This window comes from Petromyzon marinus, chromosome 43 (assembly GCF_048934315.1).
Source record: "Petromyzon marinus isolate PM22_M1 ecotype Great Lakes invasive population chromosome 43, UKy_Petmar_22M1.pri1.0, whole genome shotgun sequence".
Lineage (NCBI taxonomy): Eukaryota > Metazoa > Chordata > Hyperoartia > Petromyzontiformes > Petromyzontidae > Petromyzon > Petromyzon marinus.
Window position 1 is genome coordinate 5,202,845 of NC_133709.1, and position 101,034 is coordinate 5,303,878.

General features: G+C 48.3%; 3 protein-coding genes across 5 annotated transcripts; 1 reads left to right on the forward strand and 2 right to left on the reverse strand.

Annotated features, from left to right (window-relative positions):
- The first annotated feature begins 5,459 nt into the window (after positions 1 to 5,459).
- Positions 5,460 to 25,150, forward strand: LOC116951508 (transmembrane protein 180-like). Of its 3 annotated transcripts, none has more exons than XM_032970189.2 (11): positions 5,460 to 5,761; positions 9,374 to 9,535; positions 9,886 to 9,939; positions 10,320 to 10,586; positions 11,106 to 11,325; positions 11,760 to 11,980; positions 12,805 to 12,959; positions 15,849 to 15,932; positions 16,627 to 16,770; positions 18,161 to 18,332; positions 19,597 to 25,150. In XM_032970189.2, the coding sequence occupies exons 2-10, from the start codon at positions 9,383 to 9,385 to the stop codon at positions 18,300 to 18,302; spliced, it is 1,440 nt and encodes a 479-aa protein (XP_032826080.1). In that variant the 5' UTR covers positions 5,460 to 5,761; positions 9,374 to 9,382; the 3' UTR covers positions 18,303 to 18,332; positions 19,597 to 25,150. The 3 variants fall into 3 exon arrangements, with proteins under 3 accessions (XP_032826080.1, XP_032826079.1, XP_075929843.1); XM_032970188.2 differs by lacking the exon at positions 5,460 to 5,761 and adding an exon at positions 5,977 to 6,580; XM_076073728.1 differs by lacking the exon at positions 5,460 to 5,761 and adding an exon at positions 6,731 to 6,854.
- An 813-nt stretch (positions 25,151 to 25,963) lies between these two features.
- On the reverse strand, positions 25,964 to 47,856 carry SRP68 (signal recognition particle 68). Its single transcript, XM_032970487.2, has 15 exons — positions 47,717 to 47,856; positions 45,325 to 45,391; positions 44,499 to 44,612; positions 43,643 to 43,838; positions 42,178 to 42,260; positions 41,145 to 41,254; positions 39,378 to 39,460; positions 38,686 to 38,826; positions 37,628 to 37,726; positions 36,073 to 36,131; positions 34,056 to 34,304; positions 31,965 to 32,094; positions 30,986 to 31,061; positions 29,795 to 29,847; positions 25,964 to 29,282 (listed from the first exon to the last, which is right to left on the reverse strand). The coding sequence occupies exons 1-15, from the start codon at positions 47,790 to 47,792 to the stop codon at positions 29,055 to 29,057; spliced, it is 1,764 nt and encodes a 587-aa protein (XP_032826378.2). The 5' UTR covers positions 47,793 to 47,856; the 3' UTR covers positions 25,964 to 29,054.
- A 17,435-nt stretch (positions 47,857 to 65,291) lies between these two features.
- Positions 65,292 to 88,586, reverse strand: GALR2 (galanin receptor 2). The gene is made up of 3 exons (XM_032969898.2): positions 88,120 to 88,586; positions 71,036 to 71,997; positions 65,292 to 68,907 (listed from the first exon to the last, which is right to left on the reverse strand). Exons 2-3 carry the CDS (start codon positions 71,386 to 71,388, stop codon positions 68,046 to 68,048), a joined length of 1,215 nt encoding a protein of 404 aa, XP_032825789.2. The 5' UTR covers positions 71,389 to 71,997; positions 88,120 to 88,586; the 3' UTR covers positions 65,292 to 68,045.
- Between the last annotated feature and the right edge of the window lie 12,448 nt (positions 88,587 to 101,034).

Sequence of the window (101,034 nt, forward strand, 5' to 3'; positions counted from 1 at the left end):
GGGGGCGAGACTGTCTGTTATTTTATTCCAGCGTTTAGTCAGTTTTGCAATAACAAAGCTCCCTCGCACAGGAATAAATATAGCGTAATTAATTTGATTATAGATACAAGTAAATTAATTAAATGGAAATGAAATAATGGTATGGATCAAGATATGTAATTGGGGTATTAGCATGCATTAAGAGTTGGCCTCCAGACAATGTCGCAGCGCAGCCGCATCGTTTCCGTTCAACGGTGCATGTCAATAGGCAAACTAAATCATGTTTTTTTTTTTCCCCACCACATTTGTCTCTGCACGGAAAAAAAATGAAAAGTTAAAGTATTTTACAAAACCTATCCGGCCAGACGGCCTTCAGTAGTCAGTGCACGTCAGTAGCAGCGTCGGTTCAACACAAGCAAAACTCTGGAGCAGTTTTCATATTCAGTGTCTCATCAGGAGATGCTTACTAATTAATGCTGGTAGAACTGTGTGATGTTTAAAGGCAATAAACCTGAACTTTTTTTTTACAGGATCTGTTCTTGGTCATAGTTCGACAAAATATTTGTCACAATACAAAGCACAAAATAATAATTTTAATTTCAAAAGAGCGTCCCTCCACTGCATGTGTGAAAGTTATCTATTTCTCATAGCCCTCAGCAAGTGGTGGAGATTCCACATTCATATATAGCGGGGGTGGCGAATCTATCCATACAGCAACCACTGTTGACTTGCCCACTAAGTGGTATCAATTGTATCAACCCTGTAGGGATGATGGGCTGAGTCATCCCCCCCCAACCCAGATTTTTTTACTCCGCAGTCTTGCTAACAGCTCGCTGTACCACTAAGGCAACTTTACTCGCCTCCAACTAAACATACGAAGCTCTGTTGCTATGTGGCATGAGTCTCATTCACGTAATCTGATGCGTTACAATCCGCTTCCACGCGTGGCTAATTAGTCGACACTTTTATCCGTCGAGATTCGTGAAGATTGTCATTGCAGTAAGCACGCTGGCATCCACAAATCTTTCACATACCCCTAATGCCTCGGCTATGAATTCATCTAGCCGGGAATATTTTTGACATTACCGTAATTGGTGCTCCAAATTATCATAACAAGCAGCCATTTGCTCGCAAAGAGCGGGGCTCAGAGACTACTTTGCGAATTGTTAATTCCACCCGGTGCATTTTGCGAGCCGAAATGCACTTCGTTGTATCGACTCCCTTGAGCTTTATTTTTCCTTTGCAATGGAACACTCTCACCGCCTCGCCGACACAAAGAGTTCCGTTTTTTTATGCTTGTAGATAGCTGCCAGGCCGGGAAGAGGGGGCGCCCACACCAGCACAGGTACTCAGCTATAAGTGAGAAAGGTTCACGCCGCCAACTTTTGCTTTGAAATACTTGCAGGGGACGCGGGAAACATCCTTTCAATACGGATCAAGGGGGGCGACTCTGGGTGAGTAAATGTGGCAGCGTTATGCAACGCATCGGGGCCCCAGTTCGGCCACAAGGGGACCCCTCGAATCAACACATAAACAAGTACAACATTTTAAAGAAATGTTATTTGACAAATGTATTCATAACAAACATTATCTGCGGTCTACTATGGACCAAGCCCGATTAACGCTTCTGGCTACGGTATCAATAGAACAGCATGAAGTTTGCAAAAATCTGCCCCCTTTGATGCAATCCTAGACCGATGAGGCCGGCATGAAAGCAAAGACAGACGCACGACAACTTAATTGTGAGTATCGTTACCTTCAAATATAATCAATACTGCCACTGTGAGTCTTTCTTCTCCCTAAACCCAATACACGGTGCAACTAAAGCAATATGTGAAGTTGTAGCCTACGTATTATCTTTTTGACGGGTAAACAAACATCCGTAAATATTTCAGGTGAGTCGGGATGAAATAAGGGAGGCCCACAGTGTTATCTTGCATAGCCTCCCCCCGTTGGAATAGGCAGTTGCACCTCCGATACGGGATAATGTTACAGTGGTACCTCGGTATACGGCCGCTTTGGAATACGTCGAATTTGGTACACGTCGTGTTTTGACGAGAAAAAGATGTCTTGGGATACGACGTCTTGCTTGGGATACGACACGCTTGCTAGAACTTGTATGGGTCGCGATTGAGTCTCCGCGTACCCGCGTGTACCCCGTTCACGACTGAGACAAAGCGCCGCTCCTCAGTCTGCCTGTAGATCTCGTTCATTCTTAGAAGAAGGCAAAAACAAACTTCAATGGGCAGGTTTTTAGTAAAAACTTCAAACCTGGTGAGCCTCGACCAGGTCTAAGTCAAGAAAAAAGACGGAAAAGAGAAAGAGAAGAAAAAAAACCCCATAATTTCAGCTTCCTGAAGTTCTCGCATTTTTTCTCTTGCCAAAAAAATAACATCCTCCTCCTCCTCCCCTTCCTCACCACTATCCTCGTTGGCTATCAACTCCTCTCAGCAGGGTAAAGTGATATTAAATTGTATTTTTATTTCAATTATTTTAATTTATTTATGCATTTATTTTAATTTATGTATGCATTTTAGTAATAAATAGTGTCTAAATTATGTTATAAAACCCCATTAATGTATACTATGCCATATAAAATATTATTTCTTATACTCTGGAACGGATTATTTCCTTTCCCTTCATTTCTTAAGGGAATTTTTTTTGGTAGACGTCGCTTTCGGTATAAGTCCTCCTACCTTCTGGAACGAATTAACGACATATACCGAGGTGCCACTGTATATACTTTTCGTTTTGAGGCCACGGTGTTATTGAGGAGCGCTGTTGAGTTGTTTGTGTGTCAGTTATCGTGTTTATACTGGTAGGAACCTCCTGGTTACACCAGCAGCCCACAGGGGATTATTGTGTCCGTCCGTCCGTCGTGACATCCAAAAATGGGAGGGGTGGGGCTAAGTGGAGAGGGGAGCGTGGGGAGGGGCTGGGTGGGGAGGGAGGAAGGGGCTGGGTGGGGAGGGAGGGAGGGGCTGGGTGGGGAGGGAGGGAGGGGCTGGGTGGGGAGGGAGGGAGGGGCTGGGTGGGGAGGGAGGGAGGGGCTGGGTGGGGAGGGGAGGGTGGGGAGGGGCTGGGTGGGGAGAGTGGGGCTGGTGGGGAGGGGCTGGGTGGGCAGGGTGGGGAGGGTGGGGCTGGGTGGGGAGGGGCTGGTCACCCCGTGGTGCCCTTATAAAACTCAACGTTTAACCTACTCACGCCGGCTTGTGCCCGCCCTCACAGTCGGGCATATTTGCGGAATACACCACGTGGTGCCGCCGTTGACCCTGGCCATTGACCCAGCACCCCAACGTTCCTACCAGCTCCCTTCGTAGGAATGTGTTATGCCACTGCCAAAGGGCAGCTGTTATCGCAAGCCATCGTTTTTGTCTGCGTCTCTACATTTCGAATCAACATTGCGTTTATAAAATTTGGTTGCCATAAATTTCCACATGATAAGCTACTTTGTTAAGCTATCATTTGTGGTCAGGTCGCTTCTGAAAAAGAGCTATATAGCTCAGTGGACCGTACCTGGTAAAGTAAAAATAGTTTGGTTTTTAGTTTAAGCTTAGATGCAGACGACTTGAATCGTACAAAACTTATCTCCGGTGTCCTATAAATCTCCAACCACAGTAAATGCTCTGCCCTCTCTCTCTCTGTGCTCGAAGGCAGAGACATCCAAGTGTCATGGAAGTCAAATTCTTAGGGCATCACTTTTTTCAATTGCTCCCTTTTCGACGCTTTTTTTCAATTGTTCCCCCAGACAGATTTGAAGCTTTCGTGACTGCAGGAATCCATACTCTTTGGTTATTTCGGTAAAGTCACGTAGGTAGAAAAAATTAATAACAATAAAATATCATGACGTTTCGATCGCAACACAAGCGGTCGTCCTCAGGCGAAAAAAATAATAATGCAGCAATGGAACTGCTGAACCAGCAGAGGACGACCGCTTGTGTTAAGATCGAAACGTCGTGATATATATTTTTGGTTTTATTTAATTTTTTCTACCTACGTGACTTTACCGTAAGAACCAAAGAGTATTGTATCATCTTCATCCCTACTGGACGTCTGTGGAAAAGAGCTTTATCGCTCATCGGATTCCTCCAGTGTAAATAAAGAATCTGACCTACCAGTGGATTGATCATGGCTTTATGATGATGATCTGCAAGACAGATTACAATGCGATTCCATGTCTCTACATCCCTCATGACGCGTTACTGTGGGTAATTGATTGGAAGAGTAGATCTCGATTCTGTCTCCACTCCGAAACGTAAATATATACTGATAGACTGCTTTTGCCAATACGACCTGGTAATTATAATTATTTACACGCTTTGCGTGGAAGGTATAAGTATCCAGGGAGTGGAACGCGCCTGAGAAGATAGTAAACCTGTCAACCACTTATCAGTGCCTACTTTATTACAAACCAGTTCAGACCGTATTCGTCACCCCGTGCCCTTATAAATATCAAGGCCGTAATTATAATGTCCCTCCCAATATATTGCTATAAAAATTGCTATGCTATGTAAATAAAAACAACAATTTGCTAAACCTTGGCCACAATATCTGGACTTGTCTTCCTTTAAATCAATGCTTAGATTTCTGTTTATATGATTGTGGTTATGGTTGTACTTTATTAATCCCTAATCTCTGCCATTACATACAATGAAACAAGAAACGGTAAAAAAAGTAAAAACAGAGCAATGTAATACAATACACTATTAGACATTATTGTAAAAAAAATGAAAAGTCTATCCCATGTGTTAGTGAATTTTTTTAAAATTTTAGGCAGGAAATGAGTTTTCAAATGTAGATATTTTTCTGGGTCGGGACCCCCAGACACCCTGGAAGATTTGGTCCCCCCCAATGTTGACTCCATGGCTACGGCCTTGATAAATATCAACGTTCATCCTGCAAAGTCCCATCACAAGTTGAGAAACACAAACAAAGACAACACAACAACAATTATTTTTTTACTCAATTTCCCTGTACAAGAATACGGGTATGTGTTGACTGCTATGAGATAGCCACCAAAGGAGGTGATGCCATCAATTTGTGTGCTAGGTGCTGGATGGATCCTTCGGCTCCGGCTGGGGGGGGGACGCCTTCGTCCAACGGTGGATTTGACCATACGGCTGACGGTGAGTTCAGAGGGCATTCGTTTGACGCGCCTCACTGATGAGACCCAGAAGGTCTTAAGCGGCGGAGACTGTGCTCGGTGTGATCAAAGCCCTGCTGAAATATAACGGGACCGGAAAAGCCACGCCATAGGGTGACGGGGCAAAGAATAACGTTTGAATGACAATGCCGAGACACAGACGTGGAATTTGTGCTCGCGTTATGTTTCATCACTCTTGATTTGAAGCTTTCGTGACTGCAGGAATCCATACTTCTTCGGTTCTTTCGGTAAATTCGCGTGGGTATTAAATGAAATAAATCACGACGTTTCGGGCGCAACACAAGCGTCCGTCCATCAGGTGTGTTGCGCCCGAAACGTCGTGATTTATTTTATGTTTAATGTCTCATGTCCACGCGTTTCGGTGTCAACCGCCAAGCGGCGGCTGGCAATGGTGAGCGTTGTTGAGTTTTAAAAAAAATAATACTGGCTGCTGGGAGGTTGCCTCGGCCCATCATCGCTTTCCTCCCAGGGGTCGATAAAATCAGCTTTCCGCTCTCTTTCTCCTTGTTAATTGTCGTGGGGTACTCAACCGCGAGGTGGTCCCCCAACGGATATACTTGCTCGGCAATAGCTCAAGCAGTGGATAGAGACTGCCTGCTGACAAGGCTTCCGCGCAATGTAAGTGCGCACTGTTTTAAAACGACGTTTCATTCAACGTTTCTTCTATTCATCTCGTCTCGTTGACCCGTGCGTCTATTTACACTGCGCTGTATGTCTATACGCTGTACGGATTCTATCGGCAGCTGTCCCTCGCGTCTATCCGCTCTACGGATTCTATCGGCAGCTGTACCTCGCGTCTGTCCGCTCTACGGATTCTATCGGCAGCTTTACCTCGCGTCTGTCCGCTCTACGGATTATATCGGCAGCTGTACCTCGCGTCTATCCGCTCTACGGATTCTATCGGCAGCTGTACCTCGCGTCTGTCCGCTCTACGGATTATATCGGCAGCTGTACCTCGCGTCTGTCCGCTCTACGGATTCTATCGGCAGCTGTACCTCGCGTCTATCCGCTCTACGGATTCTATCGGCAGCTGTACCTCGCGTCTATCCGCTCTACGGATTCTATCGGCAGCTGTACCTGGTGTCTATCCGCTGTACGGTTTCTATCGGCAGCTGTCCCTCGTGCCTATCCGCACTACGGTTTCTATCGGCAGCTGTCCCTCGTGCCTATCCGCTCTACGCATTCCATTGGCACCTCTCGCTTACCGGAAGCGGTGCCCCGTGCAGCCCAGGGGTTGGATTTCGTAGCGCGCATTGGCAATCTCCCATTGGTGCAGTTGGCGCGAGTGGCGCCCCCAAGCGCGCTTGCAAATACAAAGGCGGCGTTTTAACTCGCACCGGCTCCAGCGCATGAGTGGGGGGAGCGGTGTTGAGTTTGGGTTGTTGTTGCGGGGGGCAGGGGGGGGGTTCAGGGTGCAAGCGCTTGCGTTGGGCCCAGGTAAGCATTGCAGGCGACGTGAACGCGTTCACGTCGTTCACGCGCCGCGTTTGCTGCACGGGGACGAACGCCGAGTTGCGTCGACTGCCAAAGAGATTGCGCTTGTGGCTAAGTCCGCGTTTGGTTTTGATGGGCGAGTGAAGTGGTGGTGGGGGGTGGTGGTGGTGGTGAGCGCCCTGCGCTACGGTGACACGAGACGGGCATCACTGCTCACGGCCAGCGACGGTGACGACCGCGTGAACCGGCCCCGGGCCGGCCTGGGCCTCCCGTAGAGGTGCCTCGCGCGTTGTGTAAACGGTCAGCGTGGAGAGACAAAGGCGGCCGTGTACGGTCGTGTATTACGCACGCCTGCGTATAGCATTACAATCTAGATGAATACAACGTGCACCATAGCTCCCATGAGTGGCTCCCTAACATCGGGAAGGAGAAGAGCGTTCCAGACGGACGCAGAAGCGCGTCTGAAAGCGCCGCGCGATGCCGGTCTATGGCTGAGCCAAAAGTTGCTGCCGTAGCTACTGCTGCTGTTGTTGCTGCTGCTGTTGCCTCTGATGCTGTAGCTGCTGTTGCTGCTGCTGTTGCTGCCGTAGCTACTGCTGCTGTTGCTGTAGCCGCTGATGCTGTTGCTGCCGTAGCTACTGCTGTTGTTGCTCCTGCTGTTGTAGTCGCTGATGCTGTAGCTGCTGTTGCTGTAGCCGCTGATGCTGTAGCTGCTGTTGCTGTAGCCGCTGTAGCCGCTGTAGCTGCTGTTGCTGCTGCTGTTGCTGCCGTAGCTACTGCTGCTGCTGTTGCTGTAACCGCTGATGCTGTAGCCGCTGATGCTGTAGCTGCCGTAGCTACTGCTGCTGTTGCTGTAGCCGCTGATGCTGTAGCTGCTGTTGCTGCCGTAGCTACTGCTGCTGTTGCTGTAACTGCTGTTGCTGCTGCTGTTGCTGCCGTAGCTACTGCTGCTGTTGCTGGCGTAGCTGCTTTAGCTGCTGTTGCTGCTGCTTTAGCTGCTGTTGTTGCTGCTTTAGCTGCTGTTGCTGCTGCTTTAGCTGCTGTTGCTGCTGCTGTAGCTGCTGTTGCTGCTGCTGTAGCTGCTTTAGCTGCTGCTGTAGCTGCTTTAGCTGCTGCTGTAGCTGCTTTAGCTGCTGCTGTAGCTGCTTTAGCTGCTGTTGCTTTAGCTGCTTTAGTTGCTGTTGCTGCTGCTGTAGCTGCTGTTGCTGTAGCTGCTGTTACTGTTGCTGCTGCTGTAGCTGCTGTTGCTGCTGCTGTAGCTGCTGTTGCTGCTGCTGTAGCTGCTTTAGCTGCTTTTGCTGCTGCTTTAGCTGCTGTTGCTGCGAGGATGACCGAAGTTCTCGCGTGATAAATGTAGGGAGGTTATTTCTTTTTTTTTTGCCGTCGCATATTTGTAAGGCGTCTTAACACAGAATTGTATGTAAACACTTGTCGTCGTTTAACTTGTTATGGAATACTAACGAAGGAATGGGCACAGACAGTGTTCAGCATGACCGGAGCTAGCACCGTCCTCGATGTCTTGTGAGCTCTCTACAGATACACAACAAGTTATCCATATATCTTTGTAAGCCAAGGGCAGGCAGGACGTGTAGATCCAGTTCTGGGGAGATATATTTTGTCAGCTTCAAATTTATTAGCATGTGACAGGATGGATAATGCTATATACACAGGAAAAGTCTTAACACATTCCTGCGGAGGGAGCTGGTAGGAGCGTTGGGTTGCTTGGTCAATGGCCAGGGTCAACAACGGCGGCACCACGTGGTGTATTCCACACAATATGTCCGACTGTGAGGGCGGGCACAAGCCGGCGTGAGTAGGTGAAACGTTGAGTTTTATAAGGGCACCACGGGGTGTCCAGCCCCTCCCCACCCAGCCCCTCCCCACCCTTCCCACCCAGCCCCTCCCCACCCTCCCCACCCAGCCCCACCCTCCCCACCCAGCCCCACCCCACCCAGCCCCTCCCCACCCTCCCCACCCAGCCCCTCCCCACCCTTCCCACCCAGCCCCTCCCCACCCTCCCCACCCAGCCCCTCCTCACCCAGCCCCTCCCCACCCTCCCCACCCAGCCCCTCCCCATCCAGCCCCTCCCTCCCTCCCCACCCAGCCCCACCCCTCCCATTTTTGGATGCACTACGGACGGACACAATAATCCCCTGTGAGCTGGTGTAACCAGGAGGTTCCTACACAGTATGATCCTTATGACTCAAAAAGGACCTGCATTTGGTTTACTTGGCCAATTCCATTCGTCACCTTTAAAAAGGTAGAAAGTTATTTACGATCGCCGTAAAACTGGACGTGTGCTTTTTTATAGTCTAACCCTTAGGCATGCCTGCTGTAGGCAATCATGCACGCAGATGCATCTGCATCCCAAGCCATGTGAGCATGCCTACTCTATTCTTGCGCTTGGCAATATGTTCAGGACATAAATGCCAATGTCAAACAAGGTCTGTTGGCCATGAGAGGGCTTCAGGAGAGAGCTCGTATAGCTTTGCCCTACTGCACCTCGGTTGAAGGAACGCAGACTATGACGAAATCACTCGCAATGCACCCGATCTCGTTATGTCTCGGTGCTTGGATGCGTGACCGCCATGCACCAACACGTCATGTGGCGAGCTGCAGAGGACAATGCAAAACTCACTTGTACTGTTGTATGTATTTACTCACGTGTCCGGCCTCCACTGCCTTCACAAATCCGCAGTGACCAGTGTTGTGGTGACGTGGGTTGACCCAGAATTATGTTGACTTGGTGATATGTAACGTTTGGCCACGTGGCTGTCCGGGTCTTTTTTGTTGCAGAGCACAGCCATGAGGGGCTTCTGCCAACTCAACGGCAATGCCCTGGCGTACTCCATGACCACCGCCGGGGCCAGTATCATCAACAGCATCTTCAGCTTCTACTATGTCAAGCTGTTCCTCAGCCAGTACCACATCTCCGAGGTCGACTTTCACCGAGCGCAGGTACTGCTGCCCCCCGGGCGTTGCCGAAAGCAAAACAATCGGAGAGGGATTGCACTTGGGAATTCCATCTCGTAAATGTTTATTTTCTTAATCATACTCTTTGGTGCTTTCGGTAAAGTCACGTAGGTATAAAATAAAATAAATCGCGACGTTTCGGGCGCAACACAATCGTCCGTCATCAGGTGGGAAAGCCTTGGTCTGCTGCTGAGGCAGACTGTTTCAGGAGGCAATGCGTGTTAGCATTGCGAAAGCAGCATTTTACACGTAAAAGATTCCATTCTGGAGTTGTCATATTCCCATTTGTCCTGGTTTTTTCAGCGTCCCCTGACTTTTGATTGGGTTCTTCGCAGGTTGTCTACATGGTGTGGAATGCTGTCAATGACCCGCTGTTCGGATATCTCCAGGTGAGGCCATTACTCATCCTTTTAGTAATGTTTGTTGCATTAGTCAAACCGATATTGTCATTATCCTGCTGGAATTTGGCCAAATTAATTGCAGAGCCAAATTTTGATGTGTTTTGTTCAGTCAATGTTTTGTTCAGTCATTGGTGACCGTGCTGAGACAATGAATTCACTACACTTCAGAACCTGGTTTAAGCTAAGGCGACTGCTTGGATGCCCAGGATCTCGGCGGCACCAGCTCAGCAAACTGACCTCTAAACCTCCTGGTCACCTCCACATTTTTGTCACTAACGCCTGACGAGGATCACGCCACGGAGAGAGCGGGCGCGTCTTCACGCTTCTTCCCACGACCCTCATTTATCTCCCTCGACGGTGCCGAGCAGGACACGGGCAGCTGGGCATGCTGCCGTAGCCGGCGCTTGGCCATTGCGTACGGCGCCACGCTCTACGCCGTCGCCTTCCTGTTGCCCTGGTTCCCGTGGCGGAGCGGGGGCTATGGGCCGGGCGACCCGCTGGCAGGAGTGCACCTGCTGGTAGCCCTGTGCGCCTTCGACGGCGCGCTCACGTTCGTGCTGCTGGCGCAGTGCGCGCTCTTTGCCGAGATTTCCGGCCGGCACAGCGACCGCCTCACGCTGCTCAAGTACAGCCAGGTGCAGCGCAGACAGATGCACCAACACCTCCGATTAGCACGGTTGGCTTATGCGCGCTGCGAAAGAAGGTCGGCGTATGTACATGCATACGGCAGATGCGCCGACGCAGGCAGACATTCGCACACAGGCCGATGGAAGCTTCCCAGCAGGCAACGTTCCTATGGTTGGCTGACGGTGAATTTTTTTTTTATATTGGAATATGTCAAAACATTTTGAAAGATTGTGATCCTCACATTTGCTTTTGTCGACATAAATGGCAGTTTAATTTCCACAGCTGTCTTGTCCCTACCCCCGTCACTATCTTATCCCACTTGCAGAGCATTATTAAAATTCAGCATCTACCATAAACCGGAGGCGTAGTACCACATTTGCAGTGGCACAGCACAAATCCCACATAAAAAAATATATTCAGGTCTTCGATGCAAAAAAGGTTAACGAGGCTTTCAGTCCTTTGGTACATTGAATTTATGTGAGTATAAAAGTAACCGTGCTCTTCGATGGCCTTCCGTGTCTGGACAGGTGGCCTCATTCCTGGGCTCGGGCTCGGTGCTACTGTGTGGCCTCATCACGAACAACATGACCGTGTTTTCCACCATGCAGTGGTATTGCGTGTTGGCGGCCTGCATCGCGTGGCTCTGCATGCGCTACACGGGCATCCATGTGGTGTCTGCCACTGATAAGCTTTCCAGCCACGCCACCGCCAGCAACCCAGAACCTCAAGACACTCCACTTCTTAAAGGTGCCGTGCCTAGCTTCTGCTGGATCTTGTATGCAAACGAGCCGAGTTGGGGTTTTGAGCCTGGTGTTTTCGAGAGATGTTGATCTAGAACATTTGGCTAAAGCAGATATTAACCAGGGAATTAGACCCGTGAGCCTTTTACTGAAGAGAGCTTTGAACCCTTCGTGTGTGCATATCGACAAAGTGCTGGCTAAACATGGCCTATTGTATAGCACGGTGCACCGTCGTATTTCATGAGCCCTCATCGTCAGCCATGTTGAGAGCCTCCCCTAGCCACCACCACACATCTCACGATCAGCACCCAGTTCCTGCCCATTAAGCGAAGGATATCCAATCGGCAACACATCCGCAGGGCGCGGAACTCCCTGTGTCTATGAACTGCAACTCTGTGCATTCACGCAAAGCATCTGCACTGCATCCCCTGCTGTGTGCAGACGGCAAAGCCCTGCCCCAGGCGTCGGCCGTCTTACTGTCGCTGCAGATCATGCGGCAGCGGGACTTCCTTCTGTTCGTCGCCATGAACTTCCTGCAAGTCCTGCACGTCACCTTCTCAAGCAGCTTCACGCTCATATTTGCCGAGCAGCTGCTGCCGGCTGCTACGATGCCCACGCGAGCGCAGAGCGTGCTCTACGGAGCGGGCTTCATGTGTCCGCAGGTGAGGGAGGGGGCCATTGAGAGGCCGTGCGTATGTGTGTTGGTGAATGGACTAATTTCCTCGTTGTGATAACTTTATTTTATTGTTTGTGCTTTTTGTTTTGGTGCCATTTGCTGCTATACATTTCCACGTGAAAATCCACTTTGGTTGAGCTGTGATTTGTGGCCAGGTCGCTTCGAACAAATAGGTTAATACCTCATTGGGATTTGCCTGCTATGATGGGCATGGGTCAGTTTAATCTATATGTTTAGGGTTGATTTGTTTACCTTTCTTATACTTTGTATGACTATCGTGGTTTTGCATTGTTGGTTGTAACATTATAACCCACTCCTACTAGACATCTGTGACAAAGAGCTTTGTAGCTCATTGGATTTCTCCAGGAACAAGTATTCTGATTATTAATTGGTGGTAGGCTTTGCTTGGTACTGGCTGTATATGGGATTTGGTCTTTTTATATAATGAATGTACAGCATTGTGGAATGTTATTCGCATCAATGACGCTATATAAAATGAAAGTATTATTATTAAGGCTGAGTTGTGTTGTGTTTTTTCTTTAATTTGTGTACATGTGGGTCTCATCAGCCTACTCATTCTCATGTCCACGGAGCATTCGTCCAATCACTCATCCACTTACGCATACAGCTCCCCTCTTCATCCACCTATACGCTGACTCATGCGTTGACACACCCATTCACCCAATTTCACACACTCAAACATTACAACCACCAATCTGGGGCACTCAAAACGTGTGCAGACACCAACTGTGACCCTCTGATTCACTCGTCCCAGTACTCGCTCTCCACCGCCCGTGTCTGTGCCCACAGATCCTGGTGCTGTGCAGCCAAGGCTTGCTGCACCGCGTCGGATACTACCGCTTGCTGCTTCTTGCCTTCGTCCTTCAGCTGTGTCTCGCCACAATCACCTTCGTGGCTGGCTCGTCCTGCTATGTGTCGCTCACTGCCTTCCTGCTGCTCGACATGTGAGCATAAACTGTGAAACAATTTTTTTTTTATTGTACCAGGTAAGGCCCACAGTTGCTATGTAGATATTTTTCAGAAGCGACCTAACCATAAATAATTGCTCCGCCGAAGTGGCTTATCGCGCGGAAATGTATCGCGGCGAAATACTCTAAACTCGTGTTTCTAAATGTAGACTCGATTATCCGTGCTAATGACGGGGAGGATGGCTGCGGATAATTCAAAATCACGGATTATCCAAAAATATAAATTTTCCGCGAATCTCTATACCAAAAACCGCTAATATGGGTACAAATGATGTTTAAGTTAAGAAAATGTAGTTTGTTAACGAATACTGACGATCGATAGATCGATGCGCGTGCTCAGTAATAACACTTTCCTGCTCCCGCGCAGAAGACTAAGTGGACCGCAGGAGAGCCACACCAATCAGCATCAATCAAACTCCACCCACTGTTGCAAAGCTTTGCAACTTCTGTACTGTAGAGGCGATCACGTGGATTTTGGATTAACTGGAGCACATATTTGTTCGGTTTAAGCACGTGACCTTTAATAGACATTCCCAAGAATAACAATGTTTAACTGTTTTGAGATGATTCATTTGGGCTTCAGGGAAAATCCACGAGTCATTAATTTACGTCAAAATCTCAGGCGCGCGGTTAATACACAAATCGGATAAACCGCACGAGGATAATCGAGAGTCTACTGTACAGGCGTTAGGGGCAGGATCGAATCCGTGACCTGCATACCAGGTGAGGGAGTTAACATCTCGCCATCGCGGTCCCCCTAGCATGTCACTGCTGGTCTTAGTGGTGAATGCATCCCGTGATGCATGACCTCTCGTTGCTATACCTGTCAACCCATACAGTTTCCTCGCATTCTTGTGCAGGGAAATTGAGTTTTCAGGTCCGTACGGCGTACAGCCGTTTCAATACAAGCAATTAAAACAAGCGTTTTTGTCTATTTGTTTTTCACTTGTGATGGGATTTTGCAGGATGAACGTTGAGATGTATAGGTCCGAATTGGTCTGTAATAAGATAGGCATTGATAAGGGGTTGACAGGTATCCCATGCTGCCAGTCAAACGTGCGGGTCACTGTTTGGCAGTGCTCTGATCTGCATGCATGGTCTTTCTTGGCGAGAGATGCCCACGTGAAATCCCTGCCCTGTAGGATTCTGTCAGCCGTGATCAAACTGCGCCACCTCGTGGGCAATGGAAGAAACTACGACGTCTTCTTTGGTTCTTTCGGTAAAGTCACGTAGAATGAGAATAAAATAATAAATTGATAAAATAAAATAACACAATAAAATTCTCACGAGGCTTCGGCCACAACACAAGCGGCCTTCATCAGGCGAAGGGACGAGGCTGTCTGGTAGGACAGCGCTGTCCTCCAGACAGTCTCGTCAGACAGTCTCGTCCCTTCGCCTGATGAAGGCCGCTTGTGTTGTGGCCGAAGCGTCGTGAGAATATTATTGTGTTATTTTATTTTATCAATTTATTATTTTATTCTCATTCTACGTGACTTTACCGAAAGAACCAAAGAAGATGAATCCTTGCAGTCACGAAAGCTTTAAATCGAAATTTAAGCTACGACGTGTCTACTGTCGGCTTGTAATGGGAGGTTTATCTCAGGGGCCGTCCATAAATGACGTCACGCACCTGGGGGAAGGGGGGGGGTCATACATTTGTGACGATGGGGGGGGGGGGTGGTTTGAGAAATGTGACGTCACATCAAAATGTGCAACTTTAAATAAATATAGACAACACGTTCTACTTACACCATTGGAAACCTCATTTGCCTGTAACAAAATATATTTGTTTTTTTTACCCTTTTATCTGGCGCCTTTTGGCGTCTTCTGGTCCAACACCATGTGAGACAAAGAAAGCTGTCTCGGGTGTGGACCAATCAATTTCAAGGACAGTGGCACATACATTATCAGAGTTGTTGTTTTTTGTTTGCGTTCCGACCGCAGGTATTGTGGTCAATGTAAACAAGACTCCTTGTAAAAAAGGTGTCAGTTTTGTTGCCAGATAAAAGGGTAAAAAAAAAACAATTATCACGTTCTACTTAATTAAATATCATTTTTAATAAATGTTTTCTCCTACAAAATCAGTGCAGTGCCACATTAAATACGCACTACAATGGCAATAATTTAAAGCGATTTGAAGCATGTTTTATTTTTGGGAGGGGGGGCAGAGCTTTGTGACGTCATATTTGAGGGGGGTCTGACTTTTTGTGACGAAGGGGGGGTCAAATATCGTCCAAAATCGTGTGACGTCATTTATGGACGGCCCCTAATTTATTTAAACAAACGCCAATAACCTCGCCAGTGTGTTTTCTGCGTTGTGCCACGTGTTGTTCGGCACGATGTCTGACGTTTCATTCCATGTGCTGGGAGCTTCTTCAGTTCCAGGAACGGATGAAACGCACAGCTCGCTATACCACCAACACCAAGAGTGATATTGTGATTCTGCGTTGAATCTTGATTTTCAGTTGCAAGCTGTATTTTGTTGCTTTTAATTAATGTACGTGACAACTACTTCATCCCTTCCCCAACCCTGTACGGTGTTAATTGTGCTCTGTGTACTACTAACTTCTACTATTCTTCTTTATTTTACCAGGTAAGGCTCTCCTGAGTTATATAGATATTTTTCAGACGCTCAACGAAGTGGCTTATCGGGTGGAAATGTATAGCCTCCAAATACTCGAAACATGTTTACGAATGTGGAGGGAAAAACCGGAGGACCTGGAGAAAAGCCCACGTGGCCACGGGGAGAACATTGGCACTCTAAATATACAGGCGTCAGGGTTGGGATCGAACCCACGACCTCGTGTAAACTGGGCAAGGTAGTTAACATCTCACCACCGTGGCGCTCCGTGCGTTTCATTGCAGGGTCCTGCCCCAGGCTGTGTTCAGCCTCTTCAACCTACCTCTGTCTGATATCATCGACGCGGACGCCCGGACCCACCGACGCAGGTGCGTGGACTCGGCGAGGGCGCAGCAGGGTGACAGGGTGGCGGCCCAGTGGTAACGCTCATCGTGCCTCATGGCAAGAAGGGCCGCCTGGGTTCAATTCCCAACTCGAGTACCTTTCTGCGTGGAGTTGGTAGTTTCATCCCACTGTTCTGCATGGATTTCCTCCGGGATATCCCAATTTCCTCCCACGTACAATCGAACCAGTTTTGACCAATATCCCAATTCTGATCAAAATTCCTGCAATTTAGTCATTTGGCATTACACGTAGCAACATTGCCCCCGACTAAAAAAGCTTGGCAGAATTCTCTTGAAACAAGCAACATAATAATAAACAACTTTGTGCCTCTTTTTCATTAAAAAAATCTAATTTTCTTAATGTTAGCATCGACTCACCGTGTTGTTTTTAGTTTAGATTATTCTCCGCTTCATATTTGTAAAGCTATTGATGTTTATAAATATTCAGCTCAAGTTGGATTTTCAAAATCGCGCTCAGGGACGTTTTTGCGTGTGGTTCACCAACTGCCTCTGTAGTTCGAGAGGGGCCTTTGTGTGTGTGTGTGTGCACAAAGGCGGTCGGGCGTGGTGCTTGCCACCCACCCCTTCGCATGCCATGCCGGCCTTCGCGAACAGCACTTGCCCCAACAGTCTGTTAAAGGCTATACTGGGGGTTCTTTGTCTTTGTATGCATATGCAGCTCTCCACTCTCGTCTATGGTGTTTGGGCTCAACGCACTGTTCACCAAGCCAGCACAGTCGCTAGCGCCCATGCTGGTGGTCAGGATCCTGAACCAGCACGGCTACCAGACCCTGGGAGACATGGCTGGCACAACAGACACCAGGTGGGTTACGGTCACTTACAAGAGAGCTGGAACGACGATTCGTCGATTTTTTTATTTTTGTCAAATAATGGACAAAAAATTTGTAGTCGACCTACGTTTTGAGGCTGTCTGCATCCTGCTTCGCGAAGTCGGGAAAACTCCTGCGCAAGCCACGCTACCGATGACATCGCCAACGCCTGCCCATCGCTGCCCACCCATCTTTTCCTGTCCAGCGATACGAATTGGAAGAGGGGGTGACACTTCTGCTCCCCCCCCCCCAACTATTGTCATGGTGTCCATACAGGCGAGTAATCGGAATAAGTAATAATTTGCTTAAATAATCGTATTTGCGATTATATGCTCGAGGCACTCATGTGCATAAAGTTAAACTTCTTGATTGTCAGCAACATCACAGAGTATTGAGCGAGTTTCGGCCAATGAGGTGTCTCGCTTTAATTGCTCATCCTCTAAGGTTTGATAATCAAACGGCATTCACCAGCGCACATGAACAATGCCACCTCGTGTGAGATTTATAAAGTTGTGAATTTACTGAAGTGGGCAGGTGGGAAGGACATCCTAATTAATCGCCTTTGATTGACAGAGATACGACTGCAAGTTGTTCACATTGTGGTTGAAACCCTGTCCACTGGAATGCAGATTTGGGCCTTCTATTAAAATCCTATCAAACTCAAGCCAATAGGAGGTCACTCCTTCTCTACCACTGTCCCCTGTATTCTGGAAACCCCCCCCCCGCCCCTCAAGGGAGGATAGCATCTAGATAATTTTGTATTGAAAGTGTATGTAGTTGCCTGGTGTTAAAGCATAGCACCGACCTGCATCGAACGCTCAACTGAGTTTGTCATTGACTGGTACCTTTGCCATTGCGTGTTCAGTGCCGTAGCATAGCAAGTGCGGGGTGGGTGTGCAAGGTGGACGGGCAGGGCGGCTGCCCCCAGGTGCCTCTCCCAAGAGGGGTGCCACCAGAATGGATCACTGAATTGTTAGAACACGAAGTAAACAGTGGCGGCTGGTCGCTACTTTTTTTTTTCCAAGGGTGGAGTCGGTGCCGCAGCAGCAGAAGGAGAGGGTTGGGGGGGGGGGCAGTGTGAGGATATCACCTTGCCCCAGGCACCAGAGTGTACAGCTACAGCTCTTGTCAATGTTGAGACGATTGGTCCAAGATTTGTAATGCGCCGTTTTCAGCAAAAAATCGGAGACAAAAGCGCGGATGGCACACGGAAATTAAAAAAAGTTATTTTGGCCATGGAACGTGATGCTGAGAGCAACAGACTGTAGTACTGATCTTTGTGCCAAGTCTAACACTGACCTGGGTTCACATTGCGTGCTTGTGTCTGTGTGGCCGTGTGCGACGTGTATCTGTGTGTTCCGGCTTGACTCCGCATCCCCCCAGCTCGCAGGCTGGGCTGCACCAAGCCATGTTCGGCCTGCTCTGCATTGTCCCGGCCACCATCTCCCTGCTGCAACTGTGCATATGGGCACCGTTCTCAATCCGCACCAGCCACAATGCCATCCCACGGCACGCCGACCTGTAGACAGAACCCCAGACCAGCTGTGAAAAAAAGGTATCAATTTTTTTTGTTCATGGCATGTGTCATCTTGGTGTATGGTGCACACGCTGGACTTGCAATCCAGAGGTCACCACTTTGATCTTCTGGCACGGCGGTTAAAACAATGGTTGCATAAATGGGTACGCTACAGTCGATTTGGCAGGTCGTGTGTGGTGGGATAGTCTCGGTGCTCCCAGCTCTTCCGAGATGCCCAGCCAGCTTGGAAGAGAAAGCCCAAATACATTCGGAGAGGGACTCTTTAAAGATCCCTCAAGTGGAGGCCCTTCCGCCAACAGTGGTGTGAGCAAAGCGGTTGCAGGGCTGCGCCTTTAATAATAATAATACATTTTATTTGTGAGCGCTTTCCTGAATACTCAAAGACACTTTACATAAAATCATAAAAGCAGCAAAAAAAACATCAAATGGTAAAAACACTAAAAACACATCAAACTTAGCTATTCATCACACCTTGGCACTTCACCAGCGGAGGTTGAATTGTGCATGCAACAACAACAACCGCCATTCGCCACTAAGTGGCGGTGACGTCACCACGATGCTTGTGCCAGGCATGCGTACACACACACACACCCACCTGGTGTTTTTAAACCCTGTTTTACCATCAGGAGTTGTCTTTAGGACCAGTGGTTATTAACCTTGACTGCAGCCTGAACCCTTTTTGGTTCTTAGAAAGGACATCTCGCACCCCAGGGGGTGCGTGCGTGCACCCCAGGTTAAGAACCACTCATTTAGACTCTCGTCGCCTTTCTTAAAAGTCAGTAAAACTCGTTTTGCATGGTGAGGCGGCTGTACCATTTAGTGCGTAGTCATCGTGTTAAAGAGGCGTGCAATGGAATTGAAACCGCCAGATGAGGCCAACAGTGGAGATAAGATTCAGTGCCTAAACAAGTTAGGAAGAATTATCAATACACTTGGATTATGTAATGTTTTCCAACACGCGCTTGTCTTTGGAAGTATTGAATTTGTACGAAAGCCAATGGGCAGTTGCATAATTGTAAATAATCCTTTTTGCTCTTATTTGGGTCTCCCAATTTTTTGGCCGATCGTTCATCGGTCTGGCTGGTTTTCTGTATGGCAAGTTCCAAATAGCAACGCAACTTTATATATGGGATCGTCTTTATGAGAGTTATCATTCCGCCGCCCCCCTCACCTCATGAGAGACATACTGACAAAGCTGATGCATAAATACTTTCGATCTCAATTCGAAAGCATTGATAAGTGTCGACATTTTTTACCGTTTTTGCATTTGTGCTCCCAACAGGTCATGGCGACCCTTGCAGCTCCTCTGCATGGCAATGGAGGGCGAGGAAGTGAGTGGGGGGAGTGAGTGAGGGCCGTGAGAGTGCAGGACGTGAGCGAGATACAGGGAATGAGATTGAAATCTCCGCCACTTAACTTCCGAAGCCGTGCGTGCAAGCCTCGTCAAAGTTTTTTTTTTAATTTGTTGAGCTTTGAAGTTTAAAATGTCACAGTCGGCACTTGCCCATATCCAGGGCCAATATGGGAAAAAGGTCGGCCCTGTGAATAGGTCTGCTTCAACCAAAAGAGGGTATATTTTAAAAATAAGTTCACCTTAATTAAATTTTAAGTGTGGTTTGCGAGGTCAGGCTGCTTGCTGAGCATTTCTTCTCTCAAGCGTCATCACCGGGCATCTCCCAGGAGGTGAATTCAACTGCTCAAGATTGCAACGCATGGCAAAAAAAAATGCGAATGAGCCGAAACCCCAAGCGGATTAACAAGCGGATTACAAAATCTCACGCTTTAAAATTCACCTCGATTATTCTTCCATGCATTCTAAGGACTTAATTTCGAGAATATATTCCGATGCCATCTCTTTTTCGTACGGTCATTTACAGCAGCTGCAAACTAATGACCAATCTGCGAACTAAGCGGTTGTCTTGAGTCAATGGCGAATCAAGTGTTTGTACACGGTCACTCGTGCCGAACGGTAGCACATGTTTAATACTTAAGTGTGTCATGTCATGGTTACCTCTTTTTGGCAGTATCAAAGTATGAAAAATAAGAATAGGTTTTTTACCTTTTCAGGCAATAAAACAGGTGTTCAGATGGTCAAACAACAAGTGATACCTTTTACAAGGAATCAAGTGTGCATTAGCCCACACACGTACCGTGTGAACATGCAAACATGCTCTGATAATATACAGTGAGGGAAAAAAGTATTTGATCCCCTGCTGATTTTGTACGTTTGCCCACTGACAAAGAAATGATCAGTCTATCATTTTAATGGTAGGTTTATTTGAAGAGTGAGAGACAGAATAACAACAAAATCCAGAAAAAACGCATGTCAAAAATGTTATAAATTGATTTGCATTTTAATGAGGGAAATAAGTATTTGACCCCTCTGCAAAACATAACTTAGTACTTGGTGGCAAAACCCTTGTTGGCAATCACAGAGGTCAGACGTGTCTTGTAGTTTGCCACCAGGTTTGCACACATCTCAGGAGAGATTTTGTCCCACTCCTCTTTGCAGATCTTCTCCAAGTCATTAAGGTTTCGAGGCTGACGTTTGGCAACTCGAACCTTCAGCTCCCTCCACAGATTTTCTATGGGATTAAGGTCTGGAGACTGGCTAGGCCACTCCAGGGCCTTAATGTGCTTCTTCTTGAGCCACTCCTTTGTTGCCTTGGCCGTGTGTTTTGGGTCATTGTCATGCTGGAATACCCATCCACGACCCATTTTCAATGCCCTGGCTGAGGGAAGGAGGTTCTCACCCAAGATTTGACGGTACATGGCCCCGTCCATCGTCCCTTTGATGCGGTGAAGTTGTCCTGTCCCCTTAGCAGAAAAACACCCCCAAAGCATAATGTTTCCACCTCCATGTTTGACGGTGGGGATGGTGTTCTTGGGGTCATAGGCAGCATTCCTCCTCCTCTAAACACGGCGAGTTGAGTTGATGCCAAAGAGCTCCATTTGGTCTCATCTGACCACAACACTTTCACCCAGTTGTCCTCTGAATCATTCAGATGTTTATTGGCAAACTTCAGACGGGCATGTATATGTGCTTTCTTGAGCAGGGGGACCTTGCGGGTGCTGCAGGATTTCAGTCCTTCACGGCGTAGTGTGTTACCAATTGTTTTCTTGGTGATTATGGTCCCAGCTGCCTTGAGATCATTGACAATATCCTCCCGTGTAGTTCTGGGCTGATTCCTCACCGTTCTCATGATCATTGCAACTCCACGTGGTGATATCTTGCATGGAGCCCCAGGCCGAGGGAGATTGACAGTTCTTTGGTGTTTCTTCCATTTGCGAATAATCGCACCAACTGTTGTCACCTTGTCACCAAGCTGCTTGCCAATGGTCTTGTAGCCCATGCCAGCCTTGTGTAGATCTACAATTTTGTCCCTGACATCCTTGGAGAGCTCTTTGGTCTTGGCCATGGTGGAGAGTTTGGAATCTGATTGATTGCTTCTGTGGACAGGTATCTTTTATACAGGTGTAGTGTTCGATTTCACTCGGGACAACTTTTGTCTTTCTCCGAACACCGCTTTATTTACAACTCTCCGCATATCCTCAATATTCCACAGTATCCAGGTCGCCACGGCTCGCTCGCCACCTTTGTCTCTCCACTCCCCACTATCACTGCGCTTACTCCAACGCTAACTTCTCTGTCTCCGCTATCACCGTCGCTATGCTCTCTCCACTGCGAGCTACTTCGTCTCTGTTCTCCGCTATCACCGTCGCTATGCTCTCTCCACTGCTAACCACTTCGTCTCTGTTCTCCGCTATCACCGTCACTATGCTCTCTCCACTGCTAACTGCTTCGTCTCTGTTCTCCGCTATCACCGTCACTATGCTCTCTCCACTGCTAACTGCTTCGTCTCTGTTCTCCGCTATCACCGTCGCTATGCTCTCTTCACTCCTAACTGCTTCGTCTCTAAATTTTGATTTAAAGCTTTCGTGACTGCAGTAATTCATATTCTTAGCTCTTTCGGTAAAGTCACGTTGAAGGGAAACAATAAAATATATATAAAACAATAAAAATTCTCACGACGTTTCGACCATAACACAAACGGTCGTCATCAGGTGTGGTCGAAACGTCGTGAGAATTTTGATTGTTTTATATATACTTTATTATTTTATTGTTTCCCTTCAACGTGACTTTACCGAAAGAGCTAAGAATATGCTTCGTCTCTGCTCTCCGCTATCACCAACCCTCTGCTGTCTCCACTGCGAGCTACTTCGTCTCTGCTCTCCACTGCTAACTGCTTCTCTTCTTCAGCTCCGCTATCGTTACGCTCTCTCTACTGCTAGCTGCTTCTTTTCTTCAGCTCCGCTCCACACTCTGTTTCCAAACTCCGTCTCCAACTGTCTCCAAACTCTGTCCCCACTCTGTCTCCAAACTCCACGTCTTGCCTCGTCCAGCTCCCAACTCCAACTCTCCACTCAAATTCCCGACTCCCCAATTTATCCACGCTCTCATCACACCCCCAATTAATCAACCCGCGTCCCAAGGGCGCTTCGCGTGCCCTCTGCGCCTGTTACCTCGCCAGACTTCAAGACGCCACTCCAGCCTTGACAACCACACCACCAACCAATCACAGCCGTCCTTGGCTCGCCCAGCTTAATTGCCCTAACATAACCTGAACTGTATTTGCCTTCGCTACAGGCTGACCCAACGTGACCCGTACTGTCTTTGTTACCATGCAATCACACTGTTTGCACTACGCACCTTCCTACTCCACTATACAGATAACAAGCTGAGATTAGGAGCACTCCCTTTAAGAGTGCTCCTAATCTCAGCTCGTTACCTGTATAAAAGACACCTGGGAGCCAGAAATCTTTCTGATTGAGAGGGGGTCAAATACTTACTTCCCTCATGAAAATGCAAATCAATTTATAACATTTTTGACATGCGTTTTTCTGGATTTTTTTGTTGTTATTCTGTCTCTCACTGTTCAAATAAACCTACCATAAAAATGATAGACTGATCATTTCTTTGTCAGTGGGCAAACGTACAAAATCAGCAGGGGCTCAAATACTTTTTTCCCTCACTGTATGCCTTGTCTTTGAAACTGATTGGTCTGCACCAGACAGCCTTCTTTATGGCCTAGGCTCACCTGTGTTAGACCAGAGAATTCCAAAAGGCAAACAGTACAAAGACAATGCACGTATCTGAGCATTTTTAGCTCGGGGAGAGCGGCGATTTCACGGGACCTTAAGCATGTCGGTCAAGTGTGGACTTCTACGTTGAGGTAGGAGCCTCGTTTTCCTTGTCGTTCGTGGAAAATGAGAATAGGCGGACGTCCTCGCATGCGCTTGTGCACGCGACTGCATTTGCACAACAGATTGACCCCCCCCCCATTACAAAATATCCATCTATTGCCTTGATTTTGGGCCCAGCATGCGTTCATCGGTAACGTTCAAGCAATGTATAATAGGTTCAAGTAAAGTACGGGGCGTTTCAAAAAGATGGACACGATTTGACATCGCTACATCTCTGCAACCACGAACCGCCCATGAATGAAACGCTTACTACTTGAAAGGGCGGGGCATAGAGAGGGCGGGGCTTAGAGAGGGCAGGGCATAGAGTTTCAAATGATTACCGCTCGATGCCTCTCGCAGTGCAAAAACATCCCCTAGCCTCAGTCATTCGCAAGACAGTGACCCCACCGCAACACAAGGGGTGTTTTGCGTTCTGCAGTTGAGCAAGACTGAATCCGTAATTGCGGAGCAGCGTGCGTTTCGGCATTGATCCGCCAATGTCAAAGAGCATTCGTCGTTGGTACCGACAGTTTGAGGAAACAGGCTGCTGTTTATGTAAGGGGAAGAGCACAGGGCGACCACGCACCTCAGAGTAAAGCGTGAGAAGAGAGGCGTTTGGGACGAATTCAACTATCGTCTCGATGTTGTCCGTACAGCAGGTGGAGGGCACATAAGAGGATTTATAAAATGGTTAGTATAACTTCATAACTCATTAAACCGTTTGTAACTTTTTGTAATTGTAACATGTTGCCATCGTGAAATATACTGCTTTTAAATTGGGTCCATATTTTTTAAACGCCCTGTATTCACGTTCTCACATAAAAATGTTTCATCTTAATATCTATAAAACGCCAATACAGGGACTCTACTTCCGACCGAGTTAGGTTCCAGAGGTCTGTTTTGTAAATCGATTTGTACACAAGTCCAACTTTACTCCTGTCCATTCCAAACATGGTGTATGGCATGTACACTAAAAGTTGTATAATCTCCTGTAGATGGTTCATGTTCTGCAGATGTAGGTGCCACCAGCACCATCTGTTACCCGGTGGTTGAGCTAACAATTCTCGGTGCAAACAGGCAACTGGACATACAGGCAACTGGACATACGGGCAGGTTTTTTTTTGCACGAGTTTTTTTAGTCGACTAAGTAGAGTCCCTGTAGTTTCTTCCATACGATGTAAACAAAGCATATTCACTCCTGCACCAACAGGTGTCTTGGCGAGACAAGTCACATTTGTACGGCAAAGGCCTCTGCAAATGTTCACTTACCATAAACGTATTCTTAAGGTACATAATTGCTAATAGACTCGGAAAACAAAAATATTACGTGCCATAAAAAATCAAATTATTGAACTTGCCTGCCCAGGTTGCTGTTTTATTACTAGGGAATTCATATTGGTGTCTCGTAGCCCAATGGTGGGATTTTACTTGTTTTAAGTGCCTTTAAATTTACAGATGTGCTCATGTTTGTATATTTTGGGATGTTACATTTGAATATTACACTAATCATGTATATACAAACTGTGCAATTGCAGTAAATGGTACCATTTTTTATATGCACTTTTAAAAAAATTAAATATACATGGCTTGTCTTTTTTTATGCGGCCTCTTTCTTAAAGGTCCTTTTCCCCTTAGGCATCCTTGCTTGAGATGGTTGACACATGCTAGTTCACATGCCCGGGCTCCGTAAACCAAGGCGACCACTGCGAAGAAGACGCGTATCAAGGAGCTCGCCGATTGGCGGAGACTTGCTGGTGTCAAGATCAGCTTCTTGTAGAGGTGACGGGCGAACAATACTGGCGTTCCATTGGGCAGGCATTCACAGCGACGTGGCGTGTTGCAGAGATAAGCAAGTGAATTTGTAAGCGAAACATGTTAGATGATCCTGGAGCAATTCAACAGCATTGTTTATAAGTTGATTAGTTATGGTGCCGTGGTTTAAAAAATATCTATGGCAAGTTGAGTTGACCGTGCGTGGTAGTGAATGTAAGTTGCCACCCATAGCCATTCCTGTTGGGTATTTTCCCCAAAATGGCACCAGGCTATACATAGAAGACTTCTTTGTACCCATGAGAGAGGCTGCCACCCAGGCACGCCAATCCCTCCAAGCCTAACATGTTTATTTTCAATATACCAAAACTTGAGCCCTGACAATGATGCTGTAATATGCAGGACACCCACATACCAAAAAGATTAAAAGCAAAATATGCATGACACACCAATAATAACAGTACTGGAAATTAAGTCCCTATAAAAAAATAACTTGAGTAATATTTTTAAAGTATTACGCTTGTCTCCTGGTTACTCAAAGTTTCAATGTAAGCCCAGTGAAATGCATGAAATGGGTAAACTCGTACTGGTGTTTTTTATGAATTCAGACATTGCAGTTATTTTATTAATCCAAATGGCACAAAGTACTGAAACATTTTATTGCGCCCAGAATTACAGCTTTGCACAATAATACTCGAGCAATTTTCAAGACTTTGTATTTTAGAGGCAAAAACTTTCCAAAACTTATAAATTTAAGACAATTATTTTAGCGTGGCATAAATCCCCCTCTTCTGTTGCCCCCCCCCAATCCTTAACATATTGACTGGAAAATAAGAATTTCAAAATACTATTTAAAAATTAATAACGCTGCATAAAACAAGTTTAATATTTAGCAATTCACAATTATCTATCTTTTATGCTTTTTCTTTTCTTGTGTTCCAATCATAACCGATTTGAGGGATGTTTGATTAAGCAGGTACCATTTTACATTACTGTGAATGTAATCCAAAGATAAAAGGAACATTTCTAACAGAAATAAAACGTGACCCAAATCCGTGCCAAATAAACCTGCTCAGAAAATATCAAAATCTTCATGTTTGAAAGTTTTTGGAGGTAATGAAATTAACAGAAAAAACCCCATTCGCAATAACACGTATTCAGATAGACATGCTTGAACCTTATTAAATGCATTTCAAAATATGGCATTTTTCTATCAAGACAAACGAGAGATCTACTTTTATGGGGCCGGCAGCGATTTACATTGATCCCACAAATACAAAAATAAAACAAATCCAGTTTTTCAAGAGTAGGTCGTAAAGTCAACATCTTTTCGCAGCCACTTGCAGGCTCTAGGATTCGTTAACAAGATTGTTGTGTGGGTCTAATCCTACGTAGTGAATTGGTACAATGTTTCTTCCTAGTTGAGTAGTGAGTGTGCACCAATGAGGACAATCTGCAGAGGACACACATTGTTTGCCAGTTACAGTGACCTGTTATTTTGGACTCCCATACCACCTGCCGACCATGATCAATACAGAAACTTGGCAGATAGAGACCTTAAAGTCTTGATGCTCCTGCACATCCCACTTGGGACAACGCAAGTCACTGGTCCTTGTATTGACCAACACCAGCACATTACCTCTTACAGCGAACACTAACAGCCACTACCTATACGAAGACGATACTTCAGGACCACCGGTCCTTGCACAATGCCCCACCACGGACCTTGTGTACGAGACGCAAAACATGAACTTGCTTTGCAATCCTGGCTATGCCCACACGCACCATGGGTCCACTCAAAACAACCCTGATCACAAGGTTACGACTTTTGACACAGCTCGGCTCATGTGTTTCCAGAGTCCAGTCCTTTCGCGGATCCTGAACCAATTTTCAGCTTTCCACACTGGCAAACATTTTCCGTTTCCCGTTAAGGCAGCAACGGTGCACTACATACGACTACGGACTGGTATAACGTGGAGAGCAAATAAAGCCGGGATTGTAATGCCTGGCGAGCATCATTGTGCCTTGAGCACAAGACTCCTTTAAGCACGTTTATAAAGCCACTGCCCGTTTCACTCTCAGTGCGGAGCAGCGGTCTGCTATACAGGCCAAGTTACTCATGCAAGTATGGGACACCAGTGGGATCACTTGCTGCACATAATTACATGGTGTGATTATCCACATTGTACAGACAAGAGATTCTTCTTTCTCTAAAGTTGTAGTCTTCCATATTGGCCCTCGTGACACTGGAGATACAGGTACAATCAAATTCCCCATCGCAAGCCATCTGCCAATTGGCGTACTACGAATACCGAATTTATGCTTGGGTGAACCTAAGGGAACGACTTCAACCTGGAAGTAACTCGGTATTTCTGCGCGAAGTTCATTTCTACAAATCGGTAAATTTCTAAAGAGCCATGTCACTAATGAGTATCACAAGTTTTCCAAATCCTACCAGCATCAATTTGTGTGAAACTTACAAAGCAATGTGTATAAAAGGAAACTCGCAAAACGTTGCATCTACGCAGTTGAGCCGTCTTATAACGCCAAAACGCTATGCGTCGAAGCCTGTTACCCACATTCCCCACAGACCCCCCCCCCCCCTCCGACAACTTCCGCCAAGGTCTCGTTTGCACCCAAGAGTGCACTCTACCCCATGCTCAACGCAAGCCCAACCACAAAATGACAGAGGAGCCGCGCCAAATTAAAAAAAACATTGCGTTAAAATTGTTTTGTACAACATTTGGCCTTGCCCATCTTTGAGGGCATTCAGCAAAAAAAAAGGGTGGTGGGGGGGGGGAGCAGCAGTAATGCACACACCTCCCTCGTCGTTAACCCTTTCCCGTTAACGGTAATTTTATTTAGAGAGGCAAAGCGCCGTTGTTTTTTAAAGACGTTGTACTCACCCGCAGAGAACCGTAGCGACGCGTCCGCACTCTGCGATAGCTGGCGCCAAACTGTGCCACACGCCCTCCCGCGTAGCCATGGGGCGTCGGTACGTCTTCCGGAATCGTAAGAAAAACATGTGCGTCATCGGAAGAAAAACTGATAACATACACCGACCGATGACGTACGCATACGTACACGTACGTCATCGGAATGGGAGAGGGTTGAGAATAGTGCGAGTTCCGTGAAGAAAACATTTCGCTCTGCACCGAAACACCAACAGCACGACATAATCGACCGAGTAAGGAATAAAACGCACAGTCATTACAGTTTGTTTAAATCAAGAATATGAACAAGCGTATGCCGAGCACGAGCCTGCTGGTTTAAAGGCGCAACCCTAATGCACAAACGCCCCCTCCCCCCGCCCCCCCCCCCCGTCTTGCTGATACATCCCGAGGTCATGTGTCTACCAGCTGCCCAACAAATACGTATGAAGATTTCTTAACGAGAATGTTCTTCACAGAATAGAGCCGGCCTTTAATTTTTTTTACGAAATAAATTAACAATGCCTGAGGGGATAGGCAGGTTGCCCTTGTGTATAAGAGCTTTTTTTTGGGGGGGGGGGGGGGGTGTGGGGTGTGCGTATTCCCTTAACCGTGCCTCACGCAGGTGGTACGGATCGGAAGAGCGGGGAGGGGATGTGTGTGTGGCGTGCGGGGCGCTGTGCGTGACCGGTGCGAGGACTTGAGTGAGAGAAGAGGGTGGGTGGCGGGCGCGGGGTGGGGTGGTGGTGGCGGAAGGTGGGGGTCGGGGTCAGGGTCAGGGGGCGGGGGAGTTGGTTCAGCTGCGGAAGCCGAAGATGCCCTTGATCATGCCCGTGAAGCCGCTGCGAGACTTCTGCTCTAGCTTGTCGTCGAGCGGCGGCAGAGCCACATGGTTGAGCGCCAGGTCGAAGAACAGCGGCTTAACGGGCACGGGCTGGAACTCGGGCGGGAATGTCACCAGGTTGGGCTGCTTGCTGACGAGCGCCGGGTCCAGACGGTACACGTCCAGCCGCTCGATCAAGGGCTGGGGAGGAAGGCGACAGAGAGAGGAGGGCAGGGTTAGGGACACCGGCCTGACCAACAGGCATTCACGACCCCTCGCCATTCAATGAATGGTCACAATTTGGGGGTCACAATTCGACTCAAGAATCTCCCTTGTGGTAAGGTCTTGCGCGTAGCACCATCAAACTCATCTACGCCATCTCGTTTTTTTTTCCATTACCCAAAAGGTCACATTTTGCATATGCCTTAAATTGTAACTATCAGATAAACTGTATGATGAATGCGATCGATCAAATGCCTGATCAGCATGGTGGGGGCAGCCAACAACTCGTACACAGCAAGGCTAGACACTGCTTTGATATTGGCACGTAGGGATAGCATTACTTTTACACTAAAAACATTGACAATGTCTCGGTTTTATGGACACGAATGAACTACAAATGGTAGTGCTGTACCTATTAAATATACGATAAGAGAACACACTGATAAATCGTGGCTTTCGCCGCCAATATTACATTTACTGCAGAGCCTTACTTTGTTATCCGAAACTTCCAAAGCCGCCATGCGATCACCAATATCGTCAGAGTCTGCGGAGAACAACAACAAATGAGCGAAAGGGTTAAGTGGCAGCCACCTGGCGGCATGCCGTTAACGTAGTCCCTGAAGCCGGCTTCGCCTCTCGGTAGCCGCATGTGGGACTCTGGCTTTAAAATCGCGAACGTTTGCTCGCTTCACGATCTTGGCGCAGTAGGGCTCGGTCACAAATAAAAGCGACGTCTGAACTGCACTCGGCACACATGCGTACCATGCAAAAAAAGGACACACGCCCACGTACACATTTTTTCAACTCATAGGCACAAATGTCTGGATGTGCCTGGGTCAAAATGACTTTTGTTGATGTTCTCGATTTTGGACGAGAACGAATAAACAAAGCCAGCAAAGACGTTTAAAAGGTACGCAGCATTGTACTTTCAAAATGGGCTTGGTTGCGCCAGCCATAGTTGAAAATGGGTTTCCATACAATGTTGCTAAAAGTAAACGGTCTCCCTTACTTTTGCTCTTGCAAGATAATAAAGCTACGCAACTTGTTCCGAGCCAATGATCACCGTACGGTTGTGCAATCTGTAACCCAGGTGGAAAGGTTTGGCTAAGTTTTTAGCTTTTAACATCCATGCACTGGCCACACATCAAGGCACACACAAATAGAATCACAATGTAAAATAAGCGTCTCGAAATGGAGAAGAGTGGTGATCACATTAGGAGCGCTGGCTGGGATAATGTCTTTGCCTTGTCCAATATTACTCAAAAAGCACATGCAATTTAGAGCGTGTGTTTCAGACTTCATGTAACAGTGCCCCATAAGGAAGAGTATATTAACAGTTGATGTTTCGGGCAATGGCCCTTCTTCGCAGCACATAAAATTTGCGCACAAAAGGGACACGACGAATGTGTTGGCATTTTTTTGTTGGGTAATATATGCTCTTGCGTGCCACTGCAAAAGCAACATTACCATACAAGTTACTTATCACATACTGCACTTCATGCGGCGGATTTTGCTGATAAACTAAAAATGGGACCCGTGATGGTGGCGATTCTTCTGCACAGTCTGGATAGCACTTACTGCTGCACCCCCTCTGTCAGTGGCACAGTCGGTGGATGTGGGTATACGTTGCGGGGTGGCTTCGTGACAAAAGGTTCAGCGGCGCATGGCAGAAGCATTTTTACCGAGTATCGCTGTCGCTTGTATCGAGTACTTCTCGGCGTTTATGGAGTTGATCAGCTCTTCCAGTTCATTCTGATCCTAAACGCAGGCACGGAAAAGCAAAGGCATCAATGCAAGCATAAAACAATGCAAAGACAGTTATCAAAATACATGTAGGGAATGCAGAGCAGGGCTTCCCAAACATTCACTTCTGTGCCGAGTGTCGAGGCAAATGTTAGTGTATCACGCAAATGACTAACTCGCAAAATGCACTGCGCTTCTGAAGCAGTCGGAGACATAGCAACGCAAGTGGGGGTGGGGGAGGGATTCATGAACCTGTCTGTGTGAACCGTTGAGTTTTAAATCCTCTCATATGAATGGGTTTGCTTTGGGTACGCAGTATATTTTTTTTTACTCCACGTGCAAAACAATGTTCAAAAAGGAGTTTGCCAAAAGATGGCCAAGGGTGGCTCAGAAGTCACAGCGCTGAGGTGACACCACGGGGATCATCGTGGGTTCAAATCCCGGCAGTCGCCTGTGCTTAAACCGGGTTCTCAAGCCTAGCAAACTTAATGCTCTCAGCCCCATGGCCAATGACCACACACAAAAACCATCCGCTTACATTTGTACTTAATTTGGCAAAATCCCAGCCCTGAGAATAAAAATATCGATGAAGGAGATGCGAGTACAGTATTCTCATATGCAGAATGGGTGGGAAAGTGCTACACTGTGTACTAATGCATCTACCAGAGGTCACTTGAAGGGAACTCGGGTAGTTTTTGCGCGGTTTTCCAGAAGCAAACTTGTTCTCATCGCATGACATAATGGCGATACAATTGAGGAAAACATTGCAAGACGCACAAAACAGTGAATTTACCCAACACCCCAAATACAGCACTATATGATTAAAACAAGCCTCGAGACTTGACAAGGTTTCCCCATCCCCCCCCCCAACAACGAATGGCAGTGGCTGCCCCGGTGATCTCGGTGCTCATCACTCACCATATTGGGGCAGTTGCTCTGGGCGCAGGCGGCCTGCGCCTCCCTCGCGTACTTGAGGACGCGCTCAAACAGCGCCAACCCCTCCGTCCACTTCTTGGCCGCCAAGTACGACTGTGCTATGAAGTAGCACCTGTGGACGCATGCACGCAAACACACGAGAACACAAAACTCACACCTGCTTGCACACTATCATTCGTAGTTCCAAGGATTATAACTTGACACTACGATGATGATGATGATGAGAACAAGGATTGCAATTCTACGATTAAAGAGACCATCTAGCAAATGAGCTGCTGATTATTTTCCACACCTATGACTAGCACAGTTGGCTACGTACAGTGCGAAAAAAGTTCAACGTACATTCATATAAGATTTTGGCATGAGCTGCCAAGTAGTCTGTCTTAGTGGTGTGTACTCGCCACTAGTTTATATAGTCCACAGTTCAATTCCTGCAACAGGCAGGTAATATACTGTAAGCATATGCGCGCAGTAGGTGCGCATAGCATTTGTCATCTTGACAAATGATGTTTCGTTTTACAGCACACGTGTTTCTGTTCATAGGGGTACCCCGCGGCAAAAGAGAACTCGGCCATATTAAAGGGAAACAAAAGACACCTTCAACTGTAATGATGACAATTAAGGTGACAGCAGACAGTTTGGCGGCTGTGGCGTCTGCCACTTCTGCTACCGTTAGTGCTACTGCCGCTACCACTGCTGCGACAACTACTACTGCTGCTGCCGCGAATGCTGCTGCTACCACTAGAGCTGCTGCTGCTACCGTTAGAGCTGCTGCTGCTACCGCTAGAGCTGTGCTGCTGCTACCGCTAGAGCTGCTGCTGCTACCACTAGCTGCTGCTACCACTAGCTGCTGCTACCGCTAGAGCTGCTGCTGCCACTAGCTGCTGCCGCTAGAGCTGCTGCTGCTACCGCTAGAGCTGCTGCTGCTACCACTAGCTGCTGCTACCACTAGCTGCTGCTACCGCTAGAGCTGCTGCTGCCACTAGCTGCTACCGCTAGAGCTGCTGCTGCTACCGCTAGAGCTGCTGCTGCTGCTACCGCTAGAGCTGCTGCTGCTACCGCTAGAGCTGCTGCTGCTACCGCTAGAGCTGCTGCTGCTGCTACCGCTAGAGCTGCTGCTGCTACCACTAGAGCTGCTGCTGCTACCGCTAGAGCTGCTGCTGCTGCTGCTGCTACCGCTAGAGCTGCTGCTGCTACCACTAGCTGCTGCTGCTACCACTAGAGCTGCTGCTGCTACCGCTAGAGCTGCTGCTGCTACCGCTAGAGCTGCTGCTGCTACCGCTAGAGCTGCTGCTACCGCTAGAGCTGCTGCTGCTACCACTAGAGCTGCTGCTGCTACCGCTAGAGCTGCTGCTGCTGCTGCTGCTACCGCTAGAGCTGCTGCTACCACTAGCTGCTGCTGCTACCACTAGCTGCTGCTGCTACCACTAGAGCTGCTGCTGCTGCTACCGCTAGAGCTGCTGCTGCTACCGCTAGAGCTGTGCTGCTACCACTAGCTGCTGCTACCACTAGCTGCTGCTACCACTAGCTGCTGCTGCTACCGCTAGCTGCTGCTACCGCTAGCTGCTGCTGCTACCACTAGCTGCTGCTGCTACCGCTAGAGCTGCTGCTACCGCTAGAGCTGCTGCTGCTACCGCTAGAGCTGCTGCTGCTACCGCTAGCTGCTGCTGCTGCTACCGCTAGCTGCTGCTGCCGCTACCGCTAGAGCTGCTGCTGCTACCGCTAGAGCTGCTGCTACCGCTAGAGCTGCTGCTACCGCTAGCTGCTGCTGCTACCACTAGCTGCTGCTGCTACCGCTAGAGCTGCTGCTACCGCTAGAGCTGCTGCTACCGCTAGCTGCTGCTGCTACCGCTAGAGCTGCTGCTGCTACCGCTAGAGCTGCTGCTGCTACCACTAGAGCTGCTGCTGCTACCGCTAGCTGCTGCTGCTACCACTAGCTGCTGCTGCTGCTACCACTAGCTGCTGCTACCGCTAGAGCTGCTGCTGCTACCGCTAGAGCTGCTCCTGCTACGACTACTGCTGCTGCTACGACTACTCCTACTTCTGCTACTACTACTTCTGCTGCTGCTGCACCTGAAGGCCTTGTAAGCCGATTTCTTGTTATCGAGAGATTGCCACAGGTCCGGATCGGCCTCCATGCCGGGCAGCTGCTGCATCTCGTTCAGGCTCTGCAGGATGAGCTCGTAGAGGCGGATCAGCTCCTGGGGACGCGGCGCCTTCCTGCCGTCGTCAACGGCGCCTCGGCTGAGCCGGCGGCGCAGGGCGCGCGCCATCACCACGTTGCGCTCCACCGTGTTGCTCAGCTTTATGAACGTCAAGTAGCTGCACTCCCGGATGAATACATGTGCAGGGTCACCACGGCTCAATCGTTCTTGTTTAAAAATACTTTAGAAATAAAATGTTTCTTGTAACTTCTCCCCCCCCCCGCCACCCTGCCCAATTACGACTGCACTATCGGCGTCATGTTACAAGACAAAGTATAAAAGTATCCATTCAGTTGTCTCGCAGAGCAGTGCGACCCCGGCGCAAGGAAGCAGATATTGCAGCACGACCTCTGAGATCCCTTCAAGTGACCTCTGGTACCACAGCAGAGGGCAGCACTTTACCCCCTACTCTGTATATGAGAGTATTTTTTGGCATATGACAAACTGATATGTTGATTCTCAAGAGCTGGAATTGATCAGAACCAAGTGCAGAACCACATTTTTTATGCGATAGCTTTTTTTTGTCCAGTCATTGGTGACCAGCAAAGACCATTAACTTGGCTACACTTCAAATCCCGGTTTAATCACATGCAGCTGTAACCTGGATTTGAACCCAGGATCTCAGCGGTGCCACATCAGCGCTGACCTGAGCCACCGGACCCCCAATTGCTAATCTATTAAACTATATTTATTTTACCAGGTAAGGCACACTGAGCTATATATCTCTTTTTCAGATGCGACCTGACCACAAATGAAAGCTCAACGAAGTGGCGGCTTATCATGTGTAAATGTAAAGCAGCCACATACTCGAAAAGCATGTTTCTACATGTGGAGGGAAAAACTGTAGGACCCGTAGAAAAAAATTCCACGCGACCACGGGGAGAACACGCAAACTCCAAATATACAGCAGCAGGCGTCAGGGTTTAGAATCGAACCCACGACCTCCTGTATACCAGGCAGGGTAGTTAACATCTCACCACCATGGCAATTGCACTGTCCGCACCTGGCCAAATAATTAACCATTATTATACCACAGATCCCCCCTTTAGACACTCTAGAATGACACAAGACAAATTAGTGAAGATGAAAACAGATAGATTAAAGGCAAACATGTCACAAAAGACAGCCTGTGTTTTTGTGCAATTGACGATATTTGAACTCTTTGAATAACGAGGAGCATTGCAAGCTTACAACTATTTCACGACGGTACATCTCTTAAAAACCCCTTCGCCGAATACCTTCCAAGTGCATAACCACACGCAATTCAAAAGCAATATTCAAACTACATTACGACTCGTGCTTTTTGTTTCCATTACGTCCAGCACAAGTAAACGCAAGGAAGGCTTCTTTTGTGAAACACCTGAAATTGCCTAAATTGATGTTCGCCAACTAAATTGTATATTGTTGGGAGTTTGGAAGAAAAAAAAAGAAGAGAGGCTTTGAAACGTTCGTGTTCATCTTGCTCCTATTCTGGGAAAAGATGAAAATATTGAACATTTGCCATGTTGTTTTCTGAGGTCTCAACTCTAATAAGGTATTTTGTCTACTCTTCCAACCTGGCAGGATGTTTTGGAAGAGGTGGGAGTATCCGCACTCTACCCTCCACCGCACGCGGACCTGCCGATCGATGACCTGCGGTGTAACCCATTGACACTGCTGGGTAGACGGACGCGGCAGTGGAGATTTAAGAGACTTGCTCATTGCCAGGAGCTGGACCCGTCGACCCCTGGGTTGCTCCAGAAATCCAGTGTGATAACCATGACAACCATGAACACCCGATGCCGTCAGCTGTCTCGGCACTATTTTGTTCGCAGCATCTGTGTTGTTTTCAACGCTTCGGGTCAATGCACAACAGGGAGTGGGGGGGGGGAGGAGGAGGTCGTTACCTATGTAGGTGTTGCAGGTTTGAGTTCTTTCCTGCCTCCGTTTCTCGCTCTCGCTGTTTCTGCGTCCACGTGCGCACAGGGACAAAGATCCTCCATATAGCCTCCACAGACTTTTGGGGCAAGTGCTGTTATAGCGGGCTCCCATGAAGGCCGGCACGGCACAAGGAAGTGGGTGGCCGGCACCACGCTCGGGCCGCCTTTGTCTCCCTAGTGGCGATGTTTACACACCGCACTCACTTGAGGCTGGGTCGACTTAGGGAAGGCTCAGGACCCATTCAGATAATCGTCACTGGTGTTAGCAGTAAGCGGAATTCTAAATAGGGTTGCCGGGTTCGTAGCGCAGTGCGCGAGGCGCTACACTAATGCTCCCCACGTGCGCACACACGCATACCCACATGCATCAAACAATTTACAACATGGGCACAAGTGCAAATATGATTGTGGGCTATAAAAATGTAACGAGTTAACGACACAACAAATGGAAGCTGCTTTGCGAAGACCTTAAACGTCGCGCAAAATAAGCTTGTAACAATGAGTTGAAATGCGTTTCACTATTATACGATTCAAATTATGTTCCAAGGTACACAATGCTTCTCTACGTTAGAATGTTTTTAACAGAGTCCCTTGGTTTTATATTTAAGGCAGCAAAAATGAGAAAACGACATCTTATTTTAAAGGCTGTCTCCCGCCAATCTCAATATATATTTAATGCTCTCATTTGTAAGAAAATGGAACTGCTATTTTTACAATGCTCATTCTGCTGATGAAAATAGGCTCATTAAAAAACAGTGGAGTATATATAAATTGATGTGCATGAATGCATTCGGGAGTATCAGATTACATTTTTCAAATATCAGATTTTCAGCCCAATTTAGAATTTTAATGTATATTCTTTTATATTCATACATATAGCAAACAGTAATAACTTTCATAGTTCATGCGTTCAATATAATCATATCATATTTTTTTACAAAGAATCACCGACTTTTACATTTTTATGTAACGTTCCAAAAGTAAAACAGTAAATTTAATATGACATCACATGACGGCTACTCTGGTAGAAAAGCCATGGACACAATGTCGTTTAAAATGTTGTCATGTAAATGTTGTCGGTGCATGCGACATCACATTTTATGATCAATTGGATCCAAAATGTCACATTTCGGCCCAGTTTTGGAATTAATATTAAACTCGGCAAGACATCAGTAGAAGATTGTGGCCACACGGGATGCGCGAGAGCGGATCCGTGTTCACGTGCTAACGTGAACGCATTACACGTGCGCATTTGCATGGAAAACTTAAACAAACAAATGCATACACATGCAACGCACATGTATAATGCATTAACATTTGTATATCCAGCACAGTTGGCTACATGCGGTGCGAAAAGTTCAACACGCACGCGCACTGCATGAAATATTGCATATTGCAATACTGCACTGCACAAATACAAAGCACAACACGTTCTCACAGATTGCATTGAACGATGCTTTGGGAGTAAAAAAAAAAACTGTGACAGACGATGCCCCCAGGGGCAGAGGAGCACCGCTGTTACCGGGTCGAGCTTCAGCTCCTCCCGCACGGCGTGGATGGCGTCGCGACACTCGATGAGCAGGCTCTCGTAAAGCTGCTCCTTCCCCTCCTCCTTCTCAGCCTGCACTCACGCGCCCACCAGCAAAAGGGGGCAAGGGCGGTGCCAAGCGCAATCAGTTGCTGCGCTCTCGTCGACGTCTGCGCTCGGCGGCACGCGCCGCTTGGCACGTAGCCGCTGAAGACTCAGGCTGCTTCGCTCGGCATCAATGGAAAACTCCCCCCCACGATGACCACGGTGGGAGCTTGCAAAAAAAACCGATGGGCCGGAATATCGGCACAGCAAGCCGTGTAAAATTAGCTGTGTTTGAACATCAATCGATTGCTCTATTGACGTAGCAATCGGTACACCATCTTGTAGGTTCTTCCACGAGTTGACCGCATTTCCGCGGGGCGGTAGCATGGCCGAGCGGTAGCGCGCTTGCCAACTGCTGTGGAGGTTCGTGGTAACGAGCTCAGCGGGCACCCTTGGTTAATACTGCGGTTGTATTACTCGTGAACACGACACGCCATCTGCTTCACAGTGGATGCTAACGATCCCGTGATGTTTTTTTTTCCGAATTGATGAGTAGGGCCCATTTGTGCAGGTGTCACCGACCAAAATTTACCCAATTCGAAACCTTATCTGCAAATGACATTATTGGGTAAAACCACACAGCTGCATCAACCCCCAACTGGCAAGACCATGCAATGAGATTGTGCTATTACAGGGGTCTGCAACCAAAATAACAAGAGCCATTTTTTTCGAAGTAAAAAAATCTCAATATTTGAAGAGCCACAATGCACGTGAATACAAGACAGCGGTCCTTAATAAATAACGTCACAAAGCAGCCCTTAAAGAGCCGCATGCGGCTCCAGAGACGCAGGTTTTGCCGACCCCTCCGCTATAAGACCGGTGCAAACACAAAATGTGCTGCTAAATGATGATTATCCTACGAGCTGGGGCGTGAATCGAGGGTGGGCGACGGGAGCCGGGAGGGCGCGAGGGAGGCAGCGGTGGGGGGCCGCGTTGGCCGCCGTCACCTGTGCGATGGCTGCCTCGCTCTCCTCGAGGCTGAGCAGGAAGACGCGCACGCGGTCGACCTTGACGGGCACCGTGCGGCCGCACCACGTCACCTCGCTCATGCTCGTCGACTGCTTGGCACGCATCTGAGCCAACAGCACCTGCAACCAACCCGGCACAACACCACGGGGAGAACATGCAAAACTCCAAATATACAGGCGTCAGGATCGGGATCGAACCCACAAGCTCCTGTATACCAGGCGAGGTAGTTAACACCTCGTCACACACAATGAACTAACCACTGGCATTGCTTGGCCCCAAGTCAGATGCAGATGCCTTATTTACACCGAGGTATTACAGTTTGTTTTCCGACCTGGCTCGGCAAATAGCTTAGATGTGCCAGTGGAAAAAAGAGATATTGAAGGAAGATGCAGCCATAAAATAAACAGTGCTTGTAGATACGTAGCTACACTGTCTTTCGGACTGCCCAAAACGAGCTTGAAGCTTCACGAAGGAGCCAAAAGACTTCATAACCTTGGTCAGATGCTTTTTCATACCCGTATGGGGAATGAGCATCGTAAATTTCTTACTTATAAATCTACTAGACAAGTGATGCAAGAGGTGCGGCAGCCAGCCATGTCACAACAGTATTGTACACATCTTATGAAAATAAACTGCACGAATCCAGACGCTCATTACGTCCACAACTCACCTCAAGTTTTTCCGTGAGCATGCTGCTACTGTCGCCAGATTTCAGGCGCATTTGCAACAAATCCCCAATCGCCGACTGGTCACCTGTGCAAACAAAAAAGTAGGGCCCGCTGTTAACGGACGCGGACGCTGTGACACAACGGTGAAAATCGCGCTCGGAATCCTCCCACTCAGCCAGAAGGGTGGACGGACCGTCATCAATCAATCATAAACATCCACGATCTAGCCACTGCCGGACGAAGGCCGTGCCACATCATCGACGCCACTCGCGGTCTCTCCGATGCCACGACCCATCTTGTTCCTGCGTGCCACGCGAGCCAACCCCGTCGCTCCTTCTCCAGCAGTGGTTATCCTCTTGGATGCGTTTGCTCCTTTGGGCTGCCGCTCCTGTCACCAATCGCGATTTGTATCTGGCACAAGCTCACTGTTTTTTTTTTGTCAAAACGTGAGATCTACGATTTGTATTTTTTCAGTGTTGGCCCCTGCGTAAGTTTACGATATTCTGCAGATTTAGCATTTCCCCCCCCCCCCCCCAAGCCAAAAAGCTGCCGTGTATTCGGAGAGGAAACACAAAAACTCAATGTCCTCTACCAGGAGGACCACCGAGCGCAGTAAAGTCGCCACCGCCACCGCTTTCCCTGCACAAAAATCGTTGAGCAAAGCTGCCCTTCAGATCGAAAGAAACATTCCTCTTTTTCGGAGAAAGTTTTGCTTCTAATTTACCAGGGTGTCTGACTGAAGTGACCAACTGTGTCGTCTCACTCACGCCTATCTTCACAACCACCACGCTGCAGGTCACAGCACTTCTCAAGTGCAGCAACTGTGATTTTTAGTTTTTGGAGTTGCTAGTGCACCGTCAGGTCAAGTTACAAGTGACCTCGCTCTCTCTTGCGCCACAAAGAATGCTGACGAGTGATGAAGCAGCCTATCAGTCACTCGTGTTTTTGCTGTGCTCAGAGCATTCCCAGCCATGTTGTGCCGAGCCTACCCCCTTTCTCTCCATGTGCTTTGCGGGGTCGTAAAGGGACGAGGATGAGAATAAATGACGATAAGGCAACAATAAATGGATGATGCCACCATGTCATTAAGCAGTCCTCGATTGCTTCAACATCCCGCTTTCATATGGCACCTTTAACAATACACCCTCTCAATAGGTGAACTCAATAACATTTTTTTTTCCATATTCAGCTTAAAATAGAAAAAACGCCCAACAAAAGCATTTGATCATTGCCATGGTGACAAGCAATTGCGCCTCGGTGTACAAAATTAGATATAACTATCGGCACGGACTGAATCAACAGCAACGGACATAATCAGCAGCAAAAAAACACGTATTTATCTTAAAAAGCATGTACTGTGGAAGTGCTATATTTTAACACGGAAGGCAACAATAAAGGAAGGCAGCCGGTGAGAATAAAGCACACTCGCGTGATCCACCACCACGCCAGATTTTGAACGTGAACAATAAAGGTACATTTAAATTCACAGCTAAATTTAACTCGCTCACACAGGGCTTCTTCACGTCCCCCACATGGCAGGTCCACAATTTTTGTGAATTACTTTTCACATGGCATGGGCTGCCGCCGTCAATTACAAGCCATTTCACTAAAGATTACTCGGCATGCTCATTCACGCAGCTGGTGGCGAGTGGGGCGGTCGGAGGACGGTGGGAGGACGGGGGGAGGACGAGGGGGGGGGGGCAGCAAGGGAAGGGAGTCTCATTGGAGGTGAAGCCATGGACGGGATCTGCGATGTGCGTGGCCCTTACCGATGTTGTAGGCGCAGTAGCGCAGGTTGGGGGAAATCTCCTCGACCCGCTGGCGATACAGCACAGCCTGCTCGTCCGAGAAGGCGCTGGCCAGCTTCTCATAGATGGTCCTGAAGGCATGACACGCGTGCACGCACGGTCAGTGGAAAGAGCCAGACAGACGCTGCTGCCCGTTTACCCTTGGCGCCGAATTGATTAATAACTTAAAGAAATCTTTTTTTATTTATATTTTTTTTTATCAAGTAATTAAAAGCATGAAAACGTGATTCGGTAACGACGACGATGATTGCGTTATTCCAAGCGATGATGGCTGATTTGGATGATGATGATGATGCATCATTCCCACCCTCCTCGACCTCTGGTCCCGGGACCCATTATTTATTTATACAAATCACCTGAAAATTGTACGCTGACTTTATTTTATTACACCGCGATAATAGATTGGTGAGCAAAATATCTCTTCATCTCTCTTGCTGACAAGACTACCAAGTGCGGTACATTTTTGCGGTAACGCATCACAGCAAAGATGTGAATGGCAGTAAATGTCCAACAGATGAATCCCTCTTCATAAACCCATTTGTAGATGGAGCTGTACGCACGCCTCTAGTGATTACAAAGTCACAGTGTCAAGTTTTATTGCCGTATTTAATGCTTTTGGACCAAGTTTGAAGGCGTCCGTGCATTCGCCCGACGGTCTATTACAGGGATCAAGATGAACGTAGTGAAAATTTTTCGATTGAAACAAAAGTTTCCATACAGTTGTGTCACTATTAGGGGCTTACCCTACATAAAAAACAACACAATGGCTCAAAAGGTTGCTAGAAACCTTGGCTATAGAAACCCATCGCTAAAAGGATAAGCCTCATCAGCCAAGGTGGTCTAGTTTAGCCAAGGGGACCCCCAATGACAGCTGTCCCTGCGCGACACACGGCAAAAGCAGCATCGGCCTGCAACGCAAAACCAAATCCGTGCGCACGGCTTCTCTCCGATGCATTGGCTCACCTAATGTGTGTTCCCCCATCCACTGACTTACTTGCAGCTGCCAAAAGACTCCATGGCTTTAGTCCAGTCTTGCTTTTCAAACCTCAGCATGCCAGCCATGTACGCAGCATATGCCTGTCAAGACGGGCAGATGCAGAAATTAAGCATTCCGTACAGATTCAATTTTAATGTACAATTTTTAGAGGGACTGTGTGTTGTTTTAGTGTGATCTGGGACTGTGTTTGCTGTTGTTTTACGGCCTTACCGAAGCTTGGAAATTGATTATGCAATTTGAACCCAAATTATTTATTTATTTAAGGGGCACCACAGTGGTGCGATGTTATCCTCTTCGCCCGGTATGCAAACGGTCGGGGGTTCGACCCCGACCCTGACGCCTGTATATTTGAAGTTTGCCTGAATATTTGGAGTTTGCGTGTTCTCCCCGAGGTCGCGTGGATTTTTTCTCCGGGTACTCCAGTTTTTCCCTCCACATTTAGAAACATGCAATGAGATTATTTACATTATTTTGGTGCTATAAATGTCCAATTGAAGGGCCCCTTTCTTGAGCTATCGTTTGTGGCCAGGTCGCTTCTGAAAAATCAGTTAATACCTCAGCGGGCTTTGCCTGGTAGGATGGGGTTGGTTTCGTTTTATTTGTGTTTGAGCGATTTGTTGACCTTTCTTGTACTTTGCACTACTATCATGTTTTTGTATTGATTATTGTTGTAACCTTCTTAGTCACCCCTACTGGACATCTGTGAAAAAGAGCTTTATAGCTCATCGGATTCCTCCAGTATAAATACATATTCTGATTCCGAGATTCAATTAAACTTAGGTTTCGATCACGTTTTTTTTCAGTTCTCTTTCTAGTTTATCATTTTATTTTTTTCTCTACTTTCAGGTTTTAGTTCCACAAGTCGCAGTCGCGCACACCTGTCATCCAGAAACTTGCACGTGGGGTAAGTTACCCAAATAAATTAACTTCTTGCTGGACACAGTACATCAGTTTGCGGATCTATGAAAAGAAAAGTTAATTGTGATCCCGTGTAGGCAGCAAAACACAAGCACAAAGGACAGAAAGCACACATCATTCGTCAAAAACATTGCCTGAAAAGGATGTTTTTCCCCTTTTACCATTAATTCATTTGGACCATGATGCTAGCACACATGGCCTACTCTTTTTCGAATAATGGTAACGGGATCCTTAACGTCCACGTTGAAGCAGACAGTGTGTATTTTTTTGGTTAATACACTCGCAGTATTAACCAGGCCGGCGTCTGGGCACGAACCGCAAACCTTTGCGTACCGCCCAACATCGCCGGAATGATATCATCACTTCATATATTCATATTGATTATTACTTATCACAATTACAACTTTTAACAACACCGAATGCCATAAAAACCCTGTCATTTCATTGGAGTCACAAAAAAATAGATATCATCTTGGGCTGAACTTACGACGTTGCTATGTCGTAACGACGTCGCAAGCGCGTTCTCCGGCCCCTCGCTTAGTACCTGCGCCTCGAGCTTGGTGCGGGCGTCGATGCGTTTGCCCTCGCACAGGCGCTCCAGCGCCTCGGCGTGCTTGGCCGCCTTGCGCAGGCGCGACACCAAGTGGAAGCGCTTGCGGGGCTCCGTGTTGGCCTCCTGCTTGAGCTGCATGGCGTAGCTCCACGCGCGCTCCGCGCTCATCAGCTCCAGCAGCAGATACCTGCACAGCCCACGCGCAGACATACGCGCGCTCCAATTATGTTAATCGATTTCAACGCTTTCCAATTATGGTTATAAAAACTATCAACCATTTTTATTTTAACAGGTATGGCCCTCTGAGCTATATATCTCTTTTTCAGAAGCAACCTGGCGACAAATGATAGCTCAACGAAGTGGCTCATCACGTGGAAATTTATAGCAGCCAAATGCTCTAAATGCATGTTCATTCTAAATATGGAGGGGAAAGAGAAAAATCCACGCCACCACGGGGAGAGCATGCAAACTCCAAATATACAGGAGTCAGGGTCGAAATCGAAACCACGACCTCCTATATACCAGGCGAGGTCGTTAACATCTCGCACCACGACAGCTGATGATTATGATTTATTTTTACATTGTGCAGTATATGCCAGGACGTTTCAATGGCACTTTAAATCGCATCCTAAACATGTGAATGGGCACCCCCAGTGACAGCTTTCCCTGTGGGCACAAGATGACTCCTCAGCACCTTGCCTGCAAACGGACAACAGTCTGCCAGTAGTGGGCGATCATTGCAATGTATAATCCGAATTGAGTCATTTGCAGGCATCTTTCAAATTTGGCGAATTTGGAGCCTGACGTCTGCACACAATGACAAGATGTCACATTCAGCAATGCTCACCGCGGGTCTTTGAGCAACTCCACAGTGACCTTGCGCCCAGTGTACTTGTGGCGATTCCCCATTTTGAAGTTGAGAGCTTTTCTCAGCCTCCGGAGCCGTCGAGAGCAGTAGCCCCTGCAACAATTCATAGGCAAATATCAAGATAAAATATCGAGGTAAAAATCAATGAAACCCTAATTTTTCATGGCATGTGCGTCGGGATAACTTGTGGGGTGTCGTGGCACTGCTTAATTTATCCAATCAGAATTGTCATTTCTATTTAAATTTTTAGAATTATACATTTTCACAGTGGGTGGAGCGATGGTTGGAGTGCTGTGCTACGAATTCAGCGACCCAAGTTCAATTTCCCAAACGCACTGACTCGTGTGGTGAAGCATGATGAACTAAACTCAAAGCCTACATGGCATGGGAGAGGCCTCCATCCATTGGCTGGATTGTAAATGGCTGGAATGTATTTATTAGTCTGGATTATAAGAAGCACTCTTCCCCACCCTCCCCCCCCCCATTTGAAGTTGGGTGTACATTTAATAATCTAGTGTCCTTGTGTGTGTATGTGTGACAAAACTGATTTCTATTACTTTATTGATGCCAGACACAAGTTTGGGGGGCATCTTACTTTCCATCTTACAAAGCAGAGAAACGTGGGGGGAGGGGTGGGTTTGTGAGAATGCACTATGGATGTTTACATGCTTGCCGTGTAGAGCTTTGAGATGCTCGTGGTATATAAATTCAAACTATCATTACAGACACTGACATGAAGTCAAGGCGGTAAAAATGTAGCAGATGCAAGTAACGTGCAACACATCTGTGTGTGGTGTGCAAGCACCTGTAGCGCTGGTAGTCTCCATGACGCAGCCCATGCTGTTGCTGCGACTCCTTTATAATTTGCAGGACTGCCACACTGGGTCAAGGTGTTGACAACCATTTATATTGTGCGACAAACCCGATAATAGCCACAAACACATTTTGTAGTAAATTCTCAAACAACAAACAGCAACATTGTAAGCGTTACAACTTGCCTTATTGTAAGTCTCTCCTAATCTGTACAAAAAGTTGAAGGTGCAACCCTGCAATTACTTTCCCACGCTTTCTGCTGGCAGAAGGGCTTCTACGGCAGCAAAATTCTAGAGGGTATTTGTTCTACTCTGCCGTGTTGACCGGACACGTTGGAATAGGTGGGCATACCCACACTTTACCCTACCACAGGTGACTGATGAGTGACTGATGTACCCGTTTACACTGCAGGGCAGACAGAGGGATATTTCAGAAACTTGCACCATTGTTTAAAGTGCTGCACCGAGAGGCCGGCTACCTCTGGATTGAAAATCCAGAATGCTAACCATTAAACTACGGCAGCTCCAATATGTATAGCCATGTGAAAAACCACTTGGTCAACATGTGTCATTTTGCATGGGAAACACTAAACGTGCAGCCTTGTACAATGGCAGGCTACAATCGATTAAAATAAAGTCCACACACTCAACATGGCATATACCACTACGGGAAGGAAACCACTTTCATATTAACCCTACTTTCTAATCCAGCGTTGAAGACGGGGAGCATAGACATCGACGCACAGTACAATGGATTTTGTGGCACTACCCTATGCTGACACTAGCTGCTAAATAGGGTATAATTTAACAATGAAATTCAGATTTATAGAGCAAGCTGAAGTACGATTACATCTCAATATTATACAAATCAGGGGGTAATGTGCGCATCTGTAGGGTGTGAAGGCTGCTCAGAATTTAGATTGACACAACGTTAGGGTACAAGTGCAGTATTTTCACGAAATGTAATTTGGCAATGAAAAGCAACATCAGTGTACCCAAAAGGAGGAATTTTAAATTTGGCGCATTTCACTTGCCTCTGACATATGGAGTCAGAAATATTGGACACTGACGAAGACGAAGCTGAAAAGTGGCACGCAGAATAAGAAAAACAAACTCGTAACGAGCACAAATCTCGCACATCAGACAATTGTTCAATCACAAACTCCGAACAAGGAGATTTGCATTCTTGGAATGACACTGAGAGACGGCAAAAATAAATTCGCGGATCGGAGAATGCAACTCGGAGACATCGTGACTGTGGCCAATAAAAGTCTGGTGACCATACGGTAAAACAAGCGCTCATTCAGCAGCCGATTAACAAAAGACGCTGTGCGTCCTACATGTACGACAGTCATTTTAATGTCCAATGGGAAATTCAGGAAATATTTAGAGAAGTTGACAGGGGGCTTACACGTTGGGCTCAGGCCAAAATATGGGCAGATATCCGTCACAGCTAAGACACGTACGTAGTTCTGGAACAGGAGAAAATACGAACCCAAGCTCATTTAAAGCTCACCACAATCAAAATTAAGCGGCGGACGAGAGCAAGTTGGGAGTGCTTTTTTTAGGAAGCGCGGGGAGACCCTTGTGTGCAGACTGACAGAAGAAGCGCTGCTCTTCATGTGGACCATGAGCACCTGAAATCGTTCCCCACCTCGCATCTCAATGCCACCTAGGTTCAACTTCTTTAGCGCCGTGCGTTACCAACCCTGCTAATCGGAGGCGCTCCAAACGGGGGGGGGGGGGTCCCGTCAAAAGCTCGGAAAGCCAAGCAGGGTGTGTGGGGGGCAGCCACGTACGCATGGACAACGCTTTTACTGAGCAGCGACCATCATCACCGCGCGTTCAAGACGGGCGCAGTGAGAGAGAAACAAAAATTCCCATTCCCAAGCCCTATCCCCCGGGCACCTCTCTTCACCGAACCCGCACTGGAACCAGCGCAGGTTGAGAACCGATTCCAGTCCTTCCAGACCGCCCCACGCCACCACCGCCACCGCCGCAACCACCTCGAGGTTGGCGCGGTCGGAAACGTACGGCGCGAAAGAAGTCCAACGCACCGTACACACGCATAAAAACCTCACGTGAAAAAAAATTAACGAAAGAAAGTGTCTATCCGGCCGATTGCTGTAAGAGTAAACGTCGTGACACTTTGCCAACAACGTCCGCGCGTACCGGACCGAAAGCCGCACAGGACTCGCGGAACGAAGAAGCCGGCCCCGATACGGGACGGGTGGCAAGCGCCGTGTACAGTGGACGCCCCATTCATATTACGTGGCTCGACCAGCAGAGGTTTGGGTCACGGCGAACCGTCTTTTGTCGCAATCGCCACGCCACGCGACGCTCCGTACAAGTGCGGGAAAGCGGGCGGCGGCGAGGGAGGGATACTCTCCAAGGTGAGTGTAGCCGCCTCTGCCTCGGCCAACGCCGCCGCCGCCGCCTCCTCAGCGCCAGCGGTCGCCATCACGGAGGCCCCGCTTGGAGAGAGAGAGAGGAAGGTGGAGTCGATTCGCACCGGTTAAATGATTAATCGCGAGCGCCGATTCCCCCGTCCTCGAGGTGTGGGAGGTGGACGAATAGATTCTCGGATCGGATCGGGTTTGCGCGTTTTTTCGCCCGGCACACGCGCGTCCACGTGTGCTCGATTCGACGTGTCGATTCGCCGAGGCGTCGGGGTTTGAATGGTGCCGGAATTCATTCTCGATTTGAAGTTTTTCCTTGACTTGCAAGGATCCACAGTCTTTGTTCTTTCGGTAAAGTCACGTAGGTAAAGAAAATAAAAATAAAAGATAAAAAAATTAATAAGTAAAATCACGCCGTTTCGATTGCAACACAAGCAATCATCGTCAGGTGTGAAAACCACAGCTAAAATTATTTACTAAAATGGGAGAAAGAAAGAGTTTATGTAAGTGTGGACGTCACTGGGACCTGAGACTGTGCGGGGGAGTGGGCAGGGCTGGAATGTCGTCGTGCAGCGACATCAAGCCACGTTCGATCTACTGCTGGATGAACGCATCCATGTCAACCCCCTTTGTCACTGGCCCTACCTTATTACAGACCAAGTCAGACCCTATTGGTCGCCCCTTGCCCTTATACATCTCAACGTTCATCCTATAAAGTCCCATCACAAGGGAGAATCACAAATAGACAATCACCAATACTACACTCACCACCAGTACACTCACCACTACATACATGTCAACCCCTTGTCAGTGCCCTACCTTATAACCCATTCAGACCTTATTGGTCAACCCTTGCCCTTATAAATCTCAACGTTTAATCCTACAAAGTCCCATCACAAGGGAGAAACACAAACAAATACACCACAAAATGTAGCCCGTATTGAAACGGCTGTACGCCGTATGGACCTGAAAATTCAATTTCCCTGCACGAAAGTACGGGGTAAACGGTGATGGGTTGACAGCGATGTTAATAATCCCGTCCAAAAAGCCGCCGCCACCCCGCCCCCCCCCCAAAAAAAAAACTTGTCACAATTTTTCTTTTTTACAATGTAACAAGACTACGAGAAACCTGCACGTGAACTTAATTCGCGGCTCCATCTCCACGCTCGACGCGTTCCACCACTTTGCTGCCACTCCGTTATTATGCTTTTGGCCGGCCCTTCCGGCCACACGACGTGTCCTGGCCAGGGCCACGTACCAGTCACGTGCCGGTGGTCAGTCTCATTTGTGTCAACGTCCTCGAATCCACGAGCAGCCTCCTTTCGTTGTTTCTGGTGGCGTGTGCGTGGTGCAGTGGGGGGGGGGGGACCTTTTTTCTGCCAAGGGCCATTTGTTATAGTATTTATAACATCATTCGCGGGCCATACAAAAATGATCAACTTGAAAAAATTAGCCTGTTGTATTTGGTCAAACATTTAATTAACTCGCCCCTAATGCGATGGGCTGGAACTGCTGCTCTTTGGCGAGGCGTGTGATGATGTTAGCTGGTATTGACGATGTTGCTGCTACTCGCAACTGCTTTTCCAGGTTTGCTCCTAGATTTATTTAATTTCGAGTCCCGCTTGCGGTTGCCTTGGCAGGGCCAGAGACCAAATGGTTTTGCGGGCCTTATGCGGCCCGCGGGCCGGACGTTCCCCACCCCTGGTGTAGTTGAACCAGCACTCATTACGGAACCCAGAAAAGCCAAGTGTCGCTTGAATCCAGTACAAACTCTTTAATTGTATTTAAATGTTAACTCTACTCAGGGACCTAAGCACAGCACAACCCTCTCCTCCCCGTAGCAGGCACAACAATGCTTTTTTTCTGCCACCTCTCACTTCATGTATTATATGATCCCTGGTCAGGGTGGCGGGAGTTAAATGTTGTGGATATATATCCACAACATTTAACTCATCATCTACAGCCACAATTTTAATAGGTTCGGGTTGGCGAGATGTTCACTACCTCGCCTGGTATACATGAGGTCGTGAGTTCGATGCCGACACCAACGCATGTATACAATATTCTAAGTTTGCGTGTTCTCCCCCGTGGTCGCGTGGATTTTTCTCCGAGTCCTCCGGTTTTTCCCCTCCACATTTACTCAGGGACCAGCACACGGAGAATATGGAAGACTGTCACAGCAACACCGATTGGGCAATTCTCAGTTCGTGTATCTGATGTACACGCAGAGCAGCAACAACTACAATGTCACATTCAGGTGGTCAACCCAGGTGACCGCGTCAGGAGCAGCGCAGTGGTATATAGTCTTCTTTGGTCCTTTCGGTAAAGTCACGTAGATAAAAAAAATAAATTGAATAAAAAAGTGGTGTTTCATCGCTGTGATGTCTCCTTCCCAGTTGTGGATCGGGCATTGCGTCGTGATACGTTGTGCGGCCTGTTCTGGATGACCACGTGGCACACTAGTGGAGAATTTTAATTTAGCATTTCTCCATCAGGTACCAGCATCTGCTATGGTTTGTGCGGATGCGGTTTAAGGTGGACCATGAGCTTCGTGGAAGATCATACCCAGGGATCTTCTGCGTTGGGTCTTTTCACATGGGGGTTTGTTTGTGGGTGTGCCCCCCCCCCCAAAAAATAAAACATGCTTCAAATCGCTTTAAACTATTGTCATTGTAGTGCGTATTTAATGTGGCGCTGCACTCTGATGTTGTAGGAGAGAACATTTATGAAAAAGTCTATTTCATTAAGTAGAACGTGTTGCCTATATTTATTTAAAGTTGCGCATTTTGATGTGACGTCACATTTCTCACCCCCCCGCCCCTCGTCACACATCGTCACAAATGTCTAACCTCCCCCCCCCCCGTGCGTGACGTCATTTATGGACGGCCCCCAAGGTCTTTCTACGTGACTTTACCGAAAGAACCAGAGTGAATGGCCCCCAAGGTGTTTGTTTGTGAGTTATTTCGACCTCCATTCAGCAGTCCAAGCTTCATCGGGGTTGAAGTCGCATCGTTGAAGGTTAAGCGCACGGATACAAAAGGACTTGCGTGACGAGAGACGTTATTGAGGTCCTGGTGAATGGGAAGGCGACTGCTTCCCTCATTGCGCAATACTTCTCGGAGGCGTGCGGCGTCACGGCGGATGGGTGGGGGAGAGATGATGTGACAGCACAGGGCAGCCACGGTGTTGGGGTCGACTTTGAGGGTGCCAGTTCCTATTAAAATTCCACCCCCCCCCCCCCCCAATATATTGCTATAAAATAGATTTCTGTTTATGTGATTGTGATTATGGTTGTACTTTATGAATCACTAATCTCTGCCATTACATACAATGAAACAAGAAAAGGTAAAAAGAAAAAAAAACAGCAATGTAATACAATACACTATTAGACATTATTATTTAAAAATAAGTCAATCCTATGTGTCAGTGAATTTTTTATATTTTAGGCAGGAAATTCGTTTTTAAATTTAGATTTTTTTTTCTGGGGGGGGGACACCCAGACCACCTGAAATATTTGGTCCTCCCCAATGTTGACTCCATGTCTACGGCCTTGCTATTAAAGATAGCCCACAGTGAGACTGCGATCACCAATCTCAAACCCATTGGCCGCTTCCATCACTCCGCAGGCCGTGCACTGGCTCACTCGCCAACCTCCTGCACACGCACCGAGTCGATCACCTCGCCCCTCCGTACAAGAGAAGACGAAGACGTACGAAGCGATGTGACCGCTGTCAGAAAATAACCTGGCGATTTACCTTTCGACAATTTGCGAACAATCGCGGGGAATTTATTTGAGCGTTTGCAAACGCGCGAGTTGTAGGTGTCGGTGTTTGGACAATAAAAAGCAGAATACTGGATGCGGACGCATTGGCAAAAAAAAAAACAAGCTTTTGGTGAATAGGGAGACATACAATGACGGTAACAGAGTGATTTGTGAACTGTGCTATGGACCCAAAGCAGCGACCTGAGTTTTTAATCCTTGGCCACGGCTAACATCAGTGGCGAGCGATAGCTAAACATATTCTGGGCCCAGACACCACCCACCACCGCCCCCCTCCAACTCCCCTTCACCAACTCGCACTGACCAGCATGGTAAAGTAAGTTCAAACTACTACCATGACCCACAGCACAGGAAGGCTTTCAATCAGGAGTGGATTGGCAAGTTACAATTCTTCCATTAATCTGCTCTTATCTTCGGACCTGTTAAGCTGTCGATTCAATGCATCACCTCCACAAGGGCCTTGAGTTCAATTTATTTTACTCCATCTCTACTTTACTAATTCCCCTTCCCCCCCACCTCGCCCCACCTCCTCCCTTATCTCTGGGCAACGCTCAGTCAACAAATGTTGCCCATCAAATGTGTCTCTTGCTGATTGCAATTCCCGTGTAGGGGAACCGTCACATCGTGCGGTGCGGGGAAGATTGAGCGCGGCAAGGGGCTAACAGTTCAATACCGGCGACGACGGGGAGGCAGGCTCCACGCGTGCGTCGAGAGATTCAAGAGGCTTGCGTTGTCCACCGTTCTGCTCAGATGCCGGAGACTTTCTGACGGCGAGCGAATCGCCACCGCATTGGAAGATGCTGGCTCCGCGGTGGCCTCCGTTTGCCCCGTCGCCGCATTTTCACCGCGGCTTCTCAACACGCGCTCTACTTGACGGCACACACAAACCCCTAGCTTGGGAGGCACGTGCTGCGGGCACGCGTTAACGTGCACCCGGCTTTGCCGTATAGTCTGACGATGCAAAGTGCGTTGCGAATAGCTTGCCCAGGGCGGGCTGGTTTTCGTTGCGAGGGAACTGTCCACTATATGCCGTGTGTATTGTGCATCACTGTTTGACCTAGTCATTACCACGTCAAGGTCAAGAGGTCATCGTTGCTAACGCGTTAATGCCACCACACCTCACCATAGCTTCTGTCCTGCTAAATCCTCTCCAGGTGTGAAGTTGACACAGTAATAATGGATAAGTTGAGCACAGGCACAAAGGCCCAAAATTCCGAGTGGACAGAAAGTAACACACCGGTGGGCTAAAGTAGTCAACTAATTGTCTTTTGTCAACGTGACACTTTATTTTTCTGATTGGCCGTGTCGGGTGGTGGAGGGCTTCGACACATTTATAAATAACGCGATCTAACCCAAAAACCTTTATTATGAGCACCATCACATTTGTAAGGGATAATGTGTGACCACCCTTCTTCTACCACTCAGTCCGCACGCTTGGATTTTAGCAAGTGACTGGACAGAAAATGTTTTGGCAGTACTGAACACACACTTATTATATTAAAATAGATGTCTTCATGTGTAGAGTCACAGAACGAAGTTATGCTTGTGTTTGCTTGTACTGGCACCATGGCAGGGTTGAGACTCGTGGCGTTGTGCACTTTGGCCGTGTGGGCTATGCACGCCTGTAACCCAACGCTGTGAAGGTTAGGGTTGATGGATCACATCAATGTTTACCCAAATAAATGTTGATGTGAAACACAGCGCCGTCGGGATACAGCCCTGCACCACAACAATGATGCGAGTATAAAATCTCCCCAATTGTTATCCTCATCAGTAATTATTACTACGTGGCGTTCAGCCCTTGCCACGGATCGATGTGCCAATCTGTCTGCCGTTGCCATGCCACGTGGCGAGTCGCACTAACAAGAGGGAGCGTGAGTGCGCAGGGTGCCACGTGGTCGACTCTTCTGAGGCCACGTGGGGGAGTCTGGAGCGTAATGGGGGGGGGGCGATGGTGTTAAGCGGTTAGCGCAACGCTGCGCTCAGATTAAATTTCCGACCAACACCGGTGACGATTATCTGAACCGGTCCTGGGCCTCCCCTAGGTCGACTCAGCCTCAAATGAGTACCTAGCGCGATGTGTTTAAACATTAGCACTCGGGAGGAAACGGAGGCCGGGCGTGGTTGCTGTCACCCCCCTCGTGTGCTCGCTAACAGCACTTGCCCAAACATTATGTTAAGGCTGTACGGGGGATCTTTGTCTTTGCGTGGGGGGGGGGGTAGTTGGGTGGAGGGCCTCGTGTTTTTCATCGGCGCGTCGCCTGCCTGCAACGCGCATGCAGCACCAAGTAGCTCAAGTCATTACGCATGGCAGACCCCAGGCCAAAGGTGCCAGGAGAGGGAGCACGTGTCTTTTTTTTTCAATACAATCCACACTCAGTTCAACGGAAATGTGTTTTTTCTTATATCCACAGAGGCTGATAATCACAGAAATGTAACGCGAGCACACGGCCGTTTCTCGTGGCTGTTAAAAAAAAAGTTTTCTGAATGCCTTTTTGTCGTTGTATTTTTAACACTGTGGATCTGGTACAGGGCCGAATTAAGGTTCTTGTAGACCCCACAGGCACTTCTGTTTTCGTAGGGTCTTCGGTGATAACTTTCTACACGTTGGTACTGCTGCTGTCACTCCGTTTGTTTCACGTCGCACTTTTGTTCCTGCCGCTGGACAGACGTCGTTACTGCTGATGCGTTCATTATTTTTGTCCAGCACTTCTAAACCTGGGGTGCAGGCACCCTCTGAGGGTGCGAGACATGGCCTGGTTTTTTTTTTCTTCAGCTAACATCAGGGGTGGGGAACCTTTTTTTCTGCCAAGGGCCATTTGGATATTTATAACATCATTCGCGGGCCATACAAAATGATCAACTTAAAAATTAGCCCGTTATATTTGGTCAAACATTTAATTAACTCGCCCCCTAATGCGATGGGCTGGAACTGCTTCTCTTTGGCGAGACGTGTGATGATGTTAGCTGGCTATTGATGATGTTGCTGCTACTCGCAACTGCTTTTCCAGGTTTGCTCCTAGATTTATTTAATTTCGAGTCCCGCCTGCGGTTGCCTTGGCAGGGCCAGAGACCAAATGATTTCGCGGTGCCTCATACGGCCCGCGGGCCGGACGTTCCCCACCCCTTAGCTAAATCATCGAATGAAGCACAGGCACGTAAGTACAACCACTTTGTTTCATCAAACCCTCGATGTATTTATTAACATGATGAAAAAAAAATACGATTGACAACCAAAGGGGTGCAAGGCTGTAGTGAAGGTGAAGAATCACTGATTTAGTTTGTGCTCTAATTCAATAGGAGCGCGCTGTGTGACGCAGACGAGCAGATTTAATTTGAAACACTGTGCCTATCCTTGTGCTAAATAAACACTAGCTTGTTTGCCCAGCCCTAGGACGGCAGCTGTAATATTTACAACAACAAAATTTGAGCAGAATATAATTGTATCTTGTGTAAATTTAATGGCAGTGAATCTTGCACAAAACGAAGTCATAAAATACTCCACTGCAGTTCACTGTAGCACTGTATTAATGGCAGTGATTATTGTACAAAACTACATCATAAAACACTTCACTTCATGTCACTGTAGCCCTGTATATAACTGACCTTCAATTTGTCCAAATTCACTGCTCTGATACTTTATTCTCTTCTGCTTTCGGTCGCTGGGGTTGAACTAAATTGGAAATCGATACAATATCTGGAAAATCACCGAGAAATGTCTACTTTACCATAATGCAAGTGCTGAAGAAATCAATAAAGACACCACATCCACCTTGTTGTCGCGTATAATTATTTATAAGATTCACTTTCAATAAAGAAACGTCAAACTTAAAGCGAATTTGCGAAAAAAATTCCGCTCGAGCTTCTGCGTGAGTGTAAAAATCCACCCGCTCATGAATATTAATGAGGGGGGGTGTGGTAAAGTCACGTAGGTAGAGAAACTAATGGATCACGACATTTAAATCGCAATATAAAAAAAAAACTGCTTCAGCAGTTTTCTTTGCTGTGGTTGTCTCACCTGATGACGAATGCTTGTGTTGCGATCGAAACGTCGTGATCTATGATTTTTTTCTACCTACGTGACTTTACCGAAAGAACCAGAGAGTATGCCATCCCCATCTTACCAGGCAAAGCTCACCGAGGTATTAACTGATTTTTTTTTTTATAGAAGCGACCTGGCCACAAATGGTAGCTCAACAAAGAGTATGGATTCCTGCAGTCACGAAAGCTTCAAAGCAAGATTAGACATTCCTGGCTCATTATAGTAGTAACGTTGTATTCAAGAAGGTATGCTGGTTACATTTGTCTATCATTAAACAAAAACATGGTCAATTTTTTCGTAGGCCAGTTAGTTTTGGTAGGCCTTCGGCACAGTGCCCACAGTGCCTAGTGGATAATGCGGCCCCTGGTCCAGTGTGTTTGGTGAAAGGAGCCCAAATCTAACTAGTTACGCCTCTTGGTATTTGCACGCTCTGTTTACCCACGGAAGTATCATGACTCTCTTTGTCGGGAGGGTCCTGGCAAAGTCTTTCACAACAAATTTTGGAGGGGCGGTGGCGGTTTGGGGGGGGGGGTTGCTATGGGGGGGTTGCTATGGGGGGGGTTGCTATGGGGGGGGTTGCTATGGGGGGGTTGCTATGGGGGGGGTTGCTATGGGGGGGGTTGCTATGGGGGGGTTGCTATGGGGGAGTTGCTATGGGGGGGTTGCTATGGGGGGGTTGCTATGGGGGGGGGGGTTGCTATGCATTACATTCAAATGTAATTTCGAGGTTTTATTTTTTGGCAAATGTGACAAAAAAATGGGACCTTGACGCCAGCACACGATGGCCTAACTCCTGGCGAATGATGTCACGGGATCTCTCTATAACATCCACTTTGAAGCAGACGGAACGAATCTTTATGGTCAACACAGCCTGCAGTGTCATTCAACCTCGTTATTGTAATTCCATTGATGCGGAATTGTGACCAGACCTCGCCACGCTTGCCAATACGGATAGATGAAGGTTTATTTTATCGCCCCCCATCGCCTCCCTCCCCCTCCCCACACTCTTGACATTGACAAAGCGCAGCCGGCATTGACGGGTCATCAACTCGGGTCACGATGCAGATCGCCCGGTTCACAGCGAGCGCAGCGTGCTAATCGCAGCGCCACTGTTCTCTCTGTCTCTCTCTGATACAGGTCACAGTAGTTTGTACAACACGGGGATAACGCGTGGGAGTAGGACACGTGCAGAGGTTTATTTGCAGTACTAAAACGATTGGCTGAGCATTAACCGTAATCATGACACATAACCCACACTCATTTAATCCTTTGCCCATTGAGAAGTACAAACAGCAGCAGCTGAGTGGCATCTTTGCCGAATAGCTTTTTTTCCTAACAGTTACCCGTGCTCGATTTTCAGCTAGATGAGTCCAGAACGCTCCTCTGGGAAATTATTTTGGTTATATGGTGTCCTCATTGTAGTTGTAGTGGTGGCCTATTTTCCTACACACTTCTTCATAGGATTTATTGTATATGAAAGTTTGGGTACATTGGTATGGGATATCTTATGGTTAGGCATACTCTAGTGGTAGTGCCTTATGCGGTTAATCCCTTTCTCCAAGCAAACCCATAAATTGCAGCGTGCCAAACAAAATTCCCGAGTGAGAAAATTAATCTCCAAGGGTGACATTACTTTGCGTTGCCTCTGCAAGCCTTTTATCATCTTATAACATCATCATTTTCAGTCCGTGTGTGAAAACATTTAATTAGAGCAATGCTTTTCAACACAATGAATAAATTTACTTTGACAGCATACGAAGAATATAACTCTACTTAATGACAAAAACAACAACAACAACAATGGGAACCACACACACGCAGTACAACGTCGAGATATCCGATTAGGCGAAAACTGAGGTGCACGTACAGGCAACTACGTGAAAAGGTTGGACGTGGACATCCATTAAAAAAAACAATTATTTGGTGATTCTGCTGCATTGGCAATGATGCATGAGCCCAATTAGTAACAATAATATGAAATTAACCCAAAGAACTCCACACATTCGTCAACAACATCGTGACCATGAAAGAATGAATTGTAATGAGCAACGTTTCAAACAATGGTCCTCCTTAATAGCACATACATGACTTGTGTGCCTTGAAAAAGGACCATGCATAATTTTACGTGCTCATAAAAAAGGAGCCATTGCCCGAAACGTCGCACGATGTAGCTGTTAGGAAAAAAAGAGCCTGTACACCATGCACGAATAACACGGACGGGAGATTATTTGTACAATGTTATTTATTTAATGTGAAATGTTTATTTCTTTATTTTATAAGGCGCGGGCGGACCCAACAAAAGTGCTTCAGAGCGCCGTACAGGGAAGACACGTGACGGTCGGATATGCGACGTCCTGTACTCGGTTATTTGACTTCAGGGCGCTCTGATGATGATGGTCTCCGAGCAGGAAGGCAAGGTCGATTAAACGTACTGAGCACGTGTGTCACCGACGCCTCTGTTTGAATTTTTTTTTTCACCAAGCCAGAGGTCGCTTTGGCGTGTTCCGGATTCAGAGCCCTGAGCCAGGCACCGCTGAGAGCACGGGTGGGATTCTGGGGTCCAACCACCTGGGATTGAACAGGCGTCTCAAGTGTAGTGTGTCGACAGTCTCAGAATATACACCTCCACACACACAATACTCGGTCACGTTACAATTTGTTCATATTTAATTAGGAAAAATTCCAGCTCAGACAAAATACATATATTTGACATGGTACGGACGTAGCAAAGAGCCCATCGCATTTGTCAATAACACTGCGGCCTTAAAAGGGAACAAACAATAACAGCCGACGTTTCGGGAAATGGCCCTTCATAGCATATCATGTCTTGAAAGCATAGTACGTAGCAAAGTCCGTTCCCCTAATGTGCAGATTTTTTTTAATCACTTGAAGGGATCTCAGATCTCAGAAGTAGCTCCGGCAGATCATCTTTCTCAAGCCATTCCCAAATACACACGGGCGAGGTCCACGTCTCTGGAAGAGATCCCAATGGCTGGGTTCTCCAACGTCTGGTGACACAATGCCACGAGCACAGGAGAAATACATAGTTTAGTTTTAGAATAATTGTTTACAAAATGTAGTTATTTGTTTACCTTTCCTATACTTTGTTGTTGCCACTGTCTGACCCGCCCCTACTCTGGACATCTGTGAAAAAGAGCTTCAAGGCTCATCAGATTTCTCCTACATAAATAAAGATTATTATTCAATTTTTTTTATTTAAAGCTTTCGTGACTGCAGGCATTCATATTCTTGGTTCTTTCGGTAAAGTCACGTAGAAGGGAAACAATAAAATAATAAAAATATAAAACAATAAAATTCTCGTCCATCTGAACAAACTGTCAAATCGCTCTCCATGGTGCTAACGCTAAAAAAACGCCACTTTTAAAAAAAATTCTTGCTGTGGTTTTCACACCTGATGATGATTGCTTGTGTTGCAGTCGAAACGTCGTGAGAATTTTATTGTTTTATATTTGTTTTATTTTATTATTTCCCTTCTACGTGACTTCACCGAAAGAACCAAGATTATTATTATTCTAATTGTGATACAGTCCAGCACTTGGTGCTAATCTTAGGCCGAGCTCGATAATAGCGAGGCCCTCAATCAAGGAGATCAATTTTGCCCTCCTTGGCCTAAGGAGAGGCTAGGTACTGGTGAGGTGCGTTCACAAAAACAGCCTTGATCCATATTTATCTTCTTGGTTCATTCAATAAAGTCACGTAGAAGGGAAATAATAAAATAAGAAAAATAAAACATAGTAAAATAAAATTCTCACGACGTTTCGGCCACAAAACAAGCAGCCGTCCTCAGGTGAAGAAACAGAGCTGTCGAAAATACAGCGCTCCAATGAACACTGCTAAGCTTGGCAGCGTCTTTTAAGCTGGGTGGGAGGAGCAGAGCGCCTTGACAAAGGAGTTTACATATCAATGCTAAAGTCTTCTGTTGATATGTAAACTCCTTTGTCAAGGCGCTCTGCTCCTCCCACCCAGCTTAAAATACGCTGCCAAGCTTAGCAGTGTTCATTGGAGCGCTGTATTTCCGACAGCTGTGTCTCTTAACCTGAGGACGGTTGCGTGAGAATTTTATTTTATTATGTTTTATTTTTATTATTTCCCTTCTACGTGACTTTACCGAAAGAATCAAGAAGATGAATCCCTGCAGTCACGAAAGCTTTCAATCGAAATTTGATCCATATTTGTTCGTTTGGGTGAGGCCACATAGGTGGTATTGGCGATACGGAAAGGATCTGTGGCTACGGTGTTGTGACACAGAATGGAACAGACGCACCCATTGTTTAACTCGCTCACGTTGGCGCCATTGCTTTTTTGGGAGAAAATAAAATAGGACCTCGCCCAATAAACATGGAACGCTGCACCACAAAGTTGATCCAACGGTTGCAACCACATGCCGATGTTTAGTCCCAACGTTCGCATACTTTTTTAACTACTGGGTGGCTGGTTGTTACTGCTGGTGAATGATTTGTATAATCCCTCGGGTACAATTGCTGGCTCAGTGGGTTGGGGGTTAAGAAGTGGGGTGGGGGGGTATAGATCTAAAACATAAGCATGGGTTTTCAAAAAACACACTTTCTCAATTATCCGGTTCTAAAACTAAACAATGTTTAATTTTACCAGGTAAGGCCCACTGAGCTATGTAGCTCTTTTTCAGAAGCGACCTGCCCCCAAATAATAGCTCAACGAAGTGGCTTATCACGTGGAAATTTATAATAGGAGCTAAATACTCGAAACGCGCGTTTCTAAATTTATAGGGAAAAACTGGACAACCGGAAGAAAAAATCCACACTACGACGGTGATAGAGACATGCAAACTCCAAATATACAGAAGTCAGGATCGGGATTGAACCCACGACCTCCTGTATACCAAGAGAAATAGTTAACATCTCGCCACCGTGATGCCGTGTCTTACAAGTGAGCTGAATGAACATAGAAACGCAACAATAATTATAAAAAAAGATATATTTATTGAATTTGGCATTTGCGCCATCCTAATGACGCAAGGCTATCAGTAAGGTGCTACGTTGTTTCACAGTTGAGTAGAGTCTGCCAGTGGGTGGGCAATGTCACTCTGTGGTTTTTACCCACAGTCGTAATTTCTCAAAATTGGTTCAACCGGGACCGTGACTCCGGCACACATGGGCCTGCTTTTTAACATGTATTTATAACGGCACGCGATCTTTAACGTCCACTCCAAAAGATACACCGGCGTATTTAATGGGGCTGTACGCCACCGGAGCGCAGCATTCACCAGGGTGGCCTCCGGGGGTTAGAACCAAGAACCTCCACAAAATAAGCGGGCGGCCGCGCACCCGCTCAGCCACGTCACCGCCCAGCGCAATCAAACGAAACATTTAAAAGACAGATACGCACGGCGACGTCTAGCCACGAAACGTCATATACCCTTTAAAGTGCACTTACACCCGATAACATGTTTTTTTTTTATGAAATACCGTATCAAATAACGAGAAGCTACAAAGAGATTACGGTACATTCCAATTCTCGCGGGCCGACGACGAAACACTCGGCGCAAAGCCTTCCCGACAGACAGCGCAACACTCGCCGAACGTAACGAGGACCTCACAGTTCTACAAGCGACGAGCCGCGCGCCCTTGCCCTAACGGCACAGGCACAAATTCCTTTCAGGTTTCTGCGGTGAAGTTGCATTTTGCAACTCGAAGCTCGTTAGGGGGCCGTCCATAAATGACGTCACACGATTTTGGACGATTTTTTTACCACCCCCTCCCCCCCCCCCTCGTCACACGGCGTCACGAAAAGTCAGACCCCCCTCCTCCCACCTCAAATATGACGTCACAAAGCTCTGCTCTCCCCACCCCCCCCCCCCCAAAATAAAACATGCTTCAAATCGCTTTAAACTATTGTCATTGTAGTGCGTATTTAATGTGGCGCTGCACTCTGATGTTGTAGGAGAAAACATTTATAAAAAAAAAGTCTATTTAATTAAGTAGAATGTCATTAGACCTCCTTTGTTAGTACCAAAATATTACTATAGTGTTTTTCCCCTTTTTTCTGGCAACAATTGGTGCTCGAGCACCAATTGGGTGGAGGCTCAAAAGAAAGCCGTCCCTTGGTGTGGACCAATGAGTTTCAAGGACAATGCATCATATATTATCATAGTATGTTTTTTGTTTGCATTTTGACTGCAGGTATTGTGGTTAATGCAGTAACATGAATCCTTGTAAAAAGGTTTCAGTTTTGTTGCCAGAAAAAAAGGGGAAACAAACCTACTATTATAAGTAGAACGTGTTGTCTATATTTATTTAAAGTTGCGCATTTTGATGTGACGTCATATTTCTCAAACCCCCCCTCCCTCGTCACACGTCGTCACAAATGTCTGAGACCCCCCCTCCCCCCCAAGGTGCGTGACGTCATTTATGGACGGCCCCTTAGACGTGAGACAACATAATTCGAAATTGGTTTTAGAAACCGCCGAGTCGCGAATTAAACTGGGCGTCGGTGCAAGGGGGCATCACAGCTCGTCGGATTTCTGCAGGGGTAAATCAAGAATCATGATATGCATTTGCACTGGAGGAATCAGATGAGCTATAAAGCTCTTTTTCACGTGTCGTAACTTGCTAAAGATTCTAATTCTCATTCGTTCGTTCAATTTTTTTTTATATATATAGTAAAAACTCGCCCCCGCTAAAGAGGACGTGGCAATACAAGTAGGCGACGACGCAGTCAGAGGGGAAAATAAACACCTGCAGTGACATTCGTGTTCATGGAAAGCAATCTCGGCGCATGGCGAGGTGCGAATCCGTCTCCTAATAATAACGACGGCTCGAATTGTTGAACGTGTCATTACTAACAAGCGATGTTCTCACTGTACCTGGGGAGCAGACTCCTACGTCTCATTATTCTTGCAATTGCCATGCGGATTCTCAGATGCAAAATGTAACAACAACAAAAAATACTCCAGCTCGTTCGTAATTCTGCATCTGGGACAATATTTATAGAATTTGGAATAAAAAAAATATTCGTGCGCACCTTCACCACCTCCTCCCCCCTTTGAACACAAAGCCTCGCTATGGTTGCCAATAATAGTAAGTCGCCGTGAATTATTTAACAAAAATAGTATTACACGGAGGCTCCCGCGACCAATATCATCCATAATCGAGGTATTTTTGGGTTAGATCGCGTACATATGTAAATGTGTCGTTAAACCCGCCACCACCCGACACAGCCAACTAGTAAGGGTTGTCACGTAAACAGAACGTGGCCAATTCGTCACTAATACAGCACACCCGGTGTGTTGGAGAGCCAAGCCACAACATTTACATCCTGAGCACGACGTTTCGCCAGTAATTACGTGACAACCCTTGCTAGTTGGCTGTGTCGGGTGGTGGCGGGTTTAACGACACATTTATATATTTACGCGATCTAACCCAAAAAAAAAACCTCTTGTGAAAAATAGCAACGTTAACCAAAAAAACGCTCCACTGCACCGGCTACCCCGTGTTGGATGAAAGAGATACCAACACTGGGAGAATCGTAGAGCGGGAGTCACGCACCACAGCCGACATCAGTGGCGACTTCACTTTTACCTTTTTATATTTCCTAACTTGCTTACCATTTTCTCTATTTTGCACTCCTATCGTTGTGTTTTTATTGTATAGTTTGCTGTTTTTAACCTTGCTGACCGCGTACCCCATGCTGGACATTTGTTGGGGGGGGGGGGGGGGGTGGGGGAGAAAGCTTCATAGCTCATCAGATACCGACCATTACTGACCAGTGTGTGGTGAAGTATGGTCAATCTATTCCCATCCCGACGCGGTGGGTGCAGGGGCGGCCTTCATCCAGTAGCGAATTGGCAAATGGCTATAATAATAACAAATTTATCTGACCGTCGTTTGTATTAAGGCTGAACCGCAGCTTTTCATTGTCGATCTCATTTCGACTCTTGCCGCTCGTGTTGAGCAATGCCATTTTTTTAAGACGGTGGCCACATTGTCGAATGCTCTGCCAACTGCTCTCGCACGAGTCAGTGTTGTGCGGTGAGCGGGGAGGGGGAGGACAAAGCGTTGAATGTAACGGTGCCAACGGTGGCCTCTGTTTGTCCTCTGATCAAAGAGACGATGGCCGGCTTTGACCTCTTTTTTTCGTCTCGGTCACAATGTTGGCAGTCTCGTGTGCATACGAAGCCACCGCAGGTACACGTGGCCCTCTCAGCCTGCAGTGACCACGCCGCCGAGTTCACAAACCCACATTTTTTATTCATTCTTCCAAACCCATAAATGCCAGCAGTCATCATGATGATGCTCATCATCAGCCAGGATCCATCTCCACTGCTGGATGAATGCCCCCCCTCCCCCCCCACCTCCACCCCCACCTCCACCCCCGCTCCACCCCCCTTCGACCCTCCACCCCCCATGTCGTGCCCATCCATGCGTGGTCTCGTGATGCAGCGATCCATCGAAGCTCGTGCACCGTGAGTCGATCCCATCACTCACATCTCCGCCAGTGTGTCGTCCTGTCCTCTCGGGCGAGTTTCCCGTCTCTCGCTGCGGCTCTGTCGAAAGCCTCTCGTGCGTCGGCCATTGTCCCATTCTCACGACGAGCGTCCTGCCCAAGCCCCCTCGCTCTTTTTAACTCCAAAAAACGATCTCCTCTTCGCGGTCAATGTGATGCCGCTCATCTGCACGTGTGCACAGAGCCGTGCGTTGTTCTTCCTGTCTCTCGGTAGCGTTCCCAAGTGTGGACCTCTCCGTTCTTTTCCGCGCACTTATCGGCCTTCGTTCCATTGTGCCGGCGTTCGCGTGAGCACAGCCGATGACGCGCCCAAGGTAAATGCACGTGAATGTAAATTTCGAGCGAAAAAAACACGAGTAAAACGACAAAAGTCACGGCCAAAAAGTTTGCTGAGACACAGGGTTGGCTGGTTCTTCGTGCAGGCACTCAGTAGAGCTCCATCATTCCACATTCGGTACGTGTGTGTGTGTGTGTGTATGTTGAACTTCATTCACACCGTACGCAGCAAACCGTGCTAATCGGATGTGCGGGGAAAGGACAACAGACTAAATACAAAAAGCAGTTCTAAATAAATTAGTTTTCAGTCTTGATTTGAAAGTGCATAGCTCCAGTGGCTTTCTAAGGAAGAGCGTGCCAGACGGGCGCAGAAGAGCAATCTGAAAGCGTGCGATGCGGTGACCATCTTTGTTCGACAGTGAGCCAAAAGTCGCTGCGAGGGCGACCGGGTGAGTTCGTGTGATGATGGTTTATGTTCCTTGACGAGATCAGCGAGTTATTGTGGTTCATTTGTGTAAATAACTTTGTGTGTGTAATGAGTGCGACCTTTATAATGTATTCGTTCAGCAACCGGAAGCCAATGCAGCTCAGCGAGCACCGGACGGACACGGTCGTGTCTTGCACTACCCATCACGACACGTGCCAAATAATTTTTTCACACACACCGCAGCTTGCTAAAGTTTTTGCCAGACCTCCCGTAGAGTAGTGAGTTGTAATAATCGAGCCTTGTCAAGACTACGCTACACACCACCGTGTTGGTTATGTCACGACTCAAGAGTGGCCGAATGAGTCGTAGAGCCCACATATATTGAGAATATGTTTTCCCACTTTTTTCTGGCAACAAAACGGTGTTCGATCAGGGGACGCCTTTTGGCCAGAGGACGCCTTTTGGACGCCTTTTGGCGTCCTCTGGTCGAACACCGTTTTGAGACTAGGCTCAAAAGAAAGCTGTCTCTGGTGTGGACCAATCAGTTTCAAGGACAATGCATATATTATCAGAGTATGTTTTTTTGTTTGCATTCTGACCACAAGCATTGTGGTTAATGCAGACATGATTCCTTGTTAAAGGTTTCAGTTTGGTGTTTTAACATCTTAACACCTCTTCTTGGTTCTTTCGGTAAAGTCACGTAGAAGGGAAACAATAAAATAATAAAAATATAAAACAATAATATTCTCACGACATTTCGACTGCAACACAAGCAATCATCATCAGGTGTGAAAACCACAGCAAGAAAATTTGAAAAAAGTGGCGGTTTTTTTTACGTTCTTATCCCGGTGTTTGTTGAAGGATCTCAACGTTATGTGGAAATCCTCCCTGTAGAGGCGGTTAAATTGTGATTTAAAGCTTTCGTGACTGCAGGGATTCATATTCTTGGTTATTTCGGTAAAGTCGCGTAGAAGGGAAACAATAAAATAATAAAAATATAAAACAATACAATTCTCCGGGATAAGAACGTAAAAAAACCGCCACTTTTTCAAATTTTCTTGCTGTGGTTTTCACGCCTGATGATGATTGCTTGTGTTGCAGTCGAAACGTCGTGAGAATTGTATTGTTTTATATTTTTATTATTTTATTGTTTCCCTTCTATGTGACTTTACCGAAAGAACCAAGAATACGAATCCCTGCAGTCACGAAAGCCTTAAATCAAAACCTGTTTTGGTGTTAGAAAAAAGAGGAAAACCTATTCTCATATGTTGGTACTGGCAAAGGAGGTCCCATGACCCAGATATATTGTCCAAATATGTCCCTGTTCAGAGATAATGTCGATGAAATTCACAGAAAGCAATTTGGGGAATTCTTTGGATCAGCTTGCCTTTAGTCTTATTAATGCCACTTATCCTCGTTCATTTTGTTTTCAAAACAATTCAGATAGAACGCCCGCATAATATTTTAGGCAAGCATTTTAATTAATAAATAAATAAACACGCGTTCTGTGCTGCACACACAATACCCTGTCGTCCAAATTATGCCGTAATTTGAAATCCTACACAAGAGCTCTACCCACTAATAATGCTCGTCAAAAAAAGATAAAGGCAAAATTGCTTCTTGTGCTGAGCTCTTCCCATTCTTTGACGATTGGATGAATGTCACGAAGTATATATATAAAAAAAACATATTGGCGGTACGAGAGAACGCGGCTGGATGCAGCGTGGTGCATTGTTCTCCCCGTCATGGTACGACTCAGGCTCATGCTTCGCTTTTAGAATCAATTCCTTTGTTTTCATTGTGGTTGAAAGTATAGGGGCCTCCGGTCACCCGAGCAGTTCCACGCACCCACGGCATTACACCGCATACAAACTGCAAAGCAACATTGATCCTTACGCACCCAATTACCAAGGCGTGTATCGTGAGCTTACGAAGCAACATCGATGGGACGCGTCATTCCACCCTTGCCATCTGGGTTTTGTTGTGATGCCGCGTGGGCCGGGGAGGGCTGGCGTCTGTCCGCATTACGACGCTGATCCACGCGCCCTCCCGAGATCTCACCCCGCGCTTTGAGGGGACCTCGAGTGCGGTAATTTCGATGTTCGCCTCGTTCATTGTAGCACAATAATCCGCGTGGCTATTTTGTTTTCCCCCCAGCGTGATAGGGCCGTGCTGGGCGCAGCTTTCGACGGCTCAATTTGCAAGAGACAGGGTCGGCGACCGAACCCAGTGGCGAGATGTTAACTCCTTCGCCTGGTATGCACGACGTTGTAGGTTCCATCCCGACCCGGTCTCCTGTACATTTGGAGTTTGCGGTGTCTCTCTCCCCATGGTCGCGTGGATTTTTCTCCGGGTCCTCCGGTTTTTCCCTCCACATTTACAATCAACGTCACGCGTTCAAAGTATTTGGCTGCTATAAATGTCCACGTGATAAGTCACTTCGTTGAGCTATCATTTGTGGCCAGGTCGCTTCTGACAAAGAGCTCCATAGGTTAGTGGACCTTACCTGGTAAAATAAAAAAAGATGTAATAGTTAGTTAATACGTTTGTTGGTCTGAAAGGCCACCACGCAGGAGACATCTGGACATATCCCGCTACATCCCACCCCATTCCCCTACCCCCAACCGGCGTGGGCTACTTCCCCAACGTGAATATTGCCCCAACGTGTCTGGAAAGGAAAACAGTTGCGATGCCGTACGGTGTCTGCGTTTATCTCTGGCGTTTTTTTGACGACAAGAGGTACAATCGTGGTGGATAAATCGAGGAGTAGAGGTAGAGAGGAGCCGATTTCAATCCGAGCCCCTCTTGTGGGCCACGGAAACATGGCCGACTAAATAGGTGGCAGCACAAAATGGGATCGCCACCCGTGCCCGTCGCAGCAAAGAAGGCTGCCCGCTTCGATCCCCGATTGGGTGCGCCGTTCCATGTGCAGTTTGTATGTTTTCTGTCTCTCCCCTACCTGCTCTGCATGGGTTTCCTCCGGGTTCTCCGGTTTCCTCCCATAACTCAAAAAGAAAGAAAGTAATTTCTCTTACTGGCATTGGCCAAAAACGCGGTGAAGCTGAAAAATTACTTGAAAATTACTCAATTAGGAACTCACCCACAAACAGCATCAGCAGCATCGCCACCCAAATGAGAAACACTTGGCAGGACCCTCCTTAAAGAAAAATAAATAGAGTCGTGAGACTCGAGCGCAGCTTTCCTGGGTGAGGGGGCTGGCGGGGTAGATCGATGGTGGGGGGGGGGGGGGGGTAAACGCATGAGCGAAGAAGGTGACAGAGCGGCTGTCACTCGGACGAGAAAGCGAAGTACGGCGCGCGAGACTTCGTGACGCCGCCCCGGGCGCCGCTGCCGGCGACCGCGCCACGAGCGTGGGCACCGCCGCCGCCGCTGCCTCCACCGCCGCCGCCGCCGCCGCCGTGCCTCGCCGGGCCCGCCCGCTCGGCCTCATTGTGCGACAGCTCCGTGGTGGCCACGTCGACACGGTTGGCCACCTGCAGCACGTGCACCTTCGTGACACGGCCGCGTCGGTGGTGGTGATGGTGGTGGTGGTGGCGGCGGCGGTGGCAGCAGCAGCGGCGGCCGCAGGCGAACGCGAAGGCCTTGCGGAAGCCCTTGCGGAAGTGCTTGCTGACGAGCGCGTAGACCAGCGGGTTGAGGCACGAGTTGGCGTAGGACATGCAGTGCGAGAGCAGCCTGAAGGCGTAGGTCGCGTGCGTCAGGGGGAAGTGGCCGAACCAGAAGTAGAGGATGAGCACGTGGTGGGGCAGCCAGCAGGCGCAGAACAGGCCGGCCACGATGAGGATCATGGTGGTCACCTTGCGCTTGGCCCTCTTCGACTCGGACATCTCCTCGAGCGGGTCCACGGCCGTCCACAGGTACTTGAGTGTGAAGGCGTAGGCCAGGCCCAGCACGGACACGGGCACCAGGTAGCCGCACACGAACGTCACCATGTCCATGAGCTTGCGCGGCTCCTTGGCCCACACGGGCATGCACATGGACATGTTCTGGAAGGTCACGGCCTGGTAGTAGCTGAGGTAGGGGCCTGCGAACACCAGCGCCAGACCCCAGATGGCCGCGATGACGGCCGCGGCCTTGCGTGGTGTGCGTAGCTCGCGCGAGCGCAGGGGGTAGCGGATGGCCAGGTACCTAGGGTGGAGGGGAGGGGTGCAGGGAGGAGGCACGACAATGCCCAGTCAGGTCACTCTCACGCGCTATCAACCGCCGAGTCGAGAGAGGGTCAAGAGGGGGTCCGTGGTCAATGTCGTCGATGCCATCGGCCACTCGTCCTTGCGTTCTCTCTCTCTCTCTCTCTGTGCTGATGGATCCCGTGGTCGACACCCGGCCTCCAAGGTCTGCTCTAACATTCTCACCTCCACCACCCGGCTTGAGGTGTTCTCCGGGGTTGCTGACCTCTATGTGCGTAGGCATGTGCGCATGTGTGTTGAACCTCTTTCCCACCGTACGTGGCCAACCGTGCTAATCGGAGGTGCAGGGGAAAGACAACAAACTACACAAAAAGAGCAGTTTTAAAGAAATTCGTTTTCAATCTCGATTTAGAAGTTCATAGCTCAAGTGGCTTCCTGATATTGAAAGGAAGAGCGTTCCACACGGCCGCAGAAGCAGACGCTAGGTCCGTTTCAGCGTGCTTAGTTATAACTCTCATATTCCGTCCTTCCAAGAAATTCCCAGCATCATCTCCATGCACCTGTATTTACAAAGCCAGAATCATTGCTCGTTGCTGTGCTAAATCCTGGCTTATACAGTATGTCAATACAAGCATTTATGCTGTCTCAAATGCCCTTGTCTTAACACCAAGGTTACTTCTGTAAATTATTGTTTAAGAATAATGCCCTTAGTTTATCGAGAAATGACTTACTGATTTGTACAACACTTTTTTTCAGAAGGCTCCTGCATTGGGGAATTCGGCCAATTTCATGAATTTGTCTTTGGCCAATTGATAAGATGTGGGAAGAGACTGGAATGCCAGTTTACACCAAATATAATACAAGAAGGATAACGTTTAAAGCTCCACACAAATGCAAGCAACCTACTTGCTGTGCCACCAGGAGAATTCTCCACAAATCTGGCTGTCGCCTGATGAAGCTAGTTGTAATTACTGTCGAAACATCGTACTCAGATTGTAAATGTTGTGGCTTGGCTCTCCAACACACCGGTGTGCTGTACTAGTGACGAATTTCGATTTAAAGCTTTCGTGATTGCAAGGATTCGTCTTCTTTGGTTATTTCGGTAAGGTCACGTAGAATGAGAATAAAATATAAAATGACACAATAAAATTCTCACGACGTTTCGGCCACAACGCAAGCAGCCGTCTTCAGGTGAAAGGTACAGACCTGTCGGGACGACAGAGCTTCAATGTCTCTTAAATGTCTCTGTCGTCCCGACAGGTCTGTACCTTTCACCTGAAGATGGCCGCTTGCATTGTGGCCGAAACGTCGTGAGAATTTTATCGTGTTATTTTATTCTCATTCTAGTGACGAATTGGCACGTTCCCTTTACGTGACAAACCTTACTAGTTGGCTGTGTTGGGTGGTGGCGGGTTTAACGACACATTTATATATTTACGCAATCTTACCAAAAAAACCTGCATTATGAAAATGAACATTATTAAAAGTGTGTTGTTGTTGTTGCTCCGGAAAAATGGAAAGGAACCGAGAGTAAGACCGAACAGAGGATGGCTTGATGACGACACGAGAGATTGGTGCCATAAAAGATGTGGCACTAACTTGAGCACATTGGCACGAGACAGACGGAATAAGTGGAATCAAATGACAAAATGTGCAGGGGACACCTACGGGGCCAGTCTTGCCCATGGATCGTGATGATGATGATGGTAATGAATTAAACGAACAACAACAAATACAAGTATTTTTTTTTGTTAGATAGCATAAATATAAATTTGTCGTTAAACCCACCACCACATGACACAGCCAATTAGTAAGGTTTGTCACGTAAACAAAACGTGGCCAATTCGTTACTTGTACAGCACACCGGTGTGTTGGAGAGCAAAACCACAACATTTACAAGCTTGGTACGACGTTTCACCAGTAATTACAACCTGACATCCAGGCTGTATCGGGCGGTTGTGGCGGGTTTGACCGACACGTTTATATTTACGCGATCCAACCCCCCAAAAAAAACAACCTGTATTATGGATGATATTCGTCGCGAAATCCTACCGCGTGTTAAACGAACAACGGCAAAGTTTAAACGTTGATCCGGGCCGCCCCGAGAAATCCGCGTGCCGCGTGTGCACCTGTCGACGGACACGGCCGCCAGCGTGAAGCTGGAGGCGAACATGGTGAGGAAGATGATGAAGTGCACGGCCTTGCAGAGGAAAGAGCCGAAGATCCAGCCGTCGAGCGTGTAGATGGTCGCCTGGAACGGCACGCAGAAGAGGATGAAGCAGAGGTCGGCGACGCTGAGGTTGAGGATGAAGATGTTGGTGGTGGTGTTGCTGCTGCCGCGCTGCCCGCTGCACAGCAGCACGATGATGACGAGGCTGTTGCCGAAGGCGCCGAGCAGGAAGATGAGCAGGAACACGACGGGCACCGTCACGCTCTCGGGGGACAGCCCCTGGGGCTCCGACGCGTTCCAGAAGGCGACCATGGTGGTGGCGCGATGGGGAGTTGGGGGGGCGGGGGCCGCCGCCTTTGCGGCGGACCGGCGTTCCTCGCGGGGGGGTCCTCCTCGTGTGGATCAGGCTCGAGCAGAGACCGCTGGCTCAGGAACTCGTGGGGCTCAGTTAGCTGTGTGAGCCTGGATCCGAGTCAGAGTCCTTGTCGGGGGTCAGAGTTATTGTGGGGTCAGAGATCCTGTGGGGTCAGAGACCCTGTGGGGTCAGAGTCCCTGTGAGGTCAGAATCCCTGACGAGCTGCAGTCCTCGATCTCGTGCGATGAAAACGCCCGTGGGGCTACTGCCCACGTGGCGTGAAGATCGTGCAGGAGGCATTGGTCTCTCCTGGTCTCGCCAGCATCCCTGTCCACGTGGAGTCCGGGTCCCCCACTGAGACCCGAGAGCTCTGGGGAGCTCTGGGAACGGCTCGACACGGGATCCGCGTCGGACTCTCTTGGGACCGAGCTCCACGCGCCTCTTGGTCTTTCGCCGCAGCGGAGAAGAAGACCCCGCGCGCTACGCAGCGGATCCACCACCGCCAGCAACCACGACGGCCACCAACCTTCGACCACCACCGGTCGACGCCGCTCCGTCAAACAGGACTGCAAGTGAATGACAATCCATCCGTTACTAACGACGGCACGTCGATAAATGGGCAGTCCGCGAAAATGACTCTCGCATCGCACACGTCACATTTGCATCTTCCATGAGACCCACCCCCCGTTCCGTCTAGAAGCTAATGGACCAATTGCAATGGAAGGAGCTGGTGTGGTTATAGGGATACCCACTGCGTGTCCTGACCCGTGACCTAACCTTGTGACGGGCAAAGGGCCGCTAACCATGCCTGACAGAGGCAGCTCACGCTCAATGCGATTGGCTGGCCTTGTGCTCTGCAAACTGAGACAAGATTAGATCTGCCCCTGATTGGCTAATTTCTGCAGGGAATTATCGATCAAAGCACCGTACAGTGGACCGGCTGTCACTCAATCATTCTTTAGGTGCACAGTACGCTTCACATGAAGATACAGGTGTCTTCGGAGCACCCTGCATAAAAGGTGTACGTGATTGCCTGACGTTGGGAGTAATATAGTATTAAAGGCGCTTCCTGCAGTGTAGTTAAACATAACGAACAAAAGTGCAATTGTACCATGTGCAATATGAGAAGGCTTGTGCTTTAATGCAGGTCCTGTGGCATCATTTGCAGAAGGCTTTTGTGTGTGCTTGTAATATGCATGTCAAAGACCAAATTCCAAAACTACAATTATCTACACGGACCCTTTGAAAATAAAATCATAATGCGTGCATGGAATTTTGTGCTGACTAAATAAAATCAAAATACAAAAGATATAACGATGTTTATACCAGTGCCCCGCAGAGCACCCTGCTAAAATATGTATTTTTTCAAAGAGTTTAATTTAAATTATTATTTCCGAGGAAAGCTTTGGCAAGTCTCAAGATTATTTTTCAAGAGGGTCCTTAATTTCTCACTCGATAATTTCCTGAACACCGCTACAGAGGCTGACTTGGTGGAGGGATCATCGGTGTAAGGCACTACCACTAAGAGTACACGGCACGCATATCCACAATAATCCTTTTATTTTTAATTGAACCCAAAATTCCTCATAATCCTATGAACAGGTTGATTTAAAGAACAAGTGAGGATAAACTAAAACGAGATAGATGCGTGTGTATGTTTGTAGAACTTATTTCGCACTGTACGTAGCCAACCGTGGAAATCGGAGGTGCGGTTGCGTGGATTTTTCTCTGGCTCCTACGGTTTGTATTCCCTCCACATTTAGAGACACGTGATGCGACGTGAAAAAAAAACCTCATTTCCAGCAAACAGCGTTCCGGAAAAAAAGTTCCGGCTGAAATTCGGCACTGGTACTGAATTTGGGATGTTGGGCAGGATTGATAAGCGTTCAGCTTCGTGCGGGAGCAAACCGGAGAACATGACGAGAGTGACACCGAGCAATGGGCATTTCCATGGCCACATCTCGCGGACCCCCCATCTGGCAAAGCCCTCCCTTGGTGGTGGCGGTGGTTCTGGTGGCCATCCCCACAGAAGCCCTGACCAGGCTCAAACCCCCTGCTTAGTTTCTGAGAGGCGACAACCAGCGGGTGACATTGGAGGGTGGAGCGTGGAATGGACCCACTGCGATGACGTCGATCGCCACGTGCAACTGCTGGCCAGCTGGCGGTGGCGAAGTATGAACTCCCTCGCCTGGTACGCAGGAGGTCGTGGGCTTCGTTTCGACCCCGACGCCTGTGTATTTGGAGTGTGCGTGTCTCTCTCTCACCCCGTGAGTCGTGTGGATTTTTTTCTCCGGGTCCTCCGGTTTTCCCCTTCCACATTTATAAACGTGCGTCTGGAGTGTTTGGCTACTGTACATTTCCACACGATGAGCCACTTCGTTGAGCTGTCATTCGTGGCCAAGTCGCTTCTGAAAAAGAGCTACATAGCTCAGTGGGGCCTTTTACCTGGTAAAGTAAAAAAAAATGTTAATAGTTTATTTTCACACTGGTTTACCCTACCCCCCCACCACACTCCTTCACGGCATTAACCGACGTATCAGACCCACAGGGAAAAATCGGTTCTGGCAGATGAATCAACCCCCTCGCGCCATCGCCCAATGCGAGGGCGGGCTTCGCCACACCGCGCTCCATCCCCGTGGGAACAAAGACAATAGCTCGAATGAATGGCAATTTCGATGGCAGCTTCCAAATCAAATTCATAATTACCGTGCAGCTGCGTGTCGAGAATTTATTTTGGCAATTTCAAATTTCGACCGCGTAGGTTTTCGCAGTTTGCGCTGGATAAATTCTCTCAAACGTGTTTACATGAGGTTGTTACTGCGCGCTTATTTGCCACGAGGTCTGACGTTTCACAAGCACGTTGCTGGCATCGTCTTCAGGAAGAACCCCGAAAAACACATCGGAGAGCCGCTGCGACACAACCGAAAAAAACATGCAGCAGTTTTAACTTTTTTGTCGATCCAATAACTCTTAATGAATGATTGGCAACCCATGCAGGGTCAGATTAACCCAGATCTAATTTCTCGCCTCAGCAAGACGTAATGCTGCCGGCGTCGAGATCTTCAGAGAATCGTAACAGGGAGTGTGGAGAGAACGAGCTTTTGGCAGCCTGGACACGGCAGACGCACCCGGATGACCTTTTAATTTCCTTTGCGGGCGCTCACATCGAGCATGAAATAGCGAATGGCGCTGTCAACGGCACGGACAAAGATGAAGAGGAAAACGACAGGAACACGGAGCGCCCCGGCGTCATCCGGTGATTAAAAAAACAACATTAAGTGGTCAAAAAGCGGATGGGCTGTAAACTTTGGTTACACACGGGCAGGCTTTGACCTCCACCGTGCACCCGGTCCACTTCGTTTAACGCTCATCTGCTGTTCCAGAGCATCAGCACGCGCGGTCGCTGTGCGTGCGCACGTGCGGGTGCCGCGTCTCGATGCCTCCCCCGAGGTCAGCGGCTCTCGACTCGTGTTGTGTGCCCCCCCCCCCGACCCTATCCGCGGGGCGGAGCTGGGGGAAAAGTTTATTGCCTCTCGAGGGGGGGGGGGGGGGTAGGGGGAGGTGCAACTGCGTCATGGATGCCGTGCAGGATACATTAAAACTAAACTCTTTATTTTTTTTAAATAACCAGGTAAGGCCCACCGAGCTCCACAGCTCTTTTTCAGAAGCGACCTGTCCACAAATGATAGCTCAGCAATGTGGCTTATCACGTGCAAATCTATGGCAGCAGCAAAACCAAATACTCTAAACGCGCCATGTTGCGGCGGAAAAACACTGGAACGCGCAACATGAAATGAACGCCTTCCCGAGTTGACCGGGGTCGTGGACACGTGACCTCTCTGTACATTCGTGACCTGGCGTGGGAAATGCGGGGACCGGTGGTCTCAGGCCACCAAGGTTGAGGCCTACCGCCGTGGGCCTCCACCTTGGTCACCAACCTCTCGGTGCGGCTCCGGTGACTGTCTTGGTGAACTGCCCTCTCCCACCCCACCCTCGTGCCACGCATCGCAGCCTCTTAGCCTGGCTATGTCTTTCGAGGTTTCCTGCCACGTTTGAGTCCGAACCTCCAAGTTTCTCCTCCGTCCCTTCCATGCAGGGTCAGAAGAGAGGGGAGAGGCAGGTGGGGGCGAGTCCAACGGGGTAAAGGCAACGCACAGCCATGCGCTGTGAAATCAACACCAGGACATTTATTTTATTAAATGTCACTTTTGGCTGGAGGGACCAGTGGCAGATCCAAGTTGTGACGGGAGGGGGCGGGGTGATGGGGGAGGTTGCCCCCACGTGAGATCTTAAAAATTGCTATTTTATTGATGTTCACCAGAGAAAATATGTTGAATATTATTTTTAAAGATATATAAAATGTAGAGCTCTATTTAAATTATAACTTTTAGCACCCCGTTGGCGAGTTTCTCGATCCGCCTCAGGTGGGAGCCTGACGTTCCACTGCTTATCGCATGAGGGGCACTGCAAATTGAAGAACGATGATGCGTTTGTCAAGAGCCAGCATTTTCAGAGCTGCAGTAGCACAGATAGAGAAAGAAAGAATTCCATCCGTCTCGCGGCAGCTCTTGGCCGCTATCTCGCGGTCCGCCCAGTGCACCGCATTCGATTGCATACGGCCGCGGCAATGTTTTCACGGGCTAAATGCCAATGTCGAGGTCTGGGAGCCACGACCAGCAGGCTTCGGGGGGCTTCGCTATTCCTCCTTCACCGAAGGAGAGCGGACTACTGCGGTTGACCATTCACGCAACAGGTTTGGGGAGATGGTGCCATTCTCGCAGCGGCTCCGCGTGGTTTCACGTTACCTTAAAAAAAACACACGCACGCAACTAATACCGTCATCCGGGCAAAATGGGCGTCGTTCATTAGAACAACAACAACAAATGTGCCCAAAAAAGTAATCGGCTTATAACGCCGGGCATCACAAGGCTCCGAAAGCCACACAATACCCACATGGGGAGGTTGAGAACCACAGCCGTAGAAGGGAACGGCGAGCTTGAAGTGGCTTCTCCTGGAAGCTCGCCCCAACCCCCTCCCACGCCGATCCTTGCAAGAGCGTGGGTCCAACGGAGCCGAGTTTGTTGAGGGCGCAGGGCAACAAAACACGGAACGTCGTTTCCAGCCCACCGGTGGCAAAGTTCTGAAGTGTTATTTCCGTGCCGGTTTCACACAAGTCCCAATTAGGGCGCCCGTCGCACGGATGTGGGGGAGGCGAGAAAGCGGGGGGGGGGGGGTGAATCATATCGATTCCTGGAAAAACCCTCAGCGGGGCAAAAATATCTATTCCGTTGGAGGAGCGGCTGACACTAATTGGCATTCCTTTTCAATGTCATCGCCGTGACCTTTAGGCTGCATCACAGTACAGGTCAAATTATCACAAACGATGCCACAATAACACAACGCATTTATATATATTTTTAATGACCAACTTCGTCATTGTGTTTATTTTTAATTACCACAGCCCACTGTCGATCCAGTGCTTGTCATGGCGGTTGTTGTTGTTGACCATACTTCACCACACCGGTCAGTGAGGGTTGGTATATAGATATTATTTTGCCAACACAACATATCACTACACATGAATATAATAGGAACGGTGTTATAGTATTATTTATTTTTTATCCACAAAAACCTTACCAGAGTCTCAATACAGTCATTATTTGGAGGTTCCTGCTTTGGGGGTGCTTTGTCAATTCCACGAATGAGTGTGTGCAAGACGAACCCAGAAAACCTATTCGGGGATAATACACTGAACGTTCTGCACAGACGGATTCAGTCCATTGACCGTTCACGACGTCTGTTCGGCCATCACCAGCCAAGTGGGTGCATTTCTTCATTGGGTAAAAACCCACCTCGCAACATCGCCACCTGCTGGCAGACAATAATCTCCTGGGATACATACTCTTTGGTTCTATTCGGTGAAGTCACGTAAAAAACAAAAATAAAAAATTCACGACGTTTCGGCCACAACACAAGTGGCCTTCATCAGGTGAAGGGACCAGACTGTCTAGAGGACAGCGCTGGAGTGAGCACAGCCAAGCTCAGACCGCGACCTTTAAGCTGTGTGAGAGGAAGCAGAGCGCCTTGACAAAGGAATTAGCATAAAAATTAGCATTTAATTGGCGGACTCAGCATGATGAACGATGTAGAGGGGGGGGGAGCATGTGCAGACCGGCGAGGGGGGAGGGGAGTTTACATATTGATGGTGTGGGATACTCTCCACTGCTACGCCTGGCCCAATCATCTGATTGCATGTGTAGTGTGGCCAGCAGCGGCAACTGTGGTGGACAGAGAGCGAGCGCACACGCCTGGGAGCGTGTGCACGGGTTGTGTCGGCAGAGCGGAGGAACTGGGACAAGGGTCACGGAGGACCCCGTCTGTAAGCCCCCGGAACCTGCTGGCGGGTTCGAGAAGGGAGGCGGAGCCGGTCCGCGCTGGGAGCATGACAGGAGCCAGAGGGCGGGGGAGCTCGAGGCCGCCGGTTTCTGGGATTGGATTCGTCTCGTTGTTGCCGTCGTCTCGTCGCCGCCGTCTTCGCTCGGCATTGCGCTGCCGGATTGCTGTTGGCTGTCTCAGTCAGCGCCGTCAGTGTTAGACGGCTTGTGCTGTGCGCAGGCTAAAGAGTGTGTGCAGGCGAGACCGTGAGTGTTCAATAAAACAAGGTGCCCCCTTCAAACCTCGTCTCCGAATCACCGACACTGTGTACTGTGTGCGCGTTGAACTTATTTCGCACGGTACATAGCCAACCGTGCTAATCGGAGGTGCGGGGGTGGGATGGACAACAAGCTAAACGCATGCAAAATAATGTTCCGGTGAAAAAATGCCATCAATAGGAGCACATTAAAAAGGTAGAGCAATGTGGAAATGAACCGTGGTCGTTCTGCTTTATGTGTTACTTCCACCTCTAACGATGTCACTATCTAGTAAACGTCTTCCGAACTTCTCGCGCCGTTTTTAACCCAATGTTTACTTTGTTGCCCTGAAAAATCCCGATTAGTCAGTTACCCAGCTTGTTCCGGTGCCAACGGCCCGCAGCAGCCACGAGCAACAGAGTTATTCTCGTGGTGGAGAGAAGTCCAGCCAGCTGCCAGTCAGGAAACTGGACGCATAGGATATTTTAATAGGGGCGCCGTGGTGCTGAGATGTTAATTACCTCGCCTGATATACTGGAGGTCGTGGGTTCAATCCCAACTGTGACACCTGTATATTTGGAGTTCGCGTGTCTCTCTCCCCGTGGTCGTGTGGATTTTTTTCTCCGGGTCCTCCGTGTTTTCCCTCCACATTTAGAATCAACGTTGCGTTCAGGGTATTTGGCTGCTATAAATTTCCACGTGATAAGCCAGTTCGTTGAGCTATCATTTGTGGCCAGGTCGCTTCTAAAAAAAAGAGCAATACAGTTCAGTGGGTCTTACCTGGTAAAATAAAAAAAATAATTGAGTTAATCGTTTTAATAGTATGATTTTTTTTATAACTAAAAACATGATTGAACGGCATGTACTGTTTGTTACTGAACGTCCAAATGGATATATCCGTATTATTGTGATGTAGTTGGGTTTTTTTTTATCCTGCAAAGCTCAATGAGGTGAATAAAATATCAAGAGAGAAAGAAGTGCAAGGCTGAGAATGATTCATAATTTGTTGTTTGGGTCAGACCGCGTAAATACACTGTGTGTCGTAAACCTTCCTCCACCCAACAAAGCAAATTAATAATGTCGTGACCTGAACAAGCGACGGAACAATGTACGACTGCTTGAGCAGCACCACATTTTAATGGGTACGGCGTTTGTCTGTTCAGTTTATTGTCATTCCCCTGCACTTCCAATTAGCACGGTTCGCTACGTACGGTGCGAGAGAAGTTTCTACAAATATGCATGCAACTAGCGACACGAGGACGTTACGTCAATGTATCCTCGTCATAGACTTTAGTAAATACGTCTCTAACCAAAACAAAATCCCCATTCTATTATCACAGCGGGACTTTAGAGAGAGGGAGTGGGATGGAAAGCGAAAGAGGGATGACGTAAGGCACACGCCTCAGCAGACAATCCGAGACACGGTGGGTGGTGGGGTGGACGACAGAGAGCAGAGATTGGCCTCATTAAGCGCGCGGCTCCACACGCACACCACAGAGGCATCGGTGCCTCTTGTTGCCAAAGGCTCGGACCAATTGCCTCGGTCGCCCAGTAAAAACAAAGATCCCCCGTATAGCCTTCGCAGACTGTTGGGGCAAGTGCTGTTGTCGAGTAGCACCTAATTGGGGTCGGGATAGCACACGGAGGGGGGGGGGGTGGCCAGCACCACGGCCGGCCGCCTTTGTCTCCCTTGTGGCGATGTTTACTACACGCCGCACCAGGTAGTCGTTTGCGGCTGAGTCGACCTAGGGGAGGCCCAGGATGAGTTCAGATGATCGTCACCGGTGTTGGCCGTGAGCGAGAAATCGAACCCGGGTCGCCAGGTTCGTAGCGCAGTGCGCTCACACACAACAACAACCGCCATTCGCCACTAAGTGGCGGTGACGTCACCACAACGCTTGTGCCAGGCTATGTGCACCTTGAGGCCACGTGAAGTGTCGAACGCCCGCTGGCAGGAGGTCACGGGGCAGACCCAGGTGCCACGGGTAGACTGACTGAGATGACTGGCTGATGCACCACCTGTGCCCCCTACTGTGCCAATCTGCTGTGCTTTAGCCACCCGGCGCTCCGCTCGTTGTTGTGAGCGTCGCTCCTCCGCCCTCCGTTGTTGTTGGAGGGCGACTGCCTCCAACTGCCCAGTAGCGTCCTTCACGAGCCTCCTCCACAGAGGCCGATCTTGACACCGCTGGTACCAGTCATCGGCAAGTCCACTCAGCTCCACGTCCTCCTGTACCACATCACTCCATCTCTTCTCTAGCCCGTGCCGCGCCCGTTTAGCCCCCTCGATCCGGCTGAACAAAAGCTGTTTCGGCATGCGGTGGCTGGGCATGCGGGCTACATGACCCAGCCAACGCAGCCTTGCCTGCCGGAGGTGCTCACCGATGGGACTTTGTTCAGATCTTTCGAGAATTTGTGAGCTCCTCACACAATCCAGCCTGGTTAAACCCAGGATTGATCGTAGGCAGACCGGCCTAAATGTTTATAACCAGCGAAAATGTTCCATTAGGGGGGTCCACGTTTCGCAAGCGTAGAGAAGGGAGGGAATAATGACCGTGGCCGAGAAGACCCAAAGCTTCGTGCGGAGCGACAGACCAGGTAGCTTCCACACAACATTACGCAACCGATGAAAAGATAACGCCGCTCAACTGATTCGGAGTGAGACCTCTGCTGTTAAACCGGAGCCGGTCATGAGCACACTGCCCAGGTATGGGAAACTCTCCACTCTCTCCACAACTGCCCCATCACCGATTGGGAGTTGTGGGGGTGGAGTGCCCGATGGTACAAAATACCCAGGCAGGTGCTGCGTTTTGGTTGGGCTGATGGTAAGGCCCCCCACCTCTTAGAGACACACTCCAGTTTCAGCAGCAGCGCCTCCAACTCCTCCTCTGAGCGAGCAGCTCCTTCATGTGTGTGTGTGTTTTTGTATTTAGGGCCTCTTCATAACATGTGCTACAGGCCCCGCATTAGCTTAATCCCGCACTGAGCAGCAGTGTCGGATTTTCGGCGAACCGTCGAACAAAGACGACGGCGGCCACCGGCATCGCGCGGCGCTTTCAGACGGGCTTCTGCGGCCGTCTGGAACGCTCTTCGCCTTCCCGAGGAAGCCACTGGGAGCTATGCACTCTTAAATCTACATTGAAATCTCATTTCTTCAGAACTTGCTTTTTTTTCGTGTGCGTTTAGTTTAGTTTATTGCCCTTCCCCCGCACCTCCGATTATCTCGGTTGGGCTACTGCACGGTGCGAAAGAAGTTCAACGTACGCACACACAGAGTCTGTACAATTCCACGTCCCGTGTTCTACCGCGGTCACAGCGGGAGGAGCATCGAATGTCTCTGCCCCCCCCCCCCCCATGCGAGGCTGTCGGAACCCACCCCACCCCTTTCCCACCCACCCACCCATCTCGACTTTTTTTGTTTTACAAATCGCAAACCCTCGTCAGATCGGGAGGGAATAATACGACGCACTCGACCCGTTCAGACCCGTCAATTAACAAGTTCAGAGCGACTGTCGATGTCGGGAATGTCCAACCCCGGACGCGTGTCAAGGTGTCAATACTCTCACTTTCCTCTCTCCGCTACGGAGCCCGTGAGCCAAAGGATGGTGGGTAAAGTCTACCGTGGGCAGAACGATTCGCGTATAAACTGTCCGTTCTATAGACCTCGTTAAATTTGTACTATTTCCGTGCCATGTTTCACGTCATGTGCTTTCTCCCAAACACGCGTTAAACATACGAACATACGACGGGTTGACCCCCTTTTGTTTGTGGGTTTTACAACTCCAACACACGCGTGTGCCGAGCTGGTAACGAATTGTCAAGTTTTGTTTACGTGACACACGCCTTACGAATTGGCTGTGTCAGGTGTGGCGGGTTTAGCGACACATTTATATTTACGCGATCTAACCCAAAAACCTCTTGATTATTGATAATATTGGTTACTGCGTGTTAAGCTGACGGTACCCTCATTACCGGCCTTCGTCTCAGACGGAACGACAACGGTGGCCTTGCTGTCACACGGATTTGTGATCCAGAGAAAACATTCTTGAAGAAATTATTCGGTGGCGATCCTGGATGGTGCTAATAAGCTATGTTTTGGCAAATGGCTCCTCAAGGGGAGCAACGTAAATTGTGTGTATGCTGAACTTCTTTCGCACCGTACGTCATCATCCTTGGTTATCTTCGTCGTGCATTGTTTAGGCCGCATCCCCCATGCAGTACAAATGGGATATTTGAGATAATTACTCAGAAAGGCAGCGTTTGGAGACCAAAAGACAATGTTTAAAAAAAATACCGTGCAAACAACAGCTTGACAACGTACACAACCAACGAAATTCATTTCCGCCAACGTGGCATTAATAATGGGATGTTTTCCACCAATGCTATGACTGCCCTACAAGTAACACGCAGGGTGAAATTGATTTTCAACTCGAATCCATGAGGTCCAGAGTCCAGATATTTCTCTCGTCGGCATAAGTCTACCTACTGGTTCCATTTGTTTAATGCGGCCGATAACTGCGAATTATGTAATAACCATGTGAAGTTCAACATACATAGATATATTATCAAGCAATCTACTATCGTAAGGGACCGTCCATAAATGGCGTCACGTGATTTTGGACGATTTTTGAGCCCCCCCCCTCTTCGTCACACGGCGTCACAAAAAGTCAGACCCCCCCCTCAAATACGACGTCACAAAGCTCTGCCTCCCCCCCCCCAAAAAAATATATAAAACATGCTTCAAATCGCTATAAACTATTGTCATTGTAGTGCGTATTTAATGTAGCGCTGCACTCTGATGTAGGAGAAAACATTTATTGAAAAGCCTATTTAATTAAGTAGAACGTGTTGTCTATATTTATTTAAAGTTGCGCATTTTGATGTGACGTCACATTTCTCAAACCACCACCCCCTCCCTCGTTACACATCATCACAAATGTCTGACCACCCCCCCCCCCCCCCCCAGGTGCGTGACGTCATTTTTGGACGGCCAATGAACGACTCCTCGTCATCTCGACCCGTTACAGAGTGTCATCTCTCAGGGGAACTGTCTCAATTTGTTATCTATTCAATAACAACCTTTGACCTGGGTGATACGGACAGAGCGGCGGATCCAAGTGGGGGAGGGGTGGAGGGTCAAGTGGTGGGGGGGGAGGTCAAGGGGTGGGGGGGGGGGATTTAGGAGGGGGGAGGGAATCGCCCACCACCCCCTCCCCTTCTCCCCATCTCGTGACCTTGAAATGTGCTCATTTTATTCAGCTTCAGCATAGAAATTAGTTATTATTTATCTCAATCAATGTAGGGCCATACATAAAATAAAGATTCGCCTTTTGGGACCACCCCAAATCCCCCCACTTTGGAAAGTTTCTCGACAGGGCTCCGTGTGAGCGAGTCTGCCTGTCCACCTCTGTCGCTCACGAGCGGTAATTCACACGATTCACTCCCATCTCTCTGCTCGTTCAATTCAAGGCGAATGTGTCCCAAGAGACGGAGACGCGGCGATTACCTGGTGGCTTGCTCTGCAGGGTTGTTTTGTTGTGCGCAAAACCCAAGAGATCCGGCTGACGCCGTCATACACCTCTGTACGTGAGAACGACGACAACCTTAAGTGCCAACGCACACCTCACGCGAAAATATATCACGTTAGGCGCGGCTCGTTATTGTGACACGCACACCGTGTCAACCCATACGGTTTACCCCGTATTTTTGTACACGAAAAATTTAGTTTTCAGGTCCAGCCATTTCAATATGGGCAATTTATTTTTGTTTATTGTTTGTGTTTCTCCCTTGCGATGGGACCTTTTAGGATGAACGTTGAGATTTATATGGGCACGGGGTGACCAATAAAGTCTGAATTGGTCTGTAATAAGGTAGGGCACTGGCAAGGGGTTGACAGGTATGGACACGTAACCCACCTGGAGTTGCGGGTGTTTCTCCTCTGCGGTACAAAACACCCAGAGCGTACGATGGGAAGACGGATATCTCGCGATCAGAAGCAGAATTTGTATTTATCCTGGAGAAATCCGATGAGCTATGAAAGTACTTTTTCACAGATGTCCAGGAGGGAGGGGGCAGAGAGTTTCAACAACAAAATTACAAAAACACAATAGGGGTGTAAAGTATAGTAGTAAAGGTAAGCAAATTACGAAACAAATATATATACAAATAAAACCAAACGATTTTATCTTACCAGTAAAAAAACAAACTGAGCTATTAGCTTATTTTTCAGAAGCGACCTGGCCATAAATGATAGCTCAACGAAGTGTGGAAATTTATAGCAGCGGAATACCATCGGAGGGGAGAGCTACACACAGCCGCGAAGTCCTGAATGTTGCAGTGGTATCGCACAGCTGACAACAAAGAGGAAGAATGGCAGATTTCCTTGGACAGCCACCTCAACAGGAGGACAATCCTGGGGAGACCGGGACAGGTGGCAACCATAACCTGAGTCACTCACCCACCACCTCCATCGCCGGACATTCTCCATTGCACTGTCGCAAGACAGAACCCAAATGTCGCCACTGCTTGAATCCGTTTGGGCCCTGCACGTTCAGTGTAGTGCTCGTGCCAACGGCGTCTCAGAAGCCAGCAGCATCTGTTCGACAGGCCTAGCTCTGCTGATTAGACCCAGCAGGACAAAACTGGCCCGAGTTTCACCCCGTTTAAAACAAACGCCCTTAGGCCGATTAATTTAAAATATTTATATTCGTACTTATTATGCATGTGCAGAGACTAAGTTCGCCCGTTGATTAATCTGTCAATCGTGTTCCGTGGCAAAAAGCATGGCACGTGTCTTTTTTTTCTGCGCAGGGCGCCAACATCGATGTCAAGTCGTGGTTGCAGGAGTCACGTGACCCAATTAGAGAGCGATAAATCACTAACCGCATGCGATTCAAACGGCACAAATCAAATGTAATTGGACGGGCCCACGTCATGAGAGCATATGGTGAGATTTGAACACTAATTAACCCGTGGAGCGGAGACCGAGAGACGGCAAATGAAGTAGCGGGAAAGAGACAGCGCAAGAGATGAAATCACAGAGGCCACTGCCGGACAACGAGAACCACCTACCCATAACACCAAGACGTCAACGGTGTACCTCGCCACGGACTCGACGTCCCGATCTCCCTGCTGAGATCGCGCAGCTGTCGCCATCCTTGAATCTCACCAAGATCCGGAAGAACGCCCAAGGCGAACAGAGTGGAACAACGCGGGCGTCCGGAATGAACGCCTCATTCGAGACCCACACACCGCCTTTGGCATTCCTTCCTCGAAGACACCGGTGGTCCAACCATTAACCGCACCTCCGATGACCACGGTTGGCCACGTACCGTGCGAAAGAAATTCAACATACATGCCCACAGCCACAACAGAACGTCAAACAGGCCGCTGCACTCATCTCCTTCACAAATGGAAAGAAAAAAAAGACTGCGGCCATGCAACCTCAAACTACGTACCACAGAGTAAACCCACTGGACACCCATCTCAGGCCTATATAAGACCTTGTTTCAGTAGCTCTCTCTCACCTGAAGACGGTCGCTTGTGTTGCGATCGAAACGTCGTGATCTATTAATTTTCTATCTACGTGACTTTACCGAAAGAACCAAAGAGTATGGAAACCGGCTGGAGTTTGCGCTCCTTTAATGGAGGTGGAACAGCAACATTACACGAACTCTCGCTCTCTCTTCGGAAGCTCTCTCTCTCTTTCTCTCGTCGTGGCCAGCAGCAGACCTCTACGTCGGCGTTTAACTCCGGAAGATGTTCCTGCCATAGGCCAGAACATAACTACCTGGCAAGAACGAGGAGGAAGTCATCGACTAACATGGGGGGAGGAGGCATTTGGCCAGCAGTTGGAAAGTTGCAGGCTGACAACCGCTCATCCTCGCAGCAGCAGCGGCAGCGGCTTTTGGCAAACCCGACCCAAAAAAAAATGACGGTCACTGCATCGCGCGCTTTCAAATGAGCTTCTGCGCTCTTCTGGAGCGCTCTTCCTTCCGACACATGAGCTATGCACTTTCAAATCTAAGTTGAAATCTCATTTCTGCAGGAGCTGTTTTTTTGTGTTGAGCTTTGTTGTCCTTCCCCCGCACCTCCGATGAGCACGGTTGGCCACGTGCGGTGCGAAAGAAGTTCAACGGCAACTCAATATACACGACGACATCAACAACAACGCAGTCAATTCTTACAAGGTACGATTCGCTCCACGGATCATGCACGAGCTGAATCGTCGATTGTGCTCAATAAATTGACGCGTTGCAGGCCCCATCCACGTGGGCGAGCGAGCGAGCCAATGCAGAAGGTTTAACGGCAACAGCAGCCAGGGGCGGCGAACACAGTTCAGGTGAAGTTGGACAGCCCATCAATTAATTACCGAGAGTTCAGATCCGGAATGCGGCAGGGTGACCCGCTAATGGCCCTTTAATTGCAACCGCGAAGTTAATGGCGCACCGAGCAATAATCGAATGTCATTTGATTTCAAATAGATGGGAGTTAAATTGATGGCAGTTAACTGGAGGCGAGTGGAGAGTCTCTCCGGTGATCACATGGAGACGCAAAGCAATTGTCTACCCTCTCCCCACTCGCCATCGGGGGCCATCCAAATGTAACCAACCCACGGCTCCGGTTTGATTGGGATGTGGTCATTATTGCAAAAGGGTGAAATAGATTACGAATCACACTGTGAGCGATTTATGAAACATTGCCTTTTATTATATTCAGCATGATGTGGGCGTAAGTGGAAGCTTTTAGCGGTTTGTTAATAGGTTGCTATTATCGTCCGTCCGTTTGCTTGTTTCTGCCAGTGCATTCCTGCATCATTTGGGGGGGAGAAGCGGAGGAGCGGTGGCGAAGCGGTTAGCGCATCCACATGTGTTCAATCCCTGGCCATGGCCAACATGGTCACGAGTGAGTCGGTAGTCAGGATGAGTTTCGGATTTAACTTCTGAGATTTGTGATAATTTTTCGGGGTGGGGAGGGGGCAGTTTTCAAAGAGAGATTTGAGTTTGCAGATACGGATACGTAATTTAATTATTTTACGAGATAACAGTTGAATTTGGTAATTTTCTAACTTTGAGAATATTTTTGTTTACGAATTTAAATGTTAAAAAAAAACCAGAGCTCACACTCGTCAACGACACCGCGGCTTTAAAAGATACAAAATATATAATCGGCGGCGTCTCTTGGTGATCGCACGCACCCTTTGTCAAGAAAGGCACAGCAGGTGTGAGCGTCACTTCCAGACACGTCAAACTTTGCGATCAGAACCTCAAACTTCGTACGCTTTGGGGATTTAATTCCAACATAGGTATCGCATCCCCACAGTAGCAAGTCACGTTCTGACCCCGTGCCCCTCACGTGACATCTGTGAAAACGAACTTTTATAGCTCCTCGGATTCCTCCAGTATAAATCAATATTCAGATTCTGCCAGAGAGGTTTTTTTTTTGGGGGGGGGGGGGGTTAGATCGCGTAAATATAAATGTGTCGTGAAACCCGCCACCACCCGACACAGCTAATGAGTAAGATTTGTCACGTAAACAGAACATGCCAATTCATTATTAGCCCAGCACACCGGTGTTGTGGATTTGCTTAAGTGACAAACCTTACTGTCTGCTGGTGAAGGGTTTAACGACACATTTATATTTACGCGATATAACCCCCCCCCCAAAAAAACCTATATTATGGATATTTGGTCGCGAAAGCCTACGTGTTAAACATTCCGATTCTGATCCGAACCGGTTGTCATTTAAGGCATAGTCACCTCCCATTACTTACAATGGTATCAACATTGCACGCGAATCCAGTAAACGGGGTACTTTGAGCCAACGTTTCACGTTTACTGGGGATGCCGTCATCCGGCAGGGGATTGTAAAAATAATTAACTAGTATAATAGCGTGGATGCACAACACTGTTTCACGTGTATAGTGGCTTCGCCAAACAATTACGTTTTGCATCCAATAACAATCTACGCGTGCTTCTGAGGACCGTTTAGAGGCTTAAGCAACAGTACTGTACATAAAGTATACAGATGCAAAGGGCACGTGTCGCGTGAGATACATACCTCGGTGGTGATTTTAAATGCAGGAGGATTCTCTTCTCTTAGACAATCTTTCAAAAGGCAGGGCAATGCAAAGAATTGGAAATATCTCAAAATTCAAGAACAAATAACTCAGCCCCACGAACAGTCGGCGTGAGCTCTGTCTAGCCAGAGTAGGGCAAGCAAATGTTACCTTTCTGATATGCCACGTTCTTATCGGCTTTAACAAGTAAACAATAGAATAGTGGGCGAAATACTCCGTGTCATCTTCCTCAGTGTTCAACGAGCGACTGAGATTTAAGGACCCACCGAACACACAAACGAAGCGGCTATCATAATTCAAAACTCGCCGAGGAACAACTCGTTTTACAATTTTTTTTTTAAAAATAATCCTAATTAGTTATTATAACGAATGAATAAATAATGAGTAGCGCTGCTGCTTGTTCGCTTTGCTTCAAATGGGAAAGAGAAGAGGAGGCGTTCTGTGAGACGTGGGGTGGGATGGGGGGGGGTGGGTGGGTGGGTGGGAGGCAGAGATGGAGGCAGTGCTCTTCGCGTTGTCTGGACCAGGACCAGAGTGGCCGTGGCGATCTCGACGCTGATTATTTGAGGCGCGCGGCCGCTGTGGGATGGCATTTGTGGCGGTTGTCATGGGAACGCCGAGGTGCTCATTCCTCGTCTTGGGCGGAAGGACCGTGGCAAGGGGAGGCCGGGCAATGAATGAATGTTCACGCGTTGTCGTCCCGCCCTCGCCACCCAAGCCACCCTCGCCACACAGATTTATTATTTTTAAATTGGTGGTTGACCGCCGGTGTTCTTGGTTTACCCCTCACCCACTTCACACCAACCACCCACAATCGACCGCTGATGGGGTTTTTTTTTAATTGTATTTCTTGAGGTAGCTGTCGAATCTGTCATCGATCTGCCCGGCACCTTTACTAACAGAAAAAAAGTCACGTGGGTTTTGTTAGTTTGTGTCAGGTGCGCAATAATAATAATAATGATGATGTGAATACAAAACGCCAAGACAATATGTTAATTGGTAGTTCACACCTCTTCTGCATGGCGCTGTAATATATATCGTTCTTCTGATGATTATAATAAGAATTACATTTACATAGCCCGTTTCATCGCGGATCTCAAAGCGCTGTGCAGGACACAGCAACAGCAGACACCCGGCATAAAAAATAATATAAATACATTCTTCTGCCGTAGCTGATCACTGTTACAACGCTGCGGGTGATCACGATATAATTTTCTCCGATACCAAGGTTCTTTGCAAACCCACGGGTTTATATCAGAGATTTGTTCACGAGGCAATTCAGATTTACAAACACAGACACAATTTCAACCGAGAAGATGGTTTCAAATTAAGCAACCATTGGAAAGATGTTCTAAATCGAACCAAACATTAAACTAATTTTCAATGGTACAGTATATTTTTTCAAGTAGTGGTATCCCAAACTTTCGCAGCTGCTTAAATTATCTTTTCACACCATCAATATGTAAACTCCCCCTCCCCCCCTCGCCGGTCTGCACATGTTCACCTCCTCTACACCGTTCATCATGCTAAGTCCGGCAATTAAATGCAATTGTTTATGTTAATTCCTTTGTCAAGGCACTTTAATTCCTCTCACACAAGCTTAAAGGTCGCGGTCTGAGCGTGGCTGTGTTCACTCCAGCACTGTCCTCGAGACAGTCTGGTCCCTTCACCTGATGAAGGCCACTTGTGTTGTGGCCGAAACGTCGTGAATTTTTTTATTTTTTGTTTGTTTTATACTTTTACGTGACTTTACCGAATAGAACCAAAGAGTATGGATCCTTGCAGTCACGAAAGCTTCAAATCTAGAATTTTAAGAATCGTTTACTAAATGAACTAAAAGTTTAACAAGCGGAAACCCATTTTTAAAAATGTCCACAGGCTCAGCGATCCTGATATTTCGTGGAAGAGCGTTCCATAGCCTGGGAGGTGGCAGCCCCTGAGATACAGCTGCCATCTTAATGTGTGCCTATCTGTGTGTCTCTGTGTTATCTCTCTCTCTGCTTGTTGTGTCTCCATGTCTGTGTTTTGTCTCTCTCTCAAATTTAGCAATATTTGGAAGAACGTTAAATCAACCAGGTAGGGTGTTGACTGTTGTGTTAGCCGACTCTCTGTGTTGCATTGCATTATATTTCTAAGTTTACTAGGTTTGTTTTCTCTTTCATTTGTACCCGATGATGATTTGCTTGTGTTGCGAACGAAACGTCGTTTGCTATTAGTTAATTATTATTTTCTTTCTACGTGACTATACCAAAAGAACCAAAGAGTAATTACTGCGGTCAAGAAAGCTCCAAATCAAGTTTGCCATCTAAATGCCAACCTCACCTAGTCGGTGCCGATATTGAAGGGGTAAAAAAAACAGAATTCGATCGGGGAAATTCAACTAAATAAACGCCCTCCTCCCACGTCGGTTCGTGTTCGTTACATATAATTTGCAGGCGAAATTTAATGGGGCCAGCGCCGAAGGGAAATGGCATAGTTCCCACCCCCTCTAATTAGCGTCAACGAGGCGAGCGGGCGCCTCCCTAATGGAATGGAGCGGGCGGGGAGCGTGGTCAGCTTCGAAAGTCGCTGGCCACGCGTCCCCGCCACGCGTGGCTGCGTGGTGGGGACGCACCCTCGTCGAAGAAACTCCCAGCCTCTCTGATTCGTAGCGCCCCTGGGGGGTTGGCGGAAGACGGAGGGGGGGAAGGTGGCGCAGCGGTCGTACAAAGCCAGCGACAGCGAAGTTTACCCAGTCCCGCTCAGGGCCATCATCACCGGTGACGATCATCATCTGAACCGGTCCTGACCCCCACGCCCTCCCCCACCCCCCCAGACAAAGGCGGCCGGGTGCGGTGTTGACCTGCACCCCCCCCCCTTCCACCACCTCGTGTGTCGTGCCGGCCCTCATAAGTGCTCGCTAACAGCACTTGCCTCAACAGCCTATTGAAGGCTATACGGGACATATTTTGACTTTTGTTGTGCCTTGCCTTCGTGTCGACTGCAGAGGGCCCTCTCACGTCCAGCATGCCGGTGCAGAGATGATGGGACCGCACGCTCGAAATATATAAATATAAATGTTTACACTTAAATATCACTATCGTTTTTAATGAACAAAAAAGAACGGAAAATAATACACTATAACACGATAACAAAATGTAATGTTAATAGCTTCAAAAAGTCAGTCTCCACTTGGTTCGCCATCGTTGTCAACGCGTGCCTGGAATCTTCTGCAGGTGGTTCTGCAAAACCCAGAGGCAGCACACTTCTCCTGGCATTGTTGCAAAGAAGCATCAGTTCCTCTAAAATGGAAACATTGCTATGTCCGTCCACTTCACAAAGGGGGCCCTAAAGATGATCCAAATAACTACCGACCTATCTCAACTTTGTCCCCGTTGGTGAAATTTTTTGAAAAATTATTGACCTACCAAATTAGCAGTTTCCTGTCCACCAACACTCTACTACATCTAAAACAATCTGGGTTCCGAAAAAAATACAGCACCACATCTGCTGCATTAGACTCTCTGAATCACATTTACAGTAGCCATGATAATAAGCAGTACTGTGCCTGTCTTTTTCTAGACCTGTCCAAAGTTGTAAACTAAGTTGCCTCGGTTTTTTTGAAAACGCAGTAAAATGGTTACAAAATTACCTCTTTTCTCGCACCCAAACTGTATTCACAGATGGTTGGAGGTCAAACAGTGTTAAGATAACAAAAGGGGTTCCACAGGGTTCCATCCTCGGCCCCCTTTTGTCCTCTCTTCATGTCAATGACTTGAGCACTGACCTGGATCATTCCAGGGTAAATCTTTTTTGCAGATGACACGATACTGATTACTGCTGGCCGCTCTCCAGATGACGTGATTGCTAAGCTACAGGGTGATTTCAACAAACTACAACATCAGCTAGTTGCTCTTAAACTAGTCCTGAATACCTCCAAAACCAAGGTGCTATGCTTCTCACCAGGACTAAAGCAGGAAGTTATTTTTCCCCAATTACATTCCTTAAATAATGATAAAATAGATCAAGTCAAGATCTATAAGTATCTTTGGGTCATCCTGGATTCAAAACTGAATTTTGAAGATCACATTGATTATATTGGTAAAAAGACAAAAATAAAAATTGGTTTTCTGTATCGACACAAGCACTGCTTCCCCCCAATGTTCCGTTTGGAATTTATAAAAGCTACCATACTGCTTCTACTTGACTACTGTGACATCGTGTATAAATCAGCCCCAAGTACTGTACTGAAGAAGCTTGATTCCATCTATCACTCGGCCTTAAGATTTACATTGAACTACCCACATAGGACTCACCACTGTGATCTCTACATTGGTTCAAACTTAACATCTCTTAATGTTCGACGGCTTGTGCACCAGATCTTATTTATTCACGATGTACTTACAAAAAAATCCGCAGACTACCTGCTGGATCTCCTCTCTGTTTCAAAGAACAAATTTGACCTCAGGTCTTCGCTCATTTACCAGCTTCACATTCCCTATTGCCATACAAAAACTGGAGGAAGGGCCTTTGCTTTTGATGCCTCCAGGGTCTGGAATGCTATTGCCAATGAACTGCAACTTGAATCGCTACCAATGAGATCTGCTCTCAAAACTGCTCTAGAGGAGTTGTACAGCCCTAGCTGCCACTGCTATTCATTGGCGTAAAATAAAATAAAATGTTTCGCTCCGGATGACGCTGCAAAGTATTTTCTGTATTTTGATTTAGCGTGCTGATCTTAAAGGTGCATTGAAAAATTTGATACTCCAACTGATGCTTCTGTTGTTGTGGAGTAACTCATGCAGCCACCTATGGCTCTAGGATTTGGTGTTACATGTTATTTAAGTAGTTTATTGTAAAAATTCAGTCACAGGCCCTATGATCACTGTTACGTTGCAATTATGGCTTTATTTTTTGGTGATTTCGAATCGTTTTTTGGTTTGTACATGTTTGTTTTGTTGTAGTACGGAGTTCGACTGACGGCCTTAATCTAAGTTTTCTTGTGGTTGTTGTTGTTTGACTTGCATCCCACTGGGATTTTTTGCACACAGCGTTGGTGTATGGTGCTTTTTTCAGGAATATTTTGCAGTTTTTTCATGGATTTTCTGTTTGCACAGTCACATAGTCACTTTAAGATGTTTTTCTTGTTCGTGTTTTTTGTTTTTTTGTTTGTTGTGGTTGCACCCGATTCAAGAGCCGAATGGCTCACAGGGCTATACAAAAAAAACTGAAAAACTGGTGTGAGTGTAGAATGCCGAGTGTGAGAGTGTTTAATGAAACAACAAAGGCTCTCTTAGTATCCCTCGTCTCTGCGTGGTTGTACTGCACAAGACACATGCCGGATGCCTTGGGGACTCTCACGGTTGGGAAGCCGACGTGCATGGCTTTGGTTATTGAAATGCGATGATGATGATGATGGATAGGAAGGGAAACTCGCAACAGCCAGCAGGATTTTAAATTTTGATTTCAAGCTTTCGTGACTGCAGGGATTCATATTCTTGGTTCTTTCGGTAAAGCCACGTAGGGTGTTGTCGAAACGTCGTGAGAATTTTATTGTTTAATATTTTTATTATTTTATTGTTTTATTGTTTCCCTTCTACGTGACTTTACCGAAAGAACCAAGAATATATATAGCCAGCAGGATGTTACGGCAAACCGTAATAGCGGCGGAGTGCCCTTTCATCGTTCGTGTTGTATGCGTTCAAAATAGATTTTGCTTTCGAACGCGACTGCGGTGAGGCACACACAAACACGAATATTGCCCTGTGTTTTGCGTGCAATGATTTTTTTTTATTATCGAAGTGGTTGTTGTTGTGTGTGTGTTAATGTTCCCACAGCGAGTGTTAAAGAGCAACGCTATATTTAGTCGTAATAAAACCTCAATTAGGCAGCGGTGAGTTGGACATCACACCCACAACCCTCCCACGGGGGCTTACATCCACAGACATCGGCGACAGCTGACGTGGGACGGGTGTGCGTGGTTCGTTTTCCCCGTGTCTACGCATGTGCGCGCACGCAGGGAGCGGTGGCGCAATGGTTAGCGCACACTGCAGCGTTCCGAACCCGGCCACCCCAAAGTTCGATTCCAGCTGACAGCCGCCGTCGGCTCACGACGAATATCTGAACCGGTCATGGGCCTCCCCTAGGTCGACTCGGCCTCAAACGAGTACCCGGTGCGTTGTGTAAACAAAAACGCTGGGGAAACAAAGGCCGCCGGGCGTGGTGTTGACCTGCACCCAACCCCGTGTGTGCCCTGCCGGCCTTCATAGGTGCTCGCTAACGGCAACTTGCCCCAACAGTTTGTTAGAGGCTACACGGGCGATCTTTGTCTTTGTGTGCCCGGGTGATCCACGTGTCCTCCACGTGTCCATAAATATGTGTCACTCAAGTCGGGGTATTAACTCGGGAACCGCGTTCATGATTATGGCGGTGCGAGGGGTCAGCAATGCCACGCTTCTCATACAGAATGGAAATTATAAGCAAATGTTGAATAATAATTTTTAAAAAAACCCCAAGCATAATTGTGATCGTGGCTTCTAATTTTAAAAATGTTTGTCCCGGTGCATGTCTGTTTTAAAGCAATCCAGCCAGGAAATATTCACTTGTTTTTTATTTTGTTTTCAAGCCATCATCTCAGGGACAGTATGTTACACCTAGAAATGTGAGCACGGAACGGACACGTGGCCACGCACATTTTTTGCGAGCACTTAAAAAAACAGCCGCATTTCGGGTTGTCGTATTTTGAGGGGGGGGGGGATGTTTGCGCTTAATTAACTTGCCGTGCAGAATCATAAAATATATATTGATAATAATTTCCATTTTATATGATCCAACTACCACTACTACTACTGCTTCTATTCCCGTGAACGATTGGATCGAACAGGGTTGGCTTTCAGGATGTCTCTGAATACCTCCGACAGGTGCAGTCTTGGTGCTTGTGGTGTTCCTCGGGGTAATGTTGCTCCGATCCACCGCTTACCGCTTCAGAAGCAGGATTCCCTTCGTCTTCCTCTCCTTTTTGTGTTTTTATTTAATTGTTTCACGATTAATAATAGTCACGTATGACAGTTACCACCAATTGAGGCAGTAGCGCTATTACAATTACAAACGTAATCCAGTAATGCAAACAATACATGATAAAGGCGTAGCCCTGCAATGTTATTGTTCACACCACTGCTGGCAGGAGGGCCTGTCCACTGCTCGAGAGAATTCTAGACAGCCACTTCTAGAGGGTTTTGTTTCTACTCTTCCACAAGGTGGTGGGAATACACCACACTTTACCCCACCGCACACACCACCTGACCGCCGATCGACTGGGAATGAGCCCACTTACTCTACTGGTGTCGGCAGAGGCAGTCGGCTCGGATGTAAGAAACTTGTCCCGACTACTGAAAGTGGCCGAACCGTGATACCTCTTGGTCTGACACTGGTGAGACAAGGCCATAAAGAAGGCTGTCTCTGGTGTAGGCCAATACGTTTCAAAGACACTGCTGATATTTCTAGCCTTTTGCCCATTCCTGGGTGATTATAGTCGGCATTATTAGAGCATGTTTGTATGCGTGGTCATCACAAGTACGTGTGGTTAATGCAGAAATTATTCCTCGCAAAATGTTTCCATTTGGTGTTTGAACATCTTAACACCTCTTGTTTTATTGCCAGAACGGGTAAAAACCTATCATTTTTGTTCAAACAATTATAATCTCTTCAATTGTGCGTGTGCGCGCGTGCTGTGGATTATACTTCCTATAGATAGCTAAATCGACGTTCATTTGATGTTTACGCCTTCTATTTTGTCTACTGGTGATAATAAACTACAGTGTGATGATAGCGCTCGTGGGAGTATGCCTGGGTTTGCTGTCGGTGAGCGAGGATAGGAAATGTAACCCATAACTGTTGTATTTGCAGTGGTAATAATGGAGACCCAGTCTTCTCTGGAGGCAACACGTGTATTTATAACTATAACGGTAACACAAGGTCCCTGACACAAAGGGGTATCGGCCCCTTCCACCCGAGGCCCTGGGGAGGTAAAGCCTCTGGGCTAGCGTTGTCCTAATCACTGGGACCACTTTCTCTATATATATCAGCCCTCCGGCTAGGGGGACCTAGGGGATAGCTGACCCGACCCAGCCAAAGGTCCTCGGGTCCCGGCCACTGGCCCGCTCGGTCCCGGCCCTTAGAAGGCCGTCGGGTCCGGGGGTTCCCAGGGTCCTAGTCTAAGCTGGCTCATCGGTCTTCAGCTTGACGACGACTGGCGAACCCGTTCAGAGGTCCGACTTATATACAGCTCCCAGGGTCACTCCGCCCCTGGCCACGCCTACTCTCTGGAACCTTCTAGAGGGACCTTAACTATTGCGTAATCCCCCAGCCCTCACTGGGGGGCCTGGGGTGTGTACCCCCGGTTCCCAACCGCCCTCTGGGTTCCCTGACCCCTGCGATAGCAGGTGGAAGCCTGAATAAAGGCAGTCAAAAGTCAAAGTCTGGGTTCCCTGGCCTAACGGCGTTGCCTGGTGCAGGCCGGGCTCGCCGTTGCCCCCGTGTTGACCCATGGCTGACGCTACACCAGGTAAGTAGTGGTAACCGCGTGTAACGCTAACAATACCCACTTTTTTAAAAAAAGAGTCTGCCTCAGCAGCAGACCATGGCTTTCCCACCTGATGACGGACGCTTTGTGTTGCGCCCGAAACGTCGTCATTGATTTTATTTCATACCTACGTGACTTTTACCGAAAGAACCAAAGAGTATGGATTCCTGCAGTCACGAAAGCTTCAAATCAAGATGAATACCCAATGCACATGTTTAAGTTAAAGGTCACATCGAAATGGCACTCAGAGGCAGGAAGAGGAACGCACGGCATCGGGATACGCGCGCAGGTAAATGACATCACGTTGGTTGATTGCTAAATACGCACGCAGGTAAATGATATCATGTTGGTAGATTGCTAAATACGCGCGCAGGTAAATGACATCACGTTGGTAGATTGCTAAATACGCACGCAGGAAAATGACATCACGTTGGTAGATTGCTAAATACGCACGCAGGTAAATGACATCACGTTGGTTGATTGCTAAATACGCACGCAGGTAAATGACATCACGTTTGTTGATTGCTAAATACGCACGCAGGTAAATGACATCACGTTGGTAGATTGCTAAATACGCGCGCAGGTAAATGACATCACGTTGGTTGATTGCTAAGTGGGCTTGAGCAGAACAGGTTGCGCAAACGGATAACGGGCCGTCCATAAATGACGTCACGCACCTAAAGGGGGGGGGGGGGGTCAGACATTTGTGACGATGTGTGACGAGGGGCGGGGGGGGGGGGGGGGTTGAGAAATGTGACGTCACATCAAAATGCGCAACTTTAAATAAATATAGACAACACGTTCTACTTAATTAAATAGACTTTTTAAAAAATGTTTTCTCCTACAACATCAGAGTGCAGCGCCATATTAAATACGCACTACAATGACAATAGTTTAAAGCGATTTGAAGCATGTTTTATTTTCAAAATGGAAATATGGTTTTGGGGGGGCAGAGCTTTGTGACGTCATATTTGAGGGGGGGGGGTCTGACTTTTTGTGACGCCGTGTGACGAAGGGGGGGGGGTCAAAAATCGTCCAAAATCGCGTGACGTCATTTATGGACGGCCCCTAATGTTCGGTGATGCGAGAATAATAATGGGAGTGGCAACCGGAGGAGAGCACGCGCCTGACAGGACGTGGATCGTGGAGATGGAGCAATGAAATCAGCTCATATATGCAGGAGATATCGATGGATTGTTTTTTTTTGCGAGACTGAAAGACGGTGACAGGTTGAGGGAAGCCTTCATCCAACAAACAAAACAAAAACATCTAGAAACCTCCTTGTCCGAATCAGAATCGGTGTTTATCCTGGAGAAATCCGATGAGCTATGAAGCTCTTTTTCACTCACGTCCACGTATGTTTTGTTCCCCACAACCCACTGAGCCCTGCCTGACACGCTGCCTCCTCTCGGCTAATGCCCGATCGTCCTCACTGCGCGCACACACACACACACAAGCTTACCACAGCAAGCCTCCTGTTTTGTCGCGGGCCTCGTCTGCCACCGGAAGGAACTGCCCATGGGACTCATTGGTGCTGCCCCTGGGACCCATTGGTGCTGCCCCTGGGACCCATTGGTGCTGCCCTGACTGCCCCTGGGACTCATTGGTGCTGCCCCTGGGACTCATTGGTGCTGCCCCTGGAACTCATTGGTGCTGCACCTGGGACTCATTGGTGCTGCCCCTGGGACTCATTGGTGCTGCCCCTGGGACTCATTGGTGCTGCACCTGGGACTCATTGGTGCTGCCCCTGGGGCCCATTGGTGCTGCCCCTGGGACCCATTGGTGCTGCCTCTGGGACCCATTGGTGCTGCCCCTGGAACCCATTGGTGCTGCCCCTGAGACCCATTGGTGCTGCCCCTGGGACCCATTGGTGCTGCCCCTGGGACCCATTGGTGCTGCCCCTGGGACCCATTGGTGCTGCCCCTGGAACCCATTGGTGCTGCCCCTGAGACCCATTGGTGCTGCCCCTGGGACCCATTTGTGCTGCCCCTGGGACTCATTCGCGCTGCCCCTAGGACTCATTGGTGCTGCCCCTGGGACCCATTGGTGCTGCCCCTGGGACCCATTGGTGCTGCCCCTGAGACCCATTGGTGCTGCCCCTGGGACCCATTTGTGCTGCCCCTGGGACTCATTGGCGCTGCCCCTGGGACTCATTCGTGCTGCCCTGACTGCCCCTGGGACTCATTGGTGCTGCCCCTGGGACTCATTGGTGCTGCCCCTGGGACTCATTGGTGCTGCCCCTGGGACTCATTGGTGCTGCCCTGACTGCCCCTGGGACTCATTGGTGCTGCCCCTGGGACTCATTGGTGCTGCCCCTGGGACTCATTGGTGCTGCCCCTGGGACTCATTGGTGCTGCACCTGGGACCCATTGGTGCTGCCCCTGGGACTCATTGGTGCTGCCCCTGGGACCTGTTGGTGCTGCTCCTGGGACCCATTGGTGCTGCCCCTGGGACTCATTGGTGCTGCCCCTGGGACTCATTGGTGCTGCCCTGACTGCCCCTGGGACTCATTGGTGCTGCACCTGGGACCCATTGGTGCTGCCCCTGGGACTCATTGGTGCTGCCCCTGGGACCCATTGGTGCTGCTACAGGAACTGTCCCTGGGACCCATTGGTGCTGCACCTGGGACCCATTGGTGCTGCCCCTGGGACTCATTGGTGCTGCCCTGACTGCCCCTGGGACTCATTGGTGCTGCCCCTGGGACCCATTGGTGCTGCCCCTGGGACCCATTGGTGCTGCCCCTGGGACTCATTGGTGCTGCCCCTGGGACCCATTGGTGCTGCTACCGGAACTGCCCCTGCGACTGATTGGTGCTGGGCAACCCTTCGTTGCTCCGTGACTTGCTGGTGATTGGGCCCCGGTGCCCCCCAGGACTGTCCGGGGAGTCGTTGGGGCCCCGGTTGCTTCGTCTCATTCCACTTGGGGCCTCAAAGACCCATGTGAGGCCGTGTCGCGCAATTTCTCTCTCCCTCCCCACTGGCCCCGTGCGACCCATGTCCCCTCACCGCCTCTTCCCGGTTTCACATCTTTCCCAAATGTTCCTCCTCACTTACGGGAAGTGTCTTGAGATGCGGCTGCAACTAGAGGCTCTACAATTGACCGTTGTTTTTGCTGCTGCTGTTGTTGTTGGTAAGAGCGCAGCGGGACACAGCTGCGTGACTGCACGCCGAGAGGTAGCTCGAGAGGCACGGTCGTATTGATACCCACGCCACGCACACTCCACATTTACATATGCCTCTTGTTCAATTATGGCGCATTGATGTTGCCAAGCCGTTTGAAAAGGAAGGCAAGTGGGCATTTTTTTCGCTCCCTTTCAAAGATGCCTTCGCTTCTGTTGAATAAAGGCAACAACGAGCGCCACGGGTCATCACGGCTCGTCTCGTCTCTCCCTTTCTGTTGTTGTTGTTGTAATCGGCTTGAAAACTGTTGCCGATAACATACGTTGCGGAATCAACGCCCTGTTGAAACAGAACAACACATTCTGCCAGGGAACATTCCTTTCATGAATCGGTTCCCACAATGCCCTATTACTTTTGTTGAACCTCTCGTACCGATCCCGTTAAACAGACCCTCGCTCCCGTCCGGCGTAGAGCGCTCGTGACCTGTTCGCGACACCGGGGCTCGTGCCGAATCAAATGCGACATCCAATTAAGACACCTACGGCGAAAGGCGACGTTTTGCACGATCGAAAGCGACCCAGGGCTGGGGGGTGGGGAGGGACAACGCGGACGAACCCGTTGCACGGAGATCTTTTTGAACTCCGCGGTGGTGACCCCAGGACGTGGGACACCTCCCCCCCCACCCCCAAGCCGTCTCAAAGCGAGGCGCTGGCTGAGTGTGGGCGATACAGAGGGACGACAGATCGGCCACGATGTATTGTGTTGTTTTACTTTTAACGAGCCTGTATGTAAATCGTACATGTGCATGTAACTGGTAGGAACCTCCTGGTTACACCACCAGCCCACAGGGGATTATTGTGTCCGTCCGTCCGTCGTGCATCCAAAAATGGGAGGGGTGGGGCTGGGTGGAGAGGGGCTGGGTGGGGAGGGTGGGGAGGGGCTGGGTGGGGAGGGGCTGGGTGGGGAGGGAGGGAAGGGTGGGGAGGGGCTGGGTTGGGAGGGTGGGGCTGGGTGAGGAGGGGAGGGTGGGGAGGGGCTGGGTGGGGAGGGGCTGGGTGGGGAGGGAGGGAATGGTGGGGAGGGGCTGGGTTGGGAGGGTGGGGCTGGGTGAGGAGGGGAGGGTGGGGAGGGGCTGGGTGGGGAGGGGCTGGGTGGGGAGGGGAGGGTGGGGAGGGACTGGGTGGGGAGGGACTGGGTGGGGAGGGGCTGGGTGGGGA

Bases quoted from the DNA above. Each gene is read 5' to 3' on its own strand.
- LOC116951508 (XM_032970189.2), top strand. From the start codon at position 9,383: ATGAGGGGCTTCTGCCAACTCAACGGCAATGCCCTGGCGTACTCCATG. The intron at 12,960-15,848 runs GTGAGCATAAAC...GTTTCATTGCAG, and splicing joins GCCTTCCTGCTGCTCGACAT to GGTCCTGCCCCAGGCTGTGT. The intron at 15,933-16,626 runs GTGCGTGGACTC...ATGCATATGCAG, and splicing joins GCCCGGACCCACCGACGCAG to CTCTCCACTCTCGTCTATGG.
- SRP68 (XM_032970487.2), bottom strand. From the start codon at position 47,792: ATGGCGACCGCTGGCGCTGAGGAGGCGGCGGCGGCGGCGTTGGCCGAG. The intron at 44,613-45,324 runs GTGCTTGCACAC...GAATTGTTGCAG, and splicing joins GGAGACTACCAGCGCTACAG to GGGCTACTGCTCTCGACGGC. The intron at 41,255-42,177 runs GTAAGTCAGTGG...TCATGCCTTCAG, and splicing joins GAGTCTTTTGGCAGCTGCAA to GACCATCTATGAGAAGCTGG.
- GALR2 (XM_032969898.2), bottom strand. From the start codon at position 71,388: ATGGTCGCCTTCTGGAACGCGTCGGAGCCCCAGGGGCTGTCCCCCGAG. The intron at 68,908-71,035 runs GTGCACACGCGG...CCTCCACCCTAG, and splicing joins GCGGCCGTGTCCGTCGACAG to GTACCTGGCCATCCGCTACC.